The sequence below is a fragment of the Vulpes lagopus genome, chromosome 4, assembly GCF_018345385.1.
Source record: "Vulpes lagopus strain Blue_001 chromosome 4, ASM1834538v1, whole genome shotgun sequence".
In the NCBI taxonomy this organism is placed as follows: domain Eukaryota; kingdom Metazoa; phylum Chordata; class Mammalia; order Carnivora; family Canidae; genus Vulpes; species Vulpes lagopus.
The window spans coordinates 118,386,224-118,508,119 of NC_054827.1; the positions used below are offsets into that span (position 1 = coordinate 118,386,224).

Below are 121,896 nucleotides of genomic sequence, written 5' to 3' on the forward strand. Positions count from 1 at the left end.
CTAGCTGCCCTGTAGCCTTGCACCATTTTTTCAGCCAGGCTATGCCTCGTTTTTCTCATCTGGGAAGTGGGGACACAGAGGTCACAACATTTATAACAGGCCCAACTCACAGTGGACACTCAGGACATGGTAGCTGTTAGCATTTTCATTATTCAGTATTGAATGTTTCCTAATTTCCATTGTGGTTTATTTGTTTATTTTGCATCATTCATAAGCTTTTTCTCCTACATGCAGGTTTTTGTTTTGTTGCTGTTACCGACTTCCAGTGTAACTGGATTGTGATTGGAGGTTGGAGGTCTGTACAACAGGAGCTCGCTGGTTCTGCTGTCAAGTGATCTGTGGCTGGTTCACGGTCCGTCTTTACAAAGTTAATTCCCTGAACACTTGAAGGAACGTCTATTCTCTGAACATCAGCTGTAGGGTTTTATATTTATCCCTTTGATTGAGCTTGTTACCTGTGTCGCTGAGATTTTTCCATATACCCTGATTTTTAATCCGCTGAACCCTCGGCTATTGAGAGGTGTGTTCAGAACCTGCCACCATAATCGTGGATTTGTCCTTTGCTCCTTTGTGGTCCTATTGGTTTTTGCATCGTAGAATTTGAGGCTCTTCTATTTTTCGGATATGAGCCAACCATCTCCACGTATCTTGCTGGAGGGCTGTTATTTTGTGTTGTCCTCCAGTGAGCTGCTCTAGCCCTCGTGATGTCTGGTGCCCTTGGACGCCTCCCTCTGACGGTAGCACCGCTGCATCTTCCTGGTCACTCAGGTTCAGATTTGCAGGCTGCCAGCCGTTAATCTGCGGCCTGTTTGAGGTGAGTCTGTGCGAACAGCGAGGAGCTAGCCTCTGGGGTTGTTTTCCAAATGCAGTCTGACAATCTCAGGGCATAGATAGCATATGCACGCATGTCTCAGACACAGTGCCTGACGCACAGCCAGGCTGCAGGAAACGTTTGCAGATGTGAGTGGATCCCCATGAAGAGAACAAAAACACACACTGGCAGGTGGACGGCTTGGTCTCTGCCCGGTGGGGCAGCTCACATGACCTGCTCTAGGCTCAGACAGCCCATGCCCTGTCCCCAGGCTTCCACCTGTGCGGCTCCTTGTTGGACCTTGTGGGCTTGGACCCCACACTGCTAACCTGCCCAACTGCTGGGCTGCAAGGAGCAGGCAGGAAGGCGTGGGGGCTGCCACGGGACCTCTGTGCTAGCTCCCCGCCGCTGCCGCCCAAACCAAGGAGTACATGTGGGTGGCTTAGGACAACAGCACTCTATTCTCTCTAGTCTGAGAGCAGGGTGCTGGCGGGATGCACTCTCTGGGGAAGAGCCCTCTGCAAGGGGGCCTCCAACTCTGGAGTTAGCAGCAGATCTCCTTTTCCATCCTCACTGCCTGTCTCCACCTTCATGACACCTTCTTACGAGGACACAGCTGTTGGATTTAGGACCAAGCCCAACCTTAACCCAATCAACCTGCAAGAATCCTGCTTCCAAACAAGGCTGCCTCCCCGGGGCCTGAGGGTGCACGCTTAGCTGGTCTCCTTGGGGATGCGGCTCAGGCCTCAGAGCAGGTGTTTTCAGATACAGCTGTCAGCCTGGACACCAGCCCCACAGGGACGGCCTGCATCACAGACGTCACCCCCTGGCTCCCAGGCCAGCCCTGCTGTGTTCTGCTGGCTCCCTCTCGCCAGCATCGGGGGAGCCACCATCCTCCCTCACCGTTGTCGTGGCATCCCATGCTCACGTGCCACATGCCGTTTGGCAAGAGCTGTCCACACGGGCAGCCTCTCGTCTCTCACCTCCCAACTTCTCTTCCTCAATCTGGCCTTCCCCACCAAGCTGCCCAGCACCTCCCAGGAGCTGGGGATTGAGCCAGGGGCAGCCTCATAGGGATCTGTGCTCAGACCCCAGTTCTCAGCATCTGGAAGTCCCTGCATTGGCCCGAGGCCACCCTCCCCTGGCAACCTCCATGTCCACGGGGCCCTCTAGCTCCTCTAGCAGGCTGTTAGCCATCCCCATGTTTCCCCGCGTCACTCAGGTATGTCTGGACAGAGTGCCCCTTCCCTACAGCAGTCTGAGGTGACTCCTCCATGCAGTGGGCACAGTGCCATGTGGTTCCCCAGGGTGCTGATGGCGCAGGGGAGGTGTGGGGCACATAATGGGCTGCAGGGAGCCGAGCTCCAGAGGCCCCCGCCAGCAGGCCTGCCCCACCGCAGCCTGTGTTCCAGGAACAGCCCTCTGGGACCCGAGGACAGGTCCAGGAGAAGACCCTGCTCAGGTGAAGAGAAGGGGGACCTGCAACCTCATGATGTGCAGGCAAACTGCAGGATGAGAGTGCACACAGCAGAGTCCTCTCAGCCGTCAGACGCTTATTGACAGCCTGCTGTAAAGCAATAAAAGCAAGAATCAGACTCAGGTAGCTATGGTTTGTGATCGCAAAGAAGAAACAAAGACATACTCAGCACTCAGTGTGCCGTCCTTCAAGGGTGGAGCACTGAGTGGAAGGGACCAGGAAGACCTGTAGGCCTGGCCTGTGTCCTCCAAGGCGGGCCAGACGCACTGCAGGGGTGCCTGCGGCAGAGGGGGAGCTCAGGGCACACAGGCCAATGACCCCAAAAGCCTCTGCAGGGAGTGGGCTGGCATCGAGGCAAGGTCTAGAACACTTCTGCTGGGGTCACAATACCTAGAAGCCTCCCTGGAGGCAACGGGAAAGGGCACCTGGATGGGAAAGGAGGGCTCCAAGGCCCCTCCATCCTGAGGGGCAAGGTGCCAGGGCCCAGGGTTCACAGGCTACTGGGCTATGTGGCTCAGGTTGGGGCACCAGGTTGAGCCTGCTGCCCTCTTGGGACGGGGCAGGGGACCATCGTGCAAGCTGGAGATGCTCTTCTAGCTATGTGCTCCCCCGACCCCGACACAGGGTCCACTCAGAGGGGCTCCAGGAGCCAGAGGGTCCCCCACACACCACCGAGGGGACAAGCACTTTCTGGGATGAAGGGCAGTATCAGCGTGCCTGGGGCCACTCAAGCCATCACCCCCACCCTCACCCCACATACACACATCCCTGCAGCATCTGCTGCCCTGTCAGCCTGGCCTCTGGAGTACCGGTGCTCTCGGCAGGCACGCGACTCCTCGTCGCCTCTGTGTCTAGGCCGTGCGTGCTCACTGACAGATGCCCTCCGAGCATCTGTCTGCCTGCCGGGCTCTGGGCAGATGAGCCGACCCCAGGTCAGGGCTTGGGCCTGGCCGTCAGAGATGGCGGTGTGAGACTATCTCCCTCCGGGCTATGAGAAGCATGCAAGTCCCCACTGCCTAACCCGCCTGCCTCTGCGGGAAGGGCGGTCAACGCCAGCCCACTGCTCACACCCACCTGCAAGCTCCCTCGGAAATGTCGCGTCTGCTGGGCTCATACGCTGGGCTCATACGCTTGGCCCTCCCATCCACGTCTGCTGACAATTCCCATCCCAAGGTGCATGGGTGCTGTGGACCCGTGTGTCCCTCCTCACCATCCCCCAGCCCCGGGGCAGCTTGCGGAGAGGCCTCAGGCACGTCGGCTCTGGCCATGGCTGCCCACACCTCCCAGGGGCCGTAGTCCTTTTCTGGGTAAACAGCCTCACACTCTGATGACGAGAGCCAGGAAAGTCACCCTGATCTCTGGAAAGGAGACGGTTTACCAGAACCAATAGTCAGACGAACTCTGCTTTGTGGCAAGAAATGGCCCTAAGAGCAGTTTGCATGTGAAGAGCAGTCAAAAAACAGCACAGATGGTGTAAAAATTCATCATTGAGTCACTACTAATCCCCTCATTTTATGGAGAAAGAAACGAGTCCAGAGAGGCAGGGTGACTTGCTCAGGGTCACACAGCAGGGCAGACCAGGGGCTTCTGGCCAGGCTGGCTTCACGCCAAATGTCTTTGCCTCCCACACCTTGGTTGGTGTCCACAGTATGGTGTTCATGGGCTGATTACTGTGACTTTCTATGATATTCTTGAAACAGGATGATTTTAGAAGTGACCGTGTAAGAAGCTACTATTTCTGATTCAGAACTTGCAGCTCTCAGTCTCAGGGTGTCTCGGGAGAGGACCCTGTGTCACACCATTGGCTCTTAGGGACAGCTGGGACCTGGGCTGCAGGGAGAAGGTGGAAACTACAGTCCAGGCTTGTCCTCCCCTCCATTGCTCCATGAAACACTTCCCCCTACACGTGAGGGAGAAGTGAACTGCAAATGGCCCACTTTTAAAATTAACACCAAGAAAAATAATCACAGTTTGGTGCTGATGAAGCAGAGCAGTTCTTTACTTTCCAAAAAAGAGTAACTTCCTTGTAAGTGGACAAGTATTCCAAGGCACTAAGATCCTTCCTAAACACTGTGCTTTACAGAGATAGTGGCACTGCCCACACCACGAGCTGCAGGGTTTCACTGCGTCAGGCACTGGCTCTGGGATGGCACATCTGCAGACATGCAGGTTGACCAAGGTCCTGCATGGACTCTGGGCCTGGACACCATGCAGGCCGAATGGGCTTTCTTTTTCTTTTCTTTTGTTTTCTTTGAGTTTATTTATTCATGAGAGACACACAGAGAGAGGCAGAGACAGGCAGAGGGAGAAGCAGGCTCCTTGCGGGGAGCCCGTTAAGGGACTGGATCCCGGGATCCTGGGATCATGACCTGAGCTGAAGGCAGGCGCTCAACTGCTGAGCCACCCAGGGGCCAGAATGGGTTTTCCTTTACATTCGAGCATCAGGTTTTCCTCCCTGAGAAGCACCAAGCATGAACTTTATGCGCCAATGTTTGCCAAAGATGTGACTATGGCTCCGAGCTCTAACCACCTCCTCTCGAGGGAGGTGTGCGGAGAATGATTTACAGTGGCTCTGCATTGGGAAGAATCAACTACTGTCTACCATATGTAAAGCCTTTTCATTTACCTTTTGGGGTGCATGTGGGGAGCAGGTGGAGAAGGTGCTCCCATCCAAGGCCGATGTTAAGCACATACTGAAGATATGCTCCCCATCTAGGCTCACGGGAGTGTGGAAATCACCCAGCAACACCATACCCCCATGTGACCAACCCGCATCTGTTGGAATACCTCCAAGGACAGGTTTCTCACTACCTCATGATGCTAAAGTGCTCAAAAACGGGAAAAGTCCGTCATAAGTAGGGATCAAATTTGTTTCCCATGACTTCTCCCCACCACTCCCACAGCAGGTGCATGGTCTGTGGCCACCCAGGCTACCACTGTACCACTCCCACTCCCTTATGTGCATCTGAGACCTCTGGCTGTTCCTTGCAGCCACTTTTCAAGCAACAGCTGGCGCTCTCCAAGCCAGAGCACATGCCAACCAATGATGCTGATTAATCAGAGAAGCACCAGGATCTGGAGGACAGGGCACAGGCAAGCCTCCCAGATAAGAGCTCAGAAACCTCCAGCCATGGAGGGCTGCCTTCCATTTCTCCACTGTAGGATCCCACAGATGCCAGGGCCCCTTGCAAACACAAAGGGGACACGTTCTGCTGTAGGTCCATCAGGGCAAGGAGCGGAGGGCACTGTGGGCAGAGGCTGTGGCAGGACACCCAGGTGCCAGACCTGGTGTGGTCCCTGTGTTCAGTGGTCCTCGCCTCTACTCATGGACAAGAAACCCAGGCTGGGCAGGAAGGGGCTCTCAGCCTGGGCCACTCTGACCTGTAAGTCGTCTCCACCGCCCCCCCCCGAGACCCCAGAACACGGGCCCTGATGCCAGAGGTCGTGGGCCCCGCAAGTGACACCTCAGCCTGTAGCTCCCAGTACTGATACAGAGGGAGTGCCTTGCTGAGAGGGGTGCTTCTGGGGCTGCAGGTCGAGCTGCAGGTGCAGCTGCTGGGGCCACAGAGCTCTCCTCAACCCCGGCAGATTCAGGGGGCTGCTGGCAGAGCAGGGGGCAGGGGCAGCTGCTGGAGTGGGCCGGGTAGATGGAGCCTTGGAAGGGGGGTGTGTCCCACCGTCTCCAGGGACCTTCTCCCTGCCCACTTGGCACTCCCCCTACCCTCTCGGGGTCTGTGCCCCCCCCTGCCCTCTCCAGGGTCCACGCCTCCCCCCACCCCCACCCACGTCACTGTCCCGGGGGCAGCAGCTGAGCCCCACCCAGGGCTCCAGTCCGTGCTCCTATTGGCAGCTGCTCAGAGAGTCCTCGCACTCCCAGGCCCCGGGCGGGGCGCTGACCCGTGGTGCCCCACGTCCCTCCTCCTCCAGCACCCCGCCCTTGAGCCCTCTTCTCCAGAGAAAGGTGCTCCCCCATGCACCAGCTCGGGACACCCCTCCCCAGAGCCCCATCTTGGTCTGTTCCTGAGCCCTGGACCTGGTTCCCAAGGCCAGAGGGGCCCCTACACCTGGGCTGGACCCTGAGAGGTGACTGAGCCAGGAGTGGGGGTGGGGAGGGGAGGAGAAGGAGCAGCTCACCCAAAGGCAGTGCACTGCTGAGCAGACTCGGAATAGGGGTCCCAAACCAGGGAAAGTCTGGAAAGCTTCTCAGAGGAGGTGGCTTTGTGCTGCTCACGATACTCCCTTGGCTTAACGTAGTCCAGTGGCTTCCTCGTGCAGTTGGAGTGACATCCAGACTTCCTGCAAGGCCTTGTGACAGAGACCCTCAACCCGGGTTTTAGAAAACAAATCAATGAACGAATCCCAGACCCCAGAGCTGTGGGCTAGAATCTAAGCCTTGATATTTTCACAGGTGCCCCAAGCAATCCCAGAGCCCGCCAGCACAGACAGTCTCCCTGTGCAATCCCTGAACACCTGCCACCATTCTGGACCTGACTCAGTTTACTCCAGGCACACTGGCCTAACCTTCCCGAGCACACCAATGTCACCAGTCCTCAGAGTTACCTGTGGCTGGCTCCTCTCAGCACGCAGGCCTCATCAAGTGCCACCCCTCGGGAAGCCTTCCCTCTGCCACCTGCTTCTCCAGGTCCCAGATAGTTGGTGCAGCCCTTGTATTCAGTAGGCACTCCAGGAGCGCTAGGGTTGCAGCAGTGCAGGGGGAGCATAGCCTCTGCTGGGGGATGAAGACGAGTAGGTGAGCCTGTGCAAGGGACTGGGCGGCAGATAACACAGGGAAGTAGACGGGCGGTCAGTAGCCTGGCAGGAAGCTCCAGGTGCGATGGACTGAAGAATGGGAGGGCCCCTAGGGGAGGAGGAGACCGTGGGCCCCGTGAAGTCACTTACCAGCTGCGTGTCCTGGGGCTGACCGGTGAACCCTGCCCATCTGTAAAGGACCCTAGTGATAACTCCTTGTCAGGGTCATAGGAGGAGTAACCCAGTGAATGGGGGAAGGCCTTAGCTCTGCTGCTATGGGGCCTTGCTCCTTCTTTCCCTCCTCCTCCTCCTCCTTTCCTTCTCCTCCTCCTCCCCCACCCTCTCTCCCCCCCTCCCCTTACTCCTTTCCCCCTCCCCCTTCTCTTCCCCCTCCCCATCCCCCTCCTCCTTCCCCTCCTCCTTCTCATTGTTCCCAGGCTCCTCTCTGTGGGTGGATATCCCCTGCTGGCCCTGGCTCTTTCCTTCTTTCCTGCTTTCCTCAGGAACACTGGCTGGGCATGCCACCAGGAGCTGGGAGGCGGTCCCCAGAGACCAGGTCTTGCTAGAGTCTCCTGTCCTCCATCAGTCACTACAGCCAGCCCTGCTCCCAGGCCTCTGCCTCCCTTACCCAGGGGAAGGAGAATCAGCAATAAGTGGGAGTCTCTACCCAGTGATCAGAAAAGGGGAAATTGACCCAATTACCCAGCTCTAGTCTGGGCCAGATCCTGGATGAACTAAAAATCTCATAGGAAGTTTGCAAAATTAGGTCATACTTTCCCAGGGTTTCCCTCCAGGGGACCCTGAGGGCCAGGGGTTTCTTCCTCTGGGAGGTGTCACTGTGTGTCAGGTGGCCTGGGCTCTAGTGTCTGTTCCTGGGCACCTAACATGCTGTATGACTGGGGGTGAGTGCCTTGCCCTCCCTCACCCGTCAGTACGCCGCCACCCCTCCCCCATACAGTGCTCTGTAAGTCCCCATACTCTACGAGCTCCCTGTGTCCCTGTTGTCTTCGTTGGTTCATGGATGGTGTGTGGGTGATCCGGCGGGGATCCTCTTAGCCCCTCTGCATTCGGAGGAGTCAGATCCCAGCATGCCCCACCCCCAAGCCCTCTGTGACCTCCTTCCCATTTATTTTTTTTTTAATTTTTATTTATTTATGATAGTCACACAGAGAGAGAGAGAGAGGCAGAGACACAGGCAGAAGGAGAAGCAGGCTCCATGCACCGGGAGCCCGACGTGGGATTCGATCCTGGGTCTCCAGGATCGCGCCCTGGGCCAAAGGCAGGCGCTAAACCACGGTGCCACCCAGGGATCGCCTCCTTCCCATTTAGAATAAGCTCCTCACTCCTCCCCTGGCCACAAGGCCCTGCCTGATCAGGTGTCGGCTCCCCTCTCTGCCCCCTGACTCTGCCCACCTTGTGCTAGGATCCACCTACATCTGCCTCAGCTTCCCCAGAGCATCAAACCTTTCCTTGCCTTGGAGGCCTTGGCACTTGCCACGCCATCTGCTTGGAGTGCTTCCCCCAGTTTGCTCCAAGACTGCCTCTTTCTTACTCCACAGGTCTCAGATCAGATGTTGTCTCCTCTAAGAAGTCCTCCCTGACCACTGTATTTATATCTCCCACCCCACCCCACCTCAAGTCTCCCTCTCATCACCTTTTTAAGTAAAATGTAATATCCACACACATGCCCACGTATCACAAGTGTACAGATGATGGATTTTCAAAGACCAAGCACACCCACGTAAGCAGCACCCACATCAAGAAGCAGAGCATGACACACGGGGTGGTTGTGCCACGGGACGTTGCCCATTCTGGACCCTGCATTCAGGGAACAATGTGATGGAGACTGGACCAGGAGCTCTCAGGGTATAGGGGAGCACAGACAGTGCTGGGGGCAAGGTCAAGGGACAGATGGGGAGGGTCGAGCTCTAAGCTGGGCCTGCAAGACCTGCATTCACCAGGGTGGGCGGGAGTGTCTCAGAGAGGGTGGAGGGAACCAGGGGAGGGGACATTGTGCCTCCTGCATCCAGGCCCTGGGCTAGCACTGTCATTCCCCCCCTGGGGGAATGGGGTGCGGCCCCACATACACGGGAGGAACCTGAGGTGCCTCCCGTCTACCTGTGCTGCTCAGATGGCTCCCCAAGGACAAGCACGCAGGATCCACCCAAGAGGAGGCTGTCGTGGGTAGGAGAGGGTCTCGGGTGAGGGACAAATTAGTTTTCTTTTCTAAAAACAATCTCTTGACCATTGTTACTATAGAGAAAAAAATAGCACTTCCATGGATCATTTTTCACAAGTGATGTGGTCAGTATTTTTCCCTTTGGGATAATTCCCCGCGGAGAGATTACAGGTGGTGAGTCACGAGCCGTTCTGGGTTCCTGCCTGCCGCACAGCCCCTGCCAAGCCCCCTCGCACTCCCAGAGAGCCTTGCTGGACGATCTCAGAGCCCACGTGCCCAGCAGCCCAGGGGACCTCTGGGACCTACAGAGGACAGGTCTGGCTCAGGGCCCCCTTGGAACTACATCCTGTCCTTCCACAGAGTGTGTCTGTGTGTGTGTGTGTGTGTGTCTGGGGAGGTCAGGACAGGATCAGTGGCCCAGGTTCTTGTGGCACCATTTGGCCTCTTTAACCATGAACAGGTGTTACTTGGATACATCTGCAAATGAAACAGCAAAAACCAGATATTTCTGCAAATTTGACAGGTGATGAGGGCTTCATGGATGCTTGGACTGACATTCCCTTTGTGGCCAGTGAGGATGAACATCACCATGTGTATTCTCTGAATGCCGTGCGGGCTGCCAGTGAGGTGCCACAGTGGGAGGTGGGCCTGGGGCACACACAGATCACAGGGTTAACCAGAAAATTCCTGCAGAGCATCCGGCATGTCCACGGTCTCCGCCACATCCACGAGCTGCACCACATCCACAGGCCAATGTCAGCGCAGGAATGAGACGACCAGATTGTCCCCCAGGAGTGGCTGTAATGCGGGGTGGTGGATTGGGGACTGCTGTCGGCAGGCCCGGTGGCCAGGGCACGCTGACGGCCAGAGCTCCGGCGTCAGCCTGGCCTGGAGCCTCCTGGGCTCCACTGTGGTTCTAGGCAGTTCTCCATGATCTTTCCAAAAACATTTGCCCACTTTTCGTAGAAGCAACAGCCCCCACCCCCACCCCCGCCTTGCATTCAGATTTGGGTTTATCTCCTTAATTATGTCATACCATGGTAACAGGATGGAGAGTCCAAGAACTGAACTCCAGGTCACAAACCATCTTCCTCAGAACCTCAAAGGCAGCGCTCTGCTGGCTTCCAGCTCTCAGAGTGATGGCGAGGACTCCCGATTCCCGTCTCTGTGACCGTGGCCCCCGCTCTGGAAGCTCCAGGGGTGACTAACCCAAGTACCCAAGTGCCCGCGGGCTGGCACACACGGATGCAGCGAGGCAGTTTGCCTGTGTAGATCCGCTTGCTCCTTCTCCATTGTGCTGGATGCCAGCAAGCTCCTCCAATCTGGAAAATTAGGTGCTTCTGTCTGAGAGACGTCCTTGTGCCGTCGGCCTGATGGTCGTCTCTCTGACCTCTCTGATCTTTCCAGATCTCCCGTTTTTTGGATGTTGGGTTTATGGAGGTTTATAATATGGAGAAGTTTTGCCTTTTATGTAGGCGCATCTATTAACTTTTTTTTTTCTGTACAGATTTTGCTGTTGATTTCATCTTTAAAGTATTCATCCCAACCCCCAGATTATATAACCAGCTCCATTTGTAATGTTGGTGAAACCAATTTCACAATCAGGCTCGTGCTGTTTCCATTCAGCTTGGCTCCACCGCAGGCAGCACATGTGAGTGTTCGTCAGGTGAATAAAGGAGAGAAACGTTTTATTGATTAAAAAAAAAGAAGAAAAATGACCCATGTAATCTATTTTATCCAGGATTTTATTACCAGCAAAATTCTGTTTTGTTTTCTTTTTAAAGATTTTATTGTTAAGTCATCTCTACACCCAGCGTGGGGCTCGAACTCATGATCCCGAGATCAAGAGCCCCATGCTTCCCCAACTCAGCTGGCCAGGTGCCCCAAGGTTCTGGTTTTTAAGTGTTGAAATGGTATTTTCTTTGCAAAAGTTAATAAAATGCATGGGAAAAAAAGTTAAAGGATAAATGAACAGAAAGAACTACCAAGCCCTCAGTAAATGCAACAGAGAAGCATAAGGAGTTTTCAAATGATTCCCAGACATGGGGATACGGAACACCCATTGCTGAAGCGATGGCGGGCAGAGAAGGGAACCAAGGAGGTGACGATGAGTGGCTGCAGATGAGTGGGGCGGCAAGAGGCCCAGCAGGGCCAGGTTCCTGCCAGGTTCAGGCCGGGCGCACAGCTCACCTGCAGAGCAGCTCAGACTCGCAGGCGACAGTCTCCTCTTGTGGTCCTTGTGGGCGCCCGCCCTGGAGAGCAGGCCCGGCCCTCTGGGGGCTTCGGGGCTCGGGGTAAAGGCAAGAGCAGACGGCAGGGAGCAGGGAGAGGGCCATAGCCAGGGTCCCTCTGGAGTCAGCACGGCTGTTGAAGGAAGGTATCTGCGAATCCTTCTCGAAGGGGAGATGGCCTATTTCCCACACGCATTTAGCAGCCTGACAGAAACATCTCCAGAAGGAGAGCAGCACCACCGAGGAGCCTTTGATGATGGATCGGGGAGGAAGAGGGTGCGGTGGCCAGGGACGCAGGTGCTGCGGGCAGGCCCGGCTCTGACACCTCCGCCTCAGGACCTTCAGCAGATGACGCAGGTTGTGTGCACTGCAGGTTTCCACTTGATCGATCACTGAGGATAACGGTGACCTCTACTTCACTTGGGAACAGGATGACGTGAGATATTGCAGGTGGTGTAGGGCCAGCACGCTGGACTCGGTGCATTCGATGTCACATGTGGCCTCTGTCTTGTTTTTAAAGATTTTATTTATTTGACAGAGAGAGAGAGAGAGAATGTGCAGGGGAGAGAGGGAGAGGCAGGGGGAGAAGCAGACTCCCCACTGAGCAGGGAGCTGGATGGCCATGGGGCTCGATCTCAGGACTCTGGGATCATGACCTGAGCTGAAGGCTCAACCATTGAACCCACTGAGCCACCTAGGCACCCACACTTGGCCTCCCGTGCTGGTGTCCCTCTGGGCCTGGGGCAGCCCGCCCTGCCAAGGCCTGGCCTAGGTGGGAAGGTGTCGGGCTTCAGAGATGCAGATAAATTGAGGACACTGGAGTCTCGGGGCTTCCAGGATGATGGCCAATGGGGCCTGGGGTGGTGACTCCACATTCCCTTCCGAGGCAACGGTCTCGTGCATCTCCCGGGCTGGCCCTTCAGAGGGGGCTTGTGGGGCATCCCTGCCCCCTACACTGGAATTTAAAATTAATTTTGCAACTCTTGCAACTTACTGGGGTGGAAGGGACCCACCAAAACAGTGCCTTTAATTTGGCAACAGCTGCCCATCTGTCAGTTATAGGTGCACGTGCCCTGGACAGCTAGCCTGGCGCTGGACCTGACCCCACAATGTGCTCACCCTGATGCACAGAGGATGGCCACAGTGAGACTGCTACTTAGAATGCATCAGTGGGTGAAACAAAGATTCCCTCCTTGAGCTATTCACGTTCCGATGTGTGTGCCACCTGCTAGGAAGCCATGAAAGGCTGTGACGGATCCACAAGCAGGGAGGTGGGACCATCACTATGCTACATTGTTTTATTTTTTTATTTTTATTTTTTAAAGATTTTATTTATTCATGATAGACATAGGAGAGAGAGAGGCAGAGACACAGGCAGAGGGAGAAGCAGGCTCCATGCAGGGAGCCCGATGCGGGACTCAATCCCGGGACTCCAGGATCGCGCCCTGGGCCAAAGTCAGGTGCCAAACCGCTGAGCCACCCAGGGATCTCATGCTACATTGTTTTAAGTGAAAAATCCAGATATAGCTAGAGTGTATGAGTGATCCTGTGTGTGAAACACAACTTCATGTATGCACACACATTCCCTGGGAGGATTTGTGAGAAACTGAGGCAGAAATGGCCCCAGGATGGAGCACGAGGGACTGGGGACCCGCTTTGGGAGAAGAGTTAGTTTTCTCTGCGGGTCAAGTTTCAATGTTTGTCCTGTGCCCGCCTGACCAAAAAACGCAAAGTACAACAAAACTCCAGAACATAAGGCCTTTTGCTTTGCCACATGCCTTCAAACGATTTAATCCACGAGACCGGAGATTTTCAAGCTAGGCACTAGTGGCATTCAGGGCTGGATAATCCTTATTGGTGGGGGCTGGCCCCCTGTAGGAGTTTGCCCGTGGCATCTCGCCCTTGGCTGTGACAACCAAAAATGTCTCCAGACACTGCCAAATTCCCCGGAGGTGACATCACCCCCGGCTGAGAACGCCCATGCTAGAAAACACATGAAACAAGGAGTGCGGATCACCGTCTCCATGAATAGGTTAAGACAGTTGAGGCTCAGAGTTTTTATTGAATTTTTAAAAATTCTGTGCTTCATTTTATCAGTTACCTATTCATTTATAACCTTAAAAATAGACAATGCTTTACTGTGTGTACTACCGTTTCAGGAACCTGTCAATACATCCAGTTTCTGGTTTACTTTTGCCATTTCTGGTAACGTTTTAGCTAAGTTAAGGCTAACTGGCGATGTTGGGCCACGTAGCGCAGTGATCATTGAAAACGGAAAATAATCTCTATTAGGACTTGGGAGGGAGACTCTCTAATGGGACATTCTGAACGATTGCATCGAACATGCTGAAATATCTTCTCCCTTCCTTTGTTCAAAATGTTCTCTTTGACCCCAGGGCCTTGTTTTCCTGATTGGGTCATCCCCGTGTCCCGTCCTCTGTGTGCTGGGCAGTCCAGCCGGTTTCGGAGGAGGTGCACAGGGAAGGCACTCCTGAGGGGTGCACTCAGGGTAGAGGCCGGGCCCTGGGGCTGGAGTAGAGGCAGGTGGCCACTGTCGTCGGCCTGGAGGCGTGAAAACACACACTCCAGGGCTGTCTTTCAGAGAGGCCTCGGATCGGAGTTTGGCCTTGGTGGTGGCCACAGGAACAAGGGCGGCAGGTTGTGGCACTGGCCAGGGAGGGCTGGTACCCCCTCGCCGGATCCTCTGGGAGGCCCGAGGAGGGGGCAGGGTGGGCAGAGTGCCCGTGAGAGCTGGTACTACCTACAGTCTGTAAGGATAGACTTTGGGGGTACCATGTCTGTGCCCATCTATCCCCTCACTGCACATGGCTAGCCCTCATCACTCTGGTTGAAGGCTTCCCCGCAAACTCCCCCCAACCCCCTGCAGCCCTCTCAGTAGAGGGGCTGTCCACCTGCCCGCTGTCTGCAGCCCCCTGCCACAGGGCTCTTGAGAAGGGACACCATGTCCGTGTTGTTCCCTGCAGAGGCCCCTGTGAATCCCCCACATCTGCAGAGTGAGGAGGGGACAGGCCAGGCTGTTGAGGGTGAAGTGCAGGGGTGAGGTAGGGGCATCTCTAGAATGCTCAGGGCAGGTCAAGACCAGGACCGGGCTGGGTCCAGGGGCTCTTGCACCACGATGGAGGATGGAAGAGGGAGAGAAGTCTAGCTAGGCCCTGGAGACGTGGGGCTGAGAGGGGGGCAGAAGGGCAGCTGGGAGCCCTAGGGCCCCCTAGTCCGTGGAGGAGTGTCATTGTGTCTTTCACAGGAGGGAGACCAGGATGCCTTTAGACTGAGGGTTGCCAACTATGGGGACCAAGGAAAGAGGGAGCTCCCAGAGCAAGGTCCTTGGGGGAAGCAGGAGGCCAGGGGGCACAGGGCCCTGGTGGATGTATCTGCCTGTGATGCTGGGGGGTCCCTGCTCCATTGTGTCCAGAGGGAGGGGAAGTTACGGGAGCTGGGTGCATGGGGTGTGAGATGTGTGGAGGGTGAGGAGTGGGATTGTCCTGGGCACTGGGGGCGGGTGGGAGCCAGGGGCTGAGCAGCAAAGGAAGTGGCTGAAGCCAGGAGGGGCTGGTAGGTGGGGAGAGAAGGGGTGACACGGGACCAGAGGAAGAAAACAGAATGTGATGAGGGCATGGGGAGGGCAGGAAAGACCAAGGTCTGATCTGAAGGCCGCCAGATCCTCAGGTGTCAGAGGGGGAGGTCCCAGATGACAAGCCCAGGCTGTGGTTGTGAGAGCTGCTGGCCGAGCTGGAAGGGAAGGTCCCTGGACACGAGGACGTCAGGGAGCTGAGTTGACACATGCTCCCTGCGACCCTGGAGGAGCCAGGAGTCAGCTTCCAGGAACCAGGGGAAAGTGCATGGAGATGGACAGACAGGAGGAGGCGTGGGCCTGGGGGAGGGGGGACTGGCCACCCAGGAGCCGGGAACTCCAGGAAGTCCAGGGCAGGCCAGGCTGAGCCAGAGCAGCAGTGTCCAGGGGGTGGGCTCCTGCCGGCACTGGCCGAGGGGCTGTGACCCTGGGGACATGCCCGGCCTCTGTGCTGACCCACCGGCGGGGTAGGACGGAGCCTGGGCGCGAGCCCACCAGCCGGGCCTCCCCGCTGACAGCATCCGAGTGGGGTCTGTGTGGGGGTCCCCGGGGAGACCTCCGTGCCCTGCTCCTGGGGGCCCGGCGGCTCCGGAAAGGATGGTCCCGAAATGCCGGCATCTGGGGGGGGGGGCTTGTGGGGGGCGGGGAGACACTTGCAGGGCCACGGCCCAGAGGTCCGGCTCGGCTCCGCCGCCAGAGGGCGCCCGCGGCCCGGCGGGAGGTCGGGAAGGTCGGGGCCGTCGGGGGGCGCCGCGCGCGTCCGTCCCCGCACCAGCCCCCAAGCTGTCGCCGGGGGGCGGGGCCCGGAGGGGGCGGGGCCCGGAGGGGGCGGGGCCGGGCCGGGCCGGGCCGGGGAGGGGCTGGCGGCAGCGCGGCCCCCTCCCTCCCCCCTCCCTCCCTCCCTCTCTCCTCCGCTCTCCTCTCCTCTTTCTCTCTCTTTCTTTCTCGCCGTCGGGCCCTCGGTCCCGGGAGCCTCCTGCGCCGCCGAGGGGGCGGGCCCTGCAGCCTTTGTTGCCGCAGACCGGGTCCCGCCGCGGGAGCTGCGCGCGGGCCGGGCATGTCCTGAGCCGGACCGGGACCGGGACCGGGACCGGGACCGGGCAGCCAGCGGACGGGACGGACCAGAGCGCGCGCGCCCGGCGCCCCCCTACCCGGCCCCGCCCGCCCCGGCCATGCCCCGCCGCCCGGGCGCCCGCAGCCCCCGCAACCCCGCGCCCCGGCTGCGCCCCCTGCTCCTGCTGCTCTGCGCCCTGGCGCCCGGCGACCCCGGACCCGCACCAGGTGGGTGGCCGCCCCTCCCCGCCCGCCCCGCGCCCCCCGCTCGCCCCCCGCACGGCCCGGGGGCTTGGGAGCGGGTGGGGTCGGGGCCCCCTGCCCGAGCCTGGAGGAAGCCCCTCGGCCTTCGGGCGCACGGCGCGGGGTCCCCCTGGGTCTGGTCCGCGCGCGGAGGGCTGGGTGCGGAGCCTCGTCGGCTCCTGGTCCGCAGGGCAGCCCGTGGGGGCCGAGGGTGCAGGGGGCGCGGGGACCCGGGGGGCGGGGGCGAGGGCGCAGGGGCGCAGGGGCCGGGGGTGCAGCGGGCGGGGGGCCGGGGGGCGGGGCCCGGGGGCCGGGGGCGCGGGGACCCGACTCGCGGGCCCCCCGCACTTCCTGCCTCCCCTCCCCTCTCCTTCCCTCTCCTCCCCGCCCGGAGGGTGCAGACGCCGGAGCTCCCCGGAGGGAGCGGAGGGGAGCTTCTCTCCCGGCCCTGGGCTCGGCTCTCCCTGCCCCGCCCGGCCGGCCTCCGACGAGCCTCTGGCCCACGTCCAGGTCCTGCTAGGCTGCGGAGCTGCAGGCGCGTCCGAGGCAGCTGGCCTGGGACTTGGGGGGCCGAGGACCTGGGGGATCCCTGGGCTGATGGGGGCCGGTCGGATGGCCGCGAGAGCCATGCGGGCGACGGGCTCCGGGAGGCTTTGTAGGGGAGGGGAGACCAGAGCCCGGAGGGACGGGGATGGATGAACCCCTCCGGGTGGGCTGGAGGGGGTGGGGGCGCCCCCTGGCAGGGCGCGGGCGCATTGGGCCTGCGTGCTGGGGATGGGGGCCTTTGCCCCCCAGGACAGGGACTGATGGGGAAAGCCTCCCCGGGCCGGAATGTGGGGTCATTTAAACCAGATTTTAGAGGTTTTGGGGAGCCACTGAGGGACGTAGCTCGTGGAAGTGGAGTTTTCGGGAGGTTCCCTCAAGCGGCAGTGTATTCCTGTGCAGAGGGAGCAAATATTTAATGCATTCTTATTTCTCATCATCTCTGCAACAGTCCTGAAAGGCAGGGAATACAAAGTTCTTTCATGGTGGAGGGGACAGACTCAGAGTGGCCTGCCCGGTAGGGTCCTTAGCTCCTGGGTGAATCCTGTCTTCCCACTGCTGGGAGTGGGGGGCCCCTGAAGGCTGCCCAGGTGATGGGGATGAGGCAGCAAAGCATTTGCCCAAGGAACTGCCCCTGAGCCTGCACTTGGCTCCAGGACCCCCAGGGAAGCTGTCAGAGGAGTGAGGGGGCCCCGGTCCACTTCCCAGCCTTCTGCTGTTGTTACCAGGATAATGGTATGTACCTCGAAGGGTTCTTGGGAAAGATACAGGTGCTGAATGTCAGTAGCTTAGCACAGGGTAGAGTGACTGCCACTGGGAGGTCATTTTCAGTAATCTGCCACAGAGACCCAGGAAGACTAGGGAGGCCTTGGTGAGTCCTGTGGTTTGGACAACCTCCATTTGGCAGAGGAGGCAGGGCAGGTACCCTCTTCCATGTAACCTGCCCCCTTCCCGCTGGAAGGTCTTCTCAACCCCCCCATAGGTAGACAAGATGGGGCTACCCCATCCTGACCCCAGACTGCACAGCTGTTATCATTTTCTCTGGAGCTGCCTTGGGAGTCCTAGACCGGGGTCTCTACCCACTGAACTACCTTCCTTGAGACCAAAAGGGCATATTTTGGGCTCCCTTTTAGGAAAGTGTATCCTGACTTTTCCTCCTGTGACACATCAAGAGACGTTTTGGGGTTGATGGGACTGGGGTGGTATACCCTCCCACCAAACACTGAATTGCACATGTGAGCCCTGTGTGCATGCTGGGCACATGAATGCCAATTCTAGGAGGATGGCATGTCTCGCACACTCATGCACTCTCACACCCCGGTTATTTTTCCTCTTTGTCATGAGCTTCGGGTCAGGTCATTTGAAGGGCTGGACTGTTACTCTGGTTTTTGATAGAGAGGTGAGGGTAAAGGCCTGATGGCATTTCTCTGGTAGAAGCTGCAAAGTGACGGTTTTGTCACCCAGGGGTGATATTGAAAGTATTTAACACCCAGCGTGGCAGGGGCTCAGTCCATTCGGAACAGAGCTCCTGACTTGGCACAACCGCTGGGCCGCCAAGCAGCACGGTCCTGCTGAACAGCGCCCGCACCATCCAGCCGCTCAGCCCTGTGGTGCCCACACACCTCTACGGCTTGCCAGCCCTGGGGCGGGGCATGAGAGTCTCAGCTACCAAGTCTCTACCAGGGGTCAGCTGTAGAGACAGGGAAAGGGTTGTTTGCTTTGTAACTCACTCAGCCCCCATCATAAAATATTTTAATGGCAAAACAATATGTTACAAAAAAAGATTAGTGCAGAGCAAAACAAGAAAATAAAATTATTGCAGCAAAGTGATAACTTTCTCCAAGTCTTTAGTTTTCTTTTTTTTATTAAAAAGCATCTTCTTAAGCCTTTGGGCAAAGAGATAAAACAGGCTTTTAGGAAACTGTGGAATCTACTTTAGAACCTCTCTGGCTACTTTTCTGTTGTAACTTAGCTCTCCCGTGCTGTGTGCTGTGTTCCTGTGCTCAGCACCTACGTGGGAGCTTGTTTAGCTCACACACCCGGAGGGGCAGGTGCGGTGATTCTTGCGCCTGAGTTAGAGATGGAGCACAGACTCCAAGGGGTTGAGTAACCTGCCTGCGGGCTAACAGCTTCGAGCGGCAGAGATGAGACGCAAGCCGGGAGGCCTGGCTCTAGAACACACGGATCCTCGTGCCTTTTACCTGCATTTCCGTCACATTTCTGAGCTTAATAGGCAGCTTCTTTATAACTCATCCTGAACTTCGGTCTTGTGATTTGCACAAGGTCTAGAGCAGGATTTTCAGCAAGACCCTCTATCCCCGGGGGCCGTGGATCCCTCCCCAGGGACACCTGTTTAGAGTGGGCCATTTCTCCCCAGTAGTTCTGATTCCCCCATCGCATTCGTACCCCCGACTCCCACCCTATGTGCTAAAGACACTGCTGTTGCCACGCAGCCCCTGTTGCTCAGGACACTGGGCGCCACAGGCAGGTGGGCCCCTGCATGCCCTTACCTTCAGCTGGGATGGCCCAGGCCCAGGAACCGTGGGTGGTACTTAAGACAGAGCCTTGGGATGCAGCTGCTGACTTATCCCAGGCTTTTTGTCCTATGCTCCCTCCCCCCGGGGCTTCTGTCCCCTGACCAGGGTTCCCCCTGTGGGTGGGGACACAGAGACTCAGCACCATCCAGCGACTGCCCCCAAACTTTTCTGTGTTCCAAGCCCACATTCCTGACAGTGCCTTATTTCATCACTCCATGGTCTTGTTTTACAAGACGTGGGCGTTGCCTGAGCCTACAGCATCTGGTCCTCCTGGGGCCCATCACCTGGCAGGGTCCATCACCTGATGTCTGCCACGGGACCCTCCAGGGTCAGAGGACTGCACACAGCACCCTCCCTGATGAGGCTTTTCTTTACCTCAGCCCATCTGTGTGACATCCCCTCCCCAGCTGAACCACTCAGTCCTGGGCCAGGCATCAAGGTCAGGAGTGCCCAACACCAGTTCCCTGTTTTGAAGGGAAGGATGGTGTCTCATACATTTTCCTGGACTTCGGAGCAACTACCGCTCCCTCACAATCAGTAGCCCAGTGTGACACATCAGGTGCCGTCCCCCAGGGCAGCAACATGGGTGAACAAGCCTGGCAGGTGGCCCATCTCCTGTTTCTCCATTTCTGTTAGAAATTCAGTTCTTTAGTCACTGAAAGACAGCATAACTAGGAGGCAGTCAGCAGCAGTTGGGAATAGAAGAGGGAGCCGTGGGGACTGGGCGGGGGGGTGGGGGGGGTGGGAGGGGGTGGGGAGCGGCCAGGGTGGAGTACAGGCCCTCTCCCAGGGGCTCCTTGCTCCACCGCAGCCACTTCTGCTGGGTGGAGATTGAGGTGTGACATGTATGAATGATAAGGCTTTTCGGAGAAAGCTGAAAATTGAGATTTTTGGATAAGATCATGTAATTTTTATTTTTATTTATTTATTTTTAAGATTTTATTTATTTATTCATGAGACAGAGAGAGAGACAGGCAGAGGGAGAAGCAGGCTCCATGCAAGGAGCCCGATGTGGGACTCTATCCCGGGGCCCCAGGATCACACCCTGGGCTGCAGGTGGTGCTAAACCGCTGTGCCACCGGGGCTGTCCAGATCATGTAATTTTTAAACCGGAGGCAACTGATTAAATATTTTTCAATATTTGTGCAAGTCAAAACGAACAAACAAGATCAATAAACTGACAAAAACCAAATCTGCAGGCAGTGATTGTGGAGCTGTAATCCCAAATACCCTCATTAGGACGTCAGAGCAAGGAGCCTCCTTGAACCAGCCTGCCTGCTGGCTTCCAAAGGTCAGCCTCGGAAACAGTCCAGTCTGAGTCCTTGTGAGGCTTAGGAAAATATGGAAAATGCAGATTCTGGGGTCCCAGAGCCCTAGGTCTATGGAATCCATCTGTGGGCTGTGTCCTCAGCCTCTGTAGCCTTTCAGAGCTCTCCTCCAGGTACTGCTGATGCTCGGCCAAGTTCACTCTCTGAGGAGGATTTCCGGACTTCCCTGATGATCACAGTCCCCTGAGGCTCTTGGCAAAAAACACAGCTTCCCAGTCCCATTTCCTGGAGATGCTGAATCAGTGGGTCTGCAATGGGGTCTGGGAATTTGATTTTAACAAATTCTTCCCCGAGAAGCCTGGAAAATCCTTGTACTTGTGTCCTCCGGAGACTGGGAGAGGGAACCTTTGCCCAGAACCACACAGAATGACCCTGCCCGTCTGCCCCTCACTGAGTATCCTCCTGGATGGCACCCTGTGGGCTGCCCACCAGGCGGCTGGGGCATTCGGGCATGTCCTTGGCAGGAGCACACCACTGGTGTGTGCAGGGCACGCTGCACGTGGTTTGGCAGGAGATGGCCAGTTGGTTTCTGCAGCCTGGCCAGGATGGAGCTTGGGGCTGGGCTGGGCTGGGCTGCCTTTTCAGCCACAGAGAAAGCCTGGGGGGCATTTGCAGGATGCCCAGACATTTCTATGGCCCCAGGGGTCATTGTCCCGAGCAGCCAGGATTTGGGAGAGCTGGGCCTGTATCTGGTTCATCAGGGCAGGACCTTGGGCAGAAAGACCTCAGATGGGCCAGTTTCCTAAGTGCTCCCCAGAGCCTGGGGACTGCAGAGGGAAAGGAGACAAGAGCATCAGCCCCAGGATCCCTGGGACAACCCTCCTCCGCCCCCACAGTAGTGCTGTTCTGATGTGTATGTGTCCACACGAGATTTCTTTTGAAGAGTAGATCTGGTGGCTAAAGAAGTTTGAAACACTTAATCTGGTGCTACTCCTTTATGTGAGCGATGAGGAAACAGGCCTAGCAAGGAACGGGCTGCTGAGAATGCAGAACGATGTTCCCGGGGGACTTGGAGCCCAATCTGTTACTCTCGCTTTGTGGCTCGAGGCCGGCTGTGTTCCTCTCTGAGCCTGCAGCCTGCAGATTTTCCCACGGGTGTCCTCCCCTGGACTCCACAGCCCCAGGAATGTGGGCAAAATTTAGAGGATCCATAAACTCTGATGGGAAGATACTACGTCTTTACATTTTTTTTACTTCTAAGTTAGCATTTCCTTCAATTTTGCATGTTAGCACCAAACTACAATAGCATTAGGAGCATCTGTGACTTCATTACCGAGCTAGAAAACCAAACCATTTTTTAATAAAGATTTTATTCATTCATTCATTCATTCATTCATTCATTCATTCATGAGAGATGCGGAGAGACAGGCAGAGGGAGAGGCAGGCTCCTTGCGGGCAGCCCGATGTGGGACTCGATCCTGGGGTCCCAGGATCACACCCTGAGCTGAAGGCTGACGCTCAACCACTGAGCCACCCAGGGGTCCCCCAAACTATTTTTCTATCTCAAACCAAATCACTGCTCATCACTACTGCAAAATTACTGTAGTGGTTAAATTTGCCCTTAGGTCTTTTTAAACACGTTCATAAAGGAGCGCTTAAGTATATATCCCACTTCCGAAACAATTTTGATGACTGTGTTTCAGTATAATCCATTTCCTTGGCACTCGTTTGCATTTTATCTTATGCATTCGAGAATGTCATTCTGAGAAGGGCTCCTCAACGAAAGAGGTTAGTTAAGAGTCTTGCTCTGAGAAGACTCTGAGAGGGATTCTAACAGCCTCCAGGGCCTGAGCACAGGGCTGCAGGTTTTGTCCAGGCCTAGAACCTTCTCTTCAAGTGGACCCTTGCATCTAACACAAATAACCCAGAGTTGCTGAGCTGGAGTGGGGGCCTCACATCTGGATGGTCCTTCTCAATCTCCCGGGGGCAGGACACCTACCCCACCGTGGACCGTGAGAGCGCATTTAAAAATCCACCAGGCTATACAGTCCACCCTAATAATCATAATGGCCCACACGCGAGGTCAGCAAGCCATGCACTGCCGTGGGTGGATGGGCTCTTTCACTAAGAGCACAAGCAATTATCCCCATTCTACAGATCTGATATTTCTCGAGAAACTGCCAAGTCTTAACTACCTAGAGCGCTAAGGCATTGTTGTGACAGGTAGAGTCTTCAACAAAGACGAAAGATTCTCATCCTCCTGGGGTTTACATTGGAAGAAAATAGACAAATGGAAAAAATAATTAAAATGCTAAGCCACATAGTGTGTCAGTCATGCTATGGGGAGGAATACAGCAGGGAAGAAGGACAGGGAGCCAGGGAGTTGTCATTTGAAGATATAGTGGTCAGAGGAGGCCAGTGAGCCCTCTGAGCTGGACTGGAGGGAGGTGAGGCATTGGCCTCGCGGGGTGGCACTGGGCTGGGGGGCAGGAGCACAGAATCACAGGCCAGAGCAGGTGTGGCTTCTAGAGGAGCCGCAGGAAGCCCAGTGGGCTGAGTGGCAGGTACTCAGCAGGTGTAGCAGATAACCTTGAGTGTCCTTGCCCGGGGCCTCCCTGGCTGTGGCCAGAGGTTTGCCTTTCTCTGTGATGTGGCCTGGGCAGGAGTGGGGGCCTCCATCCACCGCTGTGGGGTGGCTCCCTCTGGCCGCTGTGCTGCAAGCAGCCTCTGGGCAGGGCGGCTGGCGGTTATGGGGTAACAGGGCAGAGAAGTGGGCCTGCGGAGGCGGGGTTTGGCTCGCTCTGCCGCCTCTTCACACCGGGTGTCCCCGGCCGCCCTCTCCCCGCAGGCCGCAATGTGGATGGCCGCGTGGCGCTGGACGTCGTGCACCCCGTGCGCGTGGACGCGGGGGGCTCCTTCTTGTCCTATGAGCTGTGGCCACGCACATTGCGCAAGCGGGACGGGTCCGCACCCCGCGCCACACCGACCTTCTACGAGCTGCAGTACCGCGGGCGCGAGCTGCGCTTCAACCTGACGGCCAACACGCACCTGCTGGCGCCCGGCTTCGTGAGCGAGACGCGGCGGCGCGGCGACCTGGGGAGCGCGCACATCCATGCCCAGGCGCCCGCCTGCCACCTGCTCGGCGAGGTGCAGGACCCGGAGCTGGAGGGCGGCCTGGCGGCCATCAGCGCCTGCGACGGGCTGGTGAGTGCCCCGCACCCCAGGGGACTCACGGAGCGGGGGTGGGGGGTGCACCTGTACGGTGGGGGGGTCCTGTCCCCCAGGGTGGCAGTCTTCGAACTTGAGCCAGAAGCACGTTTGTTAACAGTGTGCTAGGGTGGGATGGGTGAGGCTCCCAGGCCTGCATCTCTGAGCGTTTCCCAGTGTGGAAGTTGCAGGTGCAGAGAGGGCTCTTTGAGAATCACCCTGTAGACCAGGTCACTCCTAACACAGCGCAGCTGTCCGTCCTGGGGAGCGTGGGTTATGCCTTCGTTCTCAGTGGGGCAGCCTCACCTTTACCTTTCCTTCCCGAGAGCCTCAGCCACCCTGCCCCGGGTGGAGGTGATGCTGGCTATGCTGCAGCCTTGATTGCCTCCCTCTGCTTGGGTTGGCGTGGCTCCCACCTCAAGCAGCACAGGGATCTCTCTGCTCCTGGCCAGGTGACCAGATATGCCCTCCCCTTTCTGGGGATGCAGGTGTGGGAACCGTAGTGGGGGAGGAACGTGTACATGGTCAGTGGGTCAGCCGTCTACTGGTCCCAGGAGGGCCCTCAGCTCAGAGCGCACCCAAGAAGCCACAGGCTGTAGCAGGACCACTGCTGCAGGACATCCAGACCTCTGAGAGCCGGGGCCTGTCCTCTCATATGGTCATCTTGTTGAGTCTGCAGCAGCTGTGCATACTGGTGTCGTTCCCATTTACAGATGAGCAGAAGGCTCAGTGGGAACCTTGCCCAGGGTCCTTGCTGCTGGTGCTGCACTTTCTGGCCCTCGGGGCTCCCAGCCTTGTGCAGCCCAAGGGGTATACTTGGTGCAAAGAGGGAGCTGCAGAGGAGGCAAGACCCTCCCCCCAGAGGGCTGGGCTTCCTCTGGAGGTGGTGGGCTACCCAAAGATGCCTCCCCAGGCCCCCCTGCCCTGGCCTCTGCACGCCGGCGGATGTGCCCGAGATGCCCCTGCCTGCTTCCCTGCTCTGGCAGGCCCGGGCAGTAGGATGTCCTGGTGACTGTGGGCATCTCAGTGGCTTGGGTGTGGGCAGGGCTGCATTTGGAGTGATTCATCACCTCAGGGAGATCGGGACGCAGGCCAGGGGCAAGAGGACACAATGGCTGGCATGCTGAGAAGAGGGAAGACGGTCTGGATGCCCCACTGCCTGACTCGAGGCAGCCATCTGGCACCATGTTGAAGATGCCATCCTAGATTTAGCGTGGCTGCATTTCCTGCTCCTAACTGGGTGTGCGTGGGGGTGGGGGAGGGTAAAGCAGACATGTGGAGCATCCTCCTGAGAGTACTAGCTTCTGAGCTCTGCCCTGAGGCCTTGGGCCGTGTGAAATGGCCGGGAAGGCCATGCAGGGCAGAAGGAACAGAGTGAGCAGAGGCCCAGAGGGGTGAAAGCACATGTATTGGGGGTTGGTCAGAGGCACTGAGAGCGTGGGGCCTCAGGGACCGTGGGGCAGAGGAACCCACTGCGGCCTTTCCATGTGACCCTCGCGCATCTTCCCAGAAAGGTGTGTTCCAGCTTTCCAATGAGGACTACTTCATCGAGCCCCTACAGGGTGTCCCAGCCCGGCCCGGCCATGCCCAGCCGCACGTGGTCTACAAGCGCCAGGCTCCTGAGAGGGAAGCAGCACTGGGTAGTTCCAGGGCCGCAGGCACCTGTGGAGTACAAGGTATGTGCCTCTGCTGCCAGCTCTCGGGAAAGGGCTGCAGGCATTGGGCTCCTTTCCAGAAGCTTCTCTCATCAACATCTCCATGTCCAGCTCCCCTTGGACCAAAGGGATGCAGACATATCACCATAGCCCATGCCTTCCATATGCGCCACAGGCCTGAGGCCTCTGCCTCTGCCTTACTCACTGCCTACCACACCTGCAGCTCTGTTGGCCATTCTTCCTTGGGTGGCCGGGCCATCAGAGCAGCTAGCCAGGAACGTCCCTCCCTTCCCTGCTCCGGCCCCAGCCCAGAATAGGTGAGCTCTGTTACTGGGGACATAGCACCAGCACCTCTTCTGCAGAGCCACATTGCTGGCCAGTCCAGATGAGGAGCTGCCCACGAAGGGCTGCAGGGGTCTGGGGGCTGCTTGGCCAGCAAGCCAGCCTCAGAAGCTGCCATAGCTCAATGACTTTGTTCACGGGAACAATATCCAGAGTTGGGCTTCTGGGCCCCAGTCTTCCCGGCTTCTGTCTGGGGTGGCTTAGACAGGGGAACAGGCCTCCAGTGGGGACGGCCTCCCAGGTGGGGCCCTGGGGTCCACCTGTGTGGGGATCTGCCAACCCCAGGGGACAGGGAGCAATACTGGAGATGGGGCCCAGGAGCTCCTTGTTCACATCTACTGTTTCATTGCACCCCAAGGGCATCCTCTGAGACTCTTTGGCTGATTGCTGTTTATAGTCGGGGATGCTCCGGGTCAGAGGAGGGACGTGACCAGAGCAGGGTCACACAGCCCAGGTCTGGGGCAGAGCCACAGTGGGTGTCCTGGCAGCTTGCTCTGACCCCGCACTGTTCCCTCGGCCCCAAGTGAGCTGCTGAGCGGGGGCCTTGAGATGCACCCTGGGCCAGCTGCTAACCCTCAGGCTGCTAACCCCACCACCTGGGCCCACAGCATCCACGCAGGTGGAGGCGCGGCGGGAGCGGTGGGAGCAGCGGCAGCAGTGGCAGCGTCAGCGGCAGCGGCCCAGGCGTCTCAGTCAGCGCTCGGTCAGCAGAGAGAAGTGGGTGGAGACCCTGGTGGTAGCCGACGCCAAAATGGTGGAGTACCATGGGCAGCCGCAGGTCGAGAGCTACGTGCTGACCATCATGAACATGGTGAGGTGGCAGCTGGACACCAGGTCTGGGCAGGTGGGAGGCGGGCGGGGCGCGAGGTGGTGGCCCTGCTGGCCCTGCTGTGGGGGGCGGTACAGGGGGGCGGAGCGGGGTGGGGGGCAACCACCGTCCTGCACCTACCTGGGGAAGCCCCTAGACAGGTTGGATCATTCATATCGGTTACGCATCTTCCTCCTTTGTGCTGGGACTTGTGGGCGCTGGGGATACACAGGCGCTCAGCGAGAGCAGCCTGGGCCTGCGACACCAGCATTTGTGAGAGTTCAGAGGGTCTGTTCAGTTTCGCAGCCCACCAGCTACTGACCTCGGGCGACACTTGACCTGTCTGAGCCTCAGCTTTGCTCATCTGTGAACTAGGGATGAGGATAGTAGCCGAGGGGCCGGTCCTGCTGACCTGGGCCCATGTGCCAGTTGAGAAAAGTGGGCCCTGAGAGGGTGAGTGACTTGCTCAGGTCACACAGCGAGGCAGGACAGAGCGGGTGGGAGCCCAGGCCCCCTCTCTCCTTGGTGCTCTGTGGCTTCCTGGAGCTGGTGACCCCTGGAATGGGTTGCAGCTCGAGCCACTCTGTCCCTGTGGCTGCCCCGTGAGAGGAAGGATCTGGGCCTGGCCACTGCACAGCCCCACCCTCCTGGGTGAGTGAGGGTGTGTGCTTCGTAGCTGGGCTGCGTCTCAGGGTTGTGCCAGGGCCAGAGCCTGTGATGCTTGCCCCTGCCTGCCCCTCCCCTCCCCCAGCTCTGGGAGAAGTGCCCCCAGAGGTCATCCAGCTGTGATGAAGGCTCAGGACAGGAGGGGTCTCTGCCCGTGCCCCCTGCACTCCCACAACCTCATCAGCAAGCTCCGCTCTGGGCCAGCCTCCTGCCCGACAGTAACCACCCTTGTCAGGCTCCCTGCTCCTCATGGAATAAAAGCCACAGCCTCCTGTCTGGCACTTGAGACCTCAAAGGCCCAGCCAAGCCTCAGTGTGACCTTGTCTGCCCAGCGAGGGGAACCACTAAAGGCCAGGGCTTGGGGAGACCATTGCTGGACAGCAGGGCCTGGCCCCTCTGGGGGAGGATGAGCAAGGCCAGGTTCCCAGGCCACAAGGTCGTCCTCTCGCCTCAGGGCTCAGCCTGACAGAGGCCAGGGAGCTTGGCCAGAGCCAAGCTGGGTCAGGGGTCAGTCGATGAGCCCAGGGCCTGGCCTCTTCCTGCCTTCCTGTCCAGATGCCCAGGACCCATGTATTCACCTTGTGAGCCCCATCCTTGAGGAGTGGTCTGGCATGCTTGTTCCCTGACTCTGGACTATATCTGGCTTTCCCGAGCTGGCAAGTCCAGTATTGGTCAGCACAGAGTAGGGCTACCTGTAAGCCAGTGCCAGATACCTGGGGAGGCGGTGGGGAGCGGGAGGGGGCAGGGACAAAGGGTGGCATGTGGACAGCCTCTGAGAAGGACCTGCTTGTCCAGTGTGCCCAGTTACTACTGCCTTGCCTCAGCCTCACCCTCATTTTCTAGAGGAGGGAACAGAGGTTCAGAGAGGCCTGGGGATTTGTTCATGGTCACACAGCAGGTTAGTGGCGAAGCTGGGGCTGGAGCTTAGATCTGTCTGCCTCCAAAGCCCACTTGGTCCTCTCTGCCCCAAGGCAGGCAGCCAGGGAGCGGTGGTGGCCAGAGCCTGCTAGAACGGTGGGGGATGGACAGTGGAGCTGGGGAATGCTTACCCCCTTTGTCCCTCTGGAGCAAATGCTTGTTCACTTAACACTGATGTGCTGAGTGCCGGCTCCACCCAGGATTAGGTGATGGATGGGCAAGAACAGGATCCCTTGCTTGGGAAACTCTGCCTCGTTGTAACGTTTCTCCAAGAAGGTTCCAGGGAGGACTTGTTCCAAGGGATGCTAAAAAACATTCTGTGAAAAAAGATGCTACCATTGAAGAAGTTTGGCAACAAGGGTTTAACAAAAAAGAACAGACTTGTTTACTGCAGGACTTGTCAGAGGCTTCAGAGCTAATAAGCACTGAGAATTCCTAAAACTAAACAGAAGGTATTTTCCCAAGTTAGGAAGGAAGAGCAGGGGCTTTGGGTCAAACCTGGTTCTGGTCCCAGATTAACTGTCTCTTGGAGCCTCAGCAACAGAGGGGGATGCATAATAAATGGGGACACTTACACCCACCTTAGAAGTAGGACAATCAATCGGGATGTTGCAGGTAGGATGCCCAGTACAGGGACTATTCCTGTTGGGCTTGGCTTGTATCTGATGCTACTGGGGTGGCTGCTACAGCACCTGCCCTCTAGCCCCACAGCCACCTGCAGGGCAGCCTCCCTCTGCTGGGGCCTCTGACAGGCCCCAGTTTGCGGTGCCCTCTCTGGGCCAGACCCTGTCTGTGCCTGGGAGCTCGGGGGTGTCCACTAGGCATCACAAGACAGGTTCCCCACCTGCCCGGTTTGCACCTCTCATCCTGTGTACACTGTCTCAGGTCACTGGCCCTTTCTGAGCGGCTCGTGTTGTACTGTCCGCCTGCTGGAAGTTGGTGGTCACCTGTCACCCCCAGATCTTTCACAATGTTGCACACCCAGGCTGCTATCTGGGCCTGTGGCAGAACAGAGCTGGGCTTCCTGGGGATCATTTATCCAGTGGTGACCCCCACATGGACCTCAGGCCACTGACAGGCACCCTCCGGTTGAGCGAGCAGGTCAACCAGTGAGGACTCTGCCTCCCTCCAGAGCCTCCCAGGGTCTGCTTGGTCTCTGTACTTCTTGGGGGCAGGGGTGTTATACGTGCTAAGGGAGGGACTTGGTGTGGCTGGAGCTGCCCCCGGCCCTAAGTCAGGGTACGGGGGCCAGTTGTCAGGACAGGTGTCAGCAGATACTCAGGCACCCCCTACCCCCAGAGCCACTTTGCTGGGACCTCCTGCCAAATGCACCTGTCCGTAGTTTAGGAAAGACTTGTTCTCTTAATCCAACTCTCGTTTTCCACTACTTTAAAATGAGACGATCCATTGACAATACGTGGCAAGTCCCCCAAATGGATTCATTCAGCAGATAGTTCTTGAGTGCCCATCATGTGCCGGGTACTAGATGTGTTGCTGGGCTGTCAGAGGGAGCCCCCAGACATGGCCTGCGTGTGACGGTAATGAAACCGTCGTCCTCAGGAGCACACAGGTCAGCAGAGGGGCTGCTAGGAAGGACAGATTTGTGGTGCTTTGGGGGTTTCGGGTGGAAGGAGGGCTCCCCAGGGCATATCCTGGAGGGCTGAGAGCTGGAGAGAGGGCAGGATGTGACTGAGCAAAGATGAGAAGAAGGGTATTCCAGGCTGAGGGCACAGCATCTGCAAAGGCCCTGCAGTACAGAGGCTCAAGGGATTCTGAGAGTGAGCCAGAGTGGTCGGAACCAGGGAGTGAGGCCAGCAGAGGTGGTCATCGTGGGGTCAGGACTGGGACTTTGTCTTCGCCTTGTGGATGGGAAGACCTGCTTACCGTTTGAAGCAAGGGTGCAGTGTGATTGGCGTGTGTTTCAGTGGCAGGTGCTGCAAAGCTGTAGGTGGGCAGGGTACATGGGGACACTGCCGGGAGACCCCCAGGGCTGCCCAGACGGGGATGCTGGGCACCTCGAGGAGGCAGGCCTGCTTGATGGGGGGGAGGCGGCGGCACACGGGGGCCCCCAGGCTCCTGACCTTGCTTCTCAAAGTGCAGCTCCTCCCTGTTGGTGCCCTCCTCCCTGTTGGTGTCTTATCCATTCCCGTTTAGATATTATTTTTCTTGGTGGACTTGCTAGAAGCAAACCCATGACTGCCTGTCCTGCTAGGAACCTGCCACCTGACCCCACCCGTGGACTGGCCTCTCTCTTGTTCTCAGGGCACTCTCAAAGAGAAGATGGCTTTCTCCGCCCACTCCCCTGCATATTGATGCACCTGCCATCTTTGGGGTGGCCTTCTCTCTTGGGACTGAGTGGGGCACCCCTACCGAGCCATGACACCCTGGAGAGATGTGCACACCTGGCACTTTTGCCCCAGGGCTAGCAGGGCATAGGGGAGACCCTGGGGGCCCGTGCCTGCCCTCATGCCTCTCTAGGCTCTGCCCAGGTCTCCAGCCCCATGGGAGGACTCAGCCCTGGGGTGCTGGTCTTGGCATCCCCCAGGCATGAGGGGGCTGCAGGCTGTCCCAGGCCAGGACAGTAGACAAAGCAGGGCCCTGGGAGGGCTGAGAGGCCAGCGTTTGGAAGAATGAGTCGGGGAAGCAGATCCCAAGCTGGTGCTCAGGCTGGGAAAGCCTTACATGCAGACTCTGTTGTCGCCCGTTTGGGGAAGCCTGCATGCAGGGGTGAGGACGTTCATGTGTGTGTGTGCGTGTGCACGTCCTGAGTGCAGCCCACATGCGCTAGGTGAGCCCCCTGTGTGTGAGCAGGGGTGTGCATGCCTTTGCATGGGTCAGCACTGGCTGTCCAGACCTTCTCTGTCCAGGGCAACAGCCTAACCCCATCTCTCGGGCAGGTGGCCGGCCTGTTTCACGACCCCAGCATTGGGAACCCCATCCACATCACCATCGTGCGCCTGGTCCTGCTAGAGGATGAGGAGGTGAGAGGTCGCATGGCCCCAGGCTGTCCCGGGATGGGCATTGGCTGCCAAAGCCGCCCCATCCCCATCACCTGAGCTGCCCTGTATGGTAGGGCACAGCGAGCCTCCTTGGCCCGAGCTGTGCCCCTCCCACCCCCAAGCCCCAGCTGGCCCTCTCTCAGGTGCTCCCAGGATGTGCCTGTCTGGGGGGGGGGGGTGCTGGTCAGACTGGAGGCTGGACCGGGGCCACGAGCCTGGCTGTGGCTGTTCTCTCTGCCCCCAGGATGACCTGAAGATCACCCACCATGCAGACAATACTCTGCGGAGCTTCTGCAAGTGGCAGAAGAGCATCAACATGAAGGGGGACGCCCACCCACTGCACCACGACACCGCCATCCTGCTCACCAGGTGTCACCAGCCGCGGGGTGTGCAGGGCCCAGGGGGTGCAGGGCCCAGGCCGGAGTGGGAGCTCCCTGAGCCTCAGGACGGAGCAGCCGGCCCCCGAGGCGCTGTGTGGGGGCAGTTTACTGGCTTTGGCTAGAGACTGGATTCCTCAGCACTCGGGGAGATCTTGTTGAAATAGTCGTGGATTCTCCTAGAACCCTGAGAAACCACAAGCACGCCTTCGCCCATCCTTCCCAGGGCTCGTGCTGGACATCATAGAGTGCAACACTCTGACCAGGGCACGGGTTTCCCCGGGTTGGGTTTGTCCAGCTGGGTTTGTGTGTATGTGTGCTTCATGCACGTTTGTCACACGTGTGAGTCCCGGCATCTATCCTGCAGGCTGGATCCAGGGCAGGCCCATTAGAAGGAGCTCTCAGGCTGCAGTCTCACAGCCAAAGCCACCCCCCTCGGCCCCGGCCCCATCCCTGCCCCATGTTGGACAACTGCAGATCTGTTTGGAGGTGTTTTTTTTTCTTTAAAGATGTATTTATTTATTTTAGAGCTGGTGGGGGGTGGTGCAAAGAGAGAGGGAGAGAGAGGATCCCAAGCAGATTCCCCATTCAGCATGAAGCCTAACATGGGGCTTGATCTCACGATCCTGAGATCATGACCTGAGCTGAAACCAAGACCCAGACACTCAGCCAGCTGAGCTACCCAGGGCCCCAAAGGCTCCGCACAGCCCCCTCACTGGGGCAGTAACCACAACTGTGCTCAGGTCTGCCCCCACCCCACCCCCGGCCCCAGCAGGTGTCCCATGTGCAGGAGGGCACGGCCTCCCAGGTGCAGCCGTGCTAGCAGGATGTCTGGGTGGGAGGGGGGCTGCTGTCCTCATGCCCTCCTGCTCTGGGGCCTCTCTGCTCAGGTGGGCCTGGCTCTGGGCTGAGGGCTGCTCTCTGCCCACGCAGGAAGGACCTGTGTGCAGCCATGAACCGGCCCTGCGAGACCTTGGGCCTGTCCCACGTGGCAGGCATGTGCCAGCCACACCGCAGCTGTAACATCAACGAGGACACAGGCCTGCCCCTGGCCTTCACCGTGGCCCACGAGCTTGGACACAGGTACTCCTCCCGCTGCCACAGCCGCTCTGGCATGCCAGCTTCACCTCTCCACTCGGGGGCAGCGGGCAGCGGGCAGAAGGCAGCCCGCCCCCCCACCTAGCCATGCGCTGTGCCTGCACTGTCCCCACCACACAGCCGGGCTGCTCTCCTGTCCGGTGGGGGAGAGGCCGGCCCGGTACCTCTGGGGCTGGCTCAGAGTCTCATTTCTAGTGGCGTTGAGCTGGCCAGAGTCATCATCACAGGGCATCAGCTGCCCCTGCACACTGTTCTCGTGCTTGCATGTTGACCCTTGGTCCCGGCACACCTGAATTCCCAACTGCTCTGTGACCCCAGCCCAGTGCTCTGTCCTCTCTGGACCTCTGCTCCCTGGTGAGCAGGGGCTTGGATTCAGTGATGGCTCCTGTGTCTCTGTGTGGCCCGTGCCCTCTGCTGGCTATGCCCAGGCTGTTCAGACGGTCAGGAACCGATGCCGGTGCGCCACAGGCAGGTCTGCTTTCAGGGGCTTGGGCTCATGCAGGCAAGCCACCGTGGCGGTGGAATGAGCACTCTGCCCCACATCTGCCATTCCTGGGCTATGTTCCCTGCACCTCTCTGAGTCCCCCTGGGCAGTTCTGAGGACTGAGCAAGATGGGGTTTCTGTGAGTGCACAGCACGGTGCCCAGCACATTATAAGTGCTGAGTAAATAGTATTTCTTGTCTCCTTCCCGAGGATGCCCTCTTGAGAACTTTTCTATGACAGGGCAGCTCAGATGCCCCTCACTGCAGTGCATAGCCTCAGGGCTGAGGACCCATCAGGCTGTTCTAGGGGCCACGGAGAGTGCAGGGGCTGCGGTCCCCACCGTGCCACCTGGCTCACCCCTGTAGGTGCTCATCAGGCTCGAGCAGCCTGTCCCTGGAGGAGGGCCCAGGGAGTACAGAGGTCCCAACACATCTTAGGTCAGGGAGGCGGAGGCTTCCAGAGGGCTCAGCCTTCCTGTGGCCACACAGCAGTTTGAGGGTTTGGTGGATTCGCGCCAGCAGGCCTGCGGGAAGGGGCGGGCTGGCGGCTTCCCTCGGCTCACTTGCCCCTGGGGCCTGTGCTCTCACGCAGCTTTGGCATTCAGCATGACGGAAGCGGCAATGACTGCGAGCCCATTGCGAAACGGCCTTTCATCATGTCTCCACAGCTCCTGTACGACACTGTCCCCCTCACCTGGTCCCGTTGCAGCCGAGAGTACATCACCAGGTTCCTGGAGTAAGGCCCGCCCCGGGTGGGAGGGGGGTGCTGGGCTGGCATTCTGGGGCGAGGTGAAGGGAAGCATGGGGGGCAGCATGTGGAGGGGGGGACCAGCTGGTAGAGCTGGGGGGGGCAGCAGATGGGTGTGGTCAGCAGGTGGAGCTGGGGGCTAGTGGGGGGATGGTCAGCAGGTGGAGCCGGGGGCCAGTGGGTAAGGGTGGTCAGCAGTTGGGGGTGTTCAGCAAGTGGAGGGAAGCACTGAGGAAAGCAGGTGGAGGGAGGTACTGCAGGTGGAGTTGGGGGCCAACAGGTGGGGGTGGTCAGCAGGTGGAGCTGGGGACCAGTGGGTGGGGGTGGTCAGCAGGTGGAGCTGGGGGCCAGTGGGTGGGGTGGTCAGCAGGTGGAGCTGGGGTCAGTGGGTAGAGGTGGTCAGCAAGTGGAGCTGGGGGCCAGCGGGTGGGGGTGGTCAGCAGGGGGAGGGAAGCACTGAGGGCAGCAGGTGGAGGAGAGGCCAGTCCCACTGGGCTGGAAAGAGAGACCACCTGAGCTGTGTCTCTGACAGCGGGAGCGGACACATGTGCAGAAAGGAGAGGAGTGGTGTTCCCATGGAGTGGGAGGTGGCTGGGACACGAGGGAGCTGACACCTGTCGGGAGGCAAGGAAAGAGTGGGGTTGCGGGGGCCATGGGTCTGATGGAGATGCGAACCTTGGGTTTGGGATGGGAAGGAGAGCAGACAGGGCCCAGGACTGGCTGCTTGGCCAGCAGAGTCCAGGGAAAAGCACCATCAATGATGCTGACACTAAAGCTTTCCCTTTCTTTCACATCCTTTTGATTTGCTACGGTGTTTTTTCTTTGCTATTAAATGTTCTAAGCAAAGAAACACTTAAATTATCAGCACAAATTTTACCACTGATTTTATTTTGTGCTGCGCTGGCTATAAATGCAAATATGAGAGCGGTGACCTCCTATGTGTGTCACTAAAGTGCCGCAGTGCATATTCATAGCTCCCGTGAACAGTGGATATCTGCACAAAAGTAACTGGATGGGTTTTATTCCACTTCCTGATATGTGTGCCTTCTGCCAACACTTCGGCCCTCGGCCTGCCAGCCAAGAAGTCTGAAGGGAAAGGGTCTGGGGGCTGCACCACATCCCCTCTGCCTCCTCTCTTCCAGCGTGTGCTTGGCTGAGATGGGGAAGTGATGCCAATAAGAAAGGGCAGATGCAGCTTCTGGGCTCCTCGTGTTTCTCGACATATCATTGCCTTCTTTCCACATTTTTTTAAAGATTTTATTTATTTATTCATGAGAGACACAGAGAGAGAGAGAGGCAGAGACACAGGCAGAGGGAGAAGCAGGCTCCATGCAGGGAGCCCGATGTGGGACTCCATCCCGGGACTCTGGGATCATGACCTGAGCCAAAGGCGGATGCTCAACCACTCAGCCACCCATGTGCCCCTTCTTTCCCCATTTGAAGTGAGTTTTGGTTCCAGCAGACAGTGTGGCCTCTGCACCCTGTTGCAGTGTAGACTGGGTACTTTCTAGAGCTGTGCTAACATTGCCTACGGGATGGTCTGCTACCAATTCTGGGGTGGGGGTGTGCTGCTCTGTTTTGGTGGAGCACATCCTCGGGTAGCTTTCTGAGAAAAGGTGCAGGGAGGTAAGGGGTTGGCTTGTTCGAAAGCATCTTTTTCTGCCCTCACACCTGATGGGTAGTTTGATTTGATATCACCTTCCAGCCAGAAGTCACCCGCAGTGTTTCAAAGGCTTTTCCCCATCTTCTGCTAGCTGCTAACATTGCCCCTGAGAAGTCCCATTACAGTCTCATTCCCAAGCCTTCCTGCAACATCTGCAAACTTTTCTTTCTCTTTTCTCTTTTGGTGATTGGAAATTTTGCAATTACATGCCTTGATCTGTCTTTGTTTCGGAGGGTACTTGGGGGGCATTTTTCTTTTTTTGATTGTTTTATGTTGATTCCCGTAGAGTTGACTTACAGCATAATATTAATTTCAGGTGTACAATCCAGTGATTCAGTACTTGCCTACACTGCCAAGTGTTCATTGTGACAGGTGCCCTCCTCCATGCCCATCACCTGTTCCCCCAACCCCCCACCTCGCTTCTGGTGACTAGAATGTGTTCTCTAGAGTTAAGAGTCTGTTTCTTGGTTTGCCCCACCCTCTTTTTTTCCCTTTTGTTCATCTGTTTTGTTTCTTAAATTCCACATATGAGTGAAATCATATGTTGTTTGTCTTTCTCTGACTTATTTCGCTTAGCATAATACCCTCTAGCTCCATCCACGCCGTTGCAAATGGCGAGATGTCATTCTTTCTGATGGCTGAGTGATATTCCATTGTGTATACACCACATCTTCTTTATCCTTTCATCAATCCATGGACCCTGGGACTGCTTCCATATCTTGGCTATTGTAAATAATGCTGCTATACACATTGGAGTGCATGGACTCATTCAAATTAGTAGTTTTGTATGCTTTGGCTGATACCTAGTAGTGCAATTACTGGATCATAAGGTAGTTCTATTTTTAATTTTTTGAGGAACCTCCACAGTGTTTTCCAGAATGACTGCACCAGCTTGCATTTCCACCAATGGTATAAAAGGATTCCCCTTCCTTCACATCCTCACCAACGTATTGTTTCCGGTCTTGTAAATTTTAGCCATTCTGACAGGTGTGAAGTGGTATCTCGTTGTTTTGATTTCTGTTTCCCTGATGATCAGTGATGTTGAGAATTTTTTCATGTGTCTGTTGGCCATCTGCGTGTCTTGTCTGGAGAAATGTTTATTCTGTCTTCTCCCTGTTTTTAGTTGGATTATTTGTTTTGGGTGTTGAGTTGTATCAGCTCTTTTTTTTTTAATTTTTTTTAATTTATTTATGATAGTCACAGAGAGAGAGAGAGGCAGAGACACAGGCGGAGGGAGAAGCAAGCTCCATGCACCGGGAGCCTGATATGGGATTCGATCCCGGGTCTCCAGGATCGCGCCCTGGGCCAAAGGCAGGCGCCAAACCGCTGCGCCACCCAGGGATCCCTGTATCAGCTCTTTATATATTTTGGTTACTAACCCTTTACTGAATGTATTGTTTGTAAATATCTTCTCTCATTCCATAGGCTGCCTTTTAGTTTTGTTGATTATTTCCTTTGCTGTGCAGAAGCTTTTTTAAAAAAGATTTTATTTATTTATTCATGAGAGACACAGAGAGAGGGGCAGAGACACAGGTAGAGGGTCTTGAGGGTTTTCTCTATATAGTATCATGTCATCTGCAAATAGTGAAGATTTTACTTCTTGCTTGCCTATTGGGATGCCTTTTATTTCTTTTTCTTGTCTGATTGCTATGGCTAGTACTTCCAGTAACTATGTTTTGTAAAAGTGGTGAGAGTGGACATTTTTGTCTTTTTTCCTGATCTTGGAGGAAAAGCTCTCAGTGTTTTATCATTAAGTATGATTTTGGCTGTGGATTTTTCATATGTGGACTTTATTATGTTGAGGTATATCCCCACTAATCAAAACCTACTTTGTTAAGGGTTTTTATCATGAGTAGATGTGGTACTTTGTCAAATGGTTTTTCTATGTCTTTTGGAAGGATCATATGGTTTTTATCCTTTCTCTTATGTGATGTATTGTGTTGAATGATTTGTGAACCTTGCAACCCAGGAATAAATCCCACTTGATCTTGGTGAGTTATTTTATAATATATTGTCAGATCTGGTTTAGTGGTATTTTATTGAGAATTTATGTATCTGTGTTCATCAGGGATATTGGCCTGTAATTCTTTTGTTTAGTGAGGTCTTTGTCTGGTTTTGGTATCAGGTAATACCTCACGGAATGAATTTGGAAGTTTCCTTTCTTTTCTCTTTTTTGGAAGAGTTTGAGAAGAATAGGTATTGACTCTTCTTTAGAAGTTTGGCAGAATCCACCTGTGAAGCCATCTGGTCCTGAACTTTTTTTTGTTGGGAGTTTTCGATTATTGATTCTATTTCATTCCTGGTAATTGATCTGTTTAAATTTTCTATTTCTTTCTGATTTTTTTAAAGATTTTATTTATTTCTTCTTGAGAGATAGAGAGAAGCAGAGACATAAGCAAAGGAAGAAGCAAGCTCCCCGCTGAGCAGGGAGCCCAATGTGAGGCTCCATCCCAGGACCCCCAGATCATGATCCAAACCAAAGGCACACACTTAAAGGGCTGAGCCACCCAGGCGCCCTTATTTGTCTGTTTTATTATTTTTTAAATTTTATTTATTCATGAGAAATACACAGGGAGAGGCAGAGACATAGGCAAAGGGAGAAGTCCTGATGCAGGACTAGATCCCAGGACCCTGAGATCATGACCTGAACTGATGGCAGATAGTTAAATGACTGAGCTACCTACGTGCTCCCTTTCCTCAATTTTATTATTTTTTTTAGTAAAATTTTTTTCCTTAATTAAAAAAAAATACTTCACGTTGGGGTGCCTGGGAGTTGGGAGGCTTGTGAAGCAGGCAGGCTTTTGGGGAGGGGCTGTATCTCTGGGAGGTGTTCAGATATCTGCACGAGGCTCATTTCTGGTGTGGTTCCATTTCCCCAGAGAGGAACTCTCCTGTCGTCCTGGGAGGTGGTAGGCATTATGGCACCTGCATGTGGAAGCGGCTTGGCGATCTCCACCCTTCCCTGTGGAGACTTACATTTTTCCCTTCTCTATAGATCCCTCCTTAGGTCTTCAGGGGCCAGATCCTTTTGTTCACCCTCTTCAGGAGTGACCCTTGGCTCTCTGCAGGCAGGGAGGTGGTCATCACCTGGCCACACAGAATGGGGAGCAAATGTGGGAGCTGATGCCTCTGATCCTTAATCCCACTGGAGCCCTGGCCTCCATGGCTCCCTGGGACTGGAGCCTGAGCCTTTCTCAGGCTCTGCTTCTGGGTGGTTCTTCCATGTAGGACATGGCTTTCAGCTCTCGCTGCCCGACCAGGTTTGCCACTGGTTGACCATCTGCTTCCCAGCTCCTGGGGTTTTGCTGACTTTTCATCTGCCATCACCTCCCCCTGGTTCCTTGTCCCTGAGGACTTATGCCGTTCTTTTCCTGTCATCCTAGGGGGATTCTGAGCAGGTGGGGAGTTCATCTGCCATGGGTCTTCTAGAAGTCCCTTACTGCGGGGTGTAAGTGGGGACATGGGTGCGTCACTGTGGGTGTGAGCAGCAGCTCTGGCCTCTGACAGTGGAGGGATGGCAGGGGGCAGGGGGGCAGGGGCAGAGATGAGTTGCGGGTGATAGTTAAGGCCTGGACTCTGCTTGGCTTTTGCCTGTGTTGGCAGACACGTCCCACAGGGCTCCTGACGGGCCTGCCTCACGGGTGGCTGTCCGGGTTCAGTATATCGCTGATGGAATGGTTCACATTCAGAGCTGTGTGCCTGTTATCGCTACTGAGCCACAGATGAAACAGACCTGAACCAGGGCATGTAAAGCGGGCCTGAAAAGAATCCCCAGGGCGCGTCTCTTGCCCCAGATGGGGGCAGAGAGGAAGGGACTGGGTTGGAAGATGATCTGCCCCAACACCCCCAGGGCCTGTTCCCAGCTGTCCCCACCCAGGGAGCTGCCCCGCACCCTGCTGCCTCCGTGACAGACACACACACAGGGTCTCTGTGCTGTTTCAGTGGCTGGAATGCACGAGGGACTTGGCTCGGGGCCTAGGGTGAGGGTGGGAAGAGCAGGCTGGAGCCTGAGCCAGCCGGGGCCTTGGGAGCCTGGGCCCTGAGATGGGCCGTGTGGGGGCAAAGGTCAGAGAGAGCCAGCCTGCAGCGGAGGGTTCTGGGGGTCACACTCAGGCTGCAGGGTGGGGGGTGCCAGCCTGTCCTCTGGCGCCTCACCCTCCGTCTCCCCACTGGGTCGGAGCAGGATGAACAGGACGCATAGACGGTGCCCAGTGGGGTCAGCTGGTATTCCCTGGCCTTGGGGGAGGCTCAGGAGCACTCCCGGGCCACCTCGCTTGCCCTGCACGCAGCTCTGGTGTGTGTCAGCGGGGTGAGGAGCCCTGGCAGTGAGCCAGCCACAGGAAGGAAGGGCCTTTCCCAAGTACGTGCTGCTATTTATACCTCCAAGCTTGGGTTCCCTTAGGCTCCTCAGCCTCTGGTAGATAAGTCCTCAGAAGCAGGAGGGATGGCCCAGGGCCGCACAGAGGCAGACTAGAACTCGGGTGCTAACGTTCCATCAGCACGTGGGCCTGAATATGGCCCTGATTCTGGTGGGAGGTCTGGAGGACCCCTCCCCCCATGCCCCCAACCTGTCACACACATATAGGATGGACCAGAGAGGCTTCTGTCACTCCAACTGCCTGGCCCACAGGACATGACACATGGCAAGTTCCAGCCAGGAGACAAAGCCAGAAGAGGCCATCAGATCCCAAGTTGGAGGACCCCCAGGCGGGGTCTGAGGCAGAGGGGTGGGCGAGCCTCCCCAGCCCCTGTCTTGAATTGCAGGACAGAAGGAGCCCCAGGGTTGGGCTGACCCTGCCCCCCATCCTCACCCCAGCTGACACTTGGCCCCAAGGGCCAGGCCAGCCATCAGCAGGCGCCTTTCTGCCAGGACTCAGCTGCTGTGCTTTTGAACTTACACTGGGGTGAAGAATTGAGGTCAGGCCTGTAGATGGATGGGCCTTCACTGGGGCCACCCAGCAAGGGATATGTGGGGCCCCCAGCAGCCTGAGTCTGGCATTAGATCCCAACCATTAGTGTTCGCTGGTGGGACCCAGGGCAAGGGGTGTCCTGCCTCAGGCCTGTGTGTGCACGGAGAGGCATAGGGTCTTCATCCCAGGTATTTGAGGAGCAACCGAGGACCTGGCCCATGATCATCTGGGGCAAAGGGATGGGTTCCAGAGCTGCTCATTTGCTGACACCCGCTTTAGGGAGTCTGGTTTCCACCAGCATAGGTGGTCGGGGTGATTTGGGCAGAGGGGTCCCCAGGGCCCTCAGCAGGAGTCTAGTCTCAGGGGCTGTGTTCACTGCAGCTCTGGGTGGGGCTAGTGGCCCTAGGCAACCCCACAGACCACCCACCCCACCCTGGGCCCTACAGCCTCCCTCAGAGGCTGACTGCCCCCAGCGTTGCCCCCTACCTCCCGCCCTGGCTGATGTGGTGGCCTGCTTCTGTCTTCTTCCAGTCTGTCTTGTGGTGTGTCCTCTGTCCCTTCCTGTCAGAGCCCAGTGCCCATCACCTCTGTCCTTCTGACCCTCTGCTCATCTGGCCCCCTACCTTGTACCAGCCACCCTCTAGCACCCGGCCTGGAAAACTGGAGGGTTTCTCCCCACCCTCTCCTTGCTGCCTGGGCCAACTACCCATCACCCCCAATCTCAGCTCTCACCAGCCATTGCTGCCCTGAGGGAGGTCCCTAGACACTTGTCTGACCCCTGCAGGACAGCAGTGAGCCCTGGGCTGGTTGGTCAATGTGCAGGGCCTGGCAATGGTGTTGGGATAGACACTGGCCCCCAGAGGCCACAGCTGTGCACAAAGGGCCCTTGGACAGATGCGCTGGCAGAGAAGGGCCAAGCCCAGCCTGGGATGCCCTCCCCAGGGCCCTTCTGCATCCGTGTTCCCTGCCTGCTGCTGTGGCGTCTGGGCAGCCTGGGTCCCCTGCACTGCCAGGGAAGGCTGGCAGAGGGCAGACAGGAGTGAACGAGGAAGTGACAGGGTGGCAGCGCTATCCTCGGCCCAGCATGTCCCTGGCCCAGCGTGTCCCCCACAGAGACCCCAGATCTCAGCCTAGGGTGGGGCCCGCAGAGGCACACTGCTGTATCAGCTGTGAAGTGATGCTCTCCAGATCTGGGGCGGGGGTGGAGGCTGCAGGAACTCAGAGCAGCAGGGCCAGGGGAGGGCTGGGCGTAGGGGAGGCTTCCCTGGCGGTGCCCTTGGGATGGGTCTCTGGGGCAGAGTTCACGGTAGTGTGTGCAGAGCACTGCAGGTGGAGCCAGCAGCTTATGCAAATGTGTGGCCCCAGGAGGGGGGTGAGTTGTTTAGTGAGCCAGAGTGCCTGGAGGTGAAGGGGAGAGTGAGAGGGCCCCAGATGCTAAGTTGGGGGTTGGAGGGTGAACTGGGATAAGCGAGAAGGCTGCCTTTTGCTTGCAAGGTTCAGTGTTTTATGCCCCCTTTTCTCCTCCCTTCCCTGCAGCCGGGGTTGGGGCCTGTGCTTAGATGACACTCCCACCAAGGATGTCATTGACTTCCCCTCTGTGCCCCCCGGGGTCCTCTACGATGTGGGCCACCAGTGCCGCCTCCAATACGGGGCCTACTCTGCCTTCTGTGAAGACATGGACGTGAGTGTGGGATGGGCATGGGGTGGGGGCTGCCTCCCCAGCCTACAGCAGCCGCTGGCCTGAGCTTGGCCATACAGGATACTGGGAGACACCGTGGCTGTGGGATCAGCTGTGGCTGGGTGGCCACAGACCCAGGTCTGAATTCTGGGTGGAGCCCCTCACCTCCCAAGGCCAGGTTATGAGACAAAACAAAACCTACGCTGCATATAGACTTGGGGGAGACCATAGACTCAGAGGGAACCCTAAACATGGGGAAACTGTAGACCTAGGGAAGATCATAGACGTGGGTGATTATAGACCTGAGGGGGACCATAGACCTGGGGAAATTGCCCAAAGTGAAGGCCATCGTCCTGTTACGGACTCCCCAAGCCTGAGGTGGGTAGGTATCTTTCTAGGCAAGTGGGCAGGGCTGATTTGAGAGTAGGTGGGCCTGGGGACAGGTCAGAGCAGCAAGCCCCAGGGCTGGGCACCCCCAGCACCACACAGTTGGGAAAAGATGGGAGGGGCCTTCTGGGAGTCCCATCTGCAACCCCCACTCCCATCCCCTCCCCGAAGCACCAGGGAAGGGTGAGAGTATGGCCCATGTCTTCCGCCTTGCAGAACGTGTGCCACACTCTCTGGTGCTCTGTAGGGACCACCTGTCACTCCAAGCTGGATGCAGCCGTGGATGGAACCAGGTGTGGGGAGAGCAAGGTAGGGGTGCCGCAGCCTCTGCTGTGGAGGCGGGTTGGTGGGGAGAGGTTGAGCTCCCATTGTGCTCATGCTCTGGAGGCCGCCTGGGTTCAGACCAGCTTAAGCTCCTAGCAGAGCCCCAGCCTCCCCCAGCCTCCCCTACTCTCTCCAGCCCTCCCCGTGTCTGCAGAGAGGAGGTGGTGCAGCAGCCCCACCAGAAAGTCACGGGCTCCCTTTATTCCCTGCTCTGCTCCACCGCGGGGCCTAAGTCTTGGATGACTGAGAGGGGGCCTCCTGACTCCTCAGTCCCACTGGGGCAAGGATGACTGGGTGGTATTTCCCTACCCCCATCTGTCTTAGTGGTGTCTGAATGGGGAGTGCGTTCCTGTGGGCTTCCGGCCTGAGGCTGTGGATGGTGGCTGGTCCGGCTGGAGCCCCTGGTCCATCTGCTCGCGGAGCTGTGGCGTGGGTGTGCAGAGTGCTGAGCGGCAGTGCACACAGCCTGTGTGAGTGCGGGTCTGGGGGCAGCAGGGATGGGTGGGACTGGGTGCCCTGAGCAGAGTCAGCCTACCATGGAGAGCCTGGCTCTGTGCCAGCCTCCTGAGCTCCAAAGCATCCCCATAGAAGCCATGCCCAGCATATCCAGGGCCACCCTGGTCACTCAGAGGGGCACCCCAGAGGCTAGCAGAGTCCCCAGTGTTGACCGTGCTGCAGACGGGAACACCAAGGCTCAGCATTGCAGTAACTGGCTGGAGGGAGGCAGGAGAGGCCAGGGGTGATGAGCTTAGACTCTGGACCTTAGACGGATCAGGGTTCAGATCCTCTCTGCAGTTCTCCTTTGGGTCTCTATTTCCAGGGAAACTGGACTCTGGGGTGACCACAGGACCCCCCAGCAGAGCTAAAGCATGAAAACCTGCAACTAGTAGGTAGAAAGCACTTAGTAAGGACTCACTTATTGGCCTCGGATGCGCATGTGGGTCTGAGATGAGAGGGGATGGCTGGGAGAGCTGGTTGGCTTGGAAGGCATGTTGTGTACCCTGGGCCAAGTGGCTTCACCTCTCTGGGCCTCAGTTTCCCCACCTTAAAAAGGATGATCTGAAGATTCAGGAGATGCTGAGCCAGCAGTAGTACAGACCGAGGAGATACCTGGCTCCTTGGGACGAGCCCTCTTCGCGAGGCTGCCCTGGCCAGTGTGGGACTCAAAGCCAGCCCCACCCAGGGCCTGTGCCTGGGCTGGGCTGGGGGCTGCCACCCTGGCCCAGATGAGGGTGGGGGTCAGCTGCTGTGCTTCTGAGCATGCCTCTCAGCCAGGCTAGGTGAGGAACAAGCCTGCAGACCTGTGGGGCACCAGCCACATCCCTGGCTCATCACAGGGTCATAGCAGCCCTCTGAAGGGGAAGCCCCATCCCTGTCTTACAGGCCAGCGAACTGGAGCTCAGACAGGGATGAAAGGTGCCCTGCAGGGTGGGCACAGAGCCCAGAGGGTGGGTGGGCATTGGACTCCCCGCAGTTAGAGGTTGCAGGAGCTGCCACATGGTCCAAGGGCCTGCTCCTGGACCGAGGTACACAGTAGGCACTCACTGTGTGCTCACTCAGCCCCACCTGGCTCTCCTCACAGACCCAAATACAAGGGCAAGTACTGTGTGGGTGAGCGGAAGCGCTTCCGCCTGTGCAACCTGCAGGCCTGCCCCCCCGGCCACCCCTCTTTCCGCCATGTGCAGTGCAGCCACTTTGACGCCATGCTCTACAAGGGCCAGCTGCACACGTGGGTGCCCGTGGTCAACGACGGTGAGTCCTGCCACCCATGGTGACACTGAACTGCAGTGGGAGTCCGGGGGCCCGAGGTTCCACACCCTGGCCCTGGGCCATCACCCCCACCAACTCTCCAGGGTGCAGCCCAGGGGTGGGAGGGGTCCGGCCCATGTGCTGCCCCGGAGCTGGGTCATATGGCCACGGATGTGTGCAATGGACGCTGTCTTACTGTGACCTCCTGACTCCTGCCTGGGTTGTCCCTAACGGCCCCTCCACTTGGACCCCCAGCGAACCCCTGCGAGCTGCACTGCCGGCCCTCCAATGAGTACTTTGCTGAGAAGCTGCGGGACGCCGTGATCGATGGCACCCCCTGCTACCAGGGCCAGCCTGGCCGTGACCTCTGCATCAACGGCATCTGCAAGGTGTGCCTGAGCAGAAAGAGGGGCTCCCATGTTGGCTACCCCTGGGTCCCTCCTAGGTCCCCCCGGCCCTCTCCCCAGGCTGTCAGCAAAGAGCCCACCCCTCCTGGCACTGGAACTCCTTGCAGGCGAGCCTCACACCCCAGCCTCTGCACCATAGGCCCTCTCACCCCTCCCGGCCCACAACCCACTGCCCAAGCCTCTGAACCTCGGCCGCCCCCGCACAGCCCCCCCCCCCAAGAAACCAGCCCACGGCTCAGCCTCCTACTTCTTCCGTGACCCCAGCAGCTGTTTCCTCCGTCTTAGAAAGGCGGGGCCAGCTCCGGGTTGTAGGGCTCAGTGAGGTCATTGCAGGGTTACGCAGGGCTCAGGGTCTGGCAGAGGTTGTGTCAGTGTTTGCGAGCAACACGTACTCCTGTCCAGCAACCGCAGAGGTCGCTCCTCCCTGCCCCCTCCCCGCTAGGACCCCCCAGGGGTGTAGACGGGCAGCAGGGAGGTGCTAGCCCAGGCCTTTGACATCCATCCCTGTTTCTAGGAAAGTCCTGTCTACCCTGGGCAGAGCCCCTGCCTGCTGTGGCCTTTCGTAAAACTTGCCCTCTGGTGCCTTATGCCACCTGTCAACCTGGCTGTGTGGCACAGACCAGGCTCCCTGTCTCACAGCTGGGGGACCGTGCTCAGGGAGGTGGAGGGGTTCACTTGAGGTCAGAGGGAGCGGCTGGCGGCTGGCTGGAGCCCGGAGCCCTGTCCTTCCTCCTCTCCCTGCTCTGGTGGATCCCTGAGGCTGGGGCTGATGCTAGGACTCCCTCCCGTGTGTTCCAGAATGTGGGTTGTGACTTCGAGATCGACTCTGGTGCCATCGAGGATCGCTGTGGCGTGTGCCACGGCAATGGCTCCACCTGCCACACCGTGAGCGAGACCTTCGAGGAGTCTGAGGGCCTGGGTACGGGGAGGCACTGCTGGTGGGAGGTGCTCTTGACTTGGTGGCCCCTCCCCCCCCCTGTCTCCCTCTAGGGCCTGCCCTGGACCGCCAGGGTCCCCACCCTGGCTAAGATCTGAAGCAGGGGAGCCACCCTGCCTGGTCCTTGTAGGTGTTGAGGTGTCTTCCTGCCCTAGGGGCCCCGGCCTGGCTGATCTTGCTTCGGGCTGCCTTCTTGGGAGGCTTCAGAGACCCCCCAGCTCCACTGCTATACCTCTGTGTCTTGCATGGTTGCTTGAGGGCTGACTATGTTGCTTGAGGGCTGACTGTGCTAGGTGAGGAGGGACAGTGGCTGAAGGGTTTAGTGTAGGAAGCCCAGCAGGCTGAGAGCACTGACCTGGGGAGGTCAGCAGGGACTTCCCATAGGAGGCAGCAGTTTAGCTGAATCATGAAAGACTCAGGTGAGGTGGGAGAGGTGTTACATTCAGAGAAAAGAGCTGTGTCCTCAAAGCCTGGAGGCGCACCTGTGTCCAGGGACCCATGGGGGATGGCCCTGAGTGCCGGGCCAGATGTTCAGCCCCCCTGAGGTGGATCCGTAGCCTAGCAGAGCCGGCGGGCAAGTTACTCATCCCTCTGAGCCTCAGTCTCCTCATCTGTCACACAGGGGTGACAGAAGTACCTGTGTCCTAGTGTAAAGCATATAAGGTCAGTGAAAGGACAGAGGCCAGCAGCAAGGATGGTGTCCCAAAGGAAGGGTGCAGGCCGATGACATGGAGCCAGCCAGGTCTCCAGGAGAGGGGTAAAGAGGTATGGGTCCCGACAGCAGAATTTGAGCCCTTCTGAGGAGGAGCCCTTCGGAGATTTAGGTGACCTAGGACAGATTGAAGCTCCACCTTTGGAGGGAGCTCGTAATCTTGAGGTAATGGAATCTGCCACCAGCGGCCTGGAGAAGGGGAGACAAGAGAAGGGGCTGGGGGCAGCCCACACCCTCACACTCTGAACAACCCCTGACCAACAGGGTACGTGGATGTGGGGCTGATCCCAGCCGGTGCCCGTGAGATCCGCATCGAGGAGATGGCCGAGGCTGCCAACTTCCTGGCCCTGCGCAGTGAGGACCCTGATAAGTACTTCCTGAATGGGGGCTGGACCATTCAGTGGAATGGGGACTACCAGGTGGCCGGCACCACCTTCACGTACGCACGCACAGGCAACTGGGAGAACCTCACGTCCCCAGGGCCCACCAACGAGCCCATATGGATTCAGGTGCCCGCCTCCCAAGGCTCAGGCTGGGAAGCAGCTCAGTTTTGGGGAGTAGCTAAGGCTGGGGAGCAACTGGGGTTTGGGGAGCAGCTGGGATTTGGGAGCAGCTCGGGCTGGGGAGCAGCTGGGGCTCAGGAGCAGGAATGGGACCTGAGGGATCCTGTGCACCCCTACACCCACCCCCAAACCCCGCAGCAGAACAGAGCCCTGGGGACTCTGCCTTGGGTTCCCCTACAGTGTAGCTCCAGGTCCCACAGGGGCTAGAGTCAGCTCCTTTGGGATGGCTCCTCTGGGTAGCAAGTCCTGGTGTCTGGAGGGGACACCCCATGCTCACAGGGCCCCCACCTGCCTGCCCCAGCTGCTGTTCCAGGAGAGCAACCCCGGAGTGCGCTACGAGTACACCATCCAAAGGGAGGCGGATGGTCAGGGCCAGGTCCAGCCACCTGAGTTCTTCTGGCACTATGGGCCCTGGACCACATGCACAGTCACGTGTGGTACAGGTGAGGAGAGGGGAGGGCCCAGCCACCGCCCACCAGGGCCATCATCTCGGGGCAGCCATGCCTGGCTTCAGCCTCTACTCACTTTCCTATTCCTGGGCCACCATGAGCTTGGAATGCTGGCCTTTGGGTCCTGGAGTCCCACTGGGGGTGCTGCTGATGGCTGTGTCCCCACTGGTAGAGGGATGAGGCCGGCACAGTGCCTGGCACACAGGGGTGCTCAGTATGTCTCAGCTGTTGGCACTCTGGTCCTGGAGAGGCACTGGCTAGCTTCACATGGTTCCTGCTCCACTGGGGACCTCCTGGAGCTGACCTGAGGCCCCCATGACCTGAGCCCTCCCTGACCTGGGCTCCTTCCCTCCACCTGCTGCAGACGGGCTCCAGAGCCTCCTTCCTGGAACCCTTTAGCCCTTCCTGGGAGGCCCAGAGCCTCATGCTCCCTGGATGCTACCCCCAGGAAGAGCCTCCCCATGGAGGACGGAGCCAGGACGGCCAGCTTGTCCCCACCCCAGCCCTCAGCATCTGCACCCAGGGGGGTCCGTTCACCATGTTCACTCATTTCTCTCAACCGTGTGACATGTGCAGGGACCTCACTGACCTTCCCCACTCCCCACGGCCCTGCCCATTGCCCCCACTGCCCCTCGGCATCCAGGGAGCTCGGCATCAGGAACCAGATGGATGTTGAATGTTCCTGAAAATGCTCCTATGGTGATGAAAACCAGCCACTGAACCTTGGCAGAAATCTCCCAAAGCTGTTGAAAGCATCTTGTCCCACATCAGTATCTCTAAATTTACACACGTGAAAGAAAACCTATTGGACGAACTGGACTCCGGGGAAATGGCCTTTCAGCAGAGTGGTGGCCTCACGGGTGGATGGGTTAGGAACTCGAGCTGCAGGTAGCCAGCCAGCAGTCAGAAGGCCCAGGGGACAGAGGCCAGGCTGGCAGGATGGCCTGCGCTTCCGTAGGGACGTGGGACATGTCTCCCTCACACCCGTCCACAGGGCCCCCTCCCAGCCTCTTGTGGTCCAGGCAGGAAGAAGGGGCATGCGCTAGCTCCCAGGGGAGGGATTCGTGTCCAGACGTCCCTCAATGCAGGGGAACTACAATGGAGAGTGTTTTCAGCAGGGCCCACGATTACCCTGCACAGAACCAGAATTCTGTTAGGGAAGGAGGAGCAGATAGGACATGGGAGGGAAGCAGGGGTGAAAGGAGAGCCTGTTCCTGGGGGTCCTGCTGCTGGAGGCAGTGTGGGGGTGCATGGTGAAGGTGAGGAGACAGCTGTGCCACGACCCAGAGGCAGGTGGGGGCAGAGGGATGAGAATGGTGACAAAGGTGGGATGGGGGTTGGGGCTGGAGAGGAATGTCTGGGGGGGGGTGGGAATCTGATGAGTTTCCTTGCTCCACCTCTTCTCAGCATGGACCCTGCTAGAAGGGTCGGTGCTCAGGCTGGGATTGGATTTGCATGACCACATGGTGTTCTCCTTCCCCGGGGGCTTTCAGGCAGGTATTACTGTTACATAGACCCTGAGGTTCAGAGAGGCTGAGGGAGCTGCCCAAGGCGTCCTAGCTAGGATGCCAAGGGCTGCCCACCCCCCCATCCCCCGACTGTCCCCCAAGCCTGCACACTCTGCTCCCATCCAGGGGCAGAGGCAAAGGCTGGGAGGACAGTGAGAAGGAGTGATGAGGCCTTGCTCTGGGAGGCCCTAGCAGAGCGGGTGTGGCCTTGTCTTCAGGCGAAGGGCAGCTTGGGCAGGGGGCACCGTAGGGGCCAGGCCCAGGCTGAGCCCCTGTGATCCCCAGGTATGCAGAGGCAGAGCGTGCACTGCACTGAGCAACAGGCAGGGCCTGTGGATGAGCGACACTGTGACCCCCTGAGCAGGCCTGATGACCGCCAGAGGAAGTGCAGTGAGGAGCCCTGCCCTGCCCGGTGAGCCCACCCTGACCACTGCCCACACAGGCTTCTGACTCCCCGGTCCCTGGCCTTGCCGCAGAGCCCACATCTGGGGGCCTGTGAGAGGAGGAGAGGGAGCACGGCCTGGCCTCTGCACAAGGCTGAAGCCCAGGACCTGGTTCTCTCCGCCCCCCCCAGCCCGGGCAGCCAGCACCAGCCTAAGACATGCCTGGTCACCTGTGTTTGGATTTTGGGAGGGCTTGGGATTTGCCAGTTCCCCCTAGCAAGGGTGGCAGGAGCAAATGGGGCTATGTCCTGCCACCGGGCCTCGGGGATCAGGTTGCCGACCGGGCTCAGGGCTCTGGGGAATCGTCCCCTGGGCTTGGGCCTGGCCCTGCCTGGAGCCTGAGAGCCTGGGCATCCAGCCAGCCCTGGCTGACAAGGCCTGTGTGCCCTGCAGGTGGTGGACAGGGGAGTGGCAGCCGTGCTCCCGCTCCTGCGGGCCAGGGGGCCTATCCCGCCGCGCGGTGCTCTGCATCCGCAGCGTGGGGCTGGATGAGCAGAGCGCCCTGGAGCCACCTGCCTGCGCACACCTGCCCCAGCCTCCTGCCGAAACCCCTTGCAACCAAAATGTGTCCTGTCCGGCCACCTGGGCTGTGGGGAACTGGTCTCAGGTGAGCGTCAGGATGGGACAGGGCCACCCCCAGTCCCCAGCCCCCCCAGCAGCCTTGGGCTTCGGGGAGCTAGAGACATCCTTCAGGGAGCCCTTGCTGCCAGCAGCACAGCCAAGGGAGCCTAGGGCTGTCCCGGTCCAGCCTCTGTCCCCAGAGCCTCAGGACCATGGTGCCCTGGCAAGCCACCACCACAAGCCATGGCCTTGAGGCGGAGGGGGCCGGAGGGGGCCGGCTGGGCCTCCTCCTCTGACAGCGGGCAGTGGCAGGTGCCCTACCAGGTCTCCTATGCAGTGCTCCACTCTGGTCTCCTATGCAGTGCTCGGTGACGTGCGGGGAAGGCACGCAGCACCGAAGTGTCCTCTGCACCAATGACACCAGCGTCCCCTGCGATGAGGCCCTGCGGCCGGCCAGTGGGGCTGCCTGTTCTCTGCCGCCCTGTCCATGGGCCCTGGACCCCGAAGGCTCGGGCAGCGGCTCCTCCAGCCGCGAGCTCTTCAATGAGATTGACTTCATCCCCCCCCGCCTGGCCCCACGCCCTCTGCTCACCTCGTCCCCCGAGCCTGCCAGCATGAGCAACGCCATCGAGGAAGACCCCGAGTCGGGCCCCTCGGGGCCTGTGTTTGTTGACGACTTCTACTATGACTACAATTTCATTAACTTCCACGAGGACCTGTCTTACGGACCCTTTGAGGATCCCGACCCAAACCTGACAGGTGCAGGGGATCGGACACCGCCACCCCTGAGCCGACCTGTGGAGGCCCCCACAGGCACCCCTTGGCCCAGCCAGGCTGGCCTGTCTCCGCACCTGCCCTTGGGTCAGGCCCCTGGGAGCCCCCCGGGCAATTTCTTACCTGAGGAAGATGCCCCCGTAGTGACCCCAGACTCGGGGCTCCCCAGCTTGCCCCAGCCCCCAGTGTTGGTCAGTGGCAAGGACACACCTGCCTCCCCCGGAAGCCACAACAGGCTCCCGGGAGGGGAGGACCACCAGAGCCAGCCACCCCCTCCATACTGGCAGAGGACCAACGAGCTCTCTGAGGACGAGGAGGAAGCCTTCGGCGGTGGAGCAACCGGCCTGCCCCAAGGACGGCGCCCCACGTCACCCCCTTGGTCCTCCATCCACACTCGCCACACCTCCCCCAGTCCTGATGTGGGACACCTGTGGACCGTGGGGACAGTGGCCTGGGAACCAGCTCGGAAGGCAGCCCGGGGCCTATGGACACTGAGCTACGGCCCACCGTCGGGGGGCGCCCTTCTACTCCTTCCCCCCACACTCTGCCTGAGACCTGGGGTGGGGACAGCCCCCTGGAACCAGGGACTCCCACCACTGCAGCCCCGTGGGACCTGCAGACCCCAGCCCTGCCAGGGACCTTCCTTCCGACAGCCCAGGGCCCAGGACCTGAGGACCAGCCAGTGCCCGCCCGCCCCACACCACAGCCCACACCAGCTCAGGACGGGTCAGCCGATGGCAGAGTCCCCAAGACCCAGCCTGTGGACCCCAGCCCAGCCAAGGACCCCCCGCCTGCCCAGAATGCCAGCTGGGAGGTGGGGAGCTGGAGTGAGGTAAGGGGCCAGGGAAGAGCAGGACCTCACTGTGTCCTCTTCAGCACATGGCCCATGGGGGTCCCGGGGTACAGAAACCTGCAGCCCGAGCTGGGAGCAGCGATGCCCTCTGTGTGCCAGGGGGCCATCCGCCCTGTCAGCCTCAGTTTCTTAAGATGAGGAGACGGGCCACCAGGAGGGTGTGGGGTGGCACGAAATGGAGGGTGGCCAGGAGCCGCATCCCTCATACTCCCGGACAGGGTGCCCCCTGACACCCTGCTGGTGGGGAAGCCGCCTCCGTGGCTCCTAGGCCCAGTAGGGCCCCCTGGGCTCAGCCTGGCTCTCCCTGCCTGGCCCCTCCTCAGTGGCCTCACCCTGCTCCTTTAGGGGCCGGCGAGTGTGTGAACTTAATGGCCAGAAACTGTGTCCCCCTGCCCACCCGTGTCTTCCTATGGAAATTCTGTCTGGGCTGGGGAGGGACAGGCAGGGCTTAGCCAGGAGTCCAGTCACTCTCCCTAGGTGATTTTGGGGAGCAGTGAGCCCGGTCATGATGGTTGGGTCACCACCTCTGTCCCCCGTGAGCCAGGACATGAGATGTTTGAGGTTTTGTATTCCGTCTCCATGGGAGGTGGGTGGAGGGGCCCATTGCACAGATGGGTAAGGTGAGGTTCTGGCTCCAGCGGGTCCCCCCGCATTGCTGGCAGCCCGGCCATAGGGCTGGGGGGGTGCAGGGATCTGCCCGCCCTCATGGCCTGTGCCCGGCCCCCAGTGCTCCACCACCTGTGGCCTGGGTGCTGTCTGGAGGTCCGTCCGCTGCAGCTCTGGCCGCGAAGAGGACTGTGCCCCCGCCGGCCGCCCCCAGCCTGCCCGCCGCTGCCACCTGAGGCCGTGTGCCGCCTGGCACGCGGGCAACTGGAGCAAGGTGCGTGAGCCTCGGGGTGCAAGCTGGGCTGCCCAGTGCCCACTGCATGCTGGGTGGCAGACTCTGCGCTGCTGTCCTGGGCTTGTCCTGTCCACACACCTGTCCCGGGTTGGCCTGCCCTGCCCCTAGCACCTCTGCTGCTGGCCTTGCCCTTTCCCTTGTACCTGCCATGCCCCTCGGGATGGCATTGTCACTGACTGTTCCCGTGGGGCCACCCTGGCTACATGCCTGAAGCTGGCTGGTCTCCCCGGGGTGGGTTGGGGGGTCCGATGCCCACACAGCCACCCCTTGCAGGGCCATGTGCGAGCAGGTGCACGGGGTCTGCTCACACTGCACTCCTTGCCCTGCAGTGCTCGCGTGGCTGCGGGGGAGGCTCCTCAGTGCGTGACGTGCAGTGTGTGGACACACAAGACCTCCGGCCACTGCGGCCCTTCCACTGCCAGCCAGGGCCCCCCATGCCGCCCACCCGCCGCCCCTGTGGGGTGCAGCCCTGCCTCAGCTGGTACATCTCTTCCTGGAGGGAGGTGAGGCCTGGGGGCCCTGGGACAAGGTGGGGGGCTGTCCTCAGACCCCGGCAGTACCCCGACCCCTTTCTCTGTCCATCCTGCTCTTCCAGTGCTCCGAGGCTTGTGGTGGTGGCCAGCAGGAGCGTCTGGTGACTTGCCCAGAGCCAGGCCTCTGCGAAGAGGCGTTGAGACCCAACAGCACGCGGCCCTGCAACACGCACCCCTGCACGCAATGGGTCATGGGGCCCTGGGGCCAGGTGAGCAAGCCTGCGGACCAGGGACGGGCCCAGCGGCCACTGGGAAGTCCTCTGTTCCCTCGAGAAGGCATCGTCGTGTGCTATGTGCCAGGCTCTCTGGTCACTGCAGATGTGGGTGATGGCCAGACAAGGTCCCCACACTCCTGAAGCCTTGGCCTGCTGGGGAGAGGGGGTTGAAAGGGAGTGGGTGGGTGCTGGGATGTCAGGGAGGCCTGCAGGACTTGGTGGTTCGAAGTAGAGGTCCAAGGGGAACAGCATGTGCAAAGTCCTGGGGCAGGAAGGAAAGATCTGAGGGTTTAGGGAACAGCAGAGGCTTGAGTGACAGAAAGGGTGGAGGAGGGGGCAGCGAGCCCTCAGGGGGCGCAAGATGCCTTCCTGCCACCTGCTGGAGCTACAAGGTCCAGGAATCCCAGTCCTTGCCCCCTGGCTGCTGAGTGGCTCTGGGCAGGTGGCCTGGCCTTGCTGGGCCTCTGGTTTCTCACGTGCAAGACGGGGGTGTGGGAATGAATAGAACAGCGCAGTGAGGCACCCAGCCCAGAGCCTGGCACCATGTGGCAGAGATTAAACCTACTTCTAGAGCTTTTTTAAAAAAATGTACATCCTAATTGTTAAGAATAGAGCCTGACTCAGGCTGGAGGGCCTCTGGTTGAGGAATCTGCAGGGGCTGTGGCAGGTCCTCTCAGCCTCTCGGGCGCTCCTGGGCCTCGGGGTGGGTGCAGCTCCTGCAGGTGAGCCTGGTAGGCTCTGAGAGGCAGGGGGCGACGAGAAGCCTCAGAACTGGACATGCTCCTGGCCAGGGCATCAGCAGCTGCCTCTGGGGTGCCCATTCCCCTGGCCACAGGGGGCCCTAACCTCTCCCCCACACATACACAGTGCTCGGCCCCCTGTGGTGGTGGTGTGCAGCGGCGCCTGGTCAGGTGTGTCAACACCCAGACTGGACTGCCCGAGGAGGACAGTGAGCAGTGTAGCCACGAGGCCTGGCCCGAGAGCTCCCGGCCATGCGGCACCCAGGACTGTGACCTCAGCGAGGCCCCACGTGAGTGCTGGAGGTCGGGGCAGGGGGGATGGCAGGAGACAGGAGCCAGCTGCCCTGGGTGATCAGTGATTGTGAGGCTGCTGGATGCTGTGCAGAAGCTGGGTTGTGTCAGGGCCAGAGCAGAGGGTGTCCTGCCCTGCAGACACTCCCAGACACCCCTAGGCACCCCCTAGGCACCCTCCAGATACCCCCAGGCACCCTGCAGACACCTCCAGGCACCCGCAGTCACCCAAGGAACCCCCACAGGCACCCTGCAGACACTCTCAGGCACCCCCAGGCAGGCAGCCTTCTCTAGCGCAGAAACAGGGGAGGCAGCAGACTTGGCCCCCAGTTGCTGTGTGACCTCGAGCAAGCCCCTTGTCCCCCCGGGTCTCAGTGAGCCGCCCAGTGAGGCCAGGCCTGGGTGCGCCTCCGTCTCCAGCTCTGCAGGAGGAGGAGTGCCCAGAGTGTGTGCTGCAGCCGCAGGAAGCGGCCTCCCTTCCAGGGTCCTGCTGGCTGCCTGTGGCCAGCTGCTTCCTGGCCAGCTGTGTCCTCCTGGAGGAAGGGCCCGAGCCAGAGGTGGCAGTGGACACAGCTGCCCTCGGGGCGCTAAGCACAGGAAGCTGGCCCTGGAGCCACACCTGAGCGCCCTCACCAGCTGGGTGGCCGTGGGCTCCATGTCCCTGTCTGGGCCTCTGCTTCCTTGAGCACAAAGGGGCTGAGAGCCATGGGTAGGGAGGGGGCGGGGAGAGCTAAAGCCAGGTCACTGTCGACTGGGGTCAGGAAGGAGCCGAGCAGCTTGTGTGTGTCTCAGCCATCTGCCCCGGGCCCCTAAGACAGTCTGTGGTCCTTGGGCTGGCGGTGAGCGCCTCGGGGACCTCGCTGCCTTCTCCACAGTGGCTGGCTCCTTGGCAGCCCGCTTCCTCCAATCCTGTGGCCTCAGGGCCCAGTGGAGGTGCCACGCACCCTGCCCCTGCCGCACACAGCCCAGGGCAAAGAGGCCGCCAAGGCTCCTTCCTGCCTCTCACCTGGGCTCGGGGAGGGGGACCCATGGCGGGGAGAGGGTAGAATGGAGGCCGGGTCTCCGGAGGTCGGGTGGATGGAGGGGTGGTCCGGTGGCTGAGCCACCAGCCAACCCTACCCAAGTGAGGAGTTGGGGGTGGAGGCCAGCTCGGGGGTGACGTGGGCGCCAAGATCCTGAAGCTCGGGGATGTTTTGATGGTTTGTGGCAAGACATTTAGAAAGCCTGGAAACTCCAGGGCGTGCGGTCAGCCCGGTGAGGCAGCTGACCTAGCGTGGCCCACATCCGCTTGTGGAGGTGGGCGTTATTGACAGAGGGAACCCCCTCCCCCGGGTTAAGAGGCTCGCCCGAGGTCACACGGTGCACACAGGATGCGGGTGTGCAGATGTACAGCTGCTGCCCGGAGCCCGAGTGGAGGACCCAGCCTGCTGCCTCGTGCCCTCTGCGGGGCCCCGGGTCCGCGGGCTTTCCTGTCCTCCTCCCCCGGGACGCCCACTAGAGGCAGCTGGGGGCTGTCAGCAGGAGTGGGAGCGAGGCCAAGAGGCTGGAATCAAACCACTTCCCAAAATAGCTGCGACCAGCACAGGGCAGGAGGGCCGGCCAAGCCCCGCCGTGGACAAGCGTAGCCCGCAGCCTTCCTCTGTCCTCCTTGGGAGCCGGGTTTTACCCCCAGGGTCACACCCTCTCTCTTTGGGCCTCAGGGCCTGGCCTCTTGGAACTCGGGTCTGTGAGCGGAAGCTGAGGCTCAGTATGACCCGGGGGCTTGGGGGGCCGGGGAGGGGGGCGGTCGGTCGGGGGCGTCCAGCAGGGCAGGTGCACGGCAGGGACGGCGGGGGTCGGGTCGGGGGCCGAGTCTCCTGCAGGCTGGTCTGTGGCGGTGGAGGTGGGGTCGGGGTGGGGGTCTCAGAACCTTCCCCCTGGAACGCTGACTCGGCCTTGCCAGCGCCCCCCTCCCGAGACCTCTGGAGTGCTGAGGCCCTGGGGTGGCTGCCGGCCGGTGTGATCCCAGGGGGTGGCCCCCACGGGGTGCTGGTGCCAGCTCCGTCCTGAGAGCCCCTCCCACCCCAACCAGGCTGCGAGCGGGACCGCCTGTCGTTCGGCTTCTGTGAGACCCTGCGTCTGCTGGGCCGCTGCCAGCTGCCGGCCGTCCGCACCCAGTGCTGCCGCTCCTGCCCCCCGCCGGGCCACGGCGCCCCCTCCCGCGGCCACCAGCGCATTGCCCGCCGCTGACCCACCCCAGCCGGGCTGCCCTGACCGACCCCCCCACCCAACCCACCCAGACGCACGGACCTCATGCCCCACTGTGGGCTGCACCCCAAAGGTGCTAACCTGGCCTGCTGGTGGCAGGCCGGGGACCCCTCCCCCAGAAAAGGTATTTTTTTAATGGTCTGCATAACCTTTATTATTATACATAAATGAGCACCTACAGTTTCAGCGTACAGCCTGGCTTCCTCTTGCGTCGGGAGAATTTCAGGTTGGAGCCCGCCACCCCCCCCCATCCTCCTGAACCGCCCTCACATGCTCCCGGGGCACCTCCGGACAGGTCTGGTGGCTCCTGCAGCTGCAGAGGTGGGGCGGGTCCAGCTTGGCAGAGGCCGGTGGGGGGGCAGTGGCCCCACTTAGCCTGCACCCCCCACTCCGGGGCCACAGAGCCCAGTGGTTTCATGGTGACAGGGTCACATCCCACCTCAAGCAGCCAGGCCCTTCCTGTGTCCAGCAGGGCCTGCCCCCCAGGGAAGACGGGGAGGGGGCTGGCACCCCCACGTTAACACACCTGCATCAGAGGAGAGGAGGAGGGTGGCCAGTGGAGCTGGTGACCGACCCCCAGGGACTGGAGCAGATGGGCAGCCACCGCCTTCCTGGCCTTTACATGTCCTGTTTTGCCACGTGCTCTGTGCTCAGAGACAGCGGGGCTGGTCACAGGTGGTTCCTGCCCCCACTGCCACCTCAAGTGTTGGGCTCTCCCCACACTGACCTGTGACCTTGCACCTGCCTGCCACGGCCCCTTCCCGCCTGCCCAACCTGGGTCCATGGAGCCTGTGGACACAGCGGGCAGCAGAGGGGTATGAGGTGCCCCAAGAGTGAGGGAGGCGGCTGGGGAAGGGTCCACACGCAACCAGGCTGACCAGGCCCCTCCTGGGGAGTGGCCTGTGCAGGTCCCAGACCTTACCTCTGGCCCGAGCCTCAGACAGGACTCTTCTATAACCTGCTCACCAGTCCTCCTCCTAGAGGGTTGACTTCCCTTCTCCAGATGGGGGGACACCAAGGTTCAGAGGGGCCCAGGTGCCTCTGGGGGCACCTGCAGGGGATGCCACATTCCACCATGTGTGCCAGTCATGGTCTGCAATGTGCATGGTGGTCCCTGAGCAGTGTGTACGTTGTGAGGCCATATGGCCACGTGTGGCTGGGTGAGTGTGTGGAGGGTGGGGCAGGTGGCGGTCACTGAGACAAAACATGTCAGAGGCTGAAGCGCCTGTGCCCAGACTGGTCCCCACATAGCAGGATGGAGGGCAGTGGTGCTCACCCGCTCTCTGCTCACACACCACACCCCTTCACTGACGTGTTCTACGGGCCCAAGAAGCCAAGGCTCCGAGTGGGTCTGGCCATGCTGTCCTGGAGCCCTCCAACTGGACAGGCCCCATGGTGTCTTCACGCACAGACGGTGGGTCTGAGGTCACTCAGGAAAGTGAGTCACCGAGGCATGCGAGAGGCGGGCAGGGGCATCAGACTTCCTGTGTTTGCAACAGTCCTGTGGCCTGAAGAGGCCCTGGGGACCCACGCACTGTCCACTGCAGCAGCCCTTACAAGGAAGGGGGAGGGGGGCCTCTGCCCTGGGGCCGTGACCTCAGGTGTCCCCAGGCTGGCTCTGGGATCCTGGCTGGAGCCCCCTCCCCCACACCATGTAAAGACATTTGGTCTTAATCATTCTCGGGTGTTTTTCCAATGATGGGGGTGAGGGGGTGGTGTCCCCCACGGCAGCTGGGCCTGAGTGGTGAGCCCAGATGCAGGCGAGGCATGTCACAGCTGCGGCTGGCGGGGGTGGGTGGGGGAGTGTGGGGGTGCTCCAGCTCCCAGCTCAGCCCCCGGGCCCCCAGTTCACTTGCGGCTTGGCCCCACCTCCCCAGTCAACTAAGGCATCCTGCCCCTGCACCCCTGAGCAAACCCAGAGTGGGACCTACAAACAGCTAGTGCAGGTCAGAGGCCCCAAGAGGTCCTGTCCCCCTCTGAGCCCTGGGGATGAGTCCTGTCACGAGCTGGTGTAACTGCATCTCAAACCAGAATATACAAATTAGTAGTTTATTTGGCTTTTTAGTATGACCGTTCCAAAATACAACTCAAAGTATAAAAGCTGCATGACCTAAGGGGAAGTCAGCTGCCACCCCCCCCATGCAGGCCCTCCGGGGGCACCCACCTCCCACCTGCAGGGGCTGCCCTGGGCAACGTGCAGGAAGACAACAGTGTGTGTGTGGGTGGGGGGGTGCAAGAATACAAACATTTAGGTTAAAAAAAAAAAAGAAAATGGACTGGCTCTTTGCTTAGAACACTTCCTATTGGATACGACGTGGTAGGAGAGCACCCCCGGTCCAGCCCTGGCACCCTGGCTGCCACGGGACAGCTGTCATTAGCAGGACCATGGGCAGCACAGGAGGCCCTACTGACCAAGCCCAGGACTGAAGCCGGGGCAGAGTGAAGAGCAACTCAGGCTGCTTGGCCTGACACACACACACACACACACACACACACACACACACACAGCCATAACACAAGGGGAGAGCTCGTTGTATAAAATAGATGTATGTAACCTAGAAAAACCTTGATAAAAATAGTCTATAAAAATATAAACTGTAGTGAAAAATATACAAAGGTATTAAGAAATGTTCAGCCCATAAAACACAAAAACCCATCCCTGTGCAAGGTGAGGGCTGCCCTTGCCTGCGGTACGGACATCTAGGCAAGAAGTCTCCACGGAGACAGCAGAAGGGGGTACCCATGCCCTGCGGTTCTGCATCCTGTCCCAAGTCTGGGCCCAACCACGCACCCTTCCAGCCTTCGAGACACCCAGAGGGTGCACAGCCTCCAGGAGGGTGGCCCCAGTCCATTCCCCCAACGACCGCACTGCTCTCACGCCACGGCCTGGCCTCAACAACTGCCTAGAGACCCCTGCACGGCGCTGCTGGCCACCCAGGAAACCATGGCTCTGGCCACACAGCAGGCACCATGCCCAATCCAGATGCTTTTAAGATAGGTCTTTTTGGGGGCGACACAGACATTCCTAAAGGCAGCATTCCACCCCCCCCCCCGCCCCCACAACTGGATGTGTCAGTTCCAGGGGAAATCAGAAATAAACTAGAGTCTGATCCTGCTGGGCATCCTCACTGTAGTCCTCTCACTCGGCAGTGCGGGAGCTGGGCAGGCAGGGGTCTCCAGTGGGGTCTACGGAGGGCAGTGAGAATGGCGCTGCGTGTCTGCTACCAGAAGCCAAGAAGGGAGTGCGGAGATGCCAGCCTGGTCAGGATACCGCTGAACAGGCCGTAACAGGAGAATGTCCGTACTTAGGAAAACACACTTCCTCAAATTCCGCTCAACACTTAGGCTGCATCTAGTACGTTTAGGGATTACTTCCAATTTCTCCAGGTAGTGTAAAAAAAAAAATCTACTTTAAATGATTTCTTTCCTATTTGAATAACACTGAGCCAGGAAACACTCTCATGTCCACATGCATATCAGGGATGGTCTGCAGAGAGACTGAGCCAAAAATAACCTTCCTGGGGCAAAGCCTCTGCAGGGCTTCAAAAACTGCTCTGGGTTGTAGAAGTGCATGGGCAGCCTGACCTGCAGGAGGCAGCAGTGACCCACAGGGAGCACCACGCTGACCCTGGGGATGGCGGGAGGCGAGCTGCCAGAGCGCAGGGGCAAGGCACAAAGCTATGCCCAAGCGAAGGCCCTGGCAGCCAGCCTCCCGGCCATCCAGCAGGTGGAGGACCCCCAGGGCACCAGCTGTTCTCTAGAAAGCCAACAGTGTCACCCAGCAGCTATACCACTGCCCTGAGTTCCCAGAAAAGCTTCCTCCTTCCCTCAACCAAGGCCTCCCCAAGGGTGGGCCTGCCTGGCAGGACGGTGTCCACAGAGTCTCAAAGAGCCAGAGATGTGTGCACCATGTGATGGCATGGAGATGGCCATCGACAGCAGACCGTGCCCCAAGTGGGAAGGAGAAAGTGCAGGGTGGCTTTGGACATCTGCCCAGCAGATTTCCAGAAACCATGGGCATTACATTCGGGCTTTCAAAGGAGCAGAGACACCTCTGTGGGTCATCCTTTTGGCACACTTTGGTTGTAAAGGCAAGAAGAGCAGCGTCATGGGTGGAGCACTCAGGTGTCCTCTTCTTCATCACTGACCAGCTCCCCCTTGTCAGGGCTGCTGTCCCGTTCACGCAGGAAGTCCTCACGGATGGCCTCCAGCTCCGTCAGCTCCAGCCGGACCTTCTCCAGGTGGTAGGCGCGCCGGTTCCGGATCTGGCGCAGGGGGAATGGGTTTAGGTCCCCAAATGAGATGCTGATCAGCTTCCTGGCAGGACACAGGACAGGGACAGAGGTCAGCAGGGCAAGACACAGGATGGGGCCTGAACACTGCCGGGTTAGACACGAGCGCTGGCTTGTGTGTCATGGGGTGGGTAAAATTCCTTCCCTTACTGGATTCTCATTCCCAATCTGGATGCTGGAATAATGGAAGAGCCACCTCCTGGGGCGTGGAGCTCCTCACACTGCCACCGGGAGCACTAGGACAAAACCTGGGACTGACCGGGAAGGAACGGATGCCCAAGCCAGCCCGGTGGCAGCTGTCACACTACCAACCACATCACAAGGGTCGGGCGTGGTCTACAGACGGATGCGCACTCCATGGCTGTCACACTACCCACAGCTCAGGCACCAATCCCACTAACTTGCCCCCAGCCACTGGCTGGTGGCAGAACGAACAACCAGAAGGTGTCCCACAGCCTGACTGTGGGTTCCAGCACCAACTGGGGCAGCCCGGCCCCCGGGGGAACAGAATTCGGTTCCTCCAGCACCAAGCCCCCGACTCCCACTCGGCCGGCCCGGAGGCTACTCTCCCCTCCAGCCCCCAGGGGAGGCCATCATGACACAACCTTGCCCCAGGCCTCCTGCCACCAGCCGTGGGAGCCGCCTTCCTGCAAGCTCTATGGTGTGTGACATCAGCCTGCGATTCTCAGACACCCACCCCTTAGAGAGCCTGACTCCAGAGCAGCCCCCACATGAGGCCAAAGGTCAGGAAGGCCCACTTCCAAGTTCCCAGAGTGTTCTAGAACACAGGTGCGGGAGAACAAGGCAAGTGTGAGCAGAGCCCAGCTCAGTGTAGACTTACTGGGGCCCACGCACCCCACACCTAGTGTCTGGCTATTGCTTTGCTACAGGAGGCAGACACAGAAAGCGCTAAGTTAGAGTCCCATCAGCCCCGCGGGCAGGGGGCAGGGGGTGGGCAAGGGTGCTGCAGCCCTGCTCAGGAGACAAGCAGATGTCCCACAGTCAGCTAGGGCCAAATAGCTCCAGGAACCCTGCGCGAGAGCAGCTTAATCCTGTTATCCCGCCATCTCCAGAACACTCGCCTCTGCGGCCTCCCCCTCCTCTCTCACGGAACTGCTCAGTTATGGGCAACCACCGGGCTGGGCAACCACCGGGCTGGGCGGCTTTAAAATCCCGGAGTCCCGACCTGCCTCTGCGTTTGCAAACCGGCATCCCATAGACTTCAGCGTCCTGGAGCCAAGGGCAAGGCAGCTGCCCCGGAGCTGCTTACAAGTTGGTGCTGCCGCCAAGGCTGGAGGGGCCAGCGGTGCCCTCGACCTGCAGCCATGCCCCTCTCAGCTTAGACCTTGGGCAAGGTTGGTGGACGCTCTCAAGCATCACCTCAGGACTCACACTCAGCCTCTCACCGGCCAGTGCTACCCTCAGGTGTCGTGTGGCAAAGCTGAGGTCATGGCTCCGGATAGGTCAATGTGCCTGATTAATACTCTAAAAATCCACTTCCTGAGCAAAAGGCCCTAAAAACAGTGACGACTTCTTAGGATGTCAGGTGTGGCCTCCACCAGCCAGTCCTCTTCCCAGCATCCCCTTCCCTGGGGACCTCAGCCCCAGCTGCCCTCCCCTCTGCCCTCCCATGGCCGGCTCACCCTCCCCTGTGCTCTGGAAGCTGCCCCACAGCGAAAGGTGCCCTTAGGCTTCCTGGGGGCCCTTTGGGGTTTGAAGCAAGTTGTGACACGTCAGTGGATGGAGACGTCCATATAGGGAGTCACAAGAGGCATTTCATGATAAAAGGGAAATTAAAAACCTCAATAAGTAATGCAGACCTTTAGCAAAAGCCACAGAATTTCAATAAATCGTTTCATTTCTACACAGTCCAGAATGGGCGTCCTACGTCCTAAGACAAAGCAGCCTCCTCACGTGTTGCACTCATGCCCTGAAAGCATCTATACGCCCCAGATATCTCTCAGCGGAAGGACCTGTGACTCTCATGTGGCTGGGCGAGCCTGATGCAGGAGTGCTCTCGTGTGCGGGGAAGGCGGCTTGCACTCGGCACCTAGTAGCAGAGAACTGTGACCCCCATGGCTCCAAGCAGCGCCACCTCCCCACCCAACCAGCAGCAGGTCCGTGGGAGCCCCCGTGGGAGCCCTGGGAGGGCAAGCAGGACCATAGTAGCTGCCAGCCACGGTCAGGGCACATGCATGACAATCACCCAAACAGGTGATGCCCTGTGGCCAGGGAGATGCACCCCCTGATGCTTGGTGCCTGGCCACAAGGCCAGGGTCTTCTCAGGTGCACTTCTCTGCCCTCCAGTCTCCTCTTCCATGACTGGGGGCACCTCAGGCCCCAGGCCATGCTGACTCCCTGGCCTCCCCCCTGCCAATGCTCCTGTCTTCCCAACACCCCTGTGTGGAGGCCCAATCCCACCCAGGTGAGCCACTTCCACGGCCTGAGACACATCACCTCTCACGTCTCTGCTGCTGCTCCAGCTCCAAGCCCAGGGCACCCTCTCCGAGGTGCCCCTCCCCATCCCGCCCACCTCATCCTCCCCCTGCACGTGCCTTGTCCCAGGCCCGGACCTCCCCCAGGGCAGCACCCAGACCATCAGGCAGTACATCCCCCTCAGTTCATGTCAGGGGCTGTGCCTCCTCTGTCACCTTGGCACATGGGGGAGGGCTCACCACGCCAGGAAAACCCAGGAAACAATGAACACACAGATGCTGCTCTGCCCATGGGACGTTGTGTTGATTGGATCAAGGACAATCCATTCTCCCCATTCCACCCCATTGGTGGAGGCCACCGGATGTCCCCAGCCTTTTCCTCTCCTCACTTGCACAGCGGGAAGCAGGTGCAGCACCCCTACTGCTTGCCCCCTGCCCCCCACAAGGATTCACCTGGCATCAAGGATTGTTCGAGTGAAGTAACGGAGATACTTGAATATGGCCATCGAGTCCTGCAATTTCAGGATCTCCTCTTCCTTGTATTTGAAAAGTGCCAGGGCAAACCTGAAAATGACCTGTGAGAGCATGGGGACATCTGTAAGCTCAGAGCTGCCTGGGCAGTGGCTTCCCGAGCCCCAGGCCCTCCCGTGGCAGCACACCAAGGGGTCACTCCAGCCAATGGTGACCTTTACGTGTCTCTGGTGAGCAGACCCACCTTCGGTCCCTCGTAGAGGAAAGAGTCCCATATCTTAAAGAGGATGTCACTGACAACACTGTCCACAAACACCACCAGAAACCAGTTGAACGTGATGAGGGTGTAATCCACGTTGTACTGGTCCAGGTGTGCGTGCAGTCGGGGCAGCTTCTCGCTCATGAGGTCTCTAAACACCCGCTGGTCCACCTGGAAGGAAACAGAGGGAAGCGTTGGGTCTGCTGGGGCGCAGAGCATGCCACCTGAGCCCTGGGCACTGCTGTCCCACATGCCCACTATCACCAGGGCTCCTTGGCCTGAAACTGACTCCCATACTTGAAACGCTCGAGAAATAGGCTGCTACGTGAGTTCAGGGCTAAGAGGGCAGAAACCAAGTCCTGGACCCAAGAGGAGGTGCAATACCAGCAGGTGCTTCCCCTAGATGCCACCCAGGTGTGGGGGCGGCACGGGGGCAAGGGCCCCAGGGTCAGGGGCTCAGATGGGCCTGGGTACCTCTCTTATCCACGGGGTGCCCAGGGCACCTGTCACCGGCTCTCACAGGCTGTGCTGGGGTTCCACGAGCCACATGCAAACCACCTGCCTCCACCTCATGTGGACACAAAGCCCTGCTGAGCATAGGCTCCTAGCGAGCTCGCCTCCACCCAGAGGAGCAAAAAACCGTGTGGGGGAACCAGACGCCCAGGCTGCTGAGACAGCTGTGGTCAGGGGCCTGGTGAGGAGGCATGGGTTGCACTCTCAGAACCACGGATGGATCCCAGACAAGGACACCGGGGAGGCAGAAGCCAGGGATCCACTTGGGCCCGACCTCGGACTGGGACCTGCCCCTGCCCCATCTGTGCACACAACAGAGGGACAGAAGCTTCACTAATCACACAGTCGCACATGAGGACGCTTTGATGCTTCACCTCTACTCTGTTCACCTCTGTTCAACCAAAACAAAAGGACAGCTAGAGCCAACCTAACACGACTCCATGTGTCTCCACCACCAGCAACAAGATGCCAGTCGGGCTCTGAGCAGGAATGATGTGGCTGGACATGCACTTCAGCCCCACCGTGGCCCAGGGGGTCCAGCCCAGCCGGTGCCAAGAGGCTAGGATCCCAGGATCGCTGTGGCCCTGGAGACCCAGACAGGACACTCCAGGAGCGGCCAGGGGTGGGGAGTGGATACGGAGCCGCTGAGGACAGCAAGCCACGCATGCGGGGCACCATAGGGGAGGACGGGAAGCATGTGACCCTTGTTAGCCCCCATGAGCCCCAAGGCCATGTGGGAACCACACACTGCCAGCCAGCGAGCAAAGGTCAGCAGAACCCCCGGGCAGCAGCTGGAGGCCGCGGGAAAGAGTGAAGTCACACTGGCTCCACGGGCTCTGCCCTAGGGACACCGGCACACACTCAACTGCACATGAGCCAGGTCAGGATGAAAAGTGCGCTGATTCTCGGGGTCATCGAAATGCTAAAGTAACTACAAACGATCTACATAAACATGTAAAATAACATTTTTTAAAAGTAAGCTCCACACCCAGCATGGAGCCAACACGGCACTCGAACTCATGACCTGAGAGGAGATGGATTCGGACGCTGACAGAGCTGCCCAGGAGCCCCTAAAATGACACTTTAAAAGTTTTTGTTTTTTTTTTTGTTTGTTTGTTTGTTTTTAGGAAAACCTGAAACTTTAAAAAAAGCCCACTGTTCCTCCTTTTTGGAAGTTTTCCTTATTTACAGGTATGGAAGCCTTATCAAAAATGTATTTGACTTTTTAACAAAAATGCCTGATTAGATTCAAGTCGGTATCACTGGTTGAAATTGTAAAATTTAAAAGGTAAAATAAAAAACTAGAAAGTTTTTTATAAAATGATTCTAGAGCAGCCCAGGTGGCTCAGTGGTTTAGTGCCACCTTCAGCCCAGGGCGTGATCCTGGAGATCTGGGATCGAGTCCCACATCAGGCTCCCTGCATGAAGCCTGCTTCTCCCTCTGCCTGTGTCTCTGCCCCCCCACCCTCCCACCCCCATCTCTCAAAATAAATAAATAAAATCTTTTAAAAAAATGATTCTAAAGAATTGTAAAGTCCTCTCAGTGCATAAAAGAAACAAAATACAAAAATCACCTTGGAGACATACATTTTAACCAATTTGTTTTCTGACTAGAACAGGAGACAAAGTTTCAATGACCTAAACTGGTTGAAACGAATCATCATGAACACTCTTCACAGACTTAACAGACAAGCACACAATCCACTGTTGAAGTGTCCCACCACCCCACCCTGAGCACGTAACAAGGCATCGGGGAGAAAAAAAGAGCAAAAAGGAAATACATCAAAATGCCAGCTGTGGTCCTGAGCTGCCTGGATAAGACATGACTTCCAGTTTCTTCTGAACATCTCCCGTGTTCTCCTGTATGAGCACCCTTCTACAGTCAGGGAGAAACAGTCTCCTTAGAGTTTACAACTATGTTCATGCAACAACATGATGCAAATTTTATCTTAAACCCACATACTTAAAATAGCTTTCCCTTTCTGCCTATAAGGATAATTTTACTGAGTTTTTACAATCCAAGCATTAGAATAAGCTCATAATGTGTCATCTGAATTCGACCACGAGCACTCCATCAAAGGGGAGTATGATGCTCATCTGCCAGATGTGGAAACTGAGGCAGGGGCTGTGCAGTGAGGTGGCCCAGCTCCATGGCTCACAGGCTGGAGGGCCTGGCTCCATGACAGATGAAGGCTTCTTTCTTATTCTGAAACACGGCTATCAGTGATTTTGAGTCTCTAAAGCTATTAGCTCCCCGGTATCTGTGACACACAGAACTTTATTTACTGACCTCTTCCCTCCCACCAGACAGTTGACTGCTGCCTCTTCTCGCTGCTGTGCATTTCCTAGTTTACAGAATATTTCTGGCAAAAATAGCCTCTAAGTGGGGCACCTGGGGGGCTCAGTCTCTGAGCACCTGGCTTCAGCTCAGGTCATGATCTCGGGGGTTCTGGGATCGAGCCCCACATGGGGCTCCCTGCTCAGCAGGATCCGGCTTCTCCTTCTGCACCTCACCCACGCTCATGCATTTGTTCTCTCTCAAATACATAACATCTTTAAAAAAAAAAAAAAAAAAGCCTCTAGGTAACTTAGCAAAGTAACATGACCAAAGGGAGAACAGCTGACCTCTCCTAGAACCAGTCAGCACCCAAGACCTCCCGTGATCATCCCGTGGCATTCCAGGAGGCAGTGGGCGAGGCCCAGACCCCAGCCCAGGCCCTCAGTGGTGGCACTCAGGCGAGCTGCTCAGTGTCTCTGACCCAGTTTTCTCCTGAGAACAATGGGGATAATGATGCCTCCATTGGGATGGTCTTGTGCAGCTGCTGGCACGGGCTGGGCTGGCACACACTCATGCCAGCTCCCTGCCCTGGCCAGAGAGCCCACGCACGCTCAGCCACTCGCTGCACTGGGTGCCAGCAATACTACATGGAAGTCGGGACTGCCAACCAGCTGCAGGACAAGCACACAGACGGGATCCCATCAGACAGCTGCCATCCCCGAGGCCCGTGCCAGAGCAGCAGGAACAGCAGCGGGCCTCAGGTCGACTTGGGAAGGCAGGACGCAGCATAGGGGACACGGAGGGAACAGTGGCCTGGGGAGAGGCATCACGGCTTCACACCGAGGACGAGGCGAGACTGATGAGCAAGTTCTGTCACAGGGCACCCGATGCTTCCAGCAGGGGACCCGGCGGTGGGGGACAAGGTGGACCCCATGACTGACACAGATGGGGGACACAGGCAATGCAGTGATGCAGGAAGGGATGGTGCCCTGATGGGGGTCGGGGGTCAGCGGCAGAACGAGAGCCACCAGGCAGGCGGCAATGACCAGAAACCTAACCATGGGGACGCCGAGGGAGAGGAATGAGGAGAGTCCAGGCTGGCAGACGGGGTCGGGGGACAGGCGGTAAGGTTGTGATGAGGACTCCTTTGATGGCAGAGATGCAGATGTGTAGCAGAACACATCCAGGGCCCAGCCAGGTAAATAGAACCCATCTTGAATGTTTACTATGGAGGGACATGGTCACACGGGTGACAGGAACTGGGAAGCCATGCGGCTCATGGTGCAGTGGTCTAGAGGCAAGGTCAGGAAGCCACCCCCAAGCAGGAGCAATGGGGGGGAGAGAACTGCCTTCGATTCCCTCCTGACACACGTGGTCTCCTGTCAGGGCCTCTGCTGGCCACCGTAGGGCCTTGAGCAAGGAGCCCTGGCCTAGGCCTGAGGGGCTGCTGCAGAGCCAGGACTGCCCATGTGGGGACGCCCCTGGGCTCTCCTGGCAGAGTCTCATCACCCTGGCTTTAGGCTCCAGCCATGGTGGGCATGACTGCACCCTCACATCTGCAAGGAGGTGACTGCCGCCCCCATGCCAGCCCCGAGTCCAGCATGGCCTCCGGCTGCTCCTAGCCAGGGGGTGACTGTGGGTCCTGATACAGCCCGCTCCCATAGGCGCATGTCCCTCAGGGGCTGGAGGGCGCCCCGCTGGCCGGACCAAACATTCCTCAGCACCGCACCATTGCCGAGATCGATCTCAGCCAAGGCTCCTTCCTGTCTCTGGTCTGGGGGTTCCCCTGGCCTCCCCAACCCCTGCTCTTTCACAGGTGCCTCCCCTTAGAAATCTCCTGCCTTACCTCAGCTTCTTGGAGAACCTGAGCCAACACACCAGGCTCCCAGGCATCCCTGGACTGCAGCTTAGCTGCCCAGGCAGGCAGGCAGGCAGGCTGTGTCCAGGGAACAGCTGAGCTGGGGGGTGAGGGGGGTGGATGGGGACAGCTGAGCCCAGGGGGGAGGGGAAGGGCAGCTGAGCCCAGGAGGGGGGTATAGTGTGGACAGCTGAGCTTGGCGGGGAGTGGGGGGACAGCTGAGCCCGGTGAGGGGAACAGTATGGACAGCTGAACAGCCACCATGAACAGCAGGGCTGCAGGGCTGGTCCACTTCTTGGCCATGTAATGTCAGCAGTTCCTCCCACTCATGCTCAGCTGGGCCCAGGGTGTGCGGCCCTGCCTCAGGGGTCAGTGGCTGAAGCCATGCACAGGACCCCCTCCAGCCTGAACTCCCCCCAATGCCAACTGAAGTGTGGTGTTTGCAGACGTACCTGGGACCCCAGCAGTGTCTTTGTGTAATAGTCTCGAGGCATGAACACTTCCACAATGGTAACAAGACACCAGAAAGCATCTTCTTGCTCCAGATACAGCAGGGCCACAGCCACCAACCTGCAAGCAAGTGGGCAGCAAGGTGAGTGCTGGCGCCCTGTATCCTGTGACCCAGGCCGTGAAGTGCACACTGTTCAAGGCCACAACTATCTCCAGTCCCCCAATAAACGACAATGAGTAAGCATCCCCAGGCAAACGAGGCATTTTGTCTTTGTCATCTCTACATCCGACGGGGGGCTTACACTCGCAACCCCAACATCAAGAGTCGCACACGCCACCAACTGAGCCCACTTGGCGCCCCAAGGGAGGCATTTTCCCAAATTTGAGAAACAAAGTTATGATTCCCCTAATCTTTTCATTTTTTCATTAAAAGGTGATGAAATTCTTTCCCAATGATCCACCAGCTTCATTAAAGAAAAAAGCCTTAGCTAATGCTGCTAATCCTTTCATATACAAAACATCCAGCGATGAGTGTAAGAGATAAATAATAAAGGGGGTTTATAAACGACCGCTCTCGTGGGCTCTGCACCCACAGTGGGCACAAGGGGAAAGGAGGCATGGCTTCTACTGCCAGGGTGTTCCTAAGAGAGACCCGGGGCCGGCCAGGACACCGTCACCAATCAGGGAGTAACCCATGCAGGGATTCCTAGGCTTGGCTCCCATGGGCATTAGACAGGGTCTGGACATGGCGAGAGAAGCGCCCCTCTCTTGGCATCTGGAATCTGAGAGCCTCGTCTCTGACGTGAAGCTTCTCTGCCTCATGGAAAACCCTTAAGCCAACTCTCAGAGGCTGTTTTGGTTTCTTGCTTCCTTACATAGAATTATAATGGACTCATCACAAACTAAAAGGTTAAAAGGAGGGATGCGGGGTGGGTGTGAAGGGGATGCCTCCTGCCGGCCTGACTGGGCTGACCACAGGAGGATGGCCACAGCAAGGATGGACAGAAGGCAAACCCACAGCACCCATGGTGCCGGGACACGGGGCCAGCCATCCAGAGCCACCAAAGCCCTGCAGGACATAGCTCTGAATCATCTGATGTTCAAGACAACAGGCCTGGATCACTCAGAAAAGGCTAATGCTTGTCTACCAAAGTTCTGGGTTCTTAGGACGCACATATAAAATATTTGGAAGACATCCAATAAAACGGTTAAAATGAAGAGGCCCTAAAGGTGATGGGTGCAGATGGAAAGCTTCCATTTTCTGGGGAAAAATGAATCCTGTGACCACGCCAGATCAACGGGGTGCTAGCATACCCCCACATAAGCATGCGCAAGTCCCCGCTGGGTCCTTTGGGCTTCAGAAGTTTTCAGCTTCTGGAAATTCTCAGAGTAAGCATACCACGTGAATCACGGATTTAAACAAAACAAGACTGCTTCCTCATGCAGCATCAGCATCCTATTTACAGGCTTGTTTTGTTTTTTGTTCTAAATGGGGGCTGTGGAGGAGTGGCTGAAATCCCTTTCACTTCCAGGGCTCAGGGGCTACCCCATCCTCACCACCACAGAGGTAGTGTGACCTCCTGGAAACCTTTGGTTTGGAAATCCCACTTGAAAACCTTTCTTCATGTAACACTGTGATGTGAGATGCCAACAGACAGCCATTCCTGGAGGTCTGTACCCATGAAGGAGGATTTAAGAGGCCTGTGAGCAACCAGAATAAACCTAAGCATTCAGAACTCAGCACACGCACTTGGGTTCCGGGAAAATCCCTAGGAATGCACACAGAGCTTCTCCCTTCTTCCTGAGTCTGAAGTCTAAGCAGCCTGGCTGCCCCCTCCCTGCACGCAGAGAACGTGAGTGTAGTGCCCATGTGAGCAGGAGGCATGTCAGCCAGACCAGGACGGGCACAAGACACAAAGCAGCCGAGCACAGCTCCACATAGCACAGACCTCCATGTGTTCTGTGGCCTTGTCTCACCCCAGCCTGGCTCCAAATAAGGAGTCTGGGTCATCACAAGAGGCGAGAGGCTTTCCAGTGTCCTCTGTCCACAGATGCGTGGATGTGCAGACACCCGCAGGAAGACACTGCTCCAAAAGGCCCTATTTCGACCCGCTGAAGAGCCATGTGGGGCATTCCTGATCCCTGAAGACCTTGCATAAACAGGAGTGGCCGCCAGTGTCCACTTCGTGCGTTACACACAAAAATTATAAGAAATTATAATTATAATGAAATCAAACTTTTGGTCAAAACCTGACAAGAGCAAAAGGGACTCAGAACAAGAAAACCTAGTTGATCCAGATAATGGGAGTTTGGTGGTGGTGTTTTATGGAAGGTTTTATTGGGCTCAAAGTGACAACCCCAAGATCAAGAGTCGAGGCCCCACCTAAGCCTGCCAGGCAGCACCAGTTCCTGGTGCTCCCTGAATGTATGTTTCTCTGAATTACTCCAGAACTGGGGATGGTGCATGAGAAACTGAGTGGATGGCTGGCTTCCCCTGGGCAGCCAGGACAGGGGACAGAGACAAACAGGAGGTGCCGGGCCGAGCACCCACCTGTTCAGACCCTGACAATAGCCAATATCTGGGTTCCTCCAGGAGAAGGCTAGCAGGACGTTGCGTAGCTTCTGTATGCCTTCTGAGGTGGGGCAAGAGTAATGCTTGTTGGTGGGCAGGGTCCGTAGCAGGTCCAGCTCGATCTGCTTGGAGGCCGGGTTCTGTTTCTCCAGTGCCTTCTGCAGCAGTGTCTGGAAGTACCCGGGCTCTGTGTTGTCCTTGAACTTGCGGGTATGCAGGTCCACGCACCACTTCCACACCGTGGAGCGGTGCTCATGCGGGATGCCTGCACGGATCAGGCTCTTCAGTTCCGGGGAGCATGCCATCTCACGGTTCATTGTGCTCGCAAAGTAGTTCTCCCACTTGACGCCGGTGGACACCTCCTGGGTCTCTGTGAGGTGCAGGGTCTTCAGGTCTAGTGCGCGAACCTTGGCCACCAGCTTCTCCTCCTCATCATCCTCTGGGACAGTTCTAAACCCATAGATGTCATACTCGCTGTTCAGAAAAACAGAAAAGAAAATTAAATGACAGGATTTTGATAAAAACTCCCAGAAAACAGAAAAGGGCCTCAGCCCATGGGGAAGTGGCCCCTAATTTGGGCCCTGGGAAGGCTGTCAGGTCTGAGTAAGTGGCCATCTCCATGGGAAGAAATGAAGCTAGATCTCTTCTTGACACCTGGAAAAACATTGATTCTAGATGGTTTAAGGTCCTACATGTTACAGAAGAAAACAAAGGACATACAGCAAACACAAGGCTGGCAGACGGGCCACATGAATGTGCATTTACAGTAACATGCGTCCATCCATGTAACTATCATGTTTGAAAAAAATCGTGGAAAAAAGCTGGAAAGGAGAGAGAGAGCATATTGGCATAAATATAAGGGATAAAGACAACGTGGCTGCAGAAGGCAGGACAGGGACCCCAAGGACATTCAGCACCCCCGCCTCAACCCTGTATCCAGGCCACATCACGTGGCAAAGGTGCACAGTACCGAGGGCAGAGAGGTCACTCTGGGCCATACAGGGGCCAGTGCATGCACAGGAGCCTTCACGATGAAGGAAAACAGGATGGGTGCAGACCATGGAGGAAGAAGAAGGGGCCAGAGCCCAGGGATGCCCATGGCCCCCAAGTGGGTAAGGCCATACCCAACAGCCAGTGTGGAAATAGAGCCCTTACTCTACAACCCCAGCAACACTCGCAAGAGCAAGGACACTCTGGAACCTCCAGGAGGAACAGCCTGTGACACCTCAATGGTCCAGTGAGACCTGTCCAACAGCTGGCCCACAGCAGCAGAGGACTGTACACAGGGAGAGCTGTCATTTCACTACTGCGGCGGTGAGGACCTGCAGGGTTGGCCACTGGAAACCAGTACAGGGGCCTCTTGCACCCCGGATGCCAGGCACGCAAACCTGTGCAAATGCTGTGGGAACAGGACCCAGCAGAGCTGGAGATGCCTTCCCCACAGGTCAGGGATTCGCTTCTAGTCTACGCTCTAGAGCAGCTCACACACACATACGGAAACACGATGCCCATCTCACTTGTCACACAGGGACATGGCAGGACCCTGTGTGTCCACCTGGAGGAAGAGCAGTAAACACAGCGAGAGAAGAGTGCCACCTCAGCCCCCACGCTGATGGTGCAGGACGCGCCTGGGAGCTACATGGATGCTGAGGGGACATTCAGGAAGCCCCACGGAGACAAGAACACCGTGGGGCTCCAGGGTGATAAAGTGTCATCAGTGAGAAACCAGAAATACATATGGAAGTTCTAGATATTCCAGGAAAGGGGGCGCCTAGGGCTCTGTCAGGAAGTGTCTGCCTTGGGCTCAGGTCAAAACCAATAAATGAAATTTTAAAAAAATAAAATACTCCTGAAAAAAAAACAGAAGGTGCACCTGGGGGTGGTCACGTGACTACTACGTTGTGGGTTAGACATTTTCCTTAATAATGAGCTAAAAACAAATCAATACACAAAGCTATTATTCTGCTTACCTGTGAAGTTTGAAAATGTACAACATAAACAGTAAGAGCCCAACAGCTCACAAGGGAGGAAAATCTGTACCTCAGAGCAGCCTGTCAGTCCCGCAGCCCCAGTAGAGAACACAGCATAGAGCTGGTTGGACAGGCCGGGGGCTGTGTGAACGCAGGCAAGTTGTGCCCCTTCCTAACCTCAGCCTCCCCATCTGCAGAGGGACCATGAAAACCTACCCTCACCAACGGTTAAACATGTGCTTGCAGGGAAAGCCCTGGTGCAGCTCCTGGCTTCCCCTGGACTGAATCCATCTGCTGGCTCCTCCTCCCTCCAGCCTCTAACAATCTCACTTTTCAGAAAATCGCCCATGCAGGATCCTAATGGGACATCCCTCATGGGCTTCCAGACTCCACAGCTCTCTGACAGATGTGTGACACTGTGTGTCCATGGCACGGGACAGACCCTCGGTGGGTGTCAGGCCCTGGCCCCAGGCTAGCTACACGCTCTCCTCATGCAGGGAGGCCCCTCTGCTCTCCAACCACGTGTGGGAGCAGCTGCATCTCAGGATGGGCTCCCCGTCCTGGGGGAACTGGCTCCCAGAAGGACTGGAGCTATGGTAGAACCACTGACCCGGACACGTTTTGGAGAGAGGCCTTGGACTCAATGACCTGGCCTGCGCCCAGCTCTACTGCGTGCTCATTACGGCAAGCACATCGGGATTATCTGTCCTGTTGACATCCGGTGCTGCCACGAGTGTGCAATGGAACAGACTTGCATCAAGTCTTCTGAACTACAACCGCTGTTGAAATGGGACATTGGAAACAGGTCCCACCGCCCGCAACGATCACCAGTGCCTTTACCTGACGAGATGTGGCTTCACAAATGCTTGCTCCGGCTGCTCCGAGCCCTCGACCTGCAGAGCATCCTCCAGCAGCTGGGCTATGACGTCGCGAGAAGGCCCCTGTTCTTCTGAGCAAACTGGTGTCTTCATCTCCTGGAGCAGGATCAAGTACTTGCTTTCTATCTGGCAGAGCTTTGCTTCCAGGCTGGAATACTGCAGACAACAGGGAGATTACCTCCACTGGCTCAGAAACACACAACACTGGGTGCCCCAAGCAGCCAATGATGCCGCAGACTGCACCAAGGACAGAAGAGTCATTTATGCCTCAGACCACCTATCATGTTCACAACGGACAGCCCTGGGCACCCCTCCTTCAGGGGCACTGGCACAGAGGAGGGTCCTGAGGTCACACTGAGCATCACCTGGCATGCAGGCCGTGAGCAGGTGCCCGTGCAGCACTGACATTTCCCAGGACACCACACTCTGGGGCCAGCTCCCATCCACTACCTCATCTGACCAGACACCCTAGGACCACGTGGATTCAAGTCCAGGAAGATGCGGTGTGCTCCATTCCAAAGGTACACAAAGTACACACAGCGGTGGCTGAGAGTGCCACCGAATGCCACCGAATGCTACCTGAGGACGGCTGTCACATTGGAGCTGCTGTTCCGGCCACAACATCGTCAGACTCAGGCTGACAGGTCCCCACCAGCCCCGTTTATAGATGGGAAACCCATCCACACAATAGCAAAAATCACAATCCAAACACCCTTCATTTGGGGAAGGTGAGAATCTGATGAGGACACATCAGGGCACCTCTGCTTGTCTTCACTTCAGACACAGTGATGCTCTGCACCCCATGTACTTTGTATTTCAGATTCAGTGACTGCATGCCCCCACGTGGGGGCAGAACTGGGTTATGGCGTGCCCACTTCTAAAGGTTTCTGTGGGCAGCCCTAGTGACGCAGCAGTTTAGCGCCGCCTGCAGCCCCGGGTGTGATCCTGGAGACCCAGGATCAAGTCCTGCATCGGGCTCCCTGCATGGAGCCTGCTTCTCCCTCTGCCTGTGTCTCTGCCTCTCTTTCTCTCTCTCTCTGAATAAATAAATAAATAAAATCTAAAATAAATTAAATAAAGGTTTCTGTGTCCCTTGCCACCAGCAAACAGCCTTGCCCTGACCCACCTTGGCCATCAGATCCCGCTCCCTCCTTTCTGCGTTTCTCCGCAGTGCCGAGAGCTCCAAGATTTCCTTATTTAGAAACTTATTCTGGGTTTTATATCCCTGTAGGTTATCCTGTTGGAAGAAAAAAACCATCAGATCATGCTGGTTGAACATCTGCTGATATCCACGCGGTTAATATATCACTGCCTCTGCAACCAGAGAGCCTCGCCAAGTTAGCATGAGCTTTAAGAAACTGACCACTGGGCACGTCCTGATGAATGCCGCCCCATCCTCAGAGGCAACCAAGGGAACAAGGAGGGTCATGCCCTCATTGCGGACCCGTCACCTCCCCACTCTCACTGACGTGCACATAAGCAAACCCTTATGTTCATTTCTCTTCTAACTGGAGCAACAGCACATTTTCTGTGGATTCTCATCACTCACCCGGGTGACGGAGAAAAGGCCACGCACACACAAGGTGCGCTCGACTACAGAATCGCACCTGCCACCTAAGTACACACCCAGCTCAAGAAAGCACATTCCTGCCATTTTTATGTTGAAACATCTCAATCGCAGGAAAAGTACGATGAACCTGATACCCCCCACCTCAAATTCGCAGCTGTTAACATTTGCTGCACCTGCTGTGTGATAAGAGCCTCAAGGGCTGGTGAGGAGCTCTGCCAACTGTGGCGACACGATCAGTGGCAGCCCTGAACTCCCGTGAGGAACGGCAGCATCTGGGACAAACATGCTCTGCCAAGCCCAGGCCTCTACCCACGTGCTACCCCTGCTCTGCCAGGTTCCCAGGGTGGCTCTGACCCCTGGATCATGGGGCAAGTCCAGGGCAGGTGGCAGTGTCCACCCCTCATGGAACAGAGGCTATGGTCATTCCCCCAAGACGCACCCCAGTCTCCAGGCTGAATACTGCCATGGGGACAGAGGCCACAATCGCCCTAAAATGTACAGAAGGACTGTAACATTTCAAAGGTCCCTCCAGTCGTTAACATTTGTGGAGCTTGCCCTACAGGTTACAGGGTCAGCATGAGACTCCTGACCACTCCACAGTGACGGTTTGCAGGCAGCTGTCCCTGTGTCTCTGCTGAGAGGCCGCTGGGCGCTGGGCCGCTGACCATGCCCTATGGATAAGCTCAGGCCTCCTATGTCAGCAGGACCGCACATTGTGACAGGCACACAAGATGCCAAGTCCAACCCTATGGAAGACCTAGACGGCTCCCTGGTCTCCGTCTTCCCCTCTCCTGGCAGGTGAAAGCTCTCAGTTTGGAGCAAACAAACACGCCAATAAAGGCCAGTGGGCAGAAGGACAGCAAGCAGCAGGGCTAGCAAATTGCATGCCCAATGAAGGTGGAGACTGAGGCACGTGGGCAGGCAGGCAGACTAACGTCTTCCAGCTCCACTACATGTGACGGTTCATCTTAAGGACTCTCCTACAACCTCGATCCACAAGACAAGCCCCTCCCTGCACAGTCCCACGAGGGGACGGCTGGCTCACAGACAGACAGATGACCCTGCTGGGCAGGGAGGGGACCCAGCCCCAGGTGGGGCTTGCCGGCGACAAGGCTGGGTGAGGACACAGCGCTTGGTCTGAGCCCACACCCTCTTCCCCATGCTCCCTACGGTCTTGACACTGCCCGTCTTTGTGCTTCCTAACAATGCTAGAAGCTCAGGAGAGGCCATAGGCTTCCAGCAGTGCAGCCTCCAGATGAGGAAAACCTGCTAGCAGGATGGCACATGCCAGAGAGGTCATGCAGGTAGGTGGGGACAGCACCACAGGCAGGCAGCCCCGACCACGCCCAGTGAAGCAGAGCTCTACCTACTGTGAGCAAGGAAGAATCAGGGGCCATGGAAAGGCCCGGAAGGAAGTATGATAAAGTATTCAGGCTGCTGAAATCCTACAACCGATATTTGCTCCTTCCTCAAAATGCCCCAGAAACAGAAAGTGACCCTGTTCCAGACCCAATGAGGCGTGTCAGCAAATTCCAAAAAGCAGAAATCTTTACAGGCCACACATACCGACCAGAGTCAGAGAAAGTGGGTCATAATATTGATGGGAAGACAAGAGGCCACAGAGGCCACACAGATGCCCCCCCCCACCTACCCCCCCCCCCCCCCCCCCCCCCCCGTGGACGCACTCTAAATTCGGGTCAGGGGAAGAAATGAGTATGGCAATGGTGCACCAGCGAGAAGTGGAGGGCAGCGAGGACATATGTGCAAAACCCCCACTTCTGCCCACAGCTCCCCACCCACAACCTGCTTTCAATTCCTGCAGAGCCACCACAGGAGCCAGAGGCAGGAGTGGGCGTCAGGCGCTGGTGGCGTCAGAAACCATGGGGTGGCCGGCCACTAGGAGCCACAGCCACGTGCCAGCCCCTGAACCACCAACCCACCACCACCTCCATAAGCTCTGTCCCCACTGCACCCAACTGCAGGGGGGATGTCAGAACCACAGGCTTTAAAAACAATTGAGAAAAGTTGGAGGAAAAAAGTCAAGTCACAAAATCACCAAATGATTCAAAACCACCCCACCCATTTGCTGCAAAAACTAAAAGGTGAACGTGGGGGAGAAGTCTAGTTCTGATCAACTCTGTTCACTGTCTCCAAAGGGAGTCACGGAGACCAGAAGCAAGCTGCTCACTCCGCACACACCCTGCTTGTGCGTGTGTCAGGGGGAGCGGGAAGTGTGGCCTCAAACACCGTAAAAATATGCACAGTCGCAAAATATAAATTTCAGGCGACATTAAATAAGCCACAGTCAAATGCAATGAACGTCCAGGTGGGGTACATTTCGGCTGCGGGTATGAGCAGAGCCGACTCTTCCCAGCCACACTGACCACGATAGTTTGTGCAACCACAGAGACATCTGTGGTAGAATCACAGAGAAATGAGGTTGGGAGCTATTCTGCTGCTCTTCTGGTTTTTCTCAGGAATGATCCATCTGGCCTCATATGAGCACTGAGAAGTGATCACCATGGGAGGCCATGTGCACGTCCCAATGGTGCTGTCAGCCAGTGTTAACTTCTGTTCTAGAATTCTCTGAGGTCCCTGCGTGTCCACCACTTGGCCATCCACTGCGACAAGAAGACGAGCAGTAGGTACTCACTAATAATCTCCATGTGTTTTGCCTTTGAGGAGAACCAGAAAGAGGGCAGCAGGCTCCTCAGTGAGGGAGCACACTGGGGCTGCCCCCACCTCCCACAAGCACTGTGTTCCTCCAACCACCAGCTGGTTCCCACCAGGTATTACCCAGAGTCATGAGTTCAGACAGCAGCACCCCTCCCCCAATCCCAGGGCCACCCTCTATCCTCAGCCCCAGGACCCCCCAGCTTGGGCACAGGGGCCCCAACTCTGAGTGGGCTTCAGCTGGCGTGGGGTCCATGCTCCTTCAGCTCCCCTGACCCAGGTGCTGAGGCAGGCCATGCACGGTGCTGGCATAGGCATGTGAGCGTGGACACGGTCCCCTGGGCCACGTGGGGTGATAGAGCTCTAGGTGTAGAATAGAAGAGGGACCTCGGCTGCCTGAGACCAGGGGGGAGGATCCCAAACCCTCTGAGCAACACAATGTCACTGGACTCAGACTTTCCTTTTCTGAGGACACTTCTTACAGAACTATCCGTCATGTGCCTGTGAGTCCTGCTAGACCTGCTAAAGAGAAGCACAGCAGCTCTGCAGGTGCTGCAGCCCCAGATGCCCAGAGGGGCTGCCAGCAAGGGTATCTGAACCTGCCTGGCAGCCAGAGCCCACATCCTACTTACTTTCAGCCTGTCCAGCTCCAGCTGCTCCCTGCTGGCAGGGGTGGGGGAGCCAGGTACCCCCGAGGTGGAGGATGTGCCATCCGTGCCCTCGCTGAGCCGACGCGACAGCTTCATGATGACCTCGTCCTTGGCCTGGATGGTCTCCACCAGCATCCCCAGCTGCTCACTGAGCTCGCCCACCTTGGTCTTAAGCGTCCTGGCTTCCTGCTGCAGACTCTCTCTCTCCAGGGACAGCCGCTCCAGCTGGCCACTGAGGCCCAGGATCTGCTCATCCTTGCGGTGTAGCAGCTCCAGTGCATCCTTGGGGATGCCCTCCGAGAGCCGGCTGCTGGCGAAGTACTTGTCATACTGGGAGGACCGCACCGTCTGCTGCAACAGCCGCACCAACTCCTGGAGAGGCAGAGACAGTGACAGGCCACACGGACCAACACAGGACAAGAAACACATCAGCACCAAACTTCCTCTCAGAATTTCAGACATAAGAGGAAGAACCACGCACTGCGGCCAGCCCGCCCGCAGAGAACAATACTGGGAAACAGGAAACCGCGGAGGTGCACCATCAGCAGCAGTGGCCCCTGTGCATGGACACAGGAGCCCTCAAATCAGCCTGGACTTGCTGAATGACGATGTGTCCTCGGCCCCAGAAGGAACCTGACGCCACATGGGAACTCTTTCCTGTCCTGTAAGCAGACTCGGGTCCACATGTGATCAGAGAACCAACATCATGGCGGGAGTGGAAGCGGTGGCCGAGACACCCTCCCTCCCCTGACCCACTGGTGGTCCACCCCCTGGGAACCTAAGTGTCTCTGAACAGGTAACCAAGTGGCATGCGGGCCTACAGCATCAAGTGCTTCAGGAGGATCAGGGGATCCTCCTCTGGGGATAAGGACACTCAGGGGCCCCAAGAGGCTGGCAGGGGACACACAGGCGAGGAGGGATGGTTACCTTCTGGCTGGACAGGTCCTTCTTCAGCCGCTCCAGCTCCTCTTGCTGGCTCTGGACCTGCAGCTGCACCTCGGATGCAGACTTGCTGCTGCTACTCTGCACCCCCTCAGCTGAAGGCTCGCTACTGACGTGGCGGTTTCTGTAGGATCCGATCATGTCTTTCAATGGGCGCTTTCCTTTGTAGGGAATACGTCCCAAATCAAAGGGAAATCCCGAGCCAGTGACTCCTACATAAAAACAAACCTTGTTTTCTAAGTGCAGGACAAATCGTCCTTCTGGAAACTCTAGTAACACACATCAGCCTCCCACCTGCCATCCTCTGTGATGCCCTGTGTTCACGGTGTGGAGAGCATAGGCAGGGGTGGGGATGCCTCTCAGCCCAGCACGTTCTCCATGAAAACTGAGCCTAAACTCAAAGATGACCCCACACTGGATCCTTCCTTATTAAACGTGTCACATGGTCCCTTTTAAAGAAAACGTTCTGGCTGTGATTGCTCAATTTCTGCCCATGACGCATGAGAAGAGGCAGAGTGTCCTGCTACGGACCAGACATTTAGGACAGGGCCACACGACAGCTCGCTCGAGACCCAGAAGGTCAGTTCACAGCATCAACTCCCCATTTCTGGACCAAAGAGGACAGAGACATAGGCTAGGGAGGAGCGCAGTTGCTCTGAGCTCCCGCAAACACAGAGCCCTTCCCAGAGCCCCCGCCTGCCATCAGACAGGTTCCCAGGGTGGGACGCACAGATACTTTGGGATCTGTGGCCGCCTCCTGCTCGTCTTTCTCAGTAAGGAGAGAAACCCAAGCCCCGCTTTGAATGTACATTTTCTTCATTGTGAACACATGCTTGAACTACATTCTCTACCTTAAAAATGGGTCTTTAAGGGATCCCTGGGCTGCGCAGCGGTTTGGCGCCTGCCTGTGGCCCAGGGCGCAATCCTGAGACCCGGGATCGAATCCCACATCGGGCTCCGGTGCATGGAGCCTGCTTCTGTCTCTGCCCCTCCCTCTCTCTCTCTGTGTGACTATCATAAATAAATAAATTTAAAAAAAAAATGGGTCTTTAAAATACTGATGGATCCAAATAAATCCATCAGTATTGTGGATGGATTCAGATTTATGTTTAGAATATGAGGCAACATGAAACAGAACACATGATACAGATTCCATAAAGCTGGAAAACAGGCAGACACTTTCCTGTCCTTATGTCAGGACAGTGGCTGCCTGGGAGGGAAGATGACCAATGGGGATGGGGGCCAGGGTATGGGAGATGGGGGGACAGGGATGGGGGATGGGGGACAGGGGATGGGGGACAGGGATGGGGGATAGAAGATGGGGCGGGATGAGTGATGGGGGACAGGGATGGGGGATGGAGGATGGGGGATGGGGGACGGGGTTGTGGTGATGCCTGCAGCTGGTATGGGCAGGGTCCAGGGATCAGAGAGATCGAGTCCATGGATGCCCTATGGCTGCATGTCTGGGACTTTCCTCCTCCCTCCCCCTCTCCCCCTCTCCCACTCAGCCTTGCAGACCTCTCCTTCCCGACCCGACTCACCCACCCTTCCATTTCTCTCCTGGAGCCTCTACCAGAAGTTGGGGCTAACGTGGTGAATCCTCCAGAACCCAAGTCCCTCTGCTCTGGGGCGTTCCTGCTCATGTGTGCCCTTTCCAGGGTCCCACAGGGCTGCGGCTCCCACACGACGACCCTGCGAGCACAGGGAAGCTCCCCAGGACAGCAAGTCAGGCCATCCTCTGGGGTACAGGGGTACAGGATGAGTCCTTTCTGTAGTTAACACACGCCCTCCCAAATAAGCATACCCTACAGCCCTGACTTCTCCTGCTAGCCCACCTGAGAATCAAGCATGAGGCAGGATTTCAAAATGATTGTCATTTTACACTGAAACATCAATATTCCCTCACGGGTCCCTGGACAAGCATCACAAGTGTTTGTACAGACGGGGCTGGGCTGATGACGCTTGAACCCTGATCCTCTCAATATCAGGGAGCCAGACATGAGGGGCACCTGCCCTAAACACCCACCAAAGAGTGTCCTTGTCCTGATTAAGTCAGCCCTGAATCTGGGCAGGCCTCGGCCCCGCAACCACATAAGGGGCACATGAGGGCAAGAAGGGACCCACAAAAACACAATTCTCAGACTCCTCAGCATGGCTACTGTTCCTGCCACACACGTGCCAAGGCAGAGGGAAGACAAGGATGGGTTGCTGTTCAGAGGTGAAGAGGCTGACGCACATCAGCAAGCAAACCTGCCTGCAGGCCTTGTTAGTACCTCACCTGACTGGGGACATGAGCATGCAGCTATGGAAAGAGTGCGGGCTCTGATGATTAGATTAGATTAGATTTACTACCACTGCTTCTCAGTACAATCATGATGCTGCCGTAATTTAAAATGAGTTGTTATCTCTTAGAGATAGATCTAAAATAAAATATTGAGATGCAACAGATGTCTAGAATGTACAACCCCACGGACAGTGAACACAGGCTCCACCAGTACCCCAACCTCACTGTTCTACTTTCATGTTCCTTACAGGTTTCTGTAAATAAAAGGTTTCTTTAAAAAAAAAAAAAAATCGATCTATCCACAAAGAGTACTATGCTGTCTGGATGCTCTATGTCCCAAGAGGCTTTAAGAGCCACAGGACCGGATGGTCACTCTGCAGGCCCTTGGGGCTCATCCCCAACAGAGAAGATGTGAATCCCCAACAGGCCTCCTGCTTCCAGAAAAGCCTGGTACCTTGGGGTCTCAGGCACCGCAGGGGCCACAGAGAGAAGGATGGGCGACAGGAAGCATGTCCCCATGTCCATACCTCTGCTTCCTTCCGGGGCTGGCTTCTTCCGCTCTTCTTGTGCCATCGACTCCTCCAGCTCCTTGGGGTTTGGGTCTAAAAGCTCCCAGTCCTCGTTGGTATAAAACACACTCTTCCGACTGTCGCCATGTCCTCTCCCAGGACGGAAAGACGACATTGAATTTCTGTTAGGAGAAATGAAACGAGTTCTTTAAAAAGCTGTAAGATAAAATGTAATTTCTCATAAATAGGACTGGCAAAAATTAACAGTTATGATAACATCAAATATTGGGGAGGAAGTGGTTGGAGGGGACGCCAGCTGGCACTGCTCGCAGGAGTCACACGGGGGACATTTGGCAATACCCAGTTCAGGTGAAGGGAAGGCCACTTCAAGACCCAGCATGTCCCAAACAAAACCTTGGGCATCGGCATGAGGGCACAGAGGGCAGCACCCACCGCTGCAGCATTCGCACCCGGACCAGGTGGACGTGGTGGCCCAGCACCCAGTGCCCACCAAGTGCCCACCTCCCGCCAGGTGCTCGGGAGCCACAGAGTCCAAGACACATTCCTATCCCTGGGGACACACTGGCACAGTCCACGTGTCATGGGGATCAGGGTTTTGAGATGATGAATGAAAGAAGAAAATAGAAAAGTGATGTGTGTGACATGACAGCATTTCAAATCTTTGAGGTAATACTGGCAAGAGAGGCCGTACCCACACGTGTGGTAAGACTATGAACACTGGGATGCAGGACCTCGCCACCTCTGGGAAGCCAAGGCAATGAGGCAGGTGCGCGGCCTGTGGCAGGAGCACGATGCCCCCACTGCTTAACCTGTGCAGTGGAGCAGCCGGTAGTCGACCCCAAGTGAGGGGTTTACCCGCAGAAATGAGAAGATGTGTGTGCGTGCGGGGCCTGCCAGTGGCCAGTCACAGCTGCCTGATTCTTCACAGCCACAAACGCATCCCCAGTGAGTGGGTGGCCCAGCTATGACGTGCCCATGTGTACTGGACGCTATTCGGCAATGAGAGGGATGAACCATAAGACATGTAGAGGAGCCCACAAAGATGGCGCTTTTTCTCAAGAAGACAAGCATGAGACCACACACAGCACTACCCTGTTCACATAGCAACAGCAGGCAGACCAGGGGTGGCCACAGGGGGATGGAAACGCCCGACATCTCCATCACGGAGGTGTCTACACGACCATGAATGGTTTTGGAAATTCATAGGCCTGAACACCTAACACGAGTTTCCTGCAGGTGATCACACCTCGATGAGGTGGTTAAAGCCAAGGGGAGGGAGAAACGTGCACCATGTGGGATTCCCTGAGGTGGACAAGCAGCGGGGAACAGAGTGAGGCTGTGGGAGGCAGACCAGTGACAACCTCACCGAAAGCCGTCCTTTCTCAACACTGGTGGGTTCACGAAGCACATTGTTTTCACCTGATTTGAACCATATTAAAGTGCTCTAGATAGAAGACTGCAGGGAAACTATTAACACCGTTAGGTTGGTTAGGTTCCCACCACTGCCTCCTGCAGAGCCCTGGGGGCCTGGACTTACACCTGCCCATGAGTTCTTGGTGCGTGTACTTGGGGCCACGCGGGGGCTGGCAGACAGATGGCGTATGGCACCATCCACATGCTGCCTGTCCCCGAAGGTCTCTCCCACTGGCGACTGTGGCATGTCCTCGCAGATGCCCGCTAGCACGCAACAAGCAGGGTGTTTTACAAGGATGGCAGTTGTGCAGGAAGCTGTGCAAACAGCTGCTCGGGAAGAAAAGGACACGCCCACACATGCCTGATACACTTTTTTGGCACACCGGCTGCTTAGGTGGCTGTGCACGGGCACGCGGCCCCCACGGCAGCTCCAGCTGCCACTCACAGACAGCACTGCGGGCTGGAGGTGTCACCAGCTCTCCACCCTGGTTCTCAAAGGGGTGAGTGCAGGAAGGAACCAAGAGCTGGGAAGAGCAGACGGGGATGCTGCCAGGAACAGCTGTTTACACAACTTAGGAGTTTCCCCACTTCTGCCCCGTGGCCAGGCTGCTTGCACAAAGCGGAGCTCGCCCTCTGCTCCACAAGGAGGCACCACGTGCCAAGCCCCAGGTGAGGAAGCAGACTCAAAGCAAAAACTCAGTAAGCGAAACACCACGGAGCACATCACTGGCTCAGAGCTTCTGCAGGGACGGAGGCCACTGAGCACACCGTCCTCAAGCCTCACATCCCACCCGCTCCACGCACACCACTGAGCTCACGGCTGTTTAAACGGGGCCCTCCTGGCAGAGGCTCAGGGCCCTTCTCAGACCATGCTCGCTCCTCCAAGACCCACTCAAGTGACAAACCTGAGCCAGACCTCTGTGCCCCTAAGCACTGTGCCACTCTTTGCTTCAATGATGGACCTAAACAGACAGAAGCTAGTAGGCAGCTGACGGCAACTTCAGAACCACACATTCGGCCCCAAGTGTCTGTAAACGCCAGTCATCTATACAAGAACAGCTGCTTCCAAACTTATGTATTTCATATCAGTTTCTCCATGCACATTTATGATGTGTGACCAACACAGGCCATGCTGGGGTCACCAGTAGGGCACAGCCCCTCTGACTGACCACAGCCATCCCCCAGCAACAATGAGCTCTTCAGATATAGTCTCACAAGGATGCAGACACACTGTCTAAAATGGTAAAAATGCAGAAATAATTGGAACGGGCCTGTGGAGGAGATTTAGGGCCTCAAGATGGGGAGCATCACCGTGTCCTCAGGGGCGGGCTGGTGTGCAAGCACCACAGCCCCAGGGCTCCAGAAGCATCCGGTTGATACCCTAACATTAGTCCCTGGGACTGATTTTGGACTTCGGGCTCCAAGTACAGGAGGAGAACTCAGGTCGCTCCCCGGCTCTGCTGTGCGGCGATTTGCTGCAGCAGCCAGAGCGAAGAGCCACGGGCTGTGAAAAACCCCTTCTCATTACAGTGCACAGTTGGGCCAGCGTACAAGTCTGGGATGTCACATCTATGGTTAAAGCAGCTTCAGTGCCGACAGAATGACATGGAAAAGGCCCTCTGCTGCGTGCCCGTCCACCTAATGTGGACAAATAATTCTGCCCTACTTCTGTGTCCATACTCATCTCAGCCACGTTCAACACTCAAAACCCCCTTGAAGTAAAGATCGTGTCATTGGCGAATGCCCAGGCAGGTGTGGCCCCACCAGTTCCCCACAGCCCGACACCTGCACCCACCCCTCCGCCCCGGGCCCCCACCTCCCCTGGCACCCAGTACCCGAGCTCCTGGCCATGCGACTTGGCGACTCAGGGAAACCTGTGGTCAGTGCCGCACACCCACCTTTCCCTCTGCAGCCCCTCCGTGTGCTAAGACCTAAGTGAAGACCCGTCGTCCTGCAGAGCCTCCCCTATCACACCTTAGCACACCAGGGCGGTGGGCAGTGATCACTGGCTTGGCCCCTAATTGCACCCATGGCCTCATGCGTGACACCCCACCCACCACTGCCCTTCCCAAGGGCCACAAGCGGCCAGCTCTGACCTGCAGGCACCTCAGCCCCACCCTGTATGGGGGACACAGGGAAACACAGTGGTTGAGAGTCTGCCTTGGGCCCAGGGCATGACCCTGGAGTCCTGGGATCAAGTCCAATATCAGGCTCCCTACAGGAAGCCTGCTTCTCCCTCTGCCTGTGTCTCTGCCTCTCTGTGTCCCATGAATAAATAAATAAAATCTTAAAAAAAAAAAAAAAAAGGCCAAGCACAGCGATGGCCCCAAGAGCACCTGCCAGCCCTGGGGCAGATGGCCGCTCACACGGAGCAGGACAGGTGCAGGGGCCAAGCACTTCTGCCCCTGGAGGGTCCTGGGTCCCGTCACTTGTGAGTCCTTCCCCAACCAGGCTGAGGCACCCCACATATGCCCAGGGCTGCGTGAGGTGCTGGGGACATACGGGCTCTAGCAGGAGGTAGGCCACAGGCCTGAATGCAGAGGAACATAAGGTTGACCAGTAGTAGGACAGCTGTGGAGGAGAAGCTCAGGGTGGGGGCAGAGTGAGGCTGCTCTGAGGCATGGCTGGGACTCCTAGGAGAGAGAACGCACCCAGTAGGGGGACGGCCTGAGGCAGGGGGGTGGAGGGCACCTGTGTCTGTAGAATGGAAAGCAGCCCAGCAGCCCAGCGACAGTAATGAGCCCACTGGACCTCCAAGCCCATGTTTACAACATGGCCTTCAGCTGATGGTGATGATGAGCCTCTGAAAGGCTTGAGGTGGTGGGAAGAAGGGATTCGGGTCACTGAGAGTAGGGTCCCTGCGATGGAAGGGTCCAGGACCTGCAAACGATGCAGACAAGGTACCCCTCCCAGCTCCCAACTCTAAATACAATAGGAAACATGGGCAGTTACACCCCTGGATGAGGCACTGACATCCCCTGAGGTCATCTCGGGCACTCCAGGTGACTGACCACACTTTCTGGCCAGGCCTAATGGCCTATAGCAGTTTTGGTGGCGTGACATCACGAGGCTCTGGCCCTTGTGATGCATGGCCCTGGACATGGAGTGCAGGGATGGCTGAGGTCAAGAGAGCTGCTGGACGGGCATACTGAGCAGGCCCTCACACTCCACAAGGCCTGTCAGCTCCCACCCTACAAACAGTGCACCCCACATTGTAACATCCATTAAAAACTGAAGTTTTAGCAGTTTTTCCAAGTCCTATACTGAGGCTTTAGCACTTTGTCTTTTCTGCACAGAGCTGTGCCCGCAAGGAAAACCACAAATAAACACGTCACAGCTCTGGGAATGGCCTCCGCAGATGCATCGAACCTCTGCATGCAGGGTTCCAGCTGGCAGAAAACTGAAACATCCCTCCAGGATGGCTAGCCGCGCACACAAGTCACTATTCCCACCAGGTCCAAGGCTCAAGCAGGAAGCGAGACCAAAGGGTCAGGGCAGGGCCTGGCAGGACGCGCATGCACTCCCAGCTAGCTTGGTCTCCTTGGCCACCACCTGCACCACACCCACTGGCTCAGCAGACACTGTCATGAGAGCAACGGCCATGTCCGCAGGACCAGCTCCCTTTGCCACCATGTCCTGAGTACTCACAAGGAGTACAGACACTGAGCCGGGCCTCGCACCCACCAGCGGGAGGGCACATACACACATGTGCACACACACACACCCGTTTACTAATGGGGAATGTCAAGCCCAGAGAGGTTTGGTCACTGGCTCAGCACCACACAGCTGACAAGCGGCAGGGCCATGATTCCCAAGCCCAGGCTGGGCATAGAGAGCAGCGGCTGGGGTGGGACCAGCTGTACAGGAGGGACAGCAGGACCTGGGAGCTGCCAGTCACATAGCAGGCAGAGCTCAGAACCCATCAGCAGACCCAGCACCCATGCCTGCAGAGCCGTGGGACACTGCTCATGGTGGTCACACCACCTGCAGCACCGTGATAGCCCACACACAACTCCCACACACCACCCCGTCTCGCTCACACACGCCTGCCCCGAACCCACGTGCATGCAGACCAGCCTGAACCTCTCAGGAGGACAATTCTCTGACCCAAAGTGACCTGGACTGCTGGTGGATTAATGGAAAGCTTGGTAAAAGCAGGAAACCATCTCAGAATAACTACAGGTTGCCTCTACAGGTGTCAGTACCTGTGCTGCCAACGCCTCGTCCTCGAGCCGAGGCTGCCAACCGCGCTCCCTGGCATTCCTCCCAGGTGAACTGCACCCACCAGACATCAGCTCACTCGTCCAAACCTGTTTCATCCATGTACAGGGTCCACAGGTTGTTCTCAACTTTTCCCCAAGCACATCACCTACAACCTCACAGTGACTTTTCAGTGACTTGCTTTTATCAAATTTCCCCCAAGTGCTCAACTTATTTTTCACAGAAAAAAGGACAATTCCTTTTGGTCCAGATGGGCTTCCTCCATGTTTTGCTGACAGGACAACAAGGACACAGGTGTGGCTGGCGAGGAGCAAACCACTAGGAGGGGAGAGGCTGGCAGGAGCACAACGGGCTCGTGTGTATCATGCGTGGGATCGAAAACGTCTTTCCCTGGGGCGCCGGGGGCAGGGATGCAGGGTGAAAGCACAGCAGAGTATGACCTGACTACCTGAGGCCTGACTGCACCTAAACGAGATACTGTTTCAAATTTATGCAAACACATCATTTCTGAGCTGTCAGTTCATAACCGGAACACTGCTGCACTATCCACGATTGCTGAAGGAGCTTCCTTCCCGTGCCCAAAGCATCCCATTTAAACCTTCACATAAGTAAGAAGACAACACATGAACCCAAGATCCACGGGCCAGGAAGCGAGCACTAGGGTTTCTCCAAGAGAGTTTCCACAGACAACAGCTCTGTTGTTTGTTTCCCTGACGACAGCACGGGTGTGGCCGTGTCCAGGGCTCCCCAAGGGCAGCTCAGACGCAGCACCCCACACTGCCTGCCTGGGCTCCCAGGATATGTGATCACCACCCAGTTTCCCAGTCGAGAACAGATGCATAGGATGTGAAGAAACCTGCCCACACTAGCTGTCATAGAGTGGGGACCACGCTCACTCGGGCTGTATGGCTCTCGCAAGGCCACCTCACAGAGGTGCAAGCGGCAAATGGCAGCCCCCACTGACAACTCGCCGAATGTCATCATCATGAGCAGGAGACATGTGCATGCTTTCCTAGACACAACCACCCACAGTCAAGGACACGGAAGCACCTGGGGGACAGATCCATTGCCCCTGTGCTCCACTTTAACTCTTAGCTGAGTCAGGTATGAAAATCTGGCAAATCAACAGTTTCCCAATTTTGTTCTTATGATGGGCACTGGGGTGAGGGTAGGGACACCCCCAGCTCCAACCAGGGGACCCTGAGTGCCCTGCTGCATGCCTGCTATGACCTGAGTCACCTTCCTGCTCTAACCTTAACTACTTAGCCTGTAATACAGAGAGACAGTGTCTCAGCAGCTCCCAAACATCTCCTGGAGCATGGAGCCCCGGCCCCTGTACCTGCCCAGGTGCTGGATGAGTGGACAAGCTGGTCAGGGCATCAGCAGAGAACCCCCAGTGCATGAAGATCCTGGTGGAGCAAGGATCCTGTGGCCACACACAGTGGTTCTGGGAGTCAGAAAATGGGGACACGGGGGCCTACAGGACAGACTACAGACCACGGAGACCCCTGCAGGTGGAAGAGGGCCAGGGACGCTCCCAATGCGGGATGACAGCACGGGCAGAGAAGAGCAGGATGTGCAGCATATGGCTGGACAAGCAAAGGCGAGTCCCCTGAGGGCCAGGTGCCCTGCCATACCCCATTCAGCTTCTGTGCAAACTGTGGCTATATTTTAACAACTGACAACACACGGAGGAGTCTGAATCCCACCATAAAGGTGAAGGAAGGATGGGGCCGCGTGTGAAAAAACGTGTCCCCACACATGCACGGTCCCCGCAGCCACCAACTGCATGTGGCCCAGGTGCCCCGCGGGAAATCAGGGAGCTCCAGCCGCCTCCCCACAGCACCATCTACACTGAGCCGAGTCCCTAGGGCTCCGCAGCTGCCACCATAAAGGGTTGCTCCAAAGAGGAGGAGAAACACCTTGACTCCAGAGCTCCCCCAGCTCAGCAGGAAGGAGGCAGCAGGGCATTCAGGTTCCTGTCCCACAATGAGGAGCTTGGGAGTAGCCCCTCAATCCCAAAGGCAAGTAGAGAGCTGAACTTCGGAAAAGACAACACATCCCCTCGGATCCTCAAGGGACAGGGGACATGGGGCAAAGCGCTGCCCCCAGATGGGAGTGACAGGCAGCAAGCATGGGAGGCCTGGCTTCCTACAGGGGAGACTCAGCGGCACCCTGGCACCAGAGCAGGACCCCGACCTGTAACAGGCAGTCGCTGGAGGCTCGTGCAGACCCCCCCAAGGTGCTGTGAGGTTTCCTCCAGGAGTTCCAATAGGCTTTGCCAGAGAATTTGGGGGAAAGTCCCTTCAGGTTTCTGGCAGGGAGACAGGAAGGGAGCAGTTTTAAATTCTCCAGAGCACCCTGCTGTTAACAAGGTTGTGCCCTTGGAGGACCTGGTTAGCCAGAGCCCACCCTGCTAGGGTGATAGCAGAGCCCCACTGACCTGGGTGTGGGGACCCCCAACCCTGGTCCCTCCTGCTGTCCTGCCTACGGGGAAGGGAAGAGATGGAGAAACCTTGTGGGTCTTCACTAGTCACAGGACCACAGAACCCGAGGCCCTCCCCACCACCTCCTCAGGGGCCAGCCTATAGCATTCCTTCTCCCAGTATGTCCTGTCCAGCCGTCTAGAAAAAGGAACAAGGCAAAACAACATGATGTGGAGAGAGAGAAAGCAGCAGATCCAGACGAGGCAGAGATGTGGGAATTATCAGACCAAGAATGTAAAATGACTCTCGTTAACATGCTAAGAGCTCTAAGGATACAGCATCCAGTATGCAAGGTCAGATGGGCAATGTAAACAGAGAGACAAAGACCTCAAGAGAGAACCCCCCCCCAAAAAAAAATGACAGAAATCAAAAGAAATGAGAAGCACCCCTGCTGGGCTTGTCGTTAGAACAGACATAGCTGAGGAAAGACTGTGAGCTGGAGGGCACATCCGCAGAATCTTCCAGCACCAAAGAGCACAACTGACAGACTGCGTTAGCGGAAGTGGAGAGAAAGAATAGACCATCCAAGGAGTAAGTGACAAGTACCGAACACGCACCATCCATCTGCACCAGGAGGAGATGGAGAGGAGAGGGATACATATTCAAATCAAGGAGGGTATTTTTCAAAAGTGACGTCAGGCACCAAACCACAGCTCCACGAAGCTCAGAGAGACCAAGCAAAATAGAGGCTCAAAACCTCATAACCTAGCACACCATCTCCTAATTACAGAAAAATCGAAGGTGAAGAATAAATCTGGAGGGAAGTCCAAGGAAAATAAACACCTGACCTCCAGAGGAACAAAGATAAGAGCTGCATCAGCGTCTTCTCGGAAACTGTACAAGATGTGTGCAGAGAGAAACCAGCACGGGGGAACCCTGCACTCTGCAAAATCAGCCTTCAAAAGTGAAGGAGAAAGAGGCTTCCGCAGATAAACAGGGAGGGAGCTGGTTGGTAGCAGACCTGCAAGAGTGATAAGTTCTTTAGAAAGAAGATGATGACCCAGGTCAGATAGATCCACCAAGAAGAAAGGACAAATCTGGAACACAGGAAGGGTTAGTAAAATACAGATTTCTCGTTTTTACCTGATATAACAGGTAACAGCTTGATCGAAATAATAATGCCAATGACGTGTTTGCTTACATGTGTGCACTGTGTACATGCTCCCGTGCGCCCCATGGGTAGATGACACATGCTTCCTATCACATGACACACACTCCCACGCTCCCCACACACACACACACACAACACACACTCCTCCACTCCCCCACGTGAACACGACATACACTCCCATGCACCCCCTCACTTACATGACAACAGCGATACGGAGGCAGAAGCTGTGATGACTTTGCTATTACAAGGTTCCCACCCACCTGTAGAGCAGCACAGTATGGTTTTTGTTGTTGTTGTTGCTGTTGTTTTAGGATTTTATTTATTTATTAATGAGAGAGAGAGAGAGAGAGGCAGAGACACAGGCAGAGGGAGAAGCAGGCTCCATGCAGGTAGCCCGATGTGGGACTCGATCCCGGGACCCCAGGATCACACCCTGGGCCAAAGCAGGTGCTAAATCACTGAGCCACCCAGGGATCCCCAGCACAGTGTGATTTTTAAAGTGAACTTGGATTAGCGGTAAATGTGTGTTACAAACTCCAGAGCAACTGCTAAAAAAGCTAAAAAAGAAGTATAACTGAATATGCTAATAAGGAGGGAGAAAAAAAATGAAACCATGTAAAATGGTCAATGAAAACCAGAGAGGCAGGGGCACCCAGCTGGCTCTGTTGCTGGAGCACACGACTCTTGATCACAGGGTCACAATGTTGAGCCCCATGTTGGGCACAGAGATCACTTAAAAAATAAAAGAACATAAAAAAAATAAAAAAATAAAATAAATAAAAGAACATAAAACTACAGGAGGCAGAAAAAGAGTAAGAGACAAATACCAGGAACAGATGACAAGGGCAACAAACAGAAAACAGAAACAAACATATTAATACAACTGCATCAAGAATCACCATGAATGCCAATGGCCCACACGCAGCAGTTAACAGGGGTGGTCAGAGCAGATCAAAACGCAGGGCCCAACTGCATGCTGTCTCCAGAAACCCGCTTTAAATACACATACATATAGATGAAAAATAAAAGGAGAAAAACACACTGTGCCAACCACACTCATCAAAAGCAAGCAGGAGCAGCTGTGTGAATCTCAGAGCAGACTTCAAAGTAAGGGAAGTCATGAAGGATAAAGGTGGCACACAGCAATCCTCAGTGCATATGCCCCAACACCACAGTGTTGACAAAACTGTGGGACAAACAGAAGGACCTACTACCATAGTGTGACACATCAGCATCTTCTGTCAGAACTGGAAGGACCCAGCAGCAGAAAATCAGTAAGGGCTTAGCTGAACTCAACAACTATCAGTCAACTGGATATAACTGATGTGTAGACAACTTTGTCCAGCAACAGCAGAATGCACATTTCTCTCAAGCTCATACAGAACACTCACCAAGACAGACCACATTCCAGGCCACAAAACACAGCCCAAAAAATTTCACAGAATAGAAATCCTATGCCTGTCTTCAGAACACAGGGGGATTGAACTAGAAATCACTAACAGAAACATAACGAAAACCCCAAAATACATGGAGAATAAACAATGCACTTCTAAAAACACACAGGTCAAAGAAGAAATCTCAAGAGATACTTTAAAATGTTTTAAACTAAATGAAAATGAAAATGCAACTTATCAAAGGTTGTGGGATGCAGCCAAAGCAGTGCTCAGAGGTAAGTGTATAGCACTGAATGCACATAGTAGGAAGAAAGAAAGATCTAAAATCAATAATCTATGTTTCCACTTAAGAAACTAAAAAAAGGACAAATTATATTCAAAAATAAGAAAATAATAATTAGAGCAGAAACCAATGAAATTGTCAACATAAAATTAATAGACACAAAATCTGGTCCTTTGGAAAGATCAGTCAATTCAATAAGCCTCTAGCCAGGCTAAGAAAAAAAGAGAGAAAACACAAAGCACTAATATCAGAAATGAAACAGCTGACATCATTATAGATCCTATGGAAATTAAAAAGATAATAAAGAAATACTATAAACAATTCTGTCCATAAATGTGGTAACTTAGATGAAATGGACCAAATCCTTGAAAGACACAATCCGCCAAAAATTACATGAGGAAAAAAAAAGATGATCTGAATAGTCCTATATCTATTAAAAATACTGAAACAATAATAACCTTCCAAAACAGAAAGCACCAGGCCCAGATGGATCCACTGGTGAATTCTACCTAACATTTAGGGAAGAAATTACACCAATCCTGTCCAATCTCTTTCAGAAGACAGAAGCAGAGGGAATACGTCCTGACTCATTCTATGAGGCCAGGATTCCCCTAATAATACCAAAATCACAAAAAGGCATTGCAAGAAAACTACAGACCAATGTCTCTCATGAACAGATACAAAAATCCTCAAGAAAATATAAGCAAGTCGAATCCAACAATATATGAAAATAATTATACCCCACAACCAAGTAGGATTTATCCTAGATATGCAAGGCTAATTCAACATTTGAAAGATGAATGTAATCCATCATATCAAAATGCTAAAAATTTTTTAAAAATCACATAATAGGTTCATATCGACACAGAAAAAGCATTTGACAAAATGCAACACCTGTTCATGATAAAAACTCTCAGTAAACTAGGAATAGAGGGAACTTTCTCAAATTAATAAAAACTCTCTACAAAAATCCTACAGCCAACATCATATTTCATGGTAAGAAACTCAAAGTTTCAGGTACAGGGATCAGGTAGGATCAGGTACAGGGCAGGGACGTTCCTTTTCAACACTGTACCAGAAATCCTTGCTAATATAATAAGGTAAGAAAAAGAAATTAAAGGTACACAAAATGGGAAGAAAGACAAAATTGTTTTTATTCAAGATGACATGATCATCTATGTAAAAACTCTGAAAGAATAAACAAAAACTCCTGAAATTAGGTAAGTACAGTCCCATTTTAGGATACAAGGTTAATATACAAAAGCCAAGTGTTTTCCTATATACCAATAAGTAGAATTTGAAATTAAAAACACAGTAATATTTACATGAGCACCCTTGAAAATGAAACAGGTATAAATATAAGAAAACACATATACATACATTATATATATAAGATCTATGTGAGGAATACTATGAAACAGATGAATGAAAGAATGGAAAGACTGTCCATGTTTATGGGTAGGAAGACTTAATTTTGTCAAGATGTCAGTTATTCCAAAATTGATCAACAGATTCAATGCAATTCTAATCAAAATCCCAGCTAGTTATTTTGTAGATACTGACAAAGTGATTCTCAAGTTTACATGGAGAGGCAAAAGACCCAAGATAGCCAACATGATATTGAAAAAGAAGAACAAAGCTGGAGAACTGACATACCTGACTTTAAGACTTAGTATAAAGCTACAGTAATTAAAACCATGATACTGGAGAAAGAACATGTTAATGGAACTGAACAGTGAGCTGAGAAATAAACCCCCATTAATACAGTCCACTGATTTGCAAAGGCAAAACAACAGAGCAAAGACAGTCTCTTTAACAAAAGGTGCTGCAACAACTGGACATCCACATGCAAAATGATGAATCTAGACATAGGCCTTACACTGTTCACAACAATCAACTCAACAATACACCAAAATGTAAAATGCAAAACATCTAAAACTCCCAGAAGATAACATAGGAGAAAATCTAGATGACCCTGGGTGTTCTGATGCCTTTTTAGATACAACACCAAAGACACGATTCATGGATGAAATAATGATTAACTGGACTTGCTTTCAAGTCAAAACTTCTGCTTTGGAAAGACAATATCAAGAGAATTAGAAGACAAGCCACAGACTGGGAGAAAATATTAGCAGAAGACACATCTGACAGAGGACTGTTATCCAAAATCTACAAAGATTTCTCAAAACAATAGGAAAACAACCCAGTTAAAAAGTGGCCCAAAGACCTTAATAGACACACCCCATCAAAGAAGATATACGATGCCAACTAAGCATACGAAAAGATGCTCTATATTATACATCATTAGGGAAATGCAAATTAAAACATCAGTGAGCTACCACCACACACCTAGAATGGCCAAAATCTGGAACCCCAACACCACCAAATGCTGGTGAGGATGTGGGACAACAGGCACTCTCATTCACTGATGGTGGGAATGTTGCATGGTGTGGTCACTTTGAGACAGTTTGGAAGCTTCTTACAAAAGTGAACATGCTCTTACATACAATCCCCGACAGTCATACTCCTTGGCATTTACACAAAGGAGTTAAGACTCTTATGCCCATACAAAACCTGCACGTGGATGTCTACAGCAGCTTTGTTCATAATCGCCCAAACTCGGAAGCAATAAAGATGCTCTTCAATAAGTGAATGGATTAATAAACTGTCTATGTCTGGACAATGGGATATCATTCAGCACTAAAAACAGATGAGCTATCAGGATGAAAAGACATGGAGGAACCTTACATGCATATTACTAAGTGAAAGAAACCAATCAGAAAAGACCACTATTCTGTGATTCCAATAAAACTGACATTCAAAACTATGGAGACAATGGACAGATCAGTGATTGTTAGAGGTGGGTCAGGGAGCAAGATAAATAAGCAGAGTATGGAGGATTTTTTAGGGCAATGAAAATACTCCACTGGATACTATTAATAGGTGGACACGCGTCGTTATATGGGTGTCCAGACCCACAGAATGCACAACAGCAAGAGTTACCCTAACGTACATGATGTACTTTGGATCAGGACACTGTGTGGATGCAGGCTCATCCATAGTACAAAATATACCACTCTTGTGACGATGGGGGTAGGGGTGGGGGTGAGGGTGGGGAAAGGATGTATAAAAAAATTTTTCCTCTCGATTTATTGTAACCCTAAAACTGTTCTAAAATTTAAGTATTTACAAAAAGGCAATTTGGGGGCACCCGGGGGGGCTCAGTCGGTTAAGCATCCAACTCTTGATTTTAGTTCAGATCGAGATCTCAGGGTAGAGAGATTGAGCCCCGTGTGAGACTCAATGCTGGGTGCAGAGTCTACTTGAGATTCTTCCTCCCTCTCTGCACCCCCACCCTGCTTCTGCCTTTCTCAAAAAAAAATTAAAAGAACAAGGTAGTTCTATGCATGTCAGCCTGTGAATACCATCAAGACATAAAAGAAAGAAAACGCAATTAAGTGGACAAAGGATCTAATGGGATGTCTCTTTAAAGATCTACAAACGGCCAATAAGCACACGAAGCTGCGCAGTACCATTAGTCACCAGGGAAATGCAAATCCCAACCATGAGGCTCCACTCCACCACTGGGGATAACGAGAAAACCAAGCACCAGGAGGGTGTGGGAGCTGTAACCTCCACATATGCTGCTGGGGACGCAATGCGAGGTGGCCTCTGAAGAAGGGCATGCACAAACTTAGTGCCCGGCCGGGCAGTGCCACTCCCACTGCAGACCCAAGAGAATCGAAACCTGTCCCCAGTGTTCACAGTAGCACCGTTCATAACAGCCATCATGTGGAGAGGACCCGCATGTGCGCCAACAGAAGGACACACACAGGTGGTCTGCCCACATAGTAGAGCCTTGTTTCCCTGTAACACGACATGAAGCCCTAACCAAGGCTATGACAGGGCTGGACCCTGCTAACAGCAGGTCAGTGAAAGGCGCCAGGTACAAAATCTCCTGGGAGGCCATTTTCAGCATATGTGTAGGACAGGCAAGCCCACAGGGTCAGAAAGCAGATCTGTGGTTGCCAAAGGTGCAGGGAAATGGGAAGGGGATGCTAGCAGGTACTAAGGTTCGGCCATGTGTGCTAAAAACCACCAAACCTTACATTTTAAATGGGTGAACATTATGGTCCGTGAATCATGTCTCTGTAAAATACATAAAGTATTTCCTAAAAACACAGCTCAGGCCCCTCTCGCTTGCTCACACACAAGCAGAGGACAGAAGCCTGAGGTGTGGCCTTGGGGGCCTAGGAAGGGGGCTGGCCCCCTGGGAGCCCCAAGACCTCAGACAGAAGTCTTCCAGGCCAGCTTCTGCTTGGCACAATATGAGGCAAGCAACAGGCATTCCCCACATGCTAAAAAAAAAAAAAAAAACACCAACTACCTGAAAGGACCTTGTCAATGACAAATGCAAGGTGCTTTCAGAATTTCATACATAAGATTATAACATCAGAAATAATCAATTTTCAGTTTCATATGTTGCTTTCCAAAGACTCACTTGAGCTCAGTGCCCCACTGTTTGAAAGAGAAATTAATGGAATTTGGGTGCCCTGGGGCTGGCTGATGAGCTGCTTGTGCTCCTACCAGCTCTCCAGGGACGGTTTCCACAGCGAGGACATTTCTGGCTTTTTCTGCAGAAGCATCTGGATGCGGGCAAATTACATCTGAAAGACAGGCAAACAAACATCAGTTCCTCAACGCTTCCACGTGGGCCTGGGTTCCTACTTGAGGCATGGATTTGATGGGCTATGTAAACACCTGGAGGACACCTGCCACATGGCGTCACCTGGGGTGGCTTCCATGTTCTGCGACCACTTTCACCTAAACTACTTCAATGTTTGGGACATGCTCCAAAGCACCCAGGGTCCCGGCACCAGCCCAGGAACAGGAGAGGCACGGTAGGGTCCCCTCTGCTGTCTCGCAGCTCGGCAGAGCGGCATAATGTGATGGCCAAGGTCTACTCGCCTGCATTGATGGAATGACTCCGGGATAAGCCACAGGCCATGATGCAAAGTGCAGATCAGATTATACTAACACTCTTCCTCTAAGAAAAGGGGGAGTAAGAATATTCTGCATGCATATGCTAACATCTGCAGTGGTGACCTCAAGGAAGTAAGTTTGGGTGTCCCAGAGAATGGCTCAGCAAAGCCACAGAAGCACTGGAGCTAAAGCCTGATCAAATTCCAGAATAGCTTTAAAATGTAAGCTTTTGCAATACTGAAGGTTGAAACAGTATGACGTCTAGGATTTGCTTCAAAAGAAGAATATTTGGTTATTTAACAAATAAATAATATTTGCTTCAAAATAACAAAGTGGGTAGGGGTGTCCAGGAAACCTGATGGGTCCATGAGATAGTAATTTCGGGAATCACCCCGTAAACATGGGGGTAATCTTACAGATTCTCTGCATAAAACTTCCCATAGTAAGAAATTAACATTTTGAAAAGATGTCCCCAAAGACAAATGCTTTGAATTCTCCCCAATGGGATACTCTGAGAGTAGGGCACACTTGTGAACAGACGGCAGCTTGCCCTACACTTCCCCTTCACAAAGCGTCTCCACTCTATGGTGTAAACCCTCACTCTCCCCATAAAGGCAAAAGCCGAAAGGCCTGCTGAACGCGGGACATCGGGAAAGAGCGGCTTCCCGTTGGAGGAGTGCCAGATCTGAGCAACTTGGGACAGCATCTGTGGAGGAACAGCACACAGGGATATGGGGTGCAGGCCTGGAAACCAACCCCAAAGATGGGCTCTCTCTGTGTAGGTGGGTCACCAGGGGGCCACGCTGGAAAGAGTACCCTGTGAGCAACACGAAGGGAGGGCCGTGTGTCAGTAGGGGGTACCTGGCTCTGGCCCACAGGGAGGGCGCGCAGCCAGAGCAGGTCCAGAGTGGGAAGAGCAGGAGGGGCACAGGGGAACAGAACAGGGGGCAGCCAGGAGTTACACCTGAGCACGGATGCCCGAATCTTGGCTCGATTTACCAGTGCACGGTGAGCACGGCACCCTCAGCCTACACCAACAGCAAGAACACATCTAGGGAGAAGACATAAGATAAGAGAGCATGATGCAGAGCCTGGGGTTCCAGAAGACGCTGCAGGGACCTTGGACAAGGTAGGGGAAGGCCCCACTCACGCTCCCACTATGGTGGCTCCTCTTTACTCCTCCACAGCCTCAGCGCCCGATATCTCAGTTGGAGTTCCAGGAAACAGAAAACAGGTTCCAACAGAACCGGGGCCAGTCCCCTGGCCCTGGGAAGACGAGCACCACGCCCCAGGGTGGGGCACCGCCACAATGCCTAGCCAATCGCTGGTGCATGAGGGACACCTCCATTCTTTTGGGGATGGGCTAAATCAAGGCTTGGGCTCCCCCAGGGGTGGTCCTCTCAGAGCCTTGCAGCAAAGCAGCACAAGCCAGGCAAGGAAGTGGACGTAGAGCTGGTGTCTGCAGCAAAGCTGGCCCGCCTCCTTCAGTGTGGCTGGGGACAGGTGAGCGGTGGCTGTCAAACACTTGTGCAAAGCGCCTCCAGCCAACAAAACTCCAGACTCTGCAGCCGCCCTGAAGCCATACTGGAGCCACTTCCTGAGGAGCTCGAGGCCCAAAGACTGTGTCAGAGAGAAGGGCCGGAGGCGAGGGGGGACGCTGGTGGACACAGCATCTGTAGGTAATCACTCCACACGAAAAAGCAATTTCCCAATTTTGCTATTAGCATCATTTTGCCTCATCTTTGGCTTTTGAACAACAGTAGAGTTCCTTGTTAGGAGCAGAGCAGCTGGCTTCCCCATCCACGACCTCACGTCAGCATTCGGGAGCCACCTGGCGGGGACACCAGCCAGGTGATAGCATAGTTTCCCTGAAGTCCTGATGGGCACCAACCCGATCCCGGGGCTTCAGTGGGAAGGTTCTGGCGTTCAGATGTTCCCTGCTCTGCTCAAATGTTTTGCTTTTGTTCTTCCAAAGATTTTATTTATTTATTTATTCATAAGAGACAGAAAGAGAAAGAGAGAGAGGCAGAGGGAGAAGCAGGCTCCATGCAGGGAGCCCGATGTGGGACTCGATCCCGGGTCTCCAGGATCACGCCCTGGGCCGAAGGCAGCACTAAACCGCTGAGCCACCCGGGCTGCCCATGCTCAAATGTTTTAAATGCCCTCACGGCGACCCTGAAGGATGGATGGATCCAGATTTTCACATTTCCCAGGTTCTGACCAGTGCCGCCTCTCAGTAGGGGTGCTGGGACCCCCGCTCTCCAGACCTGGAGCCCTCCCTACGGGCCATGCTGACCCTCCCAACAGCGACAGTGGAGCTCCCCCTGCTCTTCCACTGTCTCAACCCTGCCAGGACGTTGGGTCATCCGTGAAAGGGAGAAAGCCACGGGCAAAGGCCTACTCCCATAGGAGACACAGAACACAGCAGAACACGTCCTCTGTGGGAGCTGGAGGACACAGAGGTCTTAACAAGAACAAGCTTCTTCTTTCCCCTTTGTCTCAGAGTTTTACTCCAGGTTGTGGAGGGGCGATCAGAGGCATCAGAGAAATCTAAGTGAAAGCAGACTGTGTACGGAGCACGGAGGCTCTCCTCAGTGGGCCAGTCTACACATCCGGCCGGGCTGCTCCCACCACGGAGGTAAACCTTGTGACCAGCAGCCAGCAGAGAGGGGCTCATACGCACCGGGGACCCAGACTATGAATGAATAAAAGATGGAGGGATGAGGAGCCAGGGTGGCAGGCCCTGTAGGTCCCCAAAGAATTCGTGTGTCTCCCTCTGACCTGCCTCTCCTGCCGTCAACTTCTGGGAGATCCCAAGACAGGGTGGGGCCCACATCTGGCACACGGCTTCCCTCTCCTGCCTCTGCCACCTCCTGCAATCCACTCAGACCCCAGCCTCAGCACCAGTATCATCCCAGTTCACTTGCACCCCATCCTCTCTAATACCCACCCAGCTCACCTGCACCCCATTCTCCCTCACCAGCACCTACCCAGCTCACCTGTACCCCATCAACCTCACCAACATCCACCCAGCTCACCTGCACCCCATCTACCCTTAGCCAGGCTCTGAGGAGGCCTTCCCAGGCACAGCTAGAAGCCATCCTCACACACACATCGTTTTCCGGGTCTGATGTGAGAAATCACAGCACATCCGGCCAGGAGTCTCAGAGAGCATCCTGTTCACAGATGGGGAAACGGTATGTCCAAGTCCGGAGAGCTCTGCGCACTGGGACTGGCTGCCTCTCAGGCACAACGCTGGAGTTGTGGATGCCACTTCCAAATGACACATAGCATTTGTGGTACTTTATAATTGGGGTCACACAACAGCACAGCCTCTCTGACCAGCTCACGGGGAGACAGCTTAAACAAGTCCGTGGAGCCACCACAGCTTTGCATCCTGCCCCATGCGGGCCTTGCCCTCTGCCAGCTGCAGTCCCTGCAGAGTCACCAGCTGAGAGAGCAGCCGCCTCACCTCGCCTGCCCCGAGGAGGAAGTGTGTGGTCTCCCCTGAAACCGTCTGTTCTGCCATTTTCTGTTAAGAGGCACCAGCCGTACTCAGATGGGTACTTGGGTGTTCCAGACTCTTGTGATGAGTCCTTCTGTGGTCCTCAACTTGCAGGAAGTCTCAAAACACCAGGTGTTGTCATCCCCCGCTGGTTTGCTCATCAGTATACGTGGGAAATGAAGTAAACAGAACTGCATGCAGCTCCTGGGCCAGGGTCATCAGCTCCTTGTGTTGCCTCCTGCCCAACAGCTGGGAAGGCCCCTGCACGTCGTCTTTGTCAAGTACTGCTTCATGGAAACTAGGTCTTCACCGTGCAGGTGCAGAGATGAGCAGGGTGTGCGTGTGTGTGGCAGGGCGAGCCCACAGGGCCCAGTCTGGGGTGCAGAGTTTGTGTGTGCGGCAGGGTGAGCCCACAGGGCCTGGGATGGGTGCAGAGTCCGTGTGTGGGGCAGGGCCTGATGCGGGGTGTGGACACCTGTAGGGTTTCTGTATGAGGCAGGGCAAACCCACAGAGTCCTGCAGGGTGCAGAGACCCGTAGTTTCTGTGTGAGGCTGGGAGAGCCCACAGGGGCCGGTGTGGGGTGTGGAGTCCATGTGTGTGGCAGGGCGAGCCCACAGGGGCCGGTGTGGGGTGTGGAGACCTCCAGAGTTTCTGTGTGAGGTAGAGTGTGCCCGCAGGAGCCTGGTACAAGATGTGGGTGTGGAGGAGATGGACACCACCAACCATCCCTCTCTGCAGCCTGACTGATGCAAAGCTGCAAATCCTGGTCACGAGATTTCCATGCCTACACGAAAAGCATCAACTCCTGAGAAGGAATGTTAGTAGGCCGGGGTGGTGGTGCCTGCTGGGCTCCAGGGCTCCTGCAGCCCCTCCTTTCATGCAGTGCGAGGACCCTGCCTCCCCACTCCCCTGCCAGCTAGGGGACAGTCCAGCTGAGGAGGCGCAGGCTGAGGGCCCCCAGGGTGGCCCCACAGTGGCCAAGTGGGAGATCTGACCCACGAAGGACCGTGAACAGCACCAGCCCTGGCAAGTGGCTCTGCCCACTGCGTGCTGCCCATCATGAAACCAACACGTTCCCTTTTAGATTTTCTGCTGATGACAACTAAATGTAACCCTAATGGATTCAAAATTGTATCATACTATTATACTTAACACAGTCTGCCATCTGCCCCTCATAACATGACTGCAAGGGGTGGACACACTGTTCACATTCTAGCCCTGACCCCATGCTTGGCTTTTTGATTTTCGAATATAAAGTCACATTATCTCTACTCTGAGACCGTCCAGGAATTACCAGGACTTGTGGAAGTGCCACAATCTGGAAAGGGACAAAACCAGGTAGCATCTCCCTCAGGGAGATGATGGAGTGCAGGCTTTGAGAACAGAGGGTGCACACAAGTCTGGGAACGCGTCATGGGGCGCTCCACCTTCAGGGGGGCATAAGGGGTCACCACCGGCGGACCCCAACTTCTTGTCCACTAGGGGCACTGGGCATGGCCCTGGCCGACCCCTGAGGTCATTATCAGGCTTGAGTATGACACAGCACACAGAATCACCAGAAGCTGCGGAACACCACCAATGAAACAGGGTCATAGTAACTCTGGTTCCCAACGTCCATGTGGGCTGCCCTGCCATGGTGAACGGCTGTGCACAAGAAAGTAACATGGGTCCCCCCACTTGTGACTCACCTGAGTTATCTCTGGCTACGAGACCCTTAGAGAAATCCCCCGGGGTCGGGGAGGTCCTGCTGTCCCACCTGACCATGTCCAGACCACTGCAGTACTCCCACCGCTTCTGTTGGAGCTCCTGCAGCCAGTAGGTCATGAGCTGACGATTAGGAGCCTGCAAAGGGGGGGTGGGAGGGAGACAGTGTTACAGAGCCATGGCAGGACAGATGGACACCCTGTCCCATGGCCAGTGGTGGTAAGTCACCATCGGGATGGGCAGCTGCTGCTCATGCAATCCAGCAGAGCAAATGGCATGAACACCGGGAAGTCATCCTGGTGAGAAATCCTCCCATTTGTGGGACCTGGGATTCTGGGAAGACACAGAACACCTTCCACAGGTGGTTTTAGGAAGGCTGGGCATTCTCGCTGCCCCTGTACATGGCACTTGCACAAAGCCCATCTCGAGAGTTCCCGCCTTGTGCAGTCAGGGGTGGCGTCCCGGCCACGCTATGTCAAATAACCGTATTTCCACCTGTTAGCCTCTGGGAAGGCATCCAAGGATGCTCCAGGCTGGACACCAGAGGAAGGGCACTGGGCACTGTGGAGACCCCCTCCTACTGCTCCTCAACATGGGCACCATGACAGACCAGCTTTGACAATCCTTGGTTTAAAGGGGAAATCTGGGGGGAAACAGTACCTCATGATCCTCTCTCACTCAATCCCTGAGGCAAAAACAAAGTCACATGTTCTCAATGTCTGACCCATTATTCATGTTACAGAAATCTGGTCAATATGGCAGCAAAACCACCTCAAGGCAATGATTAACTGGGGTTCCTTCCTTCCTTTTTAAAAATCCGGAAAGCACCGAAAGCATCTCGACTTCGATCCCAAGCAGCTAGTGAAAGGATCCAGGGCACATTCTGTCAGCAGGGAGGTGCGGCCACAGGGTGCTGAGACCCCAAAACAAACACACACAGGCAGTGCCCTGCGGCCGATCGCCACAAGTCCAGCCAGCCTCCGCGGGTTCCCTCTGGCACTCCTGCTCGGAGGACCTGCCAAGGGCCAACCTTGCCCCCTCCTGATTAGATCAGCATCACTAACTAGGCTCTTGGTCACCCGGTTCAATCTGGGTTCAACAGGTAAAGTTTGTCCAGATAAGCCCGGCACCACGGCCACTGGACACAGGACATGAGCTGGTGCCACATGAGCTGGTGCAGGAATACTTTGGATACCTCAGATTAACAAATATATTTGTTAAAGTTATCTCACCTACACTGACAAAGCACATAGGTCATGGCTCACACCATGTGACAAACATGCTGCTCTAGACCGCAGTGCCACGAGCAGTCCATGTTGAGCGCCAAGCTTGGTGGGACGTGGCTTTGGGGACAGAAACAGGGCCAAGGGCATCGGGTTCCTGGGGTGTGGTGCGGCTGCCACCTCTCCCCTCCAGGACTGTATGACTGAAGATGATTTCTCTGCTCTTCAGCCACGGAGATGCCGACGGCAGGTGAGCTCATCAGCTGATGGCTCACTGTTTCAGCGCTTCCATTGCCCTCCTCCAACAGAGCAAGCTGACCCTCAAGCACTCTGATATCCTGGAACATTCCATGAGCCACAGCTGGGTGCTGACAAATGAGCTGGTCAGTGCTGAAGCCTGTCACCAGCACACATATCAGCCAAGCACCCAATGGCCAGAGGGATGGGGAGCAGGACTGGGAGACCATCTGCCCCCTACTGCCAATTTACAATGCTCGAATCCCACATTCTGGAGAGCCAGATGGGCATTCCACTCATGCTGGAAGGGGCAGAGCCAACACTTAGCACACAGGAGGTGCCTCTGGGTGACAAGCATCCAGCAAGAGGCCAGGTGACAGCATCTGCAATCTCAAGACACAGGAGGGCCATATCCTCAGTCTTACAGAACACTAGTCTCCCCAACTCCTATACAGCCTTCAAAGACCCATGTAAATATTCCTTCCAGGTCAGCCTGGGTGGCTCAGCGGTTTAGCGCCGCCTTCAGCCCAGGGCATGATCCTGAAGACCGGGGATCGAGTCCTGCATTAGTCTCCCTGCATGGAGCCTGCTTCTCCCTCTGCCTGTGTTTCTGCCTCTCTCTCTCTCTCTCTCTCTCTCTCTCTCTCTCTCTGTGTCTCTCATGAATAAATAAAATCTTTTTAAAAAAAATAAAGTAAATGTTCCCTCCAGAGAGTTTCCTTGACCTGAGCCTGCACGTTCTCTCCATCCACTGAATGGGATATACTCCAGATAGGCTCCCCATGGATGCAAGTGTACTCCTTGCATGTCTCTCATTAGCCTAAGCTCCCTGAAGGCAGAGGCCAGACCTGCTGCTCTCGATGTGGTCCAAGATGCCTGATGCAGTGTCTTATAGACGGTTAGGAGATTCTCATAAGAGATTCTCATAAGAGAATCACTCAAATGTCTGACTCATCCTCTCCCCATGTTCAGCTACTGCTACTGCTCCAAGGCAGCTAATTTCAGTCAAACACAACACCAGTCCCCACAAACCAAACAGAACATCTTGGAAAGGCATCCCTCCACAGTCGGGTGAGCATCCTAAGTCAGGGACAGACTTGGACTAGGCAGGCACAGCACTGACAGGACGCCTGCTGTGTAGTTCCACGTCATGTCCATTCAGAGAATGAAAACCAGGCCGCCCACCTCTGGCCTGACACAGACTTCAGTCTTCAGTGGCTGAGAAGAACCACACAATGCCCCTGCTGCCCCCGTCCCTTCCCCTGGACTCCCCCCAAGCCTGGTGCTCTCCCCAGGGCTCAGGGCTCAGAAAAGTCCTAGAATAAAGTCATCTGGTCACAAGTGAGTTCATATCAACACACATTTCTCCAGGGCCCACTCCTCACAGGTGGGTGTGTTATTGGGGGAAGGGCTGGCGCAGGGAGCCAACAGCATCACGGGAATCAGGCCTGGTCCCTGACCACATTCCCACCACACAATACCCCCAGGTCTCCAGCCCTGCTGTAAAGAACCTCCACCATCACGCCTCAGCCCACAGAAGCTGCACAAAGCTTGTCCCCTGTGACTCAATGTCATTCCTGGGTATCTACCTAAAGGAATCCCAAAAACAGGAAATGGAAAGATGCCATGTATACAAAAATGTGTGTTCATTCACTCGGCAAATATTTACCAGGCGCGTAACATAGGCCAAGTGCCACCATCCACGCCAAGGACACAGAACTGGGTGCAACCCAGTCAATTCTTGCCTCAGACACGCCCAGTGAGCAAAGGGTATCCTTTACAATGGCAATAAACAGCTAGAAACATGGTCACAATTGCAACCAAAATACAAAATGCCTGGCCTGGGAGAGCCTTGTGCATTACAAAAACTTTCCAAAAATCCAGTCAAAATGCTACAGGAGCTCATCAAGGCATGGCAAGGAGATGACAAAATTCATCTAAAGTGTAACCTTCGAGAACTCTGAACAAAACAGATGAGGCGTGAGGCTCTGCCCTGCCAAGCAGAGAGGCTCGTGATGAAGGCACGACTGGCCCGTGTGTGCCACCAGGGAGTCCAATGCAGAGCTAAGCAGGTAGCAAACACAGCACCTCAAACAAGATCAGTGGAAATATTCACTATTAAACCATGGCATTAGGACAACCGGTTAGAAATTTGTAAAGAAATAAAATGATTTGGGGATCCCTGGGTAGCTCAGCAGTTTAGAGCCTGCCTTTGGCCCAGGGTACAATCCTGGAGTCCCGGGATCAAGTCCCACGTCGGGCTCCCTGCATGGAACCTGCTTCTCCCTCTGCCTGTGTCTCTCTCTCTCTCTCTGTGTGTGTGTGTCTCTTGTGAATAAATAAAATCTTTAAAAATAAATAAAATGATTTCAAATTTGATTCGAGATTTGAATGTACAATAAAAGTCATTTAAATCACCCAAAGAAAATGCCTACGGAATTAAGTTTGTCACTTTCTGCATCCCACAACGATGGCCGAGTAGATTTCTGCCGATTTTCAAAGGTGTGCATGAGGGTCTGACTCTGGACTTTATTTTTTTTTTATTTATTTATTCATGAGAGACACACAGAGAGAAAGGCAGAGACACAGGCAGAGAGAGAAGCAGGCTCCATGCAGGGAGCCCGATGTGGGACTCGATCCCCGGTCTCCACCAAACCGCTGAGCCACCTGGGCTGCCCTGACTCTGGACTTTAAACCCGCCGTGTAGCACCGTGCCAATCCACACACAAGTTCTCTTGGCAGAGATAGGAACACGACATAGGGTTGATTATTCTCCCCAGCAACGAAGGGGAAGTTGCTACTGCAACAACCCTATTCTCTTAGAACGTAAAGACCTTTCTAATCCCCAAAAGAAATGCCTGTCCAAAACACCAGATCCAGAATTAAAAGACAAATAATATTTAAAAAAAAAAAAAAAAGAGGGATCGCTGGGTGGCTCAGCGGTTTAGGGCCTGCCTTTGGCCCAGGGCGTGATCCTGGAGTCCCGGGATCGAGTTCCACGTCAGGCTCCCGGCATAGAGCCTGCTTCTCCCTCTGCCTGTGTCTCTGCCTCTCCCTCTCTCTCTCTCTCTCTCTCTCTATGTCTATCATAAATAAATAAATAAATAAATAAATAAATAAATAAATAAATAAATCTTTAAAAAAAAAGATAAATAATAAACGAAGACACAGAGTAAACAACCTGCAGGTGGTGGAAGAGCGCATGGCCCCGGTCACACAGCTCTACAGGCGTTCACGCTGCAAGGACTCCTGTCTGCCTAGGAGCTCCTGTTCATCTTCTTTTTTTTTTTTTTTAAGATTTTATTTATTTATTCATGAGAGACACACAGAGAGAGAGGGAGGCAGAGACACAGGCAGAGGGAGAAGCAGGCTCCATGCAGGGAGCCTGACGTGGGACTCGATCCCAGGTCTCCAGGATCATATGCCCTGGGCTGAAGGCGGTGCTAAACCGCTGAGCCACCTGGGCTGCCCTCCTGTTCATCTTCTTTAAAAAAATGCAACAACACATTTTAGACTTGTATTTCAAATAATAGTAACAACCTATGTTTGCTGTGCAAAATCTGGAAAACACAGAAAAAAGAGAACCTGACCACAACCCCATCACGGATACAATGTCAATAATGCTTTACTATGTGTCCCCTCGAATATTCTTCTGTCCCCAAACACACCTACCGATTCCCTTCACAACCCTGAGTACAATACATTCTCCGTGACATGCGTCTGCAGCGGGCCTGTGATGCCCCGTTGGGAGTACGTGAGTGACCACAGGAACATACCTAGTGTCACAGCTGCAACAGTCAAACCTGCTCACACCCAGCAAGCTTGGAACAGTACCAACAAGCCACCCCTACTCACCGGGCAACAGCTATCCCTGTCTCCACCACCACCCAAGACCTCTGAGTCCTAGGCCTGCACTCCCTGCTGTCACACGGAAGAGGGGGTAGCACACACCCATGACTACACACCTTCCCAGCATCTCAGCGGGACTCAGAAGCCCCTCACGGTTTTCCTCGATGCTGAGAGGCAGACAATAAGACCCTGTGAGTGTGCTGGCTTCAAGGCAAGGACGGCTGGTCCCCAACCACCGCCCCCTAACACAGCAGTCCTCCAGACACACAGCATGGTCAGCACTGCTCCACCTGGCCAGAGTGCGGCTGACAGTTCACAGGGACCCAGGACTCTGCAGTGAAGACACCAGGGGCAACAGGAGCACCACGCGTGCCATGGAGGAGAGAAAAGCCACTCTCTAACCCAATGGAATTGCCAGGTGAAGGCCCCATTGTCCCTGCGCTCACGCTCCCTGGTACTCTTCTGGCTCACCCACCTAGGGGCCCCACAGCAGCCTGCCATCCTTACTGTCCCCCTCCAAACCTTCTCACACCTACCCAGTGAGGTCACATATACCCCATGCTTCCAGACTCCCGGATGGCTTCCACATGCCCTGCGACTTGCACACTAACCTGGCCCACACAGTGCTGCACTCTGCAGGACGGTGGCCTCCCCCCACACCACAGGCACACACAAGCTGGGTCAGCTTCCACAGACCTTGCTCCTGCTGCACTAGCAACCATCTGCAAACTCCTACTCACTCAACACCCAGTGCAAACATCCCATCTGCCACCCCGGCAGAACTAGGTCACACAGTATGTGGTGACACGGCACTTTAGTATCCCACCTAGGATGCAAATGCTGGGCTGCTCCCCAAAGGGTTGTCCTCCACCCCATATTTACAAACCCAGAGAATAGCATGACCCTTGCTCAAGGCAGAGCTACAGGAAGGAGGGCACATATCATACGGCATGTTGCTTAAGAGGACATGATGGCTGCTCACAATGAAAAACTTTTCTTTTTTTTTTTTTTTTTTAAAAACTTTTGTTTCTTAAACCCGAGGAAGGATATCTGGATCCCCAAGACACGTCTAACCTAATTGTTCCATAAGCAACAAAAAGCTCAAGTGCGTTGTAAGCAGCCTGATGATACAAAACTCAGATGAAAAACAGACCACAATCCAAATCTGATAAGATTCCAAATTTTTTTAGAATGTTTCAAAATCATGAGCCTGGAAAGAATCTCAAGGGACCTGGCCCCAGACCAACAAAACAGATGCGAGGTCTTGTGTCTGAGCCATCAGCAGCCGCGGGGAAGGGAACCCAGAGGGGAGGGACGTCCCAGCCCGGAGAGAGGGGAGCATCCACACGGCCCTCCTTTCCTCTGGTGGCACCATAAGCTCTTACCTCCTATCTTTCAAACTATGTTAGAATCAGCATCTTCTTGTTATCTATTAAAATAGTTACACAAATTGTAATCTAAATCCTTTTTCAAAGGCTGAACAAGAACCCAGACCCCAGGGGAGGTGCCCACTTCCCACCCAGCCTGGGAGGTTGAGTCAGCGGGGCTCCCCCTCGTTATCACTCAAACACCCTCTTTTAAAAAGCAAATACACAGAGACAAACCCATCTTTCCAGCTCTAACGATGTCAGAGAGATTAGAACAAGGGCAAGGCCAGGGGAAGACCGGACACAGAACAAGGTGAAGCCAATGCACGTTCACAGGAAAGGGGCCCCAAAGATGGGGTTTGTGGGGGGGCTGGGCCCGGTGACGCAGGCAAAGACAAGGCTGCTCTGCCTCTACGCTCCTGCAGGAAGGGTGGGAGCCCTCAGGATGCTTTCTGTTTCAGGGACCATGGAGGCACGTGGCCTCCGAGTGACCACGGGGCTGCATTCCTGCTGCTCCTATCAGCTCTGCTATTGCACAATCAGGGAGAGCTGGGGCTTTACGACTCAGGAGAATTAATTGAAAGCTGCAGCAGCCACAGCCAGCAGCCCACCAGACGGCCCTGCAGCACCCCTGCCTGTGATGGTTTCCATACCGTGTGACACTACACTGCTTGGGAGCAATGCTTTTTACTTAGAAGCAGGACACAGAAATGACTTTGTATAAAGGTTTAGAAACTGGGGTCCCAGGCTCCACCTGCCAGAGACCTGGGGGCAGAGGTGTGTGGCAGCAGACGTCTGCCTGCCCTGTGAGCAGACTTGCAGGGTGTCGAACAGTCTTTAGGACCAAGCTAGTGTCTCTGGAAAGTATTGGATGAAATCTGGCGGCTCCCCTACGTGGAGGGGCCATCACTAAAAGTCACCCTCCCAAAAATAGCATCCCCCCACTGATGTCAGCAAACACCATTGCTCCCAAAGGCCCCTGGGGGAGTGGCAGCACAGAGTGCAGGCTGAGGACTAAATGGGAGGCTGGGAGATGCAAACCTTAGGGCCTCGGGGAATTGGGGAGAGGGTGATGGGCCCCAAACCACAGCTCATACAAACTCAGAATGCAAAGTAGATGTGCAGATAGAAACCACAGAGTGTCAGCCCAAGGGTACGGGGCTCACGCTTCACTGGCCTCCACCCACGCAGCTTAGCCATTTCCATTCCACAGAGAAAACCATCAGCAAATGGGCGTTTGTACTTCACAGCAGAGGGACTGGTCACTTGCCACCTGGAGTACAGCAGTGGTTCCCAGAGAGAGGCCACAGATCTGCGGTGGGAGGGTTCAGGGATGGCTCAGCACGTGGGCAATCCCTGGCCATCCCAGCACAGCAGGATATCTGGGGCAGGACCCCCATGTGCGTGTGCCCAGGAAGTTCCTGTCCTACAGTCTGTGCTTTCTTCAAATAACAGACACCGAGAGTGGAGTCAGCACGTCACCTGTGGGGCAGGATGTGTGGGGGCGCTATGCAAACCCTGAGGCCCTGCTAGTGGGCCTGGCTCACAGGCAGCAAAAGGACACCCCCAGCTGCTGGGCCTGACCCTCTCGGTGCACACCTCCTGAGAGGAGGCTCCCAATAGGATCCGTATGTCCACTAAGTCAACCCATTCTGGAGCCTATCATCTACACCGCTCACATCCTACACTGCAACATGAAAAGGGCAGACTCGAGTTTAGGTACCTGCCCATGCGTGAGCCTGACTTCCTACCTGCGGACTAGAGTGGAAACATGAAGCAAGTATCACCAGACTGCTGGCTTTAACATCAGCACTTGAGTTCACGTATCCGGGGAAGGCTCCAGTCCAGAGTTGCCATCATGCCGCTAAGGACCTCAGTTCCTACACCCTGGCACCTGGGTTAGGGCTCCTTTACCTCCGACTCAGGGATGATGACCCTTGGAGCAAAAGCACATCATGACTTCCTCCACTCAATGACAGCGCCCTAATCACACCCCAAACAGGCCAGAACGAGCTCCCCAGGGCCAGAGGTGACACCTGAGTTCCCCCAGGCGCCCATCAAGGCCTCGAGCCACAGAATCTGTCAGGCAAATGGCTAACTGGCCACAACCACAAGGAAAGTCAGGCCAGCTTGTCTGCAAGCAGTCTTCACTGGATGTCACACAGCTGGAGAGGAAATGAAAATTGGTGTGCTGCCTTCAAATAGTCTAAGACGAACATCTCTGACGGCAGGGCCTGCCCAACCATCAGGCCTGCCATCCTATGCTCAGATAAGTCGTTGCCCATGGGGCCAAGTGTGCAGAGGCTGGCCCTGGGAGTGACCAGAGGGAGGTCCCAAAGACTCCGCTGCGGATCCCTCCCCACCATGTTCCAGACCCCCCACATGGTCGATATGAAAAAGGTGAGCAGATGAAGCCAAGCCCCTGAATCTTGCGTGACCAGAAACATGGCCGCTGGCCTGCCAGGCACAAAGCCTTTGGGCAGATACACAGTTACACCAAGATCTAAGCAGTGCAGCCACCCTCCCTGGAGCACTCCCTGACAGTCAGTCACACAGGCCTCTCCAGTTCTGCAATGCCCAGGGAAATCCTCATGCCTCCCAGTCAGCCCTCTACATATGGGCTTCCCCTCCTCTCCATCCCCACAGAAATACACCACACTTGCCCCAGAATCAGGACACCGGCAGGCATCTGAAGTCACACCCTATACAGAATACTACAGACAAATGCTATCTCCCTGCCTGGTTTTCCCAAAGCCATCAGGTGCTAGTCTATATTTAAAGTCTTCACATTGTAGTTTCTTACATGAGTGGGAAGTTCCTGCTGTATTTCAGAAAAAGCATCATGGCAGATGCTCTAGAACATTCACTAATGAATCAGCAGACATCAAAACTTCCTCTGTGCCACGGGAGCATGCAGTCAGTGGACCAGTGTGCACTGTACATCCATGACCTGCCTGACCCCCCTCTAAGCGCATGGGACACAGGTGAGCCACAGCAATCTCTGCCCTCAGGCCGACAGCAGATGCCCCGAGACCTGACCAGGACTGGACCTGTTTTGGTGAGCGCCGCAGCCCTGAACCTGTGTACTTGGGGCTTCCTGAATGGGCTGTGATCAACTGTTGAGGGGGCAACTGGGGGACCCACAGGCTCCCCAGAGACCATCCCTGCCTTGGCTACCCAGAGAGCCTCACAGGATGCATGCTAGTATGTCCTGGTCACAGCACTGGAGGCAGGATGTGCAGATAGCTAGTTAGGGGCACCACTTCTCCCCACTTCATGACTCCACCCAGCACTGAGAGCCAGCCCCACGGAGGCCTGGACGCCACAGGACATAAGCAAACACCCACTGCAGTGTCCCTGAGACCCTGCCACATGAATCTCTACGATAGTTCCTAATCAATCCAAGTCTTTTCTACAATAATACGGTCTTTTCTTGTCCTTGGAGGAAAGGTAATGGTCTCAGTTCTGCTTTGACCTAAAGGAGGGAGGTAGCCCAGTGGCCAATGGGTAAAGACACCCGAGCAAGGACACCTGTCCACCCCTCAGAAGCCTCAGGGAGGTGGTAGTTGGTGTTTACACCTCAGCCCCGAGGGCATGGGGCCCCTCCCTGTTTCTCAAAAAACAGTTGCCTCTGAAGGGGAAGGAAATTGGCAAAGTGCATCTAAGCAAAGCGGGTAGAAGAGGAGAGCATTTGGTGAAGGCAGTTATGAGGAATGCCCTGGGATGGGCAGTGCACCCCGGCAGGGAAGACCCCCTGAACGGCTTCCCAGACCCCACTCTCCCTGAAACCATGGTGCTGAAGAAGCAATGGACCATGATATCTTCATCTTCACATTAGAAACCTTTCTGCTGGGGCACCTGGGGGGCTCAGTCAGTGAAGCATCTGCCTTCACCTCACATCCCAATTTCAGGGCCTTGAGATAGAGCCTGGAATCGGAATCAGGCTCCCTGCTCAGTGGGGAGTCTGTTTCCCCCTCTGCCCCTGCCCCTCTCCTTGCTCATGCTCTTGCTCTGTCTCTATCAAATAAACATATAAAATCTTAAAAAAAAAAAAAAAAAAGAGTGAAACCTTCCTGCTAGTGTGTAAGGTAACTACTTCCACCCTTCATACACAGACTGGATAATCCTACAACAGCATTAGATGAATGTACTGGACGAGACCCAACCACCACTTTGGAGGAGAGAAAAAGACTGTCAACCCTCACTTAAAACTCTTTGCTGATTCCTATAGTTCTGGCCCCAAAGGCCTCCCCTCCGCAGACTGCCCCTTCTCCCCAGCTGCCACCTGAACTCCTTGAGCCCCACAGGCAAACAGCACTCCCACCTACGCAACTCTGCTCCTGCCACGCCCCTCCCCCTTCCCCCTGTGGTCAACACCAACCCAACCTTCACATCTCAGCAAGTCTCTGCAGCTGTCCCCACATACTAGATTGGGGCCCAGTCACACATGCACCTCCCACGCTGCATAGCGCTGGTGCCATTACCAATGCCCATCTCCCTGCTCTACAAAAAGCCCCACCGGGCAGGAACTGGACTCACTTGGTTCAGCCTCTACCCCCAGTGCCTAAGCACACAGTGAGTGAGTGAGAAGTGCCCCAGGTTCCCCTAAAACATGCGAGTCATTCGACCACAGTCCGGGCCATATCCACCAGCTACTTTTGTACACCTCCAAGCCAGGAATGGTTTTCACACTTCTAAATGGTTGAAAAAAAAATTGAAAGAACAGTATTTTGTAACATGTGAAAATCACATGAAATTTAAATTTCAGAGTCCGTAAATAAATGTTATAGAAACACTGCTACGGTCATTTTATGGTTCTGTACTAGAACAGCAGAGGAGTCAGAAATGGGATGGCAGCAAGACCTAAAATATTTACCATAAGGCCCTTTACTTAAAACATAGACCCATGGCCACACCAGTGTCCTCAGAGCCCAGCCAAGGGCATGAAACACAAGAGATGGGAACAGGACCTCTGTACTCTGGGTGAGCATCCACTCTCTGAATAGTTGATGCCTGTTGTATTCAGTAGGTGTTCACAGCAGGCCACGAGGGGAGGGGCTCATTTGACACACTGGAGGCTTGAGCTCACCCTTCCAGGGGGCCAAAGCCCTCCCTAAACCAGAGCTTACAGAGCGACCACCGTCTGCGCTCTCATTCCACAATGTCCATCTAAGCACCGCCTGTGTGAGATGAGGATGGAAACCTCAGGAAGCACAGTGGAGACCACGCCGTCAGGAGCACAGTGACTGGCGGCAGCAGAGGGATAGAGCAAGCCACTGTGATACCACACACACAGGACACTGCACGTGCCTTTGAGGAGTGTCCTAACTGGGAAGCCACGATGAGCCAGTGAGAAGTTAAATCTGGACAAAAGATTTCATTAATACTTTGAGACCCCCAAGGGGATGCCCTCAGGCAAGACAGCTTCGCAGGACCATAGCGGCTGCACGGCGGGCCCCCTGCCGCTGTTCTGTGTGGGACACACCATGGTTGCCCAAGCGAACAAATGTTTGTCATTAAGCTGGGAGAAGTTTCCACACCAGAGAATGTGCATCCTTCCCACAAAAGCGGGTTAAGAACAAGACTGCACGACTGTGTAGTTACATGTGACTCAGAAACTGACCCCATGTCCATCTGAGCACCAAACAGCCACAAGAAAGGGGCAGAGGGCGGGGAATTCATCTGCAGACCATCGGAGGATGCAGGGGCTACAGAGGCCTGCAGAGCAGGGTGGTTCCCGCTCACACTTTACCCCCCCCCCCCATCAGTCACATGCCGCCCTGAGTCCCAGCTCACTCTAGAACTGTCCCCTGCGCCCCGCCCCAGGAAAGCCGGGTAGGGAGCGTCCAGCACACTGTCCTCACCCGCCTGGGGAAGCATCGGCCCCACACCACAGCAGCGTCCAAGTATAAGATGCTCCTGTTGTTTTCTTACCACGTAGAAAGGACAGAAGTCAAAGGCAGTAAAGGGAAAACTTTATCTCATCCAAAACCACTGATGTTCTAAGTCAAAAAAGTAGACCCGTCAGAGCAGAAAACACAAGTAGATGCCCTGCAATTCGGACACTCACTATTCCTGGCATGTCTACTTTTAAACAGGGTCTGAGTCTAGCTTCGCAATCTCAGGCCAATCCCAGCCCCTCTCTGGCCCTCTCCATTCCCTGGTCTGTAAAATAAGGCGCTGGACCAGATCCCTGAGTTTAGCAACAGAGAAGCTTAGCAAGAAATTCCAATATCGGCTTTCATTAAGACTCAAGCAGTAAAGTATTTTGAAAAAGCCCAACAAAACCACAGCTTTGCCAGAGAGGCCTGAAAGACACGTTAAACAAGGAACACATGATAATGCAATAAGCAAAGTGCTGATTTTTCTTTTCTTTTTAACTCATCTGTCAAAAGAAATGTAAAATGTAAAATAATACGCAACCCGCCGAGGCCTGAACAGGGCTGGGTCTTCACTGGCCTAAGACTCCCCCCCCTGCAAATCAGGGCAGCCCCCCTGGCCGAGGAGCCCCAGCGTGAAGCGTTAACACCAGGCAACAAGGAAAATAAAGGACCGATTCCCACTTTTACCACCACATTAGTGTTGCTCCCACTGCTCAAAAGGAACCACCTACACTAAAATGCACCCTTCTGCACTCCATGCCCTTCGTCTGGACAGCCCTGTGCTTCTGGAAAGCCTTGCGTGCACGTCCATGCCCACTGCCTCCATAAAGCTGACCCTCAGCCTCGGGCATTTCCATCTTATTCTGTGACTACTCAACCTTACGGACTCCCCAGTCAGTAATCCATGCAGAAACAGATTTCCTTTTCTAAAAATCTTCTGGACATAGAAACAGGTGGACAGAATGCTATGAAGTGCACTGGTACATCCGCCACCCAGTCCTACAAGTAGACAGTTGCCAGAACACTGGGTGCCTATGGGGACCTGCTCCCACTCTTCCTAAGCAGCAAAGTGCACCCTGAATCCAGACTTGTCACCGTGCACAGCTCCCTACTCCCCACACAGCACAGACAGCTGCATGACCTTCTGCACCCTCCTGCCCATGGAACCATCTGTGTGCCATCCTTCTGTGACATCTTCTTGCCCAGTTCCATGTGCATGGCCAGCACTCTCATTTCTCAGCACGCACTGCTGCAGGCCATTCCATTATAGCAGTACACCACGGCTACAGCCACAGGTACCACTCGTCCTGCACGGCTGCCACACAGGGCCTGCTCTGTGCCAGACACTCCCCACATTTCTGGAATGTTCACAACCCCTAATGAGGAAGGTGACGGTCGCAGCAGACCAGAGGGAGCTGAGGCAGACAGGGTGCAAGATGCCCAATGCGTGCAGGGCAGAAGCTCAGGCCCACGGCTGGCCACCGTCTGCGTCCAAGCCCCCAGCCCCACTTAGGTATTTACCTCCGTTATTCATGTTTCCCTGCATGAAAACACTGACAGGGCTCCAATGCCGTCTGAGAAAATCTGAAACAGGATGCCCCATTTTGTTCTCTAACAAACAATTCCACAGGAAGTTCATGTGACACAGAATTGTGCACAAGCACAGTGAGGACAAGCCTTGCTTTGGCAGCGTCCCTGTGTGCTCCCTGGACTCCTTCCCAAGTTCATCCACACAGTTTCTAAGTCAGCCCTGCCCAGCTTCCCTTGCAGACAGGCTGTGTGCCGCCACTCAGAGGAGGCACAGGGGCCTGGGAGAACCGGGAATCACAGCCATCCAGAGGGGCTGCAGCTGCTGCTGGAGCTGACCTGGGGCAGCTCCAGCTGCTACGTGGCCTCCGGGGCCCAGTGCTGAGGCCACGAGGCCCGGGGAACCAGGCTCAGCCCACTGGGCTCTGCACTTGACCCAGAAGAGCTCTGGCAATAGGCGGGCCCAGCTAGAGGAGGGAGGGCAGGAGCAAGGCCAGGAGAGGGCTCCGGGAAAAGAGTGGACCCCAAGGCCAGGGCCACATGGGATGGATGAGGCCCAACTGGTGGAAGGAACCCCTTGACACCTCTCCCCCAGCAAGAGAACAAGCTCTCCACTTAGCATAGTGCCCCTGCCCACTGCAGGACCAGAGTGAACTGTGAGCACCCCGCCACCTCCCACCGCCTGGCACAGCACCAGCAGCCCACCCCTCCCCATTCCAGGAAGAGCAGCGGAGGCACCAAGGGGTCCACCTGGCAGATCCAGAAACCTGCGGGCGCCAACGCCTGGGACCGCTGCGCAGGGCGTCCACGTCGTGCGTGGGGAAGCGCGGGGAGGGGGCGGGGAGAGGGGCGGGGGGGGGGGGGGTGGAGGACGACGGGAAGGGGGGGCCGCCGGGGAGGGGGTCCCAGGAGAGGGGAGCCCTGAGGTCGGGATGGAGGGCACCAGGAAGGGAGGCGCCGGGGTCGGGGTCACCGAGGTCGGGGCTGGGGGCGCCGGGGTGAGGCCGGGGAGGGGGCGCCAGGGAGGGGGCGCCGGGGTCGGGCTGGGGATGGCCGGGGGGGAGGGGGGGCGGGGAGAGTGGGCCGTAGGGCACGAGGGTCAGGCCGGGGAGGGGGCGCCAGGTTGGGGGCGCCGGGGTCGGGCCGGGGAGGGGGCACCAGGGAGGGGGCACCAGGGTCAGCCCGGGGAGGGGGCAGCAGGGGGCGTCGCCGCGGGTCGGGCGGGGGAGGGGGCACCAGGGTCAGGCCGGGGAGGGGGCACCAGGGTCAGCCCGGGGAGGGGGCACCAGGGAGCGGGCGCCGGGGTCAGCCCGGGGAGGGGGCAGCAGGGGGCGTCGCCGCGGGTCAGCCCGGGGAGGGGGCAGCAGGGAGGGGGCACCAGGGTCAGGCCGGGGAGGGGGCACCAGGGTCAGCCCGGGGAGGGGGCACCAGGGAGGGGGCGCCGGGGTCAGCCCGGGGAGGGGGCAGCAGGGGGCGTCGCCGCGGGTCAGCCCGGGGAGGGGGCAGCAGGGAGGGGGCACCAGGGTCAGCCCGGGGAGGGGGCACCAGGGAGGGGGCGCCGGGGTCAGCCCGGGGAGGGGGCAGCAGGGAGGGGGCGCCGGGGTCAGCCCGGGGAGGGGGCAGCAGGGAGGGGGCGCCGGGGTCAGCCCGGGGAGGGGGCAGCAGGGAGGGGGCGCCGGGGTCAGCCCGGGGAGGGGGCAGCAGGGAGGGGGCGCCGGGGTCAGCCCGGGGAGGGGGCAGCAGGGCGCGTCGCCGCGGGTCGGGCGGGGGTCGGGCCGGGGCTCGGCGCTCCCACCTTGAGTACCGTGACGGCGCCCGCGCTGTGCACCTGGAAGTGCGCGGGCGGCTCTGCGCCAGGCTCGGCCGCGTCGTCGGGGCCCTGGTAGCTGAAGCAGGCGTCCGCGATGTCCAGGTGGCCGAGGGGCAGCGCGTCCTGCGGGCTCTTGAAGTAGTAGAGGTAGCAGCGGCGCGCGTCGAACACGAACCAGCGGCTGCGGTAGCCGCGCAGCGGGCCCTTACCCGACAACTTCTGCAGGTATCCGCACAGCCGCCCCGGCCCCGGCCCCGGCCCCGCCGCCGCGCCCTCCCGCTCCTCCTCTTCGGCCCGCGCCCCGGGCCCCGGCATCGCCGCCGCCCGCCGCCGCCCGGACCCCGCGCGCCCCCGCCCGCCCGCGCGCCGCCCCCGCGCGCCCCGCCCCGCCGCTGCGCACGGCCCGCCGGCGCGCAAGGCAGCCTGGGACTTGTAGTCCAGCCGTCACGGCACGCGCCGGCGGGAAGCTTGCGCTCCGCGCACCTGCAGCACCTGTACGGGGCGCCCTCCGCTGATGCGGGCGGCCCGCCAGCGGACACGCCCCTGCGAAATTGGCTGTCACCAGAGAGAGGAGGAAGGACAGGGCCGAGCCAGCCGCGACCACGTGGGCCCAAGGCCACGGTGCTGAGCTAAATTCGCCGGAGAAAGAGACCGTGCGATTTCACTCATGCGTGGAATCTGGAAAACACACCAACATATTAGAAAGAGACCGTCCGTCAGTGCCAAGAACAAATTGGCGCTTGGCCAAGCGAGAGGTCCGGGCATCGAGAGGTCCAGGCTTCCAGGTGTGCAGGGGCTGGGGGAGAGGGGGCATGTGCAGCTGGGGGGATGCGGGGCAGGTGCAACCAGGGGCAGGTGGAGTCCCAGAGCAGGTGCAGCCCACAGGGGCAGCCGGGAGGCAGATGCAGCGCAGCAGCGGGTGCAACCTAGCGCCTGTTGCAGCCTGGGAGGAGGTGCAGCCCAGGAGTGACACTGCCAACCTCTGCGTGGTATCCCTGGAACTTGAGTGATGCAGTATGTCCACTACACCTCCATGGAAAAAGGAAGGTTCTAGCTGTGTTTCTGCAAGGACCAAATCAAAGCAGATATCCCACATCCTTTCTTCTGCACATTCGTACACAAACATGTGAGTGGACACAAAGCTGGAAAGCTTAGCTTTCCGGGAGGGACAGGGCACCAAACAAGTCTGTGAACCTCAGATATGCATGAAGAGCAGGCTCCCACTCACCCACCCAGCCAGCCTCAAACAGGCCCTGTTCCGCTGACCGCAGACACCTCTCGCCAGCCCATCCACAGCCCAGCCTAGGTGGCCACAGCAAGGGGGACTCCACTTTCATGCCTTGGGTGCTCTTTCAGCACAAAACACTTGGTATTGAGGGTGGGCTGTGAAGGCACAGATTTGCCTCCCGGCTCTGCCACTAACCGGACATGTGACCTTGGGCAGTT

The 121,896-nt window shown here is 56.3% G+C and overlaps 2 protein-coding genes across 4 annotated transcripts; one reads left to right on the top strand and one right to left on the bottom strand.

Annotated features, from left to right (window-relative positions):
* Positions 1-15,986: 15,986 nt before the first annotated feature.
* ADAMTS7 (ADAM metallopeptidase with thrombospondin type 1 motif 7) lies at positions 15,987-56,996 on the top strand. Its single transcript, XM_041753648.1, is given in 25 exon segments — positions 15,987-16,320; positions 23,532-23,887; positions 25,401-25,566; positions 26,496-26,698; positions 31,177-31,260; positions 31,523-31,647; positions 32,589-32,738; positions 33,829-33,972; positions 42,094-42,238; positions 42,839-42,931; positions 43,271-43,416; positions 44,529-44,698; positions 44,951-45,084; positions 45,901-46,021; positions 47,016-47,260; positions 47,616-47,757; positions 49,557-49,683; positions 50,108-50,321; positions 50,638-51,511; positions 51,514-51,881; positions 52,630-52,782; positions 53,133-53,306; positions 53,399-53,545; positions 54,419-54,581; positions 56,654-56,996. Coding segments are annotated over 25 exon segments (4,911 nt in total). The 5' UTR covers positions 15,987-16,211; the 3' UTR covers positions 56,812-56,996.
* A 1,868-nt stretch (positions 56,997-58,864) lies between these two features.
* TBC1D2B (TBC1 domain family member 2B) lies at positions 58,865-121,098 on the bottom strand. Of its 3 annotated transcripts, XM_041751119.1 has the most exons (14): positions 120,436-121,098; positions 104,540-104,693; positions 98,864-99,029; positions 83,452-83,615; positions 80,626-80,852; positions 79,681-80,070; positions 75,932-76,042; positions 74,768-74,961; positions 71,937-72,431; positions 69,388-69,505; positions 64,272-64,457; positions 64,010-64,131; positions 60,978-61,146; positions 58,865-58,930 (listed from the first exon to the last, which is right to left on the bottom strand). In XM_041751119.1, exons 1-14 carry the CDS (start codon positions 120,763-120,765, stop codon positions 58,871-58,873), a joined length of 2,886 nt encoding a protein of 961 aa, XP_041607053.1. In that variant the 5' UTR covers positions 120,766-121,098; the 3' UTR covers positions 58,865-58,870. The 3 variants fall into 3 exon arrangements, with proteins under 3 accessions (XP_041607053.1, XP_041607050.1, XP_041607052.1); XM_041751116.1 differs by having other exon boundaries at positions 58,865-61,146; positions 120,436-121,094; XM_041751118.1 differs by lacking the exon at positions 120,436-121,098 and adding an exon at positions 118,635-119,390 and having other exon boundaries at positions 58,865-61,146.
* Positions 121,099-121,896: the final 798 nt, after the last annotated feature.

Excerpts from the sequence above, each read along its gene's own strand:
- TBC1D2B (XM_041751119.1), bottom strand. The coding sequence starts at position 120,765 with ATGCCGGGGCCCGGGGCGCGGGCCGAAGAGGAGGAGCGGGAGGGCGCG. Across the intron at positions 64,132-64,271 it reads TCCTCTACGAGGGACCGAAG|GTCATTTTCAGGTTTGCCCT; the intron begins GTGGGTCTGCTC and ends ATGCTCTCACAG. Across the intron at positions 61,147-64,009 it reads CGAACAATCCTTGATGCCAG|GAAGCTGATCAGCATCTCAT; the intron begins GTGAATCCTTGT and ends GTGTCCTGCCAG.